Source organism: Centropristis striata, chromosome 10, assembly GCF_030273125.1.
Source record: "Centropristis striata isolate RG_2023a ecotype Rhode Island chromosome 10, C.striata_1.0, whole genome shotgun sequence".
NCBI lineage: Eukaryota > Metazoa > Chordata > Actinopteri > Perciformes > Serranidae > Centropristis > Centropristis striata.
The window spans coordinates 32,020,166-32,164,344 of NC_081526.1; the positions used below are offsets into that span (position 1 = coordinate 32,020,166).

The window sequence follows — 144,179 nt, forward strand, 5'->3', positions numbered from 1 at the left end:
AGTTCAACCACAACCAGCCTTTTATATCATTCAACCTCTGCCCTCTCACTAGGAAGAACCAGGCTACACAAAGGTAAATTATTCTGAAGTTGGCGCTATATTCTATACTCTCACTGGCCACATTATTATGTACACCTGTTCAACTCCGGCTTGCTGCCATTGGAACAAGAATTAAGAGTATTTGCATTGTTTCATGGCTTCTGGGAAATTGTCAGACACCAGCCACTTTATTAGGTACACCTGTGCAACTGTTTGTTAATGCATATATCTAATGAGCCAATCACATGGCATTAGCTCAATGCATTTAGACATGTAGTGTGATGATCCCCTCCCCCTCTGTGTGTTGTGGCATTCTGGATTTCTCTTCCTGTGTAGGAGGAGCCACAGGACATGCCACTCCTCCAGTCTGCAGAGGCTGGAGGAGGCTGGAGGAGCACACCTGACTCCAGTTCAATCACTGAGGTTATATAGAGGAGCTGAGGCCTCAGTTCTCTCTCTTCTCCTCCACAGCCACCACCTTGGTTTGTTTAGTTGGTCTGGTTATGTTGGTTTTGTTTTGTTTAGTTGGTTACTTTGTCTTATACACCTGCATTTCACCACATTGCATGCATGCACACACCTCACCACTGATATACTGTCTCACATAATTACGTTTTTTTGTGTTGCTTACGGTTAATTAAATAAACATTATTTTATTATAATTTGAATACATGTGTGGTCTCCTTGTTTTGTCATGCTCTATGAGCCGGTTCATGACAGTAGACATGGTGAAGAAGAGCTGCTGGAGTTAAAAGTGAGCATCAGAATGAGGAAGAAAGGTGATTTAAGTGACTTTGAACGTGGCATGGTTGTTGGTCTGAGTATTTTACAAACTGACGATCTAACAACCATCTCCAGGGTCCCAAAAAGAGAAAATATCCAGTGAGCCTCAATGCCTTGTTGATGCCAGAGGTCAGAGGAGAATGGTCAGACTGGTTCAACAGTAACTCACTCGTTACAACCAGACCATCGCTGAACACAACATGTCCAACCTTGAAGCAGATGGACTACAGCAGCAGAAGACCACACCGACAAATTCATATTTTATTTGGGAAGATGCTGACAATGGAAACGGCTGATCAGTCGTAAGTTAAATGATTGCTCCGTCAGAATTTCATTAAAGGAGCGTCCAGACTACTTGGAAAAAGGGGGTGTGGCTTACTGCGGTCAACTTTAAATGATGTGAAACACTATGCTTGGCTAATAGAAAACCAATCAAGCGTCTAAGTAGTTTAATTATCAGTAGCAACCTAGGGTTAAATAATGCCACATTTGACCATTCTAATTGTATGTGCATCCCCAGCAACCGATCTCTCCTGTCTGTCTCATGGTTATGTTATTAATCACACATTTATTTAGGAATACAGACCATGGAAGAATTATATCAATTTAGGTTTTTATTTTATTTTAATGTAGACAGTGGAGAGGTGACAGGAAATGAGGGGATAGAGTGGAATAATAAACGATTTGACACAAGGTCCATTAAATCAATAAATAATAGTGATGGTCCAATTAAGCCTCATGAATCATTTTCTTTACTTTCCGAGCCCTCTTGATGGCGCTCTCTGTTCAAGGGTTGAAAGCACACTCAATCTCTATTCCTTTAGGCTTTTCCTTTAAGCCAAGAGCTCCATATGGGGCTCAAAAAATAAAATGGTTCATGAAGCTTTATTTTCACATCATTGGGATTTCATGGAGGCCCAAACAAAAGTGTTCACATTTTCACAATAAATTTAACACAGTGGATTTGGGACTTTATGTGCCTCTAGGTGCATTTTGGGGGGACTTTTTCAGCTGTGGATTAATCCGCATTTGTTACTCTACTTTAGGGGCCCCTAGGGGCCTTACAGCAATTTCCTGCTTTGACTGATAATCCAGGCTTTTGTGTGTGTGTTTGCCTCGGCACTTCAAATCTGACACATTAATGCCACACAGTGGCTATACTTGTCTGAAGCCTCAATCATAAAGCTGTAAAAATATGAGGGAGTAATTCAGTGTTCTCCCTTTAAAATGTAATGTCTTTTTCCTCATATAATAATAATAATAATAATAATAGCACATTGCATTTAAACAGCACTTTTCTAAATAGTAAAAGATGCTTAACAGGGAATAAATGAATAAAAAAATATATTTTTTTTTCTCGTTTATTTATTAGAAATGTTACATAATACATATTTTCAGGATTCGACCAGCCAATTATTTCTTCTGTTTAAAGCTTAAAAAAAATGGAACTTTCTTGGAAATAAAAATGTATTCTTTATAAGGAGTATTAGGGCCAAATTTAGAAGAAAAAGAATATTGAATTACGAGATTAAAGTCGTAAATATTGAATTAATAATGAGAATAAAGTCGTAAATATTGACTTTACTACGGGAATAAAGTCGTAAATATTCATTTAATTACGAGAAGTCATAAATATTCACTCATAATAAATAAAATATTTTAAAGTTTATTCTGGTAATTATTTAAATATTTTTTACTTTATTCTCGTAATATTTCAATATTTACGTTTATGTTTTTTTATTCATTTTTTTTTATTTTTACAATTGAATAAAGATTAAGCTCTTTACTTTCATCTGACATTTCTGTTTTTGTGCATTTTATTATTATTATTTTACTGTGTGTGTAGATATGCATGCAATGTATACTTCGCAGTATAAAAATAACTGGGCAGTGAAACTGCATATATGAGCCTACTTCTTATTGCAGACATATTTTTTTAGTCATTTTGTCTTTTTGTGTCTTTTTTGGTCATTTTGTGTCTTTTTTGGTCATTTTGTGTGTTTTTTTAGTCATTCTGTGTCTGTTTTTGGTCATTTTGCATCTTTTTTTGGCTTTTATGTCATTTTGTGTCTTTTTTAGTCCCTTTAGTCCAACATAAAATGTGATTTTGAATCTTTTTTTTTACTTTCAAAACACTATCATGCTCAATAAAGAATTTTAAATGTTGTTAATGTGAACAAAGTTTGCAAATATAACATATAAGAGGGTTACATCCGGTTCTACAATTTTATACAAAATACATTTGACCTTGTCTCCAGTTTTCTTGTTATATCATCATCAAACTGAAACTGGCCTCATGGAGTTTACAGCCAGAACTTTAGAGGTAAATTTACAGTAGGGCTCCACGCTGCTATGTTTTCTAGTCTGGATGTGATGAAGAAGTCTGAATGCTTTGGTGCTTTTGGAGACTCCAGAGCAGGGGTGTCAAACTCTGGCCCGCGGGCCAAATTTGGCCCGCAGTGTAATTTTATTTGGCCCGCGAGCCAATATCAAATGATTATATTATTATTGTACTATAAAAGCTGACCCGCCAGTATTATACGGCGCATGTACCGCTAATACTAGATTTATTATTATTTTATTTTTAAATGTATTAACCTGTTGAAAAACTTTATTTTGATATTTAAATCAGAAGGATGCAAAGAGAAGAGGCATAAGATTTTTATTTATTTTTTATTTAATAAATTAATGACATTGATGTGTTTTTTATTTGAAATTTGATTTTGCATGTCTGCACTATTTTGTTATATATTATATGTTTATAAGCGTTGCTGGTACCATATTTAATGTTAAAGCAAAACATGTTTGGTATATATTAAAAGGTTTATTTGTTCAATGTTGGCCAGCGATTTTACTCAAGTTTTAAATGTTGGCCCATTGTGTATTTGAGTTTGACACCCCTGCTCCAGAGGGTTAACAGACGAGGCAATGTCCTTCCAGAGTTTGCATGTGAATTCACAAGACCAAAAATAAATGTGAGACAGTTTCAGGGTGCAGATCAGAGCACAAACTGTTGAGACAGCATGTTATTGTTGTCCACGCATCGCTGACTTCAGATTGGCAGGTTGTCTCCAGAGTCACGTGGTCCTCGCGAGCATCCTTCGCAGCTCCAGCAGGCTGCGTGGCGTGTCTTCACTAGGTTACGGCATGGACCAGCGTTCCTGCTGCTGCTGCTGCCCTGTAATAGTCGCAGCATCTTTTTGCTTCTAGCTTTTCTACCGCTGGACTGCTCTCTGAAATCGCAGGTAAGACAGCAGCGCATAACGCCGTGCAAATGTTCCTGCATTGACTTTTGAGCGGCTATCTAAAAAATGATGCTGAGTCTTGTATGCAACAAAGACACATGACACATGTGCCCGAGCAGAGGAAATGCTAACGTGAGGTTGTTTTTTTTTCTCAGACTGAGACATGCAACGTAGTGAATCGATACTAGAGAGTGTGTCCTTGCAGGTGGAGTGTTGCCTTTGGGTGCAGGGCTGCACGGAGAGGCGGAGACGTGCTTATTGTGTGCAGGCAGAGCAGCAGCAGCGCTCCGGAGGCGGTGGCTTACTCACTCTAGTATGTTGATAATAGTCGCTGTTGTGCTGCAGTGTTTCGCCTGTATAATGGCAAAGTGCGTTGTCTTCTTGCTCCAAAAAAATTATTAAAATAATTGTAAAAATGACAGAAGCTCTATAGGTGATGTGTAAGCCATGTGAAATGTAGTAAATTCAAGTTCAAACAGGAGCTGGAGGTGGATAAGGTCACATAGTAATGACTCAGCAACTATCGTCTGCTGAGGGGAGTAAAAATGGTGCTTCACAGGATTTCCTTAAAATTGAAGGCTTAAAGCAACTGGCTGTTCAGTTTTTTTTTTGGAAGCCAGATGGCTGTTGTAACCTGACACCTTTCTGCTTCAATGTTTTATAAATAAGGAGTTTCAGAATTGAGTGCAAGTATTGATTATTGTACCACTTATGTCTGAGCAAGAGGAGGCAGAGTGGGATTTCACAAGCTGTGTAAACTACAGGGTGCAGATTAGCTTTAACACAGGTTTGACTATCTGTTTTGCAACACACGATTATAATATCACACATTTTACATGAACATAAACTCTTGCGATAACACTTGATGATTGGCAGTGAGTGATTAATGGGCCACTTTACACTTAATATTTGGGTAAGTGACAAATAAGGGTTGGCATGATGTCAAATGGTGTAACCACAAAAGAATGATAAATATTAAATACTTTATCCACCTACAGTGTATTTAAGTGGACTTATACATATAACTTCATTTTAAAAAACATCAAATTGTTTTTTGTTTTTTTTAGTGTTTCTACATTTACACATTTCGTCAATATTGAGCAGAACAAATTCTAAAAACAACCATTTTATTCTTAAGTTTTGACAAATTATGTAAAATGTGTTATATAACATAGTGTTGCAATGTACACATGGATTGTATTTTTTTCTCATTTTAGTTCACATTTATTTTCCTGTATATAATCAGATTTTTATGGGGAAAAAAGTTACTGGTTACACCAACTGACACTGAGTTAGATCACACCATTGACCCATTTACATAATAAACATATTTTCTGACTTACCTCATGCAGATACAGTAGTTTTATGTTTTTATTTTTCACGACTAATAGATTTCTGGCTTCACCTGAATGCATGAAAATGAACAGAATTTTTCTTAATGGTACTCACAGCAGTAAAATGTGTCATTTGAAGCAAATATAGGAGTCTACAGCAATGCTAGCAGCTGCTTTGAGCTACATGCTAATGTCAACATGTATACATCCACAACACCTACTGCTACTAGTAGGGGTGTGTCATATCGTATCGTTCACAATAATATCGGTATATTTTTTTCATGGTTAAAAATGCATATCATGATATTGGCAACATTCCTACTTCTTGATGTAGTGGCGTAAGGTTAACATTAGCTAACAATTAAAGTTGTTTTAATCACAAAAAGCTACTTACTCTCTGTCGCTAAACACATGCAGCTTTCAAAACAAGAGCACAGTGTGTTAACAGAATCCACCACAGAACTTACAAGAAGACTGTCAAAATAAGATGCCTTAAATAAAACATACAAGAACCTTTATTTTCCTTTACAAAATGTCATTAAAATATGCCCCCGGACCCCCTAAATGGTTATTTTTATTATTTTCTCTTTATTTGGCAACTGTTGAGATTTGCACTTCACACTACATTTTAGATTTTTATTTATTTATACAGACAAAAAAAACATATTTTCTATATCTTTTTAAGTATTTCGTAATATCGTCAAGAATATCGTTATCGCAAAAATAGCCTGAAATATCGTGATATTCTTTTAGGGCCATATTGCCCACCCCTAGCTACTAGTCCTTAAAAACTGTAATAAATTGCCCAATACAGTATAATACCTTGGTGACTGCACCCAGCAGTGCTCAAGATGAAGCTACTCAAGCTAATCAATGCAGGCTCATCTGTAGCTGACACAACAACAAGCATGTGTATGAGACAACTGAGGAGTTAGCAGGAGTCACATTTCTCCTCTTTAGGGAAAGACTCCCTCCAACTCCAGCACCTAGATGCTGAAAGTTGCAGGTTTCTTCCAAACGCCCATCCCTAGTACATAATCTGAATATGCTGTTAATTATTTACCGTTTCTTTTGTAAAAAGTCGTTTGAATGAGAAACCTTTACAGTGGGATATGTGGCTCATTCAGTGGTGTGGAAGCAGAAATCAGACAGAATATTAGAAAATGTATCTCAGTCTTGGTTAGGGTTGTCACGATACTAAAATTTTCAACTCGATACCAGGAAAATATTCCATACTCGATACCATTTTCAATACCACAAGGATAAAAACAAAGACCCCAAAATTTAACAGAAATATTTTTATTCACAAGAAAAATGCAACATGTAAAAATTAACAGAACCACAGGTATATATTTAAAATATAGTAAATATTTATAATAAAAAACAGTTGTGCAAAAAGAAACTGCAACTATGATGACAAGCTTCAGGTCTGAGGTAGTGCAAAAAATAATTAAATACAATAAACAATAACAATTAGAACAATATTCTGATCCAGATACAACGTTTTAGTATCGATACTTTTTTGAGTATCGATACTTTTGACAACCCTAGTCTTGGTTTAACTCTTCACATTTTTGTAAAACTTCAACATTTACATTGTCTACAGCTTTTCCTATGTTTGGATCAAATAACATTGTGATTGTAGTAGAGATTTCTGACTGATTTCAATGGAAACTTAAGCTGATAAATAAATATTTGGTTTGAGTTCTATCAGATGTACTCTACTTTTCTTTTTTTCAATGACTGATAAATATAGTGTAAGAAAGATATTTGTTTGTTGCCTGAATACTTTGGCATTGATGGTTATTTGAATGTTGCACGTGTCTTCAGCTTCACAGTGGTGACGTTTCCAGCCTTTGTAGAACTATGAGCCAGTGTCTCTGAGTTGCTTCCCACCTGTCTCTAAATATAGATTCATCCATGAGGAAATAGCTCACGGATGTGTCTGGCCAGGCAAAGGCCTGTGAATGATGTCTCTCCACTGGTGGCATCAGATCAGACTTTCTGGCCAACATGACTTCATCGTGTTTGCACAATAAAACTGCATTTTTGGCAGTGCTGCCTGTTAGCTGATAAAGGCTGTGCATATGTATGCAAGACTACATAAAGTAGTTAGTGGTATTAGTGGTGATCCAGACTGATCCGTGTGGTTTAACAGGTTAGCTGTGGTGTCCAGTGACTTGTGATCTTACACTGTGCACTGAATGTGAAGTCCTGTCAGTGTTTGTCATTATGTACTGTGAAACTCTGCAACATGTCTCTGCACTGATGCCAACAATCATTCTTGTTCAGTTTTTGATCAAAGATAATTTTTCTTTCTTAAGCACTGTAATAAATCCCTGAAAATATGATTTACAGATTACTTACTTATAGGGGTGCACCGATTGCAATTTTCTGGCCGATCACCAATCACCGATTTTTAGAAATCCTGACCTGCCAATTCCGATTTTGGCCGATACCGATTTTTTTATAACTCACAGCATACACCTTCAATGTTTGAATCTTATTATATTGAAAAACAATAACACAGCAGTATTTTTCTTTAACAAATAAAGGAAATCACAATGTCTGAGGTAGTTAATAAAATATTGAACTTAAATAAATAAATAATAAATAGCAACAATTTACAGGACAAACTAACAAAAGAACTGCAACCATAAATAAAGTGTTTTTTGTTCTGTACAACATACAGACAACTAGGGAGGGCATCGATTTTCGAAAATTCGAATAGTCATTAAATCCTAAAAAATCGAATAGTTCATATCTGGAAGGAAAAAAAATTGTATTACTGGTGCCTTCCACACGGGGGCAGCGTAACATTTGATGATACAGTGTGGCAGACTAGATGCCAAGCTGTAGAAGAAGAAACAAAGTGTAGAAGAAGAAACAAACGGGGGGGGGGAGAGGATTTTCCACGGCAGTCTATGGGCGGGACAAACAGAGATCGCTAAGTGAAGACCTGCGCAGCAGCACATACACACTGTACTGCGACAGAGCTAACTAGCTCGTTAAGAAGAGCCGCTGTTAGCAGCAGTTAGCTACAGCCGGCCTCCGGCTCGTTAGCCGGTGGGGGGGGGGGGGGGGGTTATAATCTAGGTAGATAAGATCGGTTTGACGTAAAGGAATCGGCCGATCGCCGATCCCGCAAAATTAAGGAAATCGAAAAATTACCTTTTCACAAGAACTCATGGTTGTAGTTGGTAATCAGGGAACTTCATTAAAAAGTTTTTTATAAGCTTTTTGGGTGATGTTTATCAACTATCTGCTCTAAAGCTGGTCCAACTTTTTGTACACAGATAAAAATTAGAGGTGTGAGTCAGCAGAGGCCCCACGATACCATTTTATCCTGATACTTGAGTCACGATACGATATTATTGCGATTTTAAGTATTTTGCGATATGGTGAGTATTGAGAGACAATATATTGTGATTTAACCGTTAACTGCATTTTGTGTCCACAAAATTTAATTCAATTAAGAACTTTTTTGTCAAATAAGAGAAAATTCTCAGTATATTCATCTCACTCCAGTCTTTTTATTTCTCAGTATTCAGTCAAACTGAACTGAACTGATATCAAACATGTATGGACGACAACAACTGCAGCATTTTATCAAACTTTGAAAAACTTTGAGCTTCACTGCTCTCAATTTTTTTTTCATGAAACATTAAAAAAAGCTGAACTTTGTAGCATTTATCATTAACAATATTGTGATCCTCTAGTTTCATTTAATACCAGTATCTCCAGTATATTACTAACAGTGAGCCCACTACGGCCTCCGGAGAAAAAACAAGAACTGACTGACGGCTGTCAGAACACTTAATATCGATACTTGGCGGTCCTGAATCGATATAATATTGCCACACAAAATATTGCTTTCCCCATCTATAGCATGTATGCACGCTTAAATGTTAGCCTATGAATATAATATCACCCTAAATAAAGTCATATCTGGAATGAGCTAGATTAGAAGACCAGTGTTAATCACAGCAGCTACATCTTAGCAACTCTAATCAAACCAGCTGTGTATGCGGTCTTGAACACATCCCATTCATCCTGCGACAACATTTTTCAATTACTCAATATCCACTCAAATATCCACATCAATATTATGAATGAATTGAATGAATTGTAAAAGTTTGTTTTACAAATTTAGGAAAGCAATGTTTAAGTCAAACTCTGTCTGGTGAGTATTAAACGTTAATAGTTTCATGGCTACATTCAGATGAAGACATGTTGAAGAAACTCTTCTTTGTAAAAAAAATGACTAAAAAGATCGGAAGTAAGCTTCACAAGCTGTTTACTGTGGCTCTTAGTTCTTCATACAAAGACAGAGTGAAAACTGTAACACAGAATGTACAATATATCACCTTGTTGACTATACATGTGCTTTTTCTCCAGTGTAAATACATAAAGAATATTTTTTTTAATTGCAACATATGAAATGCCCTTAGTTGATGCAAATAACATTTTAACCTTAACTTATAAAGTGCAAATATTAGATTATTTATTCATTCATTCATTCATTACTCACCACATTGCCTCTGTGGCGTTCACATTGTGGACCACATGGCAACTGCTACTGCAAACTTCAAACAGGAAGTAAGGTGAATTCTTAAACATGACAACAAATGTCAAAATAAAAGCCTCTTCATAATAAAGGTCCAACATCAATAACATACCTCAAGGGCAACACATTAGGTTTGGATTTTTCTTTGTTGACAACACAGACTGCTACTTCAAACCCCATTAACAGGCCATATGATGGGAGTTGAGATCAAATAAAAATAGCTATTGAGAGGTAAGAGATTTGAATAGATCTTGTATTGTTTCAATTAAAATATATATTTATTTCTCAATAAATAATGAAGTGGAAAACTGCCAGTGCCAGAACTTAAGTACTGTACTTCAGTACAATTTTGAGGTACTTGTACTTTACTGTACTGAGTATTTCCATTTTATGTAACTTTTTACTTCTACTCCACTACATTTTGAGGTAAATATTGCACTTTTTGCACCAATACATATAGCTGACAGCTTCAAAAAACATGTTCAATTTGAAGTGATTATGCAATTTTATAAATTAAACCATATAACAGTATATTAAGTACTTAAAATCAGCCCTACCCCAACAAAATTAAAATGCTGCTTACATAAATGCATCAATAATAATAATAATAATAATAATAATAATAATAATACAATACTATATTTAGAATATATAAAACAATCTGAGTGGGTCCATTCTGCATCACAAGAAATTTTACTTTTGATACTTTAAGTACACTTTGATGCTGATACTTTTGCACTTTTACTTCAGTAAGTTTTGAATGCAGGACTTTTACTTGTAGTGGAGTATTTCACAGTGTGGTATTACTACTACTTCTACTTTTACTGAAGTAAAGGATCTGAATACTTCTTCCACAACTTAAAACTGGACTGCACCAATATCATCAACGTGACATAAAAGAGTCTAGCAGTAGTCTATAGTACTATAGTAGATTCTTTGGGATGAACATGAAGAATACAGGTTTTAAGCAAGACTGTCAGTAAAGTAGTGCACACAGCTGAAGGCTGATATTTATGAATATTCAATTATTATTATTCATGACTGCTGTTAGACTGTACGGAGGACGTCGCCTGCAGTTGATTGAATATCTGCAGCCAGCTGGAGGCCACAGGGCAGATATGGCTTTGGCATCTGTAGTCTAATTTGTAAAGTGCTGCACCAAAGCACAGTGCCATTAGGCTCAATGATCCACTGTGGTTACCTTGATTAAATCATGTGCAACAAAAACCAGGCTGCTGAAAAATATCCAAACAAACATATTTGTATCGCCGCTGTCGTGCACATCAATCTGTCCAGTTTGGACCCAATACTCTCCTGGTTTGTGTGAGCCAATTTAATCCCTTACCTTCGATTCCATGTAGAAATGGGAGTGGGGGGACAGGGCATCTTTAGGGGGAGATAGCAGGTCAAAAGTAGATGTCACATAGAAGTGTACACCATCTGAAAGCTGGGAACCTGGAGATTAATTAGACATGAAACTCAGCAATGTGTGTCCAGGTGTTCTGGTCATACATCTGTAATAAAAATGAATTCATAAAGTTCCCTCTACAGAAAGTCAATAGGATTTTTCCATTGGAGTTTGGATCATTGCATTAAATAAGCTCTATGGCAAAAAAAAAGTTTATAACACTTACACATTTTGTTCTTCTTCAAATATAAATGCCAGTTCTAGGATTTTTTAAGTGTAAATTAGAGGAGGTGGTAAATATCAATACAGCATAGTATCGCGATATTTTGCTTGGCAGTATTATATCGATTCATGGCCACCAAGTATCGATATTTAGTGTCCCTAGGCCCAGTATTTTCGCTGTTTTTTTTTTTTTCCAGAGGCCTTAGCGGGCTCACTTTCAGGAATATATACTGGTATTATTTGAAACTAAGATCTTAGGAATCTATAGGCACCATGTGTGTCAGGATATCATGTCAGGAAGTTGTCGAAATATCGCTGCTTTTCTTTAATGTTTCATTTTTGAAGCTATACAGAGCAGTGAAGCTTGTTGTTTTTGAAAGTTTGATAAAATGCTACAGTTGTTGTCGTCCATACGTTTGATATCAGTTTAGTTCAGTTTGACTGAATACTTTGTTGGTCAGTCTGTGGGTTTGACTCTCATTGTGGAGAAATAAAAGGACTTTCCTCTTATTTGACAAAACAATTATTGATTGGCTTTCATTTTTTGGACACAAAATGCAGTTAAAAAGTTAAATCGCAATATATAGTATCGCAATACTCACCATATCGCAAAATGCTTAAAATCACAATATTATCATATTGTGACTAAAGTATCGGGATAAAATCTTATTGTGGGGCCGATACGCTGATTCACACCGCTAATGTAAATGCAGTCACCCGGAATAAAAAGCTAACAGAAGGCTCTAAACAACTATATGACCACCACTTAGCTGCAAAAGATGGTAAGATCAGCAACAACTGCTGTAGTCTCACTAAGCCACTTGTTTGCAACCTACTTTTGTAAGGCACGTTAAAGCTTTACAATGACTGAGTGTGGTATTTACTAATGTATTTTATGTTGAGTAAAACATGAAACTATCTTAAAGCTGTATTAACCACAGAGTTTATTTCAGGCATATAACCAAAAACCCATTAAAAAAATCAATTGCCTTTGCGATAAGGGAGCAGTAAGCGCTAAGTTTTCCTGCAACACTTGTAATATGAGTCAATGGAGGCTATATTTTGTGGTCCATTTTTCTCATAACTTTTTGGGTTGATACTAACTCTGTTACACACATTTGGTGCTAAATGCAACTGTTTTTTTTACCAGTGAGAATTGATAAAAAATGGTCAAAAACCCCTCCAGAATACCACATCGATACCCTGAGGAACACCACAGAAAAATCCATGCTGCGATCTTGTTTCAACAACTTTTGAGATTTCTGCAAGAACTGTATTTTTCAACCTGGTCTCACAGGAATCCGTGAAATAGCCACGGATTTGCTTAACTCAAAATCCGTGGAATAGCCACGGAATCACTCAAATTTCCGTGAAACTGACACAGATTTGGCTACAATGCAAGTTAATGACAGTCATATCCCGTGGCTATTCCAACATACAAAGTGATTATTACATTCACTGAGTGAATATTTAGAAAATAAAACATATATTTCTCGCTAGAAATGTGATCAAAATCCATTTTTATGCAGAAACTAAGTCAAAATATTAGTTTTTTCACTAAAAATGAGAGAACTGTCCGCCATGTTTTTTGCTCTGACCACCGGGACCTTGAAAGTCACGTGACTTGGAACAAACCAATAGGAAAAAATATCCATGGAATAGCCACGGGATATGACTGTATCTATCCGTGGCTATTTCACGGATTCCTGTGAGACCAGGTTCGTATTTTTGCCGATTGAATGGCAAGCACTTCTGTTCGGTATACTGCTGAGAAACTCCCTTATTATCAGTATACGTAGGAAAGCCATACATCCTTCGAATGCTCCTGGTCTCTCGTTTGTGGTTGTGAAGTTTCACGAGGCTGTGATACATTTTTATGACAAAACTAATCTTTATCAGAACATCTTTTGTGTGAAGTGTTTCTTGGTGGGTGAAATTGGATCAGGTGGTGAGTGTGCTGCCCTCTCGTCCATGTGACCGAACATTTGGGCCAGTCTTTCCTTTCTGCAGTGAAATATGTAGTTGATTATTTTAAGGGGCTGTGTCCCGAGTCACCCCCACCAGTTGTATTGTCGCCCTGTCGTTCACCAGAGGTTTTGTTTTCCTTTTTTTTTTTGTCTGTTGGCATTCCTCAACCACTGCCGGCCCCCCCACCACAACACTATCAATGTCCGTCACTTATGTATGTCAGTGTCGCCTTCACACATTCAAAGGACGAGCCATTCAGAGCTCTCTGATTACACAGATGGTATGAAGGGGGTGGGACATTTGATATTACTGTTGGAGTGAGTGAGGTGGTGGTGGGCCAAGGTCACTACACACTCCACCGGGGGCCAATCAGGATGACACAGTGGCCCTTGAGACACAATGGAAGGTAGGAAGGACGTGTGCTGGGGGTATATTTACTTATAGCGTATTCAAACAGCACAGATATTATAGTTATACAGTCATGGAAAAAATCATTAGACCTCCCTTGTTTTCTGCCTGGCATCTAGACATTTTCCATGGTTTTCTTGATAATAACCAAAATCATTATCAAGAAAACCATGGAAAATAGCTAGATATCAGCTCTTAAATTTAACTCTTATGAGCTATTTTTTTGGTGTTATCATTATATTTGTCCAAACAAATGTACCTGGCGGTCAGAACAAAAAACATGGCGGACAGTTCTCTCAATTTTAGTGAAAAAAATCAATATTTTGACTTAGTTTCTGTATAAAAATGGATTTTGATCACATTTCTAGCGAGAAATATATGTTTTATTTTCTAAATATTCTCTCAGTGAATGTACATAATCACTTTGTATGTCGGAATAGCCACGGGATATGACTGTCATTAACTTGCATTGTAGCGAAATCCGTGTCAGTTTCACGGAAATTTTAGTTATTCCGTAGCTATTTCACGGATTTTGAGTTAAGCAAATCCGTGGCTATTTCACGGATTCCTGTGAGACCAGGTTGCTTTAGTTGTACCAGGCTTGTTAAAATGAACAAGAAATTGAAGAAAACAAGGGTGGTCTAATCATTTTTTTCCATGACTGTAGAAAAGGTGGGATGGGATGGGATTAGACCATGTCTATGCAGGGTTAGGTTCATGTGCAGGCTGTTTATTGAGCTGTTGTTTTTGGAGACGCTGCTAATTCGGCCACATTGTGCACAATAATTGCAATTCTGCACACTCATCTCATACTTGTATTTGTGCAGCGCCTTATGCGTAATGCGAGCAATGAGCCAGCTGTAAATGTCTCAGAGGGAGCAAATGAGTCAGCCGAATAAAACAGGGACAGATGTAGAGCCTGTTGTTGTGACAGTGGGAAAACAGCAGCTCCAAACAGAGTGGATCACTTGGGATTTATCAGCGATATTCCACCAATTCCCACGACTTCTTTATGTACACAGTATCTAATATTCTCATAGTGCATGCTTGATTTGGTCTAAGATGTTTTTGTTTTGGCTCATGATTGCATGAACTGTAGTAGCTTTATAATCAGGGATCACATTCATATGGCAAAGGGTCATTACCCTTGCAGAATAGAAACACTGCAAATTGACTAAAATTCAGGAGATGAACTCTAAGTGACGGATCTTTGTTGGAGTAAATGGCATTGATAAACGACCAGGGTTTGTTTGCCCTCTCCCACACTGCCCAGAATAATTGCAGACCAACAATTCTTGGCATGTTTACAAGGGTGAAAAGCACCTGTTTTTTCTCCCACGTGTAAAACCAAAATAATCAGGAGTTTCTATTTTGGCATCATCAGGGTAATTAAGTGGCCCCATGGTGCCTTCTCTTGTTTGTTTATGTGTGTGTGCGTGTGCTGCAGTGGTTTCCAAATTAGACTGATAAGTGAGAATTAAGAGTTAAGTAATGCCTGTAGCAGGATATGTTACCGAAAATAAAAGACATGGAATCTGATTAGAGAAAGGTTAATTTTATCTTCAGGGCACCACAAGAAACATCTTTACAAACAGTCATGCTAGAAAGTTGCTTATTGCTATGAAGCTCATTCTTTGTGGAAGTAAAACTGTACTTGGATCATACAGTGTCAAATCAGATAGAGATTTTTGTTTAATTTTAGATTTTGTTCAAATCTTATGCCTTTTAGGATCTACAAATACACTTAGTTTTCATTCTTGCCCACTAAGTAAAAGCCTTAGGCCGGAAACTATTTTGAGGATTCAATATCTTCAGGAACATAACTGTGAAAGCCATGAAAATTTAAAAAAACTCAGCCAAAAAACTCAATTTTTTTGTACTTGTAAAATAAAAATAAAGACATCAGATCAGAATCAGAAATACATTACTGATCCCTGTGGGAAAATTGCTTGAATAATAAAGAGATTTTTATTATTTAAGCAATTTTCCAACAGGGATCAATAATGTATTTGGTATTTGGTTTTCACAGTTGTGTTCCTGAAGATATTGAATTCTCAAAAAAGTTAATAATAATAGATAATTAAAAATACAAAATGTATTTTCTCCTCTCTTTAAGTAATAAAATAGTCACTTTTTATTTATCTGAGTTAGGGTAAACTGTGAAAAACAACACATATCACCTCTTAAAATTGCAACTGAAATTATATTTATGTATAGCAAAAAATAAATTGAGATTTTAAAAGCAAATCCCATTTTCAAATAAGTAAATGAATAATACAAATAAATACATTTCTTCAAATAAACAAACTATGGCTTGCATGTGTTCCTAGTTTGGAATTAACATGTAGTTTTTTTTCCAGGAAGATCAGCATGTCATCATTTTCAGGCAGAAGCTGAGATCTCTCATTTACAATGTCTCCTGCTGACTGATAGCAAGCTAATGTTAGCTATATTTAGCAAGCTAATGTTAGCTAATATCCACTTTTTTGCTCTTAAAAGTTAACTTTTTTCGGTTTGTCAGATTTTAAAATTGTAGTTGTGGTTCTTTAAATTGGTTGGTAGTGCATGTAACCACACAGCAGCTTTTAGACATGTTTCTTTTGTTTGCTAACAGATGGAACCGACGAGGAGGCAAGGCTGAAAAGCGCTCTGTCTCTTTAACTGACAGTGACATATGCCTTTGAACAAGTGAAAAAGTAAATTACGCCCTCTGCTTTTGAAAAAGGGTTTTGCAATCCACTTTTCATCTCAGCTGATTTTAATTGTCTCGCAATGCATCGTTACATCCTTAATTACAGTAGAGGCACTGGGGAATGGGATGGAATACCACATTTTCGTAGAAGGTTCCCTGGTGATGCTGATATCTTTCACAGTGTAATGTGGCAACATAAGTGTTTTTTAGATCAGTGCATAGCAGTCACCTTTACTCCACTGAGATGTTAGAGGTACAGTAGAAAGCCCCCAAAACTGCATAAAAAGAGCAGGAAGACTTGGGCGTGATCACAAAAGCCTGGCTTTGAGTCCGAACAGGGGCTCTTGTTCTATGTCAACGCCTTTTCTGTTGCCATAGCAGCAGATACAAACACAGCAGGGAGCAGCAATGAAATGCCTTGATATACATTACCAGATGGTTCATTTTATAATCTACTCACATCCTTATGAATCTGTACAATGGTAACATACTGATACTGATGCGGATGATAACCTTTTTTTTTGCAGGAATTGTACAAATTTACTGGTGCATTTAAACTGTAAATTAACTATTTGCTTTTCACATAAGTATTTACTATTTTTAACTATCTACTTTGTTTGCAGTACATTGTTTGTGCTTGGTTACTGTCCAAGAGTTGCTCATATATTCCTCATATCAGTCTTGTAACTATGTCCATCTTGTCCACTCTGCTGCAGGTTATGCCACCCCAAGGGCTTCCTGGATCCCCAGCCGTGAAAGAGAAGGGCTGATCCCAGTCCTTCCCCACGTTCCTGCTGCTTTGCGCCCCATCTTTCCCTCCTTCCCTATCCTGCTTATTCCCCTCTCCTAACCACACTAACCCCACCCGACTCCCACACCCACACCTGACCCTGTCACCCCGGTTATCCTTTGCCTTCAGGACTATTCATCCAGTCACATCACTCCCCAGAGCAGCTCCATAGCCATCGTCTCTGTTTAGCTTTACTCCAGCCACACTAGTCGTCGTCTCTGCAGGCACTCGCCCTTGTCATAAAGCTATTTTTCACCCACTGGCTGCACGCCAGGCCCCATGGCTACAGGAGGTCATGCCCCAGAAATAGATGTGTTGATCAACCTACAACAGGTAAGAATAACTTTCACAAATTTAACCTTGAATGAGGAAGAAAACTAACTTTAATAAACATACACCAAAACATCTTCAAATTCAACTGTACCCTTTGCTACATGGTGGTGTAATGGTTAGCACTCTCACCTCACAGCAAGAGCAACGCTGGTTAGACTTCTGTGTCGATGTTCTTCCTGTGTCAGCGTGGGTCCTCTTGCTTCCCCCTACAGTCCAAGGACATGCAGCTTAGGTTTAATTGGTGATTCTAAATTGTCCATAGGAGTGAATGAAAGCATGGATGGTTGTCTGTCAACCCTGTGATAGTCTGGAGACCTGTCGAGGATGTACCGCGCCTCTCGCCCAATGAAAGTTTGGGTGATAGTTTAATGATGGTTAAAGGATAATGGATTGATGGATGCATATAACCTTGGTGTCTGATGTAATGAAGAGTTAAAATTCACTTTTTTTATCGGCTAAAAAAGATGTGCATGTAGTCTCCTGCTCTGATAAGTGAAGCCAATGTGTTAGTGCCTTGAATCTGCATTCTTTCCAATGGCCAGCAGGGGGCAACTCAATGGGTTGTAAAAAGAAGTCAGATTTCACCGAAATCTGTTAGAAAATTAGCTTACTTCTCACTTGATTTATTACTTCAGTGAACATTTTCTCACTGAGTTTCGTCTCAATTGCTAGTTTCAAGCATGATGTTCATTTTTGTGAAATATGGTCCAATTTAGAGTAAAATAGACAGGAAAAATGTTGGCTAGTGTAGGCCTTAATATACTAATTTTTCTAGGAGCAACTTTGCACAGCATGGCCAGGATGCCAAAATTGAGGCTTTAAACTGGTAGTACACAAATCAATTGGTAATGCCACTTCCCTTCTTTTATACAGTCTATGGTAAGTCCTTCATCCTTTCAGAACCACCAACAAGTGAATAAGTGTCGCGCACCTCTAATGTCAACATTTTTTACCTGAAATGTTATAAGCTAAGACAGACCACTAACTCCTCTCTTGCTTAGCCCAGAGCTTGTCATCTCCGAGCTGGAGAGATTCTGTTGCCTTTTGGCCAGCAGCCCTCTCAGCGGGCTAACTATCCAGCCCAGTGCTTTGAGTGGCACAGCCTTGTGCAAAAGCCAACAGCTTTCAGTTTGATCTGAATTGCCCTAATTAGACCTGAGAGCTCTCCCAAACAACTGAGTGATTAAGAACAGTGGCAGAGTCCCTGTGGCAAGTAAGGTAGTGTGGGCTAATACAGGTGTGCTCTTTTTGTGTGTGTTTTGGTTGAGTCTTGTTGATTGAATTCATAGGTTCTCTAAAATAACTGAATTATGGGATACATGAAAAAGGTAGTGTATTAGATGAGGAACATAAGAAAATACAACTAATGGTTCATGAACCTTCATTGGGACATTACTACTCTCTCTTGTTCATATACTTGCTAACGTTGCTCACACAACCTACACATTGTATTATTCTTCAAAGATGTTGGCTACAATACACTTATGGAGGGGAAAAACAAGCTCCAAAGTTCATTTTTTTGTATTTTTCAAAATATCAAACTACTCCTGAAACAGAAACTTAAGAAGAAAATAAGACCATGTTTTTGCTGACTTGGATATAACAGTAAACATATTTATGTTATGAGACCGGATTAGTACAGCAAGACCATTTTTGATATGCAAAACCACTAAAAGCAAGAAAAATTATGGGATTTGTCCTTTTCATCTGGCAGTGCAGCTTTGCATTACGGGATAAAGAACTAAGGAAGTGAAGCAGGGTTAATAGTTCATTTTGGAAAGTGACTGGCATCTCAAGTATGGAAAAAATGATATGCAAATACAGACAGCTCAGAGGTAGAGTTGAGTTTGACTTTGTAGCAGAAAAAATACTGTGCAAAAAATATCTGAAGAGAGGAATCTGGACAATGAGTGCGTAGCAGATGTCGACATTACTATGTCAGCTTGTACAATGGAGCCATTCTCAGTGAGCCAGTAAAAGAGTCCTTTATAGCTGGAGTAGGTGGCCTTTTTAGTGGGGACATTAATGCTGGCAGTGTGGCTGGAAGCTTGAGATTGAGAAGTGGAGTGAGAAGAAAGGCTTCATAAGCTTGGTTGACAGACAGAGAAAATGCTTTGTGCCTGTGGTATTTCTTAGCTGCGAAATATCTAACACATTTCACATTTTCACACCAATCAGCTGCCAAATAGATCATCTATGATAGGCCAGTGAGCAATTCCAATGGACCAGGTAGAATTTTGATGCTGAAACACAAAATATTTGTTTGATGTTGCCTGTTTGCCTCATTAATTTTTTTTTTCCATTTGGCTTTGGTATTTCTAAAAGAGGCATTGAGCTGTAACTGTTCTCTAAACCTCAGGCCAGTGCTGCCCTTTGAAACAGTTTGTGTATCATGAATGTCAAACAAAGGACCTCTTTCACTTCTTTCAAATTGCACTTTTGATATTGTTGCAGTCCTGTAAAAGAAAAAGAAAAAAAGACTGTTTGAACTCGAATAAGCTCTGACGAACGCTTAAGCATTATTTGACATTTATTGAAATAAAAAATTGAGTTTTCCCACATAATGCCAGCCAGCTATTGCAAATGTCACAGCAAAATGAATCCATGCGATAAATATGTATTTGTCATAGGTTATATAAAGTAAGTGGATTTAGTCATCATGATGTCACCAATTGGTTTGTGGTCAACCATTTGGAAGCCTCAAGTTTGGCATTTTAGCCATCTTTTTCTTGGCTTTTTGGAGCCAGAAGTAACAATATTTATTAACGCTAGCTAGATGGCTTTGTTGGCAGGTTTATCACTAAATGTTAACTGATATCAACTTGGATGCTAATTTTGGCTCGTGAAAAATGTGTTAAACAGAAAAAAGGAGCAGCTGACTCCTGAGGACATTTTAGGTGATCAGAATGTTGCAATTAACAGTGAAACAGCCAAAGTTGATGACAAAAATGCAGACAACACCAAAGTATGAGTTAAAGGCTATTTAAATGTGCAAAGTGCCATGGATACACATTGCTACAGCTCTTAACTGATGGACTTGTCGCTGGGTGGTGGTGAGTTGTCAATCACAAGGTAGCCAACCCTAAAGCATACCGTGCTTTGTCATCTATTTTACTCTAAATTGGACCATAATTTACAAAATTAACATCCTGCTGTTTTAAGCAAGACTTAAAACTAGACCATAAACTCATTTGGAGAAAATGCTTACTGAGATGATATAAATCAAGTGTGAAGTAAGGTTATTTTCTCATATACCTCTATACAATCTGCCTTTTTTTGCAACTTTTTTCGCCTCCAGCTGACCAGTAGATAAAACGCAGTTTTAAGCCGCTTCCAAATTGGCTTTGTTTTTCAGACCCCAATTCTTCGTCCACTTCTTTCATACAGTTTATGCTAGTTCTAAGAGCTTGTAGCACTAATAAGGCAGCTGGTAAACTCCTACTGGTGAGCTAACCACTAACATGCTAGCCAGCCAGGCACAAGCTGGTGTTAGTCAGTTAACGTACCTCTCCAAGATTCAGATCTGTCAGAAAAACTTGAAACTAGCGATTGAGACCATAAACCCGTTGCAAAAATGCTTACTGAGGCGATAAATCAAGTGTGAAGTAAGGTTAATTTCTCATGTACCTCTATACAATCTGCCTTCTTTTTGCAACTGTTTTTTTTTTGCCTCTTGACTAGTAGATAAAACGCAGCTTTAAGGCACTTCCGCATTGGCTTCATTTTTTGGGCCCCAATGTTTCGTCCACTTTGATACAGTTTATGCTAGTTCTAAGAGCTTGTAGCGCTAACAGGGCAACTGGTAAACTACTACTGGTGTGCTAACCACTAACATGCTAGCCAGCCATGCACATGCTGGTGTTAGTCAGTTCCCGTACCTCTCCAAGCTTCATATTTTTAACAGAAGGCAGCTAATTAGCTTGGTCGTAAGTGGACAATAAATTCATATTCATTTCATTATTCAAAAAAAGTAATTTCTATTTTCAAGGTTTCAAATGAAGTGTAATGAATATCTCAGATTAAATTAGCACTGAAATGCCTTCAAGACTGAATTGTTCCCTTCATCGTCCGAGCACAGGGATGAGTCAAACATGGGTCTGTGGAAAAATGCTTATGTCCTGCTTAGCAGAATGCATCCTAGCTGTTATTCAAGTGAAACAGATTAGCCTGTGTTCCGAGGGAGAATGGCTCTGCCAACTAAGTAGGTGATGTGTCATTATGCACAGTGGGGACCATGTCATCCACAGCATGCATAGCATATTGTGACACTGGTTTGAAGGAAATAATAGGCTGAATCCTTGGCTACATAAGTGGACCCTTCAATTTCCTACCCTCAATTATTGTTGCACTCTGTACTTAAAATGCATGCATACACAAAACCACACAAAGCATCCATGGAGATAAAAAGTACAGCTTCTTTGCACCGTTACCTCTTATGGCTGATTGATGCCATTCTGAACCATTACCAGCTTCTTCTTTTTTTTTTTGGTTTGGTGCGAGGGTATGTGTATAAAGAATATTAAAGCAAACTCATCTGGATCCTGCTGAGTGTGGGTTGCCACAGAAACATCACCAGCTGCTGCCAGATTACATCAGCTGCAGTTTTTGAAGAGATCCTGTTATGGGCGTTGGGGGTCGTGTTTGGTCATCGCATGTGCGTCTGAAGATGAAGATTTGCTTCAATAGAAACAATAGGTGTTGAGATTTGGCTGTGAACTAATACAAGTTGAATTGCTTTTAGCTGCATTGGCCAATGTAGTAGACCCTCAATAAAGCTGGGGTAAGCAGTTTTCTGGGAAATGGAAAAAAAGTTATATCTTATTAATTTAAAATGTAATTTATTAATTACACATCCAATGTATGGGGGTAACGAATTAACCGTTTAACCGTCAATGGACATACTATCAGCTAAACAGTTGCAAACGTAAATAAAACTTATGGGGGTAACATCTGCAACCATGCTTTTCTATGGAGTGGCTTATTGGAGAGCTTAGGCGTCATATGCATATGTTTCCTTTAGGGGGAAGAGTGGCCACAATGAAAGTCTCAGGCCACGCCCTCTCAAATGTCCGCTCACTCTGCATGTCTCCATTACAAAAAGGCCCCCAGAAGGATTTACGAGACTTCGGAGGTGACGTATGGTTTTCGACCGTCGCATAATCACTTAGCGACGGGTTCGACCGTGATCACATACACGATGGATTAAACACGGGAGACACAACTGTGGCCGCCGTCGATAACTGTCCACAATGTCAGCAGCTGATCATAAACAAAGCAGCATGGCTAATTATGCACAGCATCTCCGCTGATCATAAACATAGTGATCGTGAATTAACCGACACCGCTAACTGTGCACAGAGTGTCCGGTGCTTGTTGTAAACAAACAGGTCGCATTGAGTACCACGTCACATCTTGCTTAGTGTTCTATCCAGTCAGCAACCAGGCTTTGTTCAGGGGAGAAAAACGGCCCTGCTCTTCTACAGGGCCAAAAAAAGTCCCATCAAAAGACGGCTCATATTTAAATTAGGGGCGTTTCGGCAAGTGAGACCCGCCTCATTCCGGGTATTGGGCTGTAGTGGAAACACTCTTTATGTGAAGCCCTTGCATATTGTGTTTTAGCTGTGTGCCTGTATGACAGCTGTGTGTCAGCCTGGCATACTCTGTGTCCATGACGATGAATGCAACATTGTGGTTGCACAATAGCTACAAGTCTGCAGCTGTCCACGCAGCGTGGAAAGTATGTCTGGGCCATCTCAAATTTTGCCCCCTGGACTGGTGAACTGAGACTTGTTCGCCTGCCTGTTTGTTGGCTGTCAGTCAGAAAAACAAGCCCAATTAGCACCCTAGTCCAATATTAGGTTGGAGACCTATGCGGTGCCTCAATTTGGATACTTTTGCTGGTACACTTTCAAGCAGTACACTGTGAACACTATGTACTTATTCATGTAGTGTGTACACTTTGACAGTTTGGCACTTAGTTATTCAATTAAGGTCATAGTTACGACTGTTGACCCATGAGTGGCTTGTATGTGATAATAGTATAGTGGTATAATTTACATTTGTATAGCTCGCTTCAGCTTCACACGTTTTAAATGCGTTGGTGGCGCCAATTCTGCTATGTAGCAAAGATACCGACTGTTGGACGAGAAAATCGTTCATCGTTCCACACTTAACTTTTTGACCATTATGAGTGCAACATCGGGTTAGTTATAGTGCACAGCATTTTTATAAACTGACGCTGTGAACGCACTTCATGCACTCAAAATAGCAAGTGTAAGATTAAGATTCAGTTTTGCACACACACACAGAATCAGCGAGCAGTGAATTTGTCCTTTACATTTAACCCGTCCGTTACACACCAGTGAACACATCATGCTTAGGAGCAGTGGACAGCACATCACTGCGCCTGGGGAGCATTGGGAGGTTGGGTGCCTTGCTCAAGGGCACCTCAATCCTTCACCAAGACCAGTGCACAAGTTGAGACACAGCTATAATCTACCTTTTGGGCCACAGATTAAAGCACATGACAGTTTGAGACCCAGTTTGAGGCCACCATGGTGATTCAGTCTATAAACACTCACCAGCCACTTTATACAGGTACACCTGTCCAACTGCTCGTTAATGCAAATATCTAATCAGCCAATCACATTGCAGCAACTCAATGCATTTAGACATGTAGACATGGTGAAGATGAGCTGCTGGAGTTCAAAGTGAGCATCAGAATGGGAAAAAAGGTGATTTCAGTGACTTGTACGTGGCATGGTTATTGGTCTGAGTATTTAACAAACTGCTGATCTAACAACAAGGGTTTACAGAGAACGGTCCCAAAAAGAGAAAATATCCAGAGAGCCTTGATGCTTGTTGATGCCAGAGGTCAGAGGAGAATGGTCAGGCTGGTTGAAGATGATAGAAAGGCAACAGTAACTCGTTACAACCAAGGTCTGAAAAATTGGCTGGTGAGTGTACACAGTACTGTTGAACAATGTAGAATAATATTTTAATTTGCTGCTGGTGCTTCTCCTTGATGTTAGCAGATTAGAAGTGTAGAGGAGATAACAGAAATATGTAGTCCCGTTTATGTTTTTGTGCTTGTAATGACTGGACCATATTTAAGGAGAACTTGCTTTCTTTCATGTAAAAAAAAATCCCACTCAGTAATAAGGCAAACATTTTGAAATAATGACTCATAAACATCAACTGTGCAGTGAAAAGAGAAGCAAAACACTGATGCTGATATTTATGTTAGTTGTGATTTGTTTGTCTGGGAAGCGTGCCAGCTCCTTCAATCAAATCGGCAGAGATGAAGGCATGAAGGGAGTGGGAAGCAGTTTTAAACACAGCTAAATAAAAAGAGCAGGAAGCAACAGAAAGCAGTGTAATCTGCACAGGCAAAAAAAAACAAATTCATATTTTTTATCAGGTCTGAATTTTAATAAGCGAGTGTATCGAACAACAGACATGCAGAAAAATAATATCACACCAGTGTAACATACAGTAGCTTGAACCAGCATTTATTTTTGGCATTAAAACAGAGACAACTCCCTTTGATTAGATGTAATTATTCACCTGCAGTGTCAAAGATGTTGTAGTTCTCTATAGCAGCTCTGCAGACATGCTACTGCTGAGCTGTCACAGTATGTGTGCAGGCATACAACTGTTGGTTCTCCACAGTATTTAGATACACATTCTCCCTGTTCCAGCATTAATATTTTATATACAGATTTCTATATAGATAAGTGAATGGGGCTTTGTGGGTGCTTGCTCAGCATGTGTGGACCTCTGGTGGCTTGGCAGAGTGGAGGAGACTAATTACATTGTATGTATGTGTTTCATTGTGTTTAGTTACCAACAGTTCACATTCAGTACACCACCAATGGGAAAAATATTTTTTTTACTATTTTAAGCCAGGTTAGGGATGGGAATGATTAAGCGATAACCGTAAAGCAATTTTTCTCTTATTTTGCTAAGAATTTGTTCGATCACATGGAATTTTAAATCGATCTGTGTATTTTTTTTTATTTGATCTCTAACTGCGTATCAGTATCACTGAACTGAAACTCGCCGATCGTTCAGTTCTGCGGCCGTACGTCAATAAAACAATGAACTTAGAATGAAGTTGGATAAAGCTACAGTTTGCAAACTGAAAGTTGCAATAACAATGTTAAAACACACAGAAATACGAGAGTATTAATTTGAGCAAAACTAGCTCATTTTATCAAACTTTGGGGGCTAAAACATAAAAGATAGAAGTTATCGTTACAGTTTAATCTCACTTGAGTTAGTTTTACGATCGACAGGCAGTCCCTTCTTGTACTTTCAAAATAAAAGCATCTGTTATCAAAGTAGGCTTTTATATATACATATATATATATATATATATTAAGGTTGTCAAAAGTATCGATACTCAAAAAAGTATCGATACTAAAACTTTGTATCCGAATACAATTCTCATTTTCAAGAGTATCAATCCAACAACTTATTAAGCAGCTAAACCATACAGCCTCAAAATATAACCTGTGGTTCTGTTAATTTTTGCATGTTGCATTTTTCTTGTTAATAAAAAATTGTAAAATTTTGGGGTCTTTGTTTTTATCCTTGTGGTATCGAAAATGGTATCGAGTATTGAATATTTTCCTGAGTATCGGTATCGAGTTGAAAATTTTAGTATCGTGACAACCCTAATATATATATATATATATATATATATATGTATATATATATATATATATATATATGTATATGTTTTATTTTATCCTTGTTTTATGCATGTTTTTATACATGTATAAAGGGTTAAAAATAAAAATGTTTTTATACATGTATAAAAACATAGCGCTTAATCGATTAATTGATCCTAAATGTTATAGATGCTTGAGTTGTCAGGTTTCTTCCAAACATCCATCCTTAGGGCCAGGTATATTAAATGTTTACATTTGCTTGCTTTAAACTTGAGCCTCATCACAATCCTTAACCTTGATTTTACACCTTATAACAATAATCCTAAAGCATATTTAGCTTTAAACCTCATGTCTTGGACAAAAATAACCCACTGCTCACTGCTGTGAGGGCATTTGATCCTGAAAAACAAGGCTAACACACAACACACTCGCTCCTCCATATTAGTCAGCAGCTGATGAATATTTTAATGCCACTCTCCGTGTCAGCATTCCATTAAATATGAAATATTAATGTTGCAGTAGAAGTTGGGCAGTTCATGAGAAAAGGTTAGCGGGCTAACAGTGTTTTTAACTGTGGCGCGGCTCAGATGATCACTGTGTTTTAATTGAAGCCTTCCCGCCTCCTAATTGATTAGAATTGGCCAAAGCGGCCACAGAGTACTTTTTCTGCTTCAAATATAATCGTGTTTGATGGAGCTGGTAACCCACAGTGCTGACACTCACAGTAAATAATAGACTGAGATGAAACGAGAGCTCTTATCCGGCATTCATTATAACAATGTTAATATTAGGAGATTTCCATCTGCATGTTGGCAACACAGCTGACTGAAAATGGATTATATAAAGCCTTTGTGCTCCACTGGGTTTACACAACATTTCAAAGGATCCACTCTCTTCACTGCTGTTTTTATATATATATATGTATATATATATATGCCTCAATTAATCATTATTTGGATTACAACATGTCAGAAAAAGTCTAAGGTGACATTTTTTTGTCCAACCAATAATCACAAATCCAAAGACCTATTTCACTATCAAAAAGATATGAAGAAAACTGGGTAATATTCCTAGTGGAGAAGTTAAAAACAGTGTTTTTCATTTGTGCTTATACAATACTTTTAGTTAATTATTAAACTTGTTGTAGATTGATTTTCTGTTGGAGTGATGGGATGATGTTTTGCTGATAATTCTCAAGGTGGGGGGCAGCTCAAGCATAAGCTAAAGCTTAGGTTACCTGGTAACAAGATAACAATGCAGCAGGAAATAGGGATTTAAGCAGTGCCCTGTTCTAAAATATTTAAAAAGAAAATGTTGGCTCTACAAATGTTTGTGAAGAAGAGAATGCATTCAGTGGTTGTGTGGCCTGGATATACAATACACCTAAGCTGTGACTTTAACAACAAACAAAACTTTTATAGCAAAGTAGAATGCCAAAAATCCCTCTCTTCTCCCTTTTGGAAATAGTACACTTATCTTGTCTTTTGAGGCGTACACATTGATTTTTCCAATCAAATCAATCAAATATCTGCAGCAAATGAATAACCTTGCCTGTCATGTATTACCACACTTGACTGTCAGCTTGTAGAGTATATACAGGATATACTGCTGTGGACTCCATGCTATTTCAGATCCAAAAGTCCCACAATATCACAAACAAACTCACCAAACGAGTAGGTAGTACATTTTTCACCAGCCACTGCAAGGTTAAATTGTTGTTTTTGTCAATGGACTCTAGGTGGCTTTGAAGAAAGCACAGAAAACGCCTTCAATTCCCCATCACTCTTCACAGCCAGTAGACTTTTTTTTTTGTGCTACCATTAGCAGAAGGTGACATTTCAAGCTGAAATTACCCCAATGGTATGAAAAGGACGTGATATAAATCCATCTTAAAAGGAACACACCCACAAAAACGACACATTACAGCAGCTAAAGATGCTAACTCCCCTTTCACTGTGACTTTAAGTTGCTTTTTATGCTATTGTATCTATCAGATTTGTCATCTCACATCAGAATTTCTCATCAGACAAAATAAATGTTCCATTTGTGTTCCGTTTATCCAAACACTAATTATAATGGTCTATTGTTGAATCTCTGATTGCCACTTGCTGCCTACTGTCTAGTTGAAATCACTGTACTCTATTGTCTGCCATCCAAATCTGACTCACATAGTGCCTCCGCCACCTGGGCATGGGTCGCCCTCCTCCTGTGTCCCTCCACCCCAACTGACTTCAAAGCTGACATGAAAGAGTTTTAAGTCTTTTGCACCAGTGCAGCTTGGGCAAAGGAAGAGCAGGTTTAGAGGAAATCCCTTTACTGCCAGTATTATTCTCCTGTGTGTTAGATTAGGACCATTAAATGCAGAGTTCTACACTGATAAACAGAGCAAGGTAAGCAGGAGAGGATGTTAGAGACTTTGAAATTAGACAAGAATTGTGTTCACAGTAATATGGGGCACCTTAAGTAATGAGCAAAATTAAACTGGCTGTCCAGTGAAAACAAGGCTTTTTACTGCTCCCTCAGTTAAAAATTCCCTCTTTTATATTCTGCTTCGGCCATGCGTAGATAGGTAGCTCAGATCATTAAACGTATCCTGTCCCTTCATCCCACTGGTAATTAGGAAGTAATGGAGCCCTGGCTCGGAGAAATCGGAGACCACAGAGCTGTAGCCAGAGCGCTTACCGTGCCAGCACCAATCTGAGGCGGAGGAAGCGGCCTGTCCCAGTGATTTGACCTATCAGAGGCACCAAATGGCTCTGGCAGGACACTCCCTTCAGCCTCCGCTGTCTCCAGGGGCTGTCTAGTGCATTAGTTCTTTGCTGGTCTGCACTTTGTTGTATTGATTTAATGTCCGCCATACATGAAGAGGAGGATATTCAGACACTATGAGCCTGTTGTACTGAAACAGAATTATTTTCCACTACACTTTTTAGCGTTCTACAGTACAGGCCAAAAGTTTGGACACACACCTACTCATTCAATGCGTTTTTCTTTATTTTCATGACTATTTACATTGTAGATTCTCACTGAATGCATCAAAACTATGAATGAACACATATGGAATTATGTATTTAACAAAAAAAGTGTGAAATAACTGAAAACATGTCTTGTATTTTAGATTCCTCAAAGTAACCACCCTTTGCTTACTAGAATATAAGACATGTTTTCAGTGATTTCACACTTTTTTGTTAAGTACATAATTCCACATGTGTTCATTAATAGTTTTGATGAATCACAATGTCAATAGTCATGAAAATAAAGGAAACACATTGAATGAGAAGGTGTGTCCAAACGTTTGGCCTGTACTGTAGTTTTGTACTGAGGAAGACAGTGGTGAGCTTTGGCTTAAACTGGGGCTGACAAAGTGAAAAGTTGTGATGGCAGCAGAATTGTTCTTGTTTGAACTAGTTTTCCAGTAATGTGTGCATACTGCGGAATTGGTTTATTTATTCTATGTTCATCCTAATTATACGATTTTACTTTCATTGAGCATGAAACTGGTCCCTAGGTGGCTGAGATCAGAGCCAAGCTGTGTTATGCTTTAAATAATGTTTGATTGGATTACCCACTTGGATACTACATGCAACAAAGAAATCAAAGTAGTACAATCCAATATTTACAACAACAGTTGTTTAAATACTGAAACCCTTTTGCTGTCATAGCTAGTGATTATTATCTTGTGCAGCCCTCTCCTTGTCAATTCTTTTCAAGTGAGAGTTTTCTCTTTCTCTCCATCTTTCTCCAGGTGAAGGTGGAGGAGGAAGATGATGAAGGATCAGCGGAGGAACTGGAGGAAGAAGAGGAGGAGAACTGGGAGAAAGCACTGTCAGTGGAGCGCTTTGGAGACATCATCAGTGACTCTGCTTCCACCAGCGGAGACAGGATGGGCCGAAACTACACAGAGAAAGACTTTGAATGTAAGCAATGCAACCATTTATATATTATACCCACTATAATAACTACATACACACTGTTTTCTAATGCAGTGTGAAAAAATTTTGAAATTTGTCCATTCCATTTGCCGTAAACATTTGATAAGTAATACATGGTGTCCAAAGGATCAATCCAAAGGAATTTTATGGGAACTTGACTTTTCCTCCAGCATCAGCAGTAGGTCAAAGGTTTCACGTGTCCATTCAAATATCTCTAGATCAACTAATTTAATGGCCATTCCATGTTATAAAGATATTCATGGTCTCCTGACGGTGAATCCTTTTGACTTTTGGATCCCCTGACTTTCTTTCTACAATAACATTGCAAGAAGGTTGCCATTTTGTTTCAGTGAATGTCTCCTTAGCGTTTGGAGGGGCTACCAGGAATTTGGGTACACATTGAGTTGTTGTAACTTTCCTGATCCCACAACTTTTCATCCAAAACCATAATCGGGTCAGTGCATTATAGCACTATTTGAGAGTCGGATCAGACTAAACTCTGGTGGATTGCATTCTCCAGGACCAAAGCAAATCTCTGTTTGTGTGCACTTCAATTAAATTTCATTCTATTTTTTCAGTTCAGCTCAGTTCAAATGGCTTCATTTGCATGGAAGTTTCAAGAGCAATATTTCCAAAGCAGCAAAATCAAATTTGTCATAAACGAATGAATGAACCCTTTATTGTCATTGCACAGAGTACAAGTACAAGTACAACGAAATTGAGCCATCAACCCGTCCAGAATGCATAATACATCCACAAACAATATCACAAGGTAGACAGGACAGGAAGACAGGGTATGAAGAGAGAGAAATACAGCACACATGGGGAGAGGAAAGGAGGAAAAAAGCATGAAAAAAAACCTCAGCAACATGGCATGGTACACTTTCACAACATGAATAGACTTATGACGTGCAGGGGGGGGGGGGGGCCAGCATAGCCAGGCGGCCATCCGGATCCGCAGCCACCCGGCGCAGCTCTCAGACCCGTCTGTCTCGCTGGGGGTATGAAGCGTCGAAGGCGTGGGTTGGGGGGTGGTTGGGGGAGGGATGTATGCATAACAGTATATGTGGAAGTTCGTGTGTGTAGGCCTGAGACCCGCCTATTGTCAAGCACCAAACAGTTCGTCTCAGTTCGCTGGAATAACAAAAGCGATAAGCCTGGACGTTGCTAAGGAGATGACCTTCCTTCCTGGGCCAGGGCAAAGGCAGACAGTTCAACAGGTGGTTGTGGGAGTCGAGAGGGGGGGTCTCACAATAACATGAGTATTAACACAATATTAAGACTGAATTACAGTATAGTTATGCAGATATTTAAAAACAATGTTATGGATAATATGTAAGTGTAGCTTAACATACTTGTAACTATTATTGTACCTGATACATTTTAGAAGTGTAACTTAAGTGCAACCATTTGATAACAATGTTGTTGTTTTTTAAATATTCTTATAGTTGTATATGTGCGTGGCTCTGCATTCTAGAATTGTGACTTAACATTCTAAAACTCAAACTCAACATTTTGGAATTGTTACTCAACATTCTAGAACTCTAACTCAACATTCTAGAACTCTAACTTAACATTCTAGAACTTTAAATCAACATTCTAGAACTCAACATTCTAGAACTCCAACTTAACATTCTAGAACTCTGACTCAACATTCTAGAACTCTAATTTCACATTCTTGAACTCTGACTCAACATTCTAGAACTCTAACTTCACATTCTTGAACTCTACCTCAACATTCTAGAACTCTAACTCACCATTCTAGAACTCTAACTTAACATTCTAGAACTCTAAATCAACATTCTAGAAACTCAAGATTCTAGAACTCTAACTCAACATTCTAGAACTATAAATCAACATTCTAGAAACTCAACATTCTAGAACTATAACTCAACATTCTAGAACTCTAAATCAACATTCTAGAACTCAACATTCTAGAACTAGAACTCAACATTCTAGAACTCTAAATCAACATTCTAGAACTCAACATTCTAGAACTCTAAATCAACATTCTAGAACTCAATATTCTACAACTCTAACTTAACATTCTAGAACCCTAAATCAACATTCTAGAAACTCAACATTCTAGAACTCTAACTCAACATTCTAGAACTCTTAATCAACATTCTGGAACTCAACATTCTAGAACTCTAACTCATCATCCTAGAACTCTAAATCAACATTCTAGAACTCAACATTCTAGAACTCTAACTCCACATTCTAGAACTCTAACTTAACAATCCAGAACTCTAACTTAACATTCTAGAACTCTAAATCAACATTCTATAACTCAACATTCTAGAACTCTAACTCATCATCCTAGAACTCAATATTCTAGAACTCTAACTCCACATTCTGGAACTCTAACTTAACAATCCAGAACTCTAACGTATCATTCTAGAACAATAAATCAACATTCTACAACTCAACATTCTACAACTCTAACTTAACATTCTAGAACCCTAAATCAACATTCTAGAAACTCAACATTCTAGAACTCTAACTCAACATTCTAGAACTCTTAATCAACATTCTGGAACTCAACATTCTAGAACTCTAACTCATCATCCTAGAACTCTAAATCAACATTCTAGAACTCAACATTCTAGAACTCTAACTCCACATTCTAGAACTCTAACTTAACAATCCAGAACTCTAACTTAACATTCTAGAACTCTAAATCAACATTCTAGAACTCAACATTCTAGAACTCTAACTTAATATTCTAGAACTCTAAATCAACATTCTAGAACTCTTACTTAACATTCTAGAACTCGGACTCAACATTCTAGAACTCTAACTTCACATTCTTGAACTCTACCTCAACATTCTAGAACTCTGACTCAACATTCTAGAACTCTAACTTAACATTCTAGAACTCTAAATCAACATTCTGGAACTCAACATTCTAGAACTCTAACTCATCATCCTAGAACTCTAAATCAACATTCTAGAACTCAACATTCTAGAACTCTAACTCCACATTCTAGAACTCTAACTTAACAATCCAGAACTCTAACTTAACATTCTAGGACTCTAAATCAACATTCTAGAACTCAACATTCTAGAACTCTAACTTAATATTCTAGAACTCTAAATCAACATTCTAGAACTCTTACTTAACATTCTAGAACTCGGACTCAACATTCTAGAACTCTAACTTCACATTCTTGAACTCTACCTCAACATTCTAGAACTCTGACTCAACATTCTAGAACTCTAACTTCACATTCTAGAACTCTAACTCAACATTCTAGAACTGACTTTCACTGGATTCTCATGTCACATGCTGACAGTGAGATCAGACTAAACTCTGGTGGGCAGCCTGGTGTAGGGTCAAAGCAAATCTCTGGGTTTGTGTCTTTGAATGGATTGTGATGTCCTTTGTTGGTCTCCTGACACTGGATTATGCAACTAATGACCTCCCGAACAGCCTCCACATATTACTTTGTGCTATTAGCAATTATTAGCATGCATGCTTATTAAGCTAACATAGTGCACATGGTAAATATCATACCTGCTAAACATCAATAGTAGCGTGGTTACTGTGCATAAAAACACATAACATCCACTCATATATCAATGTGTTTATGCCTGTCACATGAATTCATTCAGCCTGACCTTGTCTATCATAGTTTGCTTTGTATTATGTTAGGGGATTAGATTTAGACCCTGGCTCACGATTCTATGTATGTAAGTATACTGATGGTTTATTATTAGAGAGATTAGCAGATTGATACCGCATGCTCTGGCAGGAGATAATAGTGGCTGAGATTAGATAGAGCTGCTGTCTTGTGATGTTTATTAAACAGTGCATTATTACATGCCAATTAAAATCTAAAGCTTTTGTTTGTGCTGTGTCTTTCAAGAGCTTAACAACGAGTTAGGAGGGGAGGGGCCATCTCCTCTGAGAATAGCACCATTTTGTTTTCGTTGCATGTCTTACTTAATGGAATCAAAAGCCTGTGGCTAAGAAATTATTATTTGTTTCTGTAATAAAACAATAAAAGCTGAATTAGTTCTAAAATGATTACTGTTCGTCTTGAATGCCACCTGTAAAGTTGAGCATGTGCTTCTGTGTTATTGCTCATATTGAGCAAATTAAATTCCTGTTTGGAAGAATTTTTCCCGCAGTGTTTAATACAAAAATCAGTAATGGGTCTAAGAGCATGGTGTGACAGGCAGAAATGTGTGAAGTAGCTCAGAATAATCACCTCCCCTGAGGATTCTGATGTCATCCTGAGTGGTGTTCATGACTTGCCATTTGTAGTATTAATTTACTTTCATATCAAAAGCAAAATAGAACAATGATGTGCCATCCATTCACAAGTAAATCTATTACATTTTTCCTTTATACTTTGTGCAGCTGGACGTCACATACAGGTCAGATGGACAAGGACACTATCTACAACATCTGATACCAGGATATACTTTTGATTTTATTCTTAATTTTGTTCAACACAGATCACAGACACACATTTCACCATACGCACCACCCCTTATCCACCCACCTGCCCTTGCCAACGCGTTTGCGCAAGAGGGTGCACAGCGCGGACAGAAGGCGCAAAAAGAAACGGAAGAAAAAAAAGACTTCTCTGCCCCCCTCCGATGTTACACCCACCATCCACGAGGTAGACGAGGAAGAGGCGGAGTCTGAGACGGACGGACAGGGAGTGGCTGCCACACCCACAGAGCTGCCTGACATCCAACCACAGGTAAAATAAGACTGTGGGACCTCTAATGTAAAGGTGTAGGAGTGTTTAGCTCTGTGAAAACCTGCTAGTTTTTCACCATTGGTTAGCATTTTCCTCCCTTCTCACTCAACTCAACATTCTAGAACTCTAACTTCACATTCTAGAACTCTAAATCAACTTTCTAGAACTCAACATTCTAGAACTCTAACTTCACATTCTAGAACTCTAAATCAACATTCTAGAACTCAACATTCTAGAACTCCAACTTAACATTCTAGAACTCTGACCCAACATTTTAGAACTCTAACTCACCATTTTAGAACTCTAACTTAACATTCTAGAACTCTAACTCAACATTCTAGAACTCTAAAGCAACATTCTAGAACTCAACATTCTAGAACTCTAACTCATCATCCTAGAACTCTAACTCCACATTCTAGAACTCTAATTTAACAATCCAGAACTTGAACTTAACATTCTAGAACTCTAACTAAACATTCTAAAACTCTAACTAAACATTCTAGAACTCTGACTCAACATTCTAGAACTCTAACTCATCATCCTAGAACTCTAACTCCACATTCTAGAACTCTAATTTAACAATCCAGAACTCGAACTTAACATTCTACAACTCCAAATCAACATTCTAGAACTCTAACTAAACATTCTAGAACTCTGACTCAACATTCTAGAACTCTGACTTCACATTCTAGAACTCTAAATCAACATTCTAGAACTCAACATTCTAGAACTCTAACTTAACATTCTAGAACTCTAAATCAACATTCTAGAACTCAACATTCTAGAACTCTAACTTAACATTCTAGAACTCTGACTCAACATTCTAGAACTCTAACTTCACATTCTTGAACTCTACCTCAACATTCTAGAACTCTAACTCAACATTCACAGGTAAAATAAGACTGAGCAACTGTGGGACCTCTAATGTAAAGGTAGAAAGATTAATTCATGCAGTTATTACAGGCTCTTCCTACTGTACTGGTGCAGGGGTGTTTAGCTCTGTGAAAACCTGCTAGCTATAACCATTGGTTAGCATTTTCCTCCCCTCTCACTAATCTTCCTCTTCCTCTCAGTTTAGTTTGGGGAGCCAAGAGGACTTGGAGGAACCCCTTCCACTCACTACCTTCCACACGGAAAACGAAGAGCATCCATTGTCGAGGAACGCTGCACCCACTCTGATAAAGGGGGAGGATCATAATGGGGGAATTGCTGTTCTTGGACAGAATGAGGAGGTGCCTGGAGAGGAAGCTGCTTCTGACAGGTAGGCTGTTAGAAAGACTGTTGCCTGCATGGGTTTAGGTTCTACATAGTAGATACTGCCACAATGAATCAGCTAAAAGAGAGGATTTGAGACACACTGCTACATTATATTATCAGTATTTTCATGTAAACAAATGATGTGTGTAATGTGAAAGGTGACACTTGTAGTGATGAATCCACAGATAATTATCACCTGACTCTGCATTTCCTCTCACTTCTACTGCTACTTCCTCTGCTAAGCATTATTCTGCTAATTGCTATCCAGGCCACACATTTAATGCCTAATTAACCCTGTTTTCAGCACTGCAGTTATTTTCGAAAAAAAATAAAAGATCTAATAAACTGACTGTGCTTCATGCCCAGCACCAAAAAGCAGACAGGGTTATCACATAGCCAGGTAGAGATGGTGAAATAATTGGCTCCTTAGCTCAGCTAGATTTTCTGAAGATTCTGTGGAGACATGACTGGAGATGGATGGTAATGTTACTACATGTGAGCTGGATGTATACTGTTATTTGTCGACATATTTGCTAGAATTTTATAAGGTGTATCTGTGTTCCGACGGTAATATGATCCCAAGGTCCTTTGTTCTGTTAACGCACATTAACTGTCCTATTGTGTTTGAGTTGACCAATTCAAATTAAAATATTCTGTTAATATTATGCAGTTAGGCTTAACCTCTTGGGGAAGATATGACCCTGTGAACATAGGGCCCTGGCAATATAAAACATTGGGAACAAATAACCCTTTAAATGTAGGACCTTGGGGTCCTGGGAACTTGGGAACATAGGGCTGTAGGAACATAGGACTCTGGAATCATTAGGGCCCTAAGAACATAGGACCCTGGAACCACTAGGACCCTTTGAACATTGGGCCCTGGGAATATAAGACGTTCCCATGAACAAATAACTCTGGGAACATTGGACCTGAAACCATTAGGACCCTGTAGACACAGGACCCAGGGATTATAGGACCTTGGGAACATAGGACCCTGGGAACATTAAGTACCATGGTAACATAGGACCCAGGGATTATAGGACCTTGGGAACATAGGACCCTGGGAACATTAAGTACCATGGTAACATAGGACCCAGGGATTATAGGACCTTGGGAACATAGGACCCTGGGAACATTAAGTACCATGGTAACATAGGACCCAGGGAATATAGGACCCTGGTAAATGTAGAGGGGAACCTAAGACCCTTTGCCATGTTCTCATTATGTGCATATAAACCTGGAGAACATAGGGCCCTGGGAGAATACGAATGATAACATTTTTCAGATGATCATTTGTTTTGTGTTTAAGACTTATTCTGCGGCCCCCATGTGGCAAAAAAAAAAAAAAAAGCCTTCATGTTATTAGTAACACCTGTGTTTTTGCCAGTATAGCAAGGCGAGCTGCCTGCTGTGAAAAAAGCCTGTTGCTGTAGCTTGTACAGGTGGCTTCATTGCTTTAAGCTCAACACCTGCATGCTGCAAAACTAATCAACATGACAATTTAATCTTATCCTTCAGTCAGCTGAATGAGTTGCAAACACAACAATGACATAGTTTCATCTGGAAAATATTAAATATAATACCAATATTCAGTCTCTCTTGAGATCTGTTTTGGTCTCCATCAACATCTAGGTCAAATATATTTCTCTGTAGCAGCCAAATGCTCCAACTAATTATGTCTGTCTGCCCTCTGGAGCAGAGCAGGTACATTATAATGGGTTTATTAAGGCAATTTTGCTGTAAACAGCTGCTTGATGTAGCTACAAGGTTGATTAGAGCAGGGAGAATGAAGTAAAGCTGCGGGCCATAAAATAAAACAATCAGCTGGAAGATGCTAAAAACACTCCGTAGAGCTTAGGGGAACTCAGAGTTGGGGGATATTTCTCTTTGGGTTTATTAAGTAATTTAACATTACACACTGTCTTGTAATCTTGTAATTGTTATAAAAGTATGGTGTGTAGTCAGTTTACCCTTTAATTACTCCAAGTCCATATCACTGAGGACTGCGTAGTGGTAGAGTAGAAGGAAACGTATGTAACGGAGAAGTATGTTGCTATGGTTACCTGCTGTTTCACGTGCCTTGTGGACTCATTTACTGGTTAAACTCGCACAAGAACAATGTTTGTGGTGCACTGTTCAAATTTAACAGCCACCTGCCAGCCAGACAGAAGTGTGTATATTTTTGTCGGCCATGGCAAAAGAGAGAGAGAGGACACCGAAGCTGGATTAGAGATGATTTAATTAATATTCAAAGGTTTCTAAATTAGGAACTGACCCCCTGCATCAAATGTATCTGTTAAACACTTTAATCGCCAGGTACTATTCTGTGCAGGATGGATACAAGCAGCACAAAACACAACAGAGCAGAGTTGTTTCTGCTCTTCTCCCATTGCATCCATATGCTCAGATGCATGCACAGGACCTGTACATTAGGAGCTAAAATGTTTCATTAGGAATGTGAACATCAAACAAATAACCCTAATGGCCAGTAGATACAGTTCTTCAGGCTATAATGGTTCACTAATGGCTCCGTTTGAGTCCTAGATGTTAGAAGACCACCTGTCCCGCACACATGCATAACCATATGAATTTATTGTAATGTTTTGTTTTGTCATGAAATTCTGTATGGTTTTTGCTGCTGGGAGGTCAGGGGCACCATGGTGATTCAGGTATTTGTCTGGGATAATACCTGGTGGGATAAAAGCGCAGGCACACCACCACGTCTGTGCAATGCAAGAGTGTGTTGCTGTGTTTGAGTGAACACAGCTGAGGATGACTCAGAGGGTTGGTGAGCAGAGCTGCTCTGTTACTGTGTTGTTAAGCCCTCTAGTGGCGAAGAGACGGCAATGCAACCAGGAGGCACAACACAGCATTTTAAGTCGGCAGCATCATTGGAATAAAGTGTGAATCATGAAACATCAAAATGTCAACACTTATTCCCTAATGCTGATGTGGAGCTCATTAAGAAAACTATTTGATAAACTTTTCAACATATCTTCTTTTTAACAATATCTGTCCTTTTTTTTTCTAGTCTTAAATTTAAATAAATTAAATAGCTAAACAAACATCAGTAGTTTATGTTCTTTATCAGTCAATAGCGGACCAGATAAATAAAAATAAAATAAATAGCTAAACAAACATCAGTACTGTTTCTTCTGTATTAGATACCTGATAAATAAAACATAATTTTGAAAAAAATAGCCACTTTTAAAATAACTTTTCAACATATCTTCTTCTTAACAATATCTGTCTTGAATAAAAATAAAATAAATTGCTAAATAAACATCAGTAGTTTATGTTATTTATCAGTCAGAAGTTTAACAATTTAAATAAAAAAATCATATAAATAAAAATAAAATAGATAACTAAACAAACATCAGTACTGTTTCTTCTGTATTAGATACTACCTGACCTGATAAATAAAACATAATTAAAAAAAAAATCTCTTTTTATGTTGAAAATAACTTTTCAACATATCTTCTTCTTAACAATATCTGTCCTTTTTTTTTTTCTAGTCTTCCCCCAGCATCAGACCCCTCAGGTTCAGCCACGACCCGCGGCTGGTTCCGTAGGAAGCCAGTCCACCATCGCCTGGTGGGCGCCCAGCGGAGCAACTATGACCTGCGGGAGCGGATCTGCATCGGCAGCATGACCGCTCTGGAGACGGCTGTCTACCAGCAGGTGCCTACAGATGAAGCTGAGGCCCAGATGTTGGCCAGCGCCGACCTGGACGACATGAAGAGTAAGAGAGATATGATATGAGAACGTTACTTCGCTACATGATAGATTGATAATTGTTATTCAGCCTGACACTGGGTTCATATGTTTGTTTTTTATTTTTTAGTATTTGGCCCTTAACAATCAGTACTGAATGATGACCGTCCAATAGGGGATTTTAAGACCAATACCGATTTTAGCATATTTATGACAGTAATGTACATTTTTGTACCTTAAATATATAGACTTTTCCATGTGGTAAGTGTTGATATGGCTATGCAAAGATACTGTAGTTACATTACATTAATATATGTTATTTTAAGCTACATTGCACATACAATGTATTATACTGTCAACCAATTCTAGAAATGGGAACTGAGAAAATAATAAATAAATAGTTAAATAAACATCAGAACTGTATGTTCTGTATCAGAAAATAGCTAATAATTTAAATGAAAATAAAATAAATCGCTAAATAAACATCAGTAGTTTATGTTATTTATCAGTCAAAAGTTTAACAATTTCAATTAAAAAAAAGTAATAGCGGACCATATAAATAAAAATAAAATAAATAGCTACACAAACATGAGTACTCTTTCTTCTGTATTAGATACTACCTGACCATTTAAATAAAATTAAAAAAAAAAATAAAAAAAATAGACAGCAAATTTTTTTAAATAACACATTTTGTGCATAATTTGTGTATATTATCGGAGAACATGTATGTTGATACCGATAGATAAGCCTTTGATAGGGCAATATCAACCCATAACATCAGTCAGCAAGTTTATCAGTCAGACTCTAGTATCTGTACTGCTAATGTCATTTTAAGTAGACACTGAAGATGTGTTTGTGAGCCTTTATCATGTTTTTCAAGTAGTGCACATGCAGACTTTAGAGTTGTTGTGTCTGTAAATTGACTTACAACAGTTTTTAAATCTGTATCAATCTCATCCATGCTCCTTTCACTTTTCTGGGTCTGACACGGAAGGTTATCGTCACAATTCTCAATCCCACACACCACGGTCTGGTCGGCTTCATATTTTGTACCCTCATTAGGGTTGTCACGATACTAAAATTTTCAACTCGATACCGATACTCAGGAAAATATTCGATACTCGATACCATTTTCGATACCACAAGGATAAAAACAAGGACCCCAAAATTTAACAGAAATATTTTTATTAACACGAAAAATGCAACATGTAAAAATTAACAGAACCACAGGTTATATTTTGAGGCTGTATGGTTTAGCTGCTTAATAAGTTGTTGGATTGATACTCTTGAAAATGAGTATCGTATCCGGATACAAAGTTGTAGTATCGATACTTTTTTGAGTATCGATACTTTTGACAACCCTAATATATATATATATATATATATATATATATATATATATATATATATATATATAAGCCTACTTTGATAACAGATGCTTTTATTTTGAAAGGACAAGAAGAGACTAAATATTAAATATTTATAATAAAAAACAGCTGTGCAACTATGATAACAAGCTTTAGATACTCGATACTTTTGAAAATGAGTATTGTATCCAGATACAAGGTTTTAGTATCGATACTTTTTTGAGTATCGATAGTTTTGACAACCCTAACCCTCATATATCTAAATGAAGCAAATTTATAATAATTTTGTTTCTTCCGTGCAAATATAATATTTTATATGGCATATTTTGTCATGACACGGCTGAGCTACTTTATTGTTACCAATAGACTAAAAAAACAACCTTTTTATTTTCTCCTAGCTGTTGAGCTGTTGAGCAGTAGAGGCTAGGGAGCAGAGGGATGGGAGATGGTTTCCTCTGATGCTAGATATACCTCCTGATATGACTCACTTTGACTTTTCACCCACGCTACAGCAACATGTTTGTGAGGTGTCTTTCTCCAGCGTGGTCGTTGCATATCAGCCAGTTACTGTGCTCCATCACACCGTCATGATAGCTCCTGATGTGGTTGCTAGGGTATTTATGATATAACTACCAAGGATATAGCAGTTTATGTGTTATGTTGTGTGTTTGTCCACTGCTCTCACACAGCGGTTATATCTGATAATGCCTTCTCGACCCACAGCACTGTTGTGGGAGGACAGTGCCTGCCCGCTGGTCCCCCCTCAGGTTACACTGTGAGCTCTGCCCCCATTGTTGCTGTTTTTAGGACTTTTCACAGTAGTGTTAGCACTGACACAGGCTCAGACTTCTATGATGTAAGCCATGTGCAAGAAATCTATATGTATATCTATATATCTATTCTCTGTACAGCCACTTTAAAGTAGGGGTGTGCCATATCGTATCGTTCACAATAATATCGGTATATTTTTTTCATGGTTAAAAAAAATGCATATCATGATATTGGCAACATTTCTACTTCTTGATGTAGTGGCATGAGTCTAACATTAGCTAACAATTAAAGTTGTTTTAATCACAAAAAGCTACTTACTTTCTGTCGCTAAACACATGCAGCTTTCAAAATAAGAGCACAGTGTGTTAACAGAATCCACCACAGAACTTACAGGAAGACTGTCAAAATAAGATGCCTTAAATAAAACATACAAGAACCTTTATTTTCCTTTACAAAATGTCATTAAAATATGCCCCCGGAACCCCTAAATGGTTATTTTTATTATTTTCTCATACATTTTTATTTTTATTTGGCAACTGTTGAGATTTGCACTTCACACTACATTTTAGATTTTTATTTATTCATACAGACAAAAAAAACATATTTTCTATATCTTTTTAAGTATTTCGTAATATCGTCAAGAATATCGTTATCGCAAAAATAGCCTGAAATATCGTGATATTCTTTTAGGGCCATATTGCCCACCCCTACTTTAAAGCTGGGGTAGCCTGTTTTTTTTCCCGTTATTGGACAACAATTCCATTATAACCTTTCAGCATATTATTATTCAAAAACCGTATTCCCTCAATTTAAAGCCGGGCCCCTATTAATGACCGGCCTCATTTAGTAACCGGGTGTAAAAACAATTTTTAGTAAATAAAAGCCGGCCTCTTTTATAAGCCGGGTGTCTTACCGGTGTTATGTCAAAGTCTGTTCCCCCGTCGATATGTGTCCCCCTTACCTTAACCTGCACCAACCTGACCCCTGACCCCAACCAGTCCTCCTTTAAGTTGTTAACATGACCCCAAGTTTACCTTAACCCCAAACAGTTCTCTCTACAAGGCCTAACCTTAAACTAAAATCCTAACTCCAACCGCGGAGTTGATGCTACAGAGAACACCATTCAGGAAACATCATTTGATGGTAACAGATTTCGACACAACACCTGTATTTTGAAGTTTGGCCACACGAGTTAGTACTGTAGGTAAATATGGTTGTTTCTCCCGCTGTCCTAGTCATTCTCTGTAAAGTTGAGCTGTTTACACACGTTCTTCTGGGCTTTTTAGTAGTTTAGACATTTTAAATCCTGCTTAAAATGAACATTCAGCGTGCTGTTCATTGTTTGTTTACATCTGAGTACTTCCAATATGGCCGACATCCGGGTAACTGGCTACAACGCGCTGTGTAAAACACTCTAAAAAGTGCCGGTCAGAGCTGCTCTGATTTTCTTTTTTTAATAAAAGCCTACTTCAAATAATAGCCTGCCCCTATTATTAGCCGGGTCCCAAACTGATTTTTTATTAATAGAAGCCCCGGCTACTATTTGAGGAAATATGGTAGTCTATGAGGAAACTAGACTATGGCACCTCCTCTTGGTTTGTCTGCTGCATTTTGGCCATGTGGCTGCAGGCTTTTGCACCATGAAGGAGCAATAATATCTCCAACCTAAAGGACAAAATAGTGTCAATACCACCTATAAGGACACATATAGCGTTTGTCAAAATGAGTGTTTCATGGCCCACGGTAATGCGGAGTCTTCTAAAAAATAGCACATGTTATCATACATAAACGTACGGTTTGCGGTTTTAAAAAAGGCTGCAGTTTCTGTGAATTTAGGCTACAAAACCACTGAGCTAGGTTTGGGGCAAAACAAATCTTGGTAAGGCGTTATAAAAGACATTTTAATCAGTAAATAAATGTACGGAAATGTTGGAAGTGAAGTTGTTACGAGGGTGACGTGAGCCACGGAAGTTACGTAGGAAACAGAAGTTACATAAAAAACGTGTTTCACAAACTGAGCCATGGAAGTTACGGAAAAATTACGTGAACAACCTAAGTTACATAAAAAGTAATTTTTTACTTTTGTTTTCACATGGGGACACGAACCAGGTTCTCCTGGGTGAAAGTCTGCCGTTTATTCAAGTCAAGTCAAGTCAGATTTATTTATATAGCACATTTACAGACGGCTGAACCGCACCAAAGTGCTTCACGTAAAAGTGCAATAAAATACAGAATTGACAAAATTGACAAAGGTAGCAAAACAAAACAAAATTTAATTAAAAGAAGATGGGATATTTTTTAAAAGCACTGTGGGATTACTAGGATTACTATTCGACATTGCCCTGCTCCAGAGAATCTAGGACGTGACGGGAGACTTTGGCCAATCACAGGTTGTTTCAGAGGGAGGGTGTGCACGTCCCTTCAGATGGTGAAAGCCTGATTTGATGGCAGAAAACCCTGCTGAAACCGTTGCTATTTCAGCATTGGCAACGACCGAATACACTACAAAAAACATCCAAAAGAAAGGAAGTCTGTCTAAAAGAGAGTCTGACAACAACCTGCCTACCACGGCTTTAACTGGTCTGATTTATTAGTTATATATAAAGCAGATTATTCTGCTTTAATGTTATACACTAATAACTATAAGTCAGCAGCCCCAAATAAGAATGTCATTGATAAAGCCAGAAGCTTAGGCTTGTATGTATTTAAGTAGATAAATAAGTAAATGACTGTAAGGAATGAAGATAAAAAAAAAAGTAATTTTCATACTGCCCATATTTAGTAACATCAGCACTGTGATGTGAACATAAATAGATTTGACTTCAGACTCTTGGCTCTGTGCATCTTCCTGTTCAACAAAATACTTCTATTGTACCTGACAGAGAGCTGAGCGCAGTTTTTTTCTAGTTTCTATGTTAGAATATAGAACTAAATATATCCAGAGATAACATGTTTTGGTCAGATAGTATTTTCATCTGAATTCTGCTTTCCAGGCTGGATTCATATTTTTCCTTTAGCCTCCAGCACCCTCTACTGGCAGTGAAACATTAAATTATATTTAAAAGACATTATGCCTTTTTTGAATGTAACAATTTAGACATTTTTAAATGTATATTATCTGTTCCATTGTTTTATACTGTTTTCAGTTCTGTTCTTCACAGACACAAGAAATGCTATGTATTGAAATATTTGCTCACTCCTTGTAATAACCATTAATTAACAAGTAATAAGGCCCTTGTAAGTCCTTACAAGATGCTTATTAACATTATTGTGTGTTTATAAGATTATATAAGTGTTAATAATGGCATTACAAACACCCATGACCCACCCATTATGTCTTTGCCATGCCTTTATTAATCTTATTTTGTTTGCTTATTGATATTAAAGTATACTTTATTGCTCATCTATTATAAGTTAACTATAAGTTAACTATGCTTTTTGCAACTACAGGATCTAAAGCGAGAACAATGCCTTATTACTTGTTAATTAATGGTTATTAAGGACCTTATTATAAAGCATTACCAAATATTTTAAACCAACAAGATGTTTGTATTTATTTAAACGTCACATTCAGAAAATTATCTAAAAATCATATGAATAGAAATCACATCTATCGTTTAGTTTATGTCCCTGATATTGGAACAGTTATTTTGCACTGTTGTGACTATGTATTGACTGTCCTGCTGCTCTGCTGCTGACCATTGACAAGTTTCCTCACTGCTGTTTGTAACTGGGCTCCGCTGTGAGCGTCCCACACATTCTGTCTCATGACAACAACCCACACAGCTCCTGATTTGCACGTCTTTCAGCTGCTTCTAAAATTAATATTCAGATCCTCAGCTTTCAGATGATGTACACTACTTGTAGAGGTGGGGGAAAAAATCGATACAGCATAGTATCGACATATCTTGCGTGGCAATATTATATCGATTCATGGCCGCCAAGTATCTATGTTTAGCGATTCGACGGCCAGTGGGCCGTCAGTATTGAAACCTTTTTTTTCTTTTTTTCTGGAGGCTTTAGCCAGCTCACTTTTAGGAATAAACTGGAGATCCTGGTATCATATGAAACTAGAAGATCTAAGGAATCTATAGGTATTTCGAAGTTGTCGAAAAAACGCTGCAAAAATTTGGCTTTTTCATATTTCATTCAAATGAATTGAGAGCAGTGAAGCTTGTTGTTTTTGAAAGTTTGATAAAATGCTGCAGTTGTTGTCGTCCATACATGTTTGATATCAGTTCAGTTCAGTTTGACTGAATACTTTGTTGGTCAGTCTGTGGGTTTGACTCTCATTGTGGAGAAATAAAAAGACTGAAGTGAGATGAATAGACTGAGAATTTTCTCCATTGATTTCTTTATTGAATTAGATTTTGTGGAGACAAAATGCAGTTAAACAGTTACATCACAATAAATTGTATCGCAATACTCACCAAATCGCAAAATGCTTAAAATCCCAATAATAATCAGAAAATAATGACAATGGTTCATGAGGCTTCATTGGCACATCACTAGTAATCTCTCCCAAAAATCCACTGCCAACAACCCCCAATTCTCTTTAATGGGGGTTGATCGCAAAGGGGCGAACTTGTCGGTTTTGTTACAGATTGCCTGTATTACCGGGGCACTCTAACAGCAAACAGGAAAGCAAACAGTTTTTGACCTCAGTGAAAATGTTGTTTTTGAAAGACCGCCAACAAAAATGGACTGAAGCAGACTTTGTCCATAAAAACATGTTAAACAGTTATGCAACTGTGCAGAAATACTGGGTACAAACAGAATAAATACACATGCAAAAACAATCATTTGAATATTGATTTAGAATTCAAATGTGAAAGTGATGAATGAAGCTTTGAACTATACAGCACAGCCCTATGTTAATTATTCTATAATGTTGGTCCCATGAATGTCTCAGATGTAACAACAGAAAGATACATCTCTCGTGTATCTAGGGCAGCCACCTTACTAAAATACCTTCCTGTGAGCATGGTAAAAGATTGAAAGAGAAAAAGAATGAAAGGAGAGAAGAGGAGAGAGAGATTGGTTGACAGAAAGGACTTTTCCAGGGCATTAATTAACCGAGGCTGCAGTCGATTCCCCTTCAGCAGCGACCCTGCCCCGGGCCATTCCTGCACCACCACAGCAGAGTAACCATCGACTTTTTGTGAACCGACTGGAAACAACAAACAGGGCAACCACAGTCACTCAAAGCCAGCTGTCTAATTTATAGGGAGTCATGCTTGACATTGACAGGTAATGTACACTGCTGGTCAAAAGTTTTAGAACACACCAACTTTTCCAGAATTTAATTGAAAATGATGCAGTTTAATGTCTCAGTGTACTCTGAAATTAATGCACATTTGCAACATTTAAAATTCTTTATTAAGCATGATAGTGTTTTGAAAGTAAAAAAAAGATTAAAAATCACATTTTATGTTGGACTAAAGGACTAAAAAAAGACACAAAATGACAAAAAAAGACACCAAAAGACACAAAATGACTAAAAAAAGACACAAAATGACAAAAAAAAGACACAAAATGACTTACAAAGACAAAAATTCAAAAATGGACAAAATAGCCCAAGACTCCATAGAGTTAAGTTGTTAACCCATTTCTTGTTCCCTGAAAAAGACCTACTTGTATAATTCTGAAATGTACATTATTTTTCAGTTTTGGTTAACCTTACCTTTTTTTATTTACCTCTGGCAGTTCACCACTTACCTTCGTACCCTTTCAAGCTGTTCATTTGACTTGAACTGCTTGAATTTCAATAAAAAGCTGGAAAAATTGGGGTGTTCTAAAACTTTTGACCGGTAGTGTATATTCAGTTGAACTCACAGTTAAGAGTGAGTTGGCTTTAGAATGATTATGAACTGTGACTCAGAACTGTTTTTGAACTTTAAAATCTGATTATCTTTTCGACCAACGTGAAGCTAGTTCTTCTGCTGGGCTGGTGCTGGTTCGAAGATGGTTCAACTAGCGAACCGTCTCACTACGTGAGTTTGCTTTTCCACAGGCTTGAGAACCATTAGTCACTGTATACATCTGAATATGTCTCCGCTTTCTCAGCAAGTATAATAACAACAACAGCAGACTACATTGTCTCATTACAAATGTTGCTCCTGGCTTTACGAGCCTACGTTGGCATTCAAATACAACATCTACAACACATTTGTGCTGCTCGTCTTGATCGCTACGGATGGCAATTCTTTTCTTAATAACACTGAAAGTAAGATGTTAATGTTAGTCCTTTTTGTAAGCTAAAGCTAACCTGCTAACGTGAGCCCACATTGATCACATTGCAGTTTAACAAATAAAATAAAGTATAAATGGTCCGTAGTTTAAGACCAGCAAAGAGTTGGTGTCACTCTGGAACCAGTTTTCCTGCTGAGAGCCAGTTCTTTGACAGTCGAAAAGCAAAGAACTGGTTCAAGATTAGGCACTGGCTCTGAACCGTCCCTGGAAGTGCCTTGGTCAAAAATGGGTAATAGAAAACCCTGGCTGTTGGAATCCGTATTCCTGGGACAGTGATTGGTAAACTGCAGCCATAGGGTTGAGTGCTAATTCTGCTCCTGGTATGTCTTGTAGCATATAAGAACACCATAGACAGGTTAACAAAGTAAAAAATTGTCATTGAAAGGATTTTTAAAGATACAACAAGCCTGTATTATATGCATGTGATGGATAATTCACTTTTACAGGGTACAAATCTGTGTGGTTTAAGACTATGTTCTTTCATTCAATGAGGTAATTCTAGAACCAGAGAGCAATGTACAAAACCCTTAGTAGCCTGTTTACACTTTGTTTTAAAATGTGTCTTTCTCGTCCAGCTTGACGAGAAAGACACATGAGAAGTGGACAGATGAGACACATCGCAGTTTACACACCTGTGTGAATAATCCGTCACCAAGGGTGTCCAGCTGATCACTTGTATTCACATTTTGTTACTACCTATGCCACTTCTGCTAGGTCAAATTGCTCCGCGCACATTTATTACATCCGATAACAACAACAACTCAAGTCGCTCAATTTAAACTGTTTCTCAGGCTAGCTAAGAAGATGTCAGATCAACTTATTTACATGTATGGCCTTATTTACTTATTTACAATGCGTCTTGGACCCTGTTTACACTTTTATTTAGCCCTGACCACCTGTGATCAGATTGCTCGAGACACATTTAAAAACCAAGTGTAAACGGGTTCTGTATATAATACAGAATTGTAATTGTCCAGAGGCAACATGTTACACATCTGACAAGAAATAGAGATCTGTTAAAGTTTAAATCCCTCCTGCTTTCCTACAAACTGAATGTCTACTATACACATACATGCATGGAAATAAAGATAGTGACACACACACAGTTTTCAAGCATGTATAGCACGGTTTAGAGATGGTCCTGTTTAGCTCACACTGGGGCACCTGTTGTAGACAAGTCAGACCACGACACCTCAGGGGACGCACGGTTTCCATGGATACCCAGGGACAGAAATGGTACATCTTGCTCTAATAATTAGCACCATGATATCTCACTAAGCAGAGTGCTGGAGCTGATTCCAAGGTGTTATTCTTTTATCTCATCATTTAGGTTCCACACTATCTGTAGCTGCGTACTGAAAGTTATCAGTATACATTTCTGCATGTGTCTTTTTTGTGTATATGTGGGGTTTTTTTTTTTGGTTTAATGAGATGCCAGCTATTGGAACATGACCTCTACCCTCCTGCACATCTCATGGTCAGCAGATGATGGCGGCGCTATGGAAACGAAAGGCATCAACTCTTCTGTTCCGATCCACTTTATGTTGGTTTTCCAACAGCAATGAAGATCAATGGGGACATCATTAAAAAAGGGCGGCACTAACGTTCAGCCGACAGGCGGTGCTCACAAAGTAGACCATCACTTATCAATACTTCCTTTTGGAGGTGGCGCTAAAGTGGCTGCTGCTACCATTTATGCACCTCTCTCATCGTGGATACAGCAGGGGCTTCAGGGGGTATCGCTGACTTAGCATTTCATTGGATTCAAGAAAAAAAGATTTGTGCTATTGGAGACTTTGTCTGTTTTTCTGGACTTAAGGGTTATTATTTTGACTGACACGTTGAAAACTTCCTTTTTTAGAAGTTGGGCTCCCTGGACACATGCTGTGTTTTTCTTGGCTGCCTGAAGCCAAAGTCAACATCTAACTTCTAATTTTGTAGCTGGGAGCAAAACAAAATACAACCACAGCAACACAACAGAGGCAGACTAGAGGCTTCTGCAAAGACCTGGACTCATCAGACCAGTGACCCAGGGCGAGCGACGGTGTTCAAGAGCTGGAAGCCCTGGATGAGCAGTGTGTCCACTAGGAGAGAGGAGGCTAGGAGGAGGTACCAGCCGTGGAGATGACAGACCTTGATGGACAGGACAACAAGGGGCTTGGGACCCCTGATAAGAAGCATGGCACTGACCACCGAGGTCCAGAACGTCGGGTCAGTGTCCAAAAAGGATTGAAACTTGACCACCTAGGCTCTATGACCAATGTGGAAGGGGACTTTGAAGAGTTTGTTTTGGATTTTGATGACTATGACTTGCTCGAGTCAATCCACACCCAGCTGGGGTCACCAGAGGAGCCTATCCGTAAGTTGTGTTCAGAGATTCACCTACACTTTTCTGGGTAGCATTATGTTCCTGTTTATTCGATGAAGAGCCTTGAATCATGCACATTTGACAGTAGTAAGAGTTACACCCAGCTTTCAATGAAGAAAGTTCTGATGCAATCACCCACTGAGACATCAACATGGACGAGCATTTTATTCTATTTTTACATAAATGATCAATGGACTCACTTGTTTCCATTGATCATGCAGCATGCTGCTTGCTTAATTAATGGCAATATATGGCTCATTCATGGCTGCACACAGAGCAAAGTTGTCCACGGTATTGAGCGAATTGACATGGTACATGACTGCTGTCATTTCCTGCTTTCCTATTGATCCAGTGGCACCCATCTGGCTTTGGGGTCAGCCGCAGCTAGAGCGGAAAAACATTTCATTGAACAGCAGTGTGTGGTTCTGCTATTTTTATCCCTGTTTGGAAAATGGCACATAAGTCTTGTGATGAAGCTAGGTTCCACCACATGCAAAAGAAATTGAGGGGATTAGCCTGCAATACTTTAGCACATTTATAATCACTTATTCACTGTAAATGGACAGTGGCTGAAAACAGCCAGCACCAACTGGGTTAATATGGATATATTGGGAAGTAGTGGTGCGCAGATCCCCTTTACGTGCCTTTTCTGCATCATATTGTGGTGGAAATGTCTTAATTTGTGTCGAAGAAAACACAAAGTTTAAGGCACCAGGTCATATTCAAGGCATGAAAATATGATCGAGCCTCTCTGTCATTCTATATTGCTTTTAAAAATATGTTGTTTTTTATTTACAAGGTGCACCTGAATGCACCATGAAGTACCCACTGTAGCCGCAGTTCTAAAGTGGTGAACAGAAATATAATTCACCCAAAACAAAAGAAAGTAACTTTATGGTTGGCATCCACCAGCTCTGCCTGAACATCATGACTTGGAAAATGTATGTAGGCCTGATGGAGAGAGGGCAGGAAAGACAACTAGCAGCTTGTGAGCTGCCAGTTGAAGTGCTGGGGCGCAAGAAAAGTCACGGTACTCCAAATGTAGACTTGCTGGTACTGTGTGCTGATGAATACCGGCATTAATTCACTTATTGTGTGCAATAGTTGACCTCCTTCCTCTCTCTGTCACTCTCAAACGAACACCCACACACACACACAGACACAGTGCCACAGCGCTCAGACCCTGTCTCATTTTTCAGTCCTTAGAATTGTGTTGCTATAATGCAGAAAGTTGGCAGTTTGCAGGCCAGATAGGGTATAGCTGGTTGATTAATGGATATTTATGTGGGTTGGGCATTGCAGATTGGCTCTCACAACATGTCAGGTGGACGTGGTCATTAAAAAACCCTGAATCACATCAACCTCACTGTTAGGTAGGATTAGCTGGCCCTTCATTTTCCAGTGGAGAGTAACAAAAAATTGACTTATCTCATAACATATCAAGCTATAAGCCTGAGCTGATGATTCATGATTAATGGTATTTTTTGTTTCTCTTAATGACATTGTAATGTAACTTTAAACAGGCCACCGAGCCAGTGTCACCATATCTTTGACTTGAAAATGATGTTCTTATGTAAATCTGTTTGTCTGTCGTCTGGACTGGATTTATTATTGTTATTATTAATATTTCCCTGTGCAACCTTCTCAAAGTGATGACCTACTTTGGGTGTCTGTTGGCCTGGAAGTACCTTCATAGCATCTAACCCAATTTAGAAGAAACCACACCCACTTCTGTATGACAGAAGCACATGCTGAGGCCAGACATTTCTGTTTTTTAAAACACTGACTGATGGTAAAAGAAATATTTTACATATTAAAGGGATAGTTGTAGATCCTGGACACATGAAATACTTGCCCAGTAGTGTAGTGGATGCAAACTATCAGCTTTACTCTCAAGCTCCGGTGTCGGAGTTCTTTCTGCTTCCGATTGAACATAATAGATTGCACTATTTTGTTTCTTGAAAAATCCATTAAATACAATGACAGCACGTGTTGCCGGAACTATCTATTCTACGATATGAAGCTCAAGTGATGTCACTTGAGTCAGCTTCAGTAATTTATAAGGAACAAATATTTTAGACACAGATGCACACTGATGGATCATAACATCTGCAGCTTCATGAAAATATTGAGCAATTGTGCTTTCTGTTGATATATATCATTCAACTTCTCATATAGAAACATTCATTTCAATCATGACCCCTAAATTCAAAGATTCATGAAATGATCTGGGTGTCTCTGTTTCTTTTCATTTTTATGACGCCAGATCCCATCCCAAGCTTTATTTTTCAGATTATTTGGTTACAAAAATGTTGCAAATCAGATTTGTACGACAATTGGATTTCACTCCAGGCCGAGAGCAAAAGGAGACAGAGAATCTGACATGGACCGCATGGTGTCTGGCAAGCAAAGACATGCCTTGTGATTTTTGATATTGAAGGGATTTAGTCATTCTTGGGATTTATTTGATTTCTAAAATGCACATAGATCAGTGTTTTTAAAAATGAGATGGTTGGTTACACAGAGTTGGTTTAGCTGAGAGAAATATAATGTAGAACATGTGTGTCTTATTATTGACTCAAGTGAACAATCAAGAGCATTCATGAGGCTGCTCGTGTTGCAGAGAGGTCTACACTACAAAAGACATTAGAACCAAAGGTTTATGAATGTGCCACAGGGTTTGAAAGTGAAGAATATTAAAGGAAGAATTATTTTTTATTTTGAATGGGCTTGACATTTCCATTTAAAGGCTGCGTCCATAAGAGAATAAGACCTAAACTTTAACTTTTATTTGTCCCTGAGGGGCAGTTGTTTTTTTGCAACAGGAAATAAAAAAAAGATAAAATACCAAACTGAGAGTGGTCCCAAGCTGGTACAAGAATACAAGAATGATGAGCTAAACCATTAACATAAATGAATAAATAACTGATTTAAATACAACACGGATACAACCTTATGGAAACAACAGCTGAGTTTCTTATCATAAATAAACAAAATCAAAATATTATAAACAAAAAAAAAAAAAAAAAAAAAAACATATATATATATACATATATGACATTTTTGATGATAAGATTAATAAGAATGCCTACCATAAGATGGAAAATGAGAGCTGCTGAATAATATTGGTAATAATAACCAAGTCAAAGAAAATAGAATACAAAGCATGTAAAATAAAATGCACTAAATAATAACAATAATAATAATGACAATTAAAAAAAAATACATAAAAAAAATACAGATAATGCATGCATCCAAGTCGAACACAGCAATGTTTATTAATTTAAGCAGTTCATGAGTGTGAAGCAAAGTGCAAAAAGCTTTTTAGCTTCCTTTGACCTGTGGCTCATCTACAGGCAGTGTGTTCCATAGCTTTGCTGCTTGATTGACAAAGGCATTCATCATTAAAAGCCTGAGCTCAGGTCAGACACCAGCTCAACAGAAGGAGAAAATTAGGTACTTATTTTTTGTCTTATTGAAGTTATTTGCCCTGTCCGTGCCCTACATTATGATGAGAAATCATCTCATGTCATCAGCTGGAGCAGTTCATATAAGGACAGCATTTAGAGCGATTCCCTTGGGAGACTGTACAAGATGAAGCACAGCATAACTTCATCTTGATTTCCATTTCTCTGCGTTTCCCTGAGGAAGGCATGACGCAGCAGAATGGAACACTCTGATGCACACACACACACACACACACTCCCTCTCTCACCTCCACTTTGGTGACCTCCGGCTGCCTCCGCTGCTGATTAAAAAAAGACTGTTTATGTAGTCAGAAAGTATATTCATTCAGTGGCCAGTCCGGTCCACAGCTGTTCCACACTGAATGTCTCTAAACTGTCCCCAAGATTTTTTTTTTCACCATGACCTTAAAAACACCAACCCCATGTCATAGCCATATATAACCCAATACAGTCCCCATAATCCCTAATTCCAGGCTGGAAAATGGAAAATAAATCTAAACACTCGGGATGTGCTTCGGAAAACAGTTGACAGAAATGTAAATACACCTGATTTGCAGTTAAAACATGCTCAACTACTGCGATTTTCCTTTAACCGTCTCAAATTTGCTATGCTAAATGTCACCAAATACCTACATTTTACCATTTCTGCACACTGAGCCGCAAAGAAATTAATAAGTCTAAGTTTGCCAAATTATAATCATTACCTCAAATCATGTAAGACATCTTTTACCACTTTCTGAACTCATTTCCACACAGGTGGTCAGCTTTTTACTGTTCATTTCCCACTTCCTCTCTCCAAATGAAGTGACCTCACAACATTCCCACTCTTTTACAAGGCAAGTGATAGCCAGGTCCTCCCTGTAATGAAAAGACCTCCTCATTACGCTAAATTCAATCAAATATGATTTGTGGGTGAAGGAAATTGAAAATGAAATTAGTGTTTTTGAACTGACAAATATCTGGGGGCTAAACCACCTCCTCTGTAACAGTTTCCCATGGTGTGCATAGATTCTCACTCACCCATGGAGCTGTAGCCTTCTGTTATTGGATGTTCTTCTGTCAGCTGGAAACTTAAACAGACACACAAATTAGATTTCTGATTTTCCACCATGGAGCACATTTCCTGAGTTAGAAAGAAAAAAATGGAGCATTTCAGGCTCACAGAATGCACGTAGTTAGGTTCTAAACATCATAACTGAGCAATGTTGACCTTTTTTTTTTTTGCATTTTGTCTTCAAACATGTGCTTTGCCCGTTCAGGTCACAGATTTGAGGACAACCCCGGGGTGAGACGCCACCTGGTGAAGAAGTCGTCGCGATGTCAGATGACCCGAGCCAGCAACAGCTCCACGCCGCTCAGCAGCTTGAAGAAGAAGAAGAGAGCAGCGGATAAGAAAACCCATGAGGTCTGCAGCACACATCACCACCCAACTGCTGAACACTAGTCTGCATATTGAACATTACTTCAGTATCCAGACGACATAAAACCAAAAAGTTTCCATCATCAAAATCATCGTCTTTAAAGCAGTATCAATTTTCTTGGCCACTTTGAGGCAGAGGAACGATTGACAAACAACACTAGCTGTGTTTCCATCAACAAATTTCAATGCGTATTTTGATGATTCTTACACTGAAAAAAGAAAATAGTTGAATCAACTTAATTGAATTGTTTCATTTGGTAACACCTAAATGAATTAAGTTCTTTCAAATTAATTTAAAATCAGTTGTGTTAATCTAACTTATTAAATTAATTTGAAAGAGCTTAATTCATTTAGGTGTTACCAAATGAAACAATTCAATTAAGTTGGTTCTTTTTTCAGTGTATGAGAAAAGCTTGATGAAAACCCCCAAATTAAAAAAAAAATGGAGGAGATGGCGCGAGATGGAAACACTTTTTTGCGAATAAGTTCTGACATAGCGAACATTAACTCATGACTGATCAGCTGTTCCCAATCTGACATGAAAGAACATTTATAAGTTGCCTATTGAATCTAATTCCTGAATATATATAGACATATTTTCTCTCATGGCTGGCCAAAGTTGTCCATTAGCAACTTTTTTTTAAATTATTTTTTCTCTCTTGCTCAGTCTCTTCTTCTTCTACTGTTTACTGACTTATTAGCCTAAAGCAACACATTACACTGCCATCTTCTGACCAAACTATGTCACTGCAGCTTTGTTTATTCCATCTAAACCAGTTGATGGAAACTTCCCTAATTTTCATTTTCTTAAATGCAACATTTCATTTCAAAATTTCGATTAAAAATTCTATTCTACTTTGCTGGAAACAAGGCTACTGACATCTTATCACCTTTTGAAGTCATTATGGTGAAAGTGTTAGCATAGAATTATGTATTGACACAGCATTCACCTGGAGCCATGTTTCTGTTCTCCCATTAAATGTTAGTCCAATATTCACTCTCCTTGTAGCTCTGGTTTGGTCTCCACCAGCTTCTAAGGGTAAACACCTGGCTCTTTAGCTCTCTTTAGCTAACTGCCTACTATGGCTAACAGTTCACCCCCAAATCAAAATATGTTACCTTTACCTGTCGTATTTATCTACGTACATTGCTTTGGTGTGAGAGTGTTGGAGATATCGGCTGTAGAAATGTGTAGTGATGCGCCAGTGAAGCCTCATGAACCATTTTCATTATTTTCTGAGCCCACTAGATGGTGCTCTCTGTTCAACAAAGAGCTGAAAGCACACTCAATTATCATTGCTCAAGCTTTTTTCTTTAAACCGATAGCTCCATCCAGTGGGCTCAGAAAATAATGACAATGGTTCATGAGGCTTCATTGGCACATCACTAGAAACGTGTGCCTTCTCTCTAATATAATGGGACTATATTGCACACACACAAAAAATACATTTCACTACATTTGCAATATGTCTGTAGAACCTGATAATGTAATAAATTCCCGATAATGTAATAAAGTGCATTTCCCAATCATGTAATACACTTTTTACCAATAATGTAATAAAGTATAACACCGAGCACCTTTAGATTTCAAGAAGCTGTTGAATGCATTCGTATGTCATGGATACCTCGTTTGTGAAAAACGGATGAACGGGTCAAAAGTTAATAAACATTCAACTTTGACCTGTTGGTGGCGCTAGAGCTCTTGAGCTAGAGTTGCCTACACAGTATCACCACTTGAACCCAAGTAATGGGTGGTCTGCTGTTAAATTATTACAATATTGGAGAATTATTACATTATCAGGACTTGCGAAAATGAAGGCTAACCTGATAATGTAATAACCTCCCATTAATGTTATATTTTATTACATTATTGGTAAAAAAAAAAAAAGTGCATTACAATATTGGGAAATGCACTTTATTACATTATCGGGAAGTTATTACATTATCAGGTTTTATTACATTTTCAATGGACTCAAGTGCAGATTTTTATTACATTATCAGGGTTAATACATTATCGGGAATTTATTACATTATCAGGTTCTACATGTGCCTTTCAAGAAAACATGACCTGGTTACTCAAGATAACCCCCAGACCTTTGTTGTGAGCAGTATTATGTAGGAACTATACTAGAAAGAAAATAGTTGGTACATGAAACTGCTCACAACAAGCTCTTTTTGTTTGTTTGTTTGTTTGTGTACCACAAGCAAAGTGCCGTCTAGTTCCATTATATTTGAAAGAAAGCAGAAGGCTTCTCTATGGCCCAGATTGACGAATAGCTCTACAGCCAAGGGGAAAATATGTATTATGAGATTTTTGATTGTTGATGATTTTGCACAGAACACTGGATGATGCTGCTAGTAACAAGACTGATAAAAGCAGGGAGAGGGAGCAAAAAGTCAGAAATGATGGGCCGGTAAACCTCAACAATGAGCTGAAAGAGGCCTAATCTGATGAATTTAAACATCACCTCTCACATTACACACAGATCCATTGTTGATACAAAAATATTGATTAGTGCATACTTGTTGATAAGATAATGTAAGTCGTATAAAGTGCAGTCTTAGTTTAACCCTTTGATGCACAACATGGGTCTAAAGTGACCCGACTGAGTTTTTAATTTTCTATATCTTCGCAATAAATTAATTTCATCATTCAGTATTCCAGGTTTTCCTCAATCAATTTGTTTTTCATCATCATACATGCTAATTTTTTGTTTTTCATTTCTTACTTTTTGAATAAAAACCCTTTTTGCATCACTTCGCTTCTAATGCACAACATGGGTAAAAAATTTCATTATGGGGGTATTGTGTGTATAATTTTAAGGAAAAATGAATTTAATCAATTTTGGAATCAGGCTGAAACATAAAAAAATGTGGAAAAAGTGAAGCTCTGTTAATACCTTCAAGATACACTGTATGTGTGACAAATATATTAAATATATGAGTGTGGAAAGTAACTATTTGAAACAAATTACTATTATTATAGTATTAAGTAATTTAATTTTAATACAAATTTGAATAAATGAGTCATTTTTGACCCATGTTATACTTTAGAAGTGTTGTCCATATGTTGTGCATCAAAGGGTTAAGCTCATGCCTCTTCACTGACCTGATGGGACTTGGACAGAAACTTGCTCGTTAAGTTTCACCTCAGTTTGACAGCAAAAAACATAGCACTTTTCTAAAAATGAACTCAATGTTGAAATGTGACTAAATGTCCCTCCAAATTATTTGGTTTCTTTCAGTCCAAACCACTCTTTGCTCGATCCAAACCACTTAGGTTAGCTCCTCCTCATAAACATGTGTGTCGACTGTGTCATTGGATTAGCTGTCTTTGAATTTATTTTCCTATCAGTATTATATCATGTTTTTGGTTTAAAAACGATCCAGCGTAGAAACAGCCAAACTGTGGTTGTGCTGGTGTAAAATCATAGACGCTAGCCTTATTATAGCTACGCTGTAAGTTATCACAGACTTTAATGCCTATGTGTCTGCTCTACTTTATCTGCAGTTGTTTGTGGAGCTGAATGAGCTGATTGTGGAGAAGGACCATGAAATGCGTTGGAAGGAGCGGGCCCGCTGGATCAAGTTTGAGGAGGACGTGGAGGAGGAGACGGACCGCTGGGGCAAACCTCATGTGGCCTCGCTCTCTTTCCGCAGCTTGCTGGAGCTTCGCCGCACCATCACGCAGGGTAAACAGCTCCTGCACATGTTCACAGCACCAGACTGATGGCTTACTTATGGTTTCCATGTGGAATAAAATCCACAAAGATAAACATGACATAAACATAAGCATGAAAAATTAAAGGGGACATATTGTGCAGGGTTCATACTTATACAACAACATGTTTACATGCTTTAATGTTCACAAAGCAGTGAATTCAAATGTACACTACTGGTCAAAAGTTTTAGAACACACTAACTTTTCCAGAATTTAATTGAAAATGATGCAGTTTAATGTCTCAGTGTACTCTGAAATGAATGCACATTTGCAACATTTAAAATTCTTTATTGAGCATGATAGTGTTTTGAAAGTAAAAAAAAAGATTCAAAATCACATTTTATGTTGGACTAAAGGACTAAAAAAAGACACAAAATGACAAAAAAGACACCAAAAGACACAAAATGACTAAAAAAAGACAAAAAAAGACACAAAATGACTTACAAAGACATGAAAAGAATTTAAAAAATGACTAAATAGCCCAAGACTCCATAGAGTTAAGTTGTTAACCCATTTCTTGTTCCCTGAAAAAAGGCCTTCTTGTATAATTCTGAAATGTACATTATTTTTCAGTTTTGGTTAACCTTACCTTTTTTTATTTACCTCTGGCAGTTCACCACTTACCTTCGTACCCTTTCAAGCTGTTCATTTGACTTGAACTGCTTGAATTTCAATAAAAAACTGGAAAAATTGGGGTGTTCTAAAACTTTTGATCGGTAGTGTATATGTCCCAAAAAGCTCAGTCTGCTATGATCGATTAGTGAGAAAACCTTCTGGAGCCTTGTGTAGAGATACTCAGGTGGGGGGGCAGCCCACAAAAAATTGACTGGATTATTGTCTTATTTTACAGTTTTACAGTTTTTTTTATACGTTCCCCTTTCAAGAAACTATCGTGTTTCTGCATTATTATTCCGGTCTGCTCCAAATTTTTTTGATTGGCCCTTCCTCAGCCCATGCTTCAGCCTTCCACCAATTTTCATGAAAATCTTGCTAGTAGTTTTTCTGTAATCCTGCTGACAAACAAACAACCAAACTGAAAACATGACCTCCTTGTCAGAGGAAAATATTAGTGTCTTCAGAGAGCTGGTGGTAACTGAGCGCATTAAGAAGGGATGTCCGCTCAAGCTACTTTATTTTGTGTCATTTTTGAAAATACATGGGAAATTAAAAGTCTGCATATTGTGATGTCCAAAGCTAAAGTGCTCACATAGGCTCACTAGATGAAACTGGACATTAAACATTGGCTAGTCTGATGCTGGAGATTTAAATAATCAATGAAGTGTGCATATCATAGTCTGTATATGTGCAGTCTATAGGGGAGATAGGTCTGGCTATGTGGGAGTACTCTGTGACAAACTCTCATTCAAGCAGCTAGTAGCACAGCTGGGAAAAAAAAATGTAGAGTCAGCGTATTTTCACATTTCACTTGGTGAATTTAGGATTCACTTGCAACATTTGGGTACATGCTGGTTGTGGATATGTTCAGTGGTGGGAAGTAACTAAGTACATTTACTCAAGTACTGTACTTAAGTCCAATCTTGAGGTACTTGTACTTTACTTGAGTATTTCCATTTTATGCAACTTTATACTTCTACTCCACTACATTTAGAGGCAAATATTGTACTTTTTACTCCACTACATTTAGCTGACAGCTTTAGTTACTTTTAAGATTCAACATGAAAAAATACCATATATTTAATATGATTACACATTTATAAATTATAACAGTGTATTAAGTAGTTAACATTAGTCATATCTGGACAACAGTAAAAAGCTACTTATATAAATGCATCAATACAAATAATCTTATAATATATTTAGAACATATAAAACAATCTGAGTGGGTTCATTCTGCATAACGAGTACTTTTGATACTTTATGTACATTTTGGTGCTGATACTTTTGTAATTTTACTTCAGTAAGTTTTGAATGCAGGACTTTTACTTGTAGTGGAGTAATTTCACAGTGTTTTATTCGTACTTTTACTTAAGTAAGGGATCCTAATACTTCTTCCACCACTGGATATGTTTAACAATTTGGTAACAGCCTGTCCCTTCCTTCCTTCCTTCCTTAGGTGCCATCCTTCTGGACCTGGAGCAGAACTCTCTGCCTGGCATCGCCCATCTGGTGGTGGAGACGATGATCATCTCAGATCAGATCAGAGCTGAGGACAGACCCAGTGTCCTCCGGGCTCTGCTTCTCAAACACAGGTCAGCAGCCAGCCGAACACTCACAGAGGACATCTAATTTAATTTACTTTTCTCAACGAGAACATTTGTTCCCGAACATATTAGTATTATAGCTTTTTTATGAGCATCTTTGGCAAGCATCCTCTGTTTCTGCCCTCATGTCTCTTTACTGTTCGTCATTGCAGCCAGGGTAATGGAGTAAAGTAGCATCTTTTACAGTGACAATTCGCTAGTAAATGTTCCTAAAACAAAATCTACACTATTGAAAATGTTCCAGAAGAATTGTGATCCAAAATTGGGGAGACGTTAAAAACACCTGCAACCAACATTACAAGTTTCCCGGACATTAGCTTGTAGCTACATGTAGCATTAGAATGACGATGAGAGTATAGTGACTGATAACCAAAAAATAAAAAACTAGACAATCAATCATGTTCCAACAGGAGTGTAATCCAAAATTTGGGAAAATTAACAACATCTGCAACCAAGATTACAGGTTGTTTTTTTTAAGTTAGCAATTTCTGCCATGAGTCTTCACCAAAAAAAAAAAAAATAGACAATCACACATGTTCCAACTGGAATGCAATCCAAAATTGGGAAAAAATATTTTCAGCGGGAATTACAGGGGTTTTTTTATGTTAGCATGTAGCTACATGTAGCAGTGTATTGTAAGGTAAACACTGCAGTTGCATGCCCAGAGCATGTGACCATATGTAGAAATATTTATTTAATTCCAATTAATACCAAAGTAGAATCACTTTAGTTGTTTCTTTATCCATGTAAGTAGAGACCAGTCAGTATATGTTAGTGTGGATGCAGCCTCTGTTTACATTTTGATCATGGATGGTAGGCATGGCAGCATTCAGAGTCAAATCCTAGTCCTCTTCCTCCTCCTCTTTAATCATCATCCTGCAGTGGAGGTTGTTAGAAAAAGGCAAACTCAGGGAAACTGAACTGGGAAATTCCAAATTGTGACATTTAACAACACTTGGCTCATCATGTGGTGTACTTCCCCGGGGCTGACTAAGTTGCAAATGTTAAGGCTGCGCTGTGGCTGAACTGGGTCTTAGAGCCTAGACCTTCAGATTAAAAGCCTGATTCTTCATTGTGAGAGCTATACCAGCTCTTTGATCTCTGACTTTATTAACATTTTTGCTTTCTCTGTCAGACTTACTTGTATTTCATACAAAAATAGAGTGAGTGTTTCAATCCACTGCTTGTAACTGCACCAAGAATACAAAATTCAGTGATAGAGGCTTTGTAGAAACATATAAACCAGCTTTTCTTAGAATTTTGTTACTTTTCATAAATCCAGGTCCATTATTATGCGTCTTAAATGTTTGGTCTGAGATGAGACAGACTTAAAACCCAGGATTTAACCCAGGATGAAAGCAGAATGACTAAGCATCAAGCTATTTAGGTGTCTTCATTCCAAAGGTTTCTCACCCACAGGGTCACTTGTTATTTTAGCCTTTGTGGTTTTTGGTTCCTGAGAAGTTTTTCTCCAGCTCAACTAGTCAGCCACTGTCGGTATCAAGTTAGATGATTGTGATTGTGATTGTGTTGTTGTTTAACCACCAGTATGTTAGTAGATGGTTGTCATGGAACAACACAACTTGTTCTCAGGTGTCAGGATCTCAGTCCAAATGGGAATTAGCAACCAGAACTGTTATAAAACCTAAAAGGCACAACTTCTCTCTGACTGACCATCCGTCCATACAAACACCAGAAGGGACAGTTACATAACTTTCTGCACACTGCTAAAAACAGAGTCAGATACAGACACGCATGTACATGTTATACATGTGACATGTCATCTCTGCGCTATCTCTCTGTCAAATCGTCCCCATTTATTGATCGACACTTGCACTGGCATGCCAGCTGAACTGACCTGACACACATGGTCAATGGATTAGTGTGCTACATATAGTGCATTATGGATTTTTCACAGTTATATAACCAAAACAGCAAGTGAACTAAATGTCGGCTGTCAAGTTAAATTAGCAGAGGAAAGAGAAGTAATGCCCGTGAAAAATACAGATGTTGTAATCATGTATTTCAGGAATCACTTTTAATGCTATTCTGCATCTAAGTACCAAAATGCATTACCATTTCATTTTATACAGACATTCAAGGCCCCCAGATTAAGCCTACTTAATTGGATTTCCCTGACTTTTCCTCTGGTGCCACCACTGGGTTGACATTCCTGTTTTTTTGTGAAATATCTCAACAGTATTGGATTGACTGAAGTGATGCCCCATTGATCAGCACTGGATCATTATTGGCCGATTTAAAGTATGCAACCGGGAGCTATGCATTAATGCTTTCTAGTTATGAATGGCAGCTTGGTGGGAGACTATTGCAGTTGTACCATTTTTACTTTTTATTAATAAGTTATTACATTTTAAAATGCTTGTTTAATGACAGGGAACAAGAGAGGTTATTTAGCTTTACATGTTGCTAAAGTAACTGCTTAACTGTAGCTGCCACTAGCTAGTTAGCTTGGTCAGCTATGCAACTAGCACTCCTACTTGGTGTCAGAAGCCTAACCCAGCAGAACAACCACCTCAGTACTTTAATCTATTTTGAGGAAAATATTACAAAACCATCAAACTGACTGGTTCTGTATTACAGCTTAACCAGCTACTATAATAAAGCAAATCACCACAGAAACGGCATCTGCTAAATATTGGCCGATATGGCTCTTGAGTGGTCAGCAATTGGTTTTGATTTTCATGGATTGCCATGAAAAGTGGTAGCTATATTATGGTTCCCAGAAGATGAATCTTGATTATTTTAGTGATCCCTTAACTCTGAAATGGTTCAATACAGGGACCCAGGTGCAGAAGAAAGTGGCTGAGGCCAGGACTGGTGTCCAAAAAAATCTAACTTTTAATTGTCCAACTGGAAAAAACAATGTAAAATGACACAACAGTAAACCAGAGGAACAGACTCAAAAACAGGCAGACAAATTATATTATTTTATGTGCTCAGAGGGGAGACAAAGACAATCTGACAAGAAGCAGGAGGAAACACAGGGTATAACAAGGGGAAGCCTAATTACAAATGAGACACAGGTGTATGGGGAGAAACAGGAAGTCAAACTAGACACAGCATACAAGCCAAAACTACAAAATAAAACAGGAAGTGCACACACAAGACAAGCAGACCATCACAAACTCTTCCTCTAGCGCCATAAGGAGTGAAATAGGAACTTAACAACTCTGAAAATGGTCTTACAAGAAATAAGATTGTTCCTATTTCTCAGGTGTGGACACAATAATACGGGGGTTATCAAAACTACTTTCTTAGAACGTAGAAAATTTGTACTTTATTCGCTTTAAGCACGAGTTGCTAACATGTCGCATTTTTGCGTCATAGAATATTGTGTATATAAACAATAGGTTGAATACAGTAGGTTCATTTATTTCTTATTATATCATTATTTAGGAGCTGTTGATGTCAACATTGGTATCACATTACACATGCTTCATTACAAGATGGAGCTTAACTAGTAGAGTTGTGGGTGTTCTAATTTTCTTTTCTTTTTTTCTGACCACTTTTCAGCCTTCTTCATATTAGTTTACAAGTTTTCAATTCCAAGTGCTATGATTAAAAGCTTCCAGAAGAGCTACTAAATGGTCGTAATGTCCAAATGAAGCTTCATGAACCATTCGTTGTATTGATTGACCCCGATAGAAGGCACTGTTGGTTCAAAGAAAAATGCTCAAAGAAAGGCAATTTAGGCTCCTTTTAACCTTTTGAATAAAACAGCACCATCTAGTGGGCACAGAAAATAAAGAAAGAGGTTCATGATGCCTCATTTGTCCATAACTACTAAATGGACCCTTTGGTGAGATCATTTTCACAACTGCTGTTGCCAAGGTCAAGATAAACTTTCATGTTTGTTTTAGTTTTTTCATCTTATGCTTGTGTCTCTGTATGCAGATCTCCTAAGCCACTGGTCCAGCATTATATGTGTGTCTCCCCCTCTGTTAAGCCAGAATGGTACAGTCTAGGTTTGATCACTAACAGTCATTTTGCATGGACAACGGTGGGATGACACTTTAAAAGTTTGCATAATATAATATTACAACCCCGATTCTAAAGAAATTGGGACACTAAGTAGAACAAAAACAAAAACAGAATGTTTATCAGTTTGAGATTGAATATACTGTGTTTGTACAGTTATCAATTAAGCATATGTCAAAAGGATTAGCAAATGATCACATTCTGTTTTGTTTTCGTTTTCACACTGTGAATCTTTTTGGAATTGGTGTTGTTCTAACATTGTAGTGACGAAATGTGTTGTTTCACTAAAACTTAACATGCACGGGATGGATTTTGCACACGCAAAGCGACTCAGCAGATGCATACAAAGTAAGCCATCCAGCGGACACTCTTAGCAGCAGGCCATCATGTGTTGATTCCAACTTTCATAGCCTTTCCACATAACGTCCCAGCATGTCACTGGCTGCTTCCACTGGGGAGAAAAAGGCACTCTGTCATTAGAGTCATCACTAGTCTAAGATATCAGATTTATGACGTGGAAAGAAACACATTGAGGTGCTGCTAAAATGTAGCTCATCGCTTACTCAGACCACTTTAAAGATCCTCTGGAAACGACTTGAGTACAATTCACCTCAGTGTCACACCTCGTTCTTTTGTCTCGGCGCCGTCTTATTGGACCGCGTGGGCCTAATGAGGTGATGTCACCATTGGATTGAGAAGTGATGTCATGAAGCAGTGTTAAATAACTTGGCTCTTGTGACACACTAAATACTTTTCTTTAAAAGGGAGAAAAATATTCTCACATTCACATGCACAAAAGCTCAGATATAAGGTTACACAGATTAGTCTCTGACTGTTTTATTGATGTTCTAATGCAAATATCACTTTGAGAAGAATTACTGTGTCAACTCAATTTTCTCGTAAAAGTTTTCTAATCCGCTCGAATTGAAAAAATGGTTAAGCTTTGGAAGGATTTTGTTAATGACTTTTAAATTTATGAGCTGAATTGCATCTGCATGAGGTAAAGATCCTTCACATCCTGAATAAACAGAAAGTAGATCATATGAAGAATCCCAGCTGTGCAGCTGTGCCTGTCATTTCTAGACTCCAAATGATCATGCAGCACTCTTAATTAAAATACTTAATAATAGTGATTTTTCTGTTTTACAAGCAAAGACTGCAGTATCACATTTAATCATAATCTCATTAATCCTCAGGCTGGAGCGATAACAAGTAGAAACACATTCCTCTTGAGGTTTCTGATTCTTTTAAGAATTTAAGCTTGGGAACAGAAGCTTGACCACAGACTATATAAAATAAGTGGATGTACCTATTAAACACGATTTTGAGTATGACATTTTGGCCGTCAACAGCTTGGTTTTTTTTGTTGGTGCCAGAAGTGACTATATTTGGACTAGAGGGTGGAGCTTGGGGGGAGGATGCTAAGTTACTTAGCTTATATACCAATGTACATCCATATTTCATGTTAAATAATAATTTTTTAGGCAACCAAAATGTTACAGTTAACTTTCATGAACTGAAAACAAACTGAATGGGTCAACCACAAGGTAGCCATACCCTAAAGCATACCCAGTTTTATTGTCATTTTTTAAATGTGACTATAATTTACAAAGTTGTTGTTCATCATATTGTATCGAGGAAGACTTGAAAACAGAAACTGAGACCGTAAACACAACTGGGGTAATAAATCAAATGAGAAGTAGAGTAATTTTCTCATAAGGTTCTATACAATCAGACTTGAAATAATGCAAGTTTAAGGCACTTCTGCATTGGTTTCACTTTACAGACCCAGAGATCTCTCCATATAGCCCCTTTCCCCTACAGGCCTACAGTTAACTATTTTTACATTAACTGGATGGATTGGGACAAAATTTGTCGATAGTTTTGGTTCCAAGAGGTTGTATCCTAATCACTTGCTGATCCTCTGACTCTCCATCTATCACCACAATCAGGTTCATTTGTAATTAAACTATATGGGTTGATAGACCTTATGAGATTTGAATCTGTGCTAAGTGCTTATTAGCAAATGTTGGTATGCTAACACACTAAAATGTGTGCTGACCCTGTCAATATTGCTAACCCCTAAAAACCCACCAACCCCTGGTGGGTAGGAGTAGGGCTAGGGTTCCACCAGAAAATTTGATTGTTGTTTGTTTGCTGTTGTAGTCTAGGTTGTGTTTAGGCCGGATGCTAAACAAGCACATTTTCAACAACTAGGATGTTAGCTTTCCAATGTAACCTCACACATACATTCTGGCCTTAGAGACCTTCTGTTAAGCTTCTGCTCAAAATAAATCTTGGTCTAACCCTAACCCTACTCAAGGTTTAAGAGGCTAAATGTATTAACATTGTCACTTTTTGAGCATATTTAGCATGCAAATGTTAGCATTTTCTCTCTTACTGATGGTGATTTTCCCCCCACAGCCATCCAAGTGATCTGAAACATCGTTTTCACCGCCACCACTCGTCCAGCAGTCTTCATGGCAGCTTCAATCACAACAATGTCCAGGACAGTAACCTGCCACTGGTGGCTGAAGAGCAGGAGGAGCATCCGGATAACAAAGGGCCGGTGTACGACCCAAAACAAGATGTGTTTGTCAGCCTTTTTGTAAGTTCTCTTCACCTTGTCTTTTTGGAATTTGTTCCTCCTTCACTCTACAGCAACCCCTCTGCTTCACACCTTTGTTTTGTCGGGTAGTGACAGAGACGTGAGATCTGAATGATGATAGAATGTGACAATGTGAAACAATGCAGGCATACAGGCCAGTAAATATCATTTACAAAGGCCAAAGTAAGCGATTAACTACTTTTGACAAGAATATACAAGGGTAATTGAACTCAGCTATCTAAATGGACAGAGATAAAAGCCAAGTTGAGCTGTCTTGTTCTAGTTTATGGTTTGCATTAAGTTCTAAGAATCAGCAGTAAGCATAGATTTAAGCGTGATTACACAAAATTCCTGATGTGAGGCCTGTGGTTCTCGTATTGTTCTTTGAAACACCCCTCCATGAGGTCAGGAGTCATGTAGGTAGTTTTTGAAGTTGGAGAAAGCAAGCCTCTCTGTGCCACATGTGTTGAATTATGTTCTTAGTCAGCTTACAGGTGCTTCTAGTTAAAGCTTCTTGATGCATTAACTGTGAAAACTTAATGCTCCCTGTGGCTTCAAATGTTGGCAAATTTAAAACAGCCTATTAAAAACATTTTGAACCGATCGTCCAGTTGTGCGGTTTAAAATGAATTCTACAGGGCCATTAGAGTATTATTATCCACACATACATTGCTATTCCCACAATAAGTTCACGTTATTGGTCCCATGCTATGTTATGGTGTCACATCACGTTGGTCGGAGCAACAAACTGGATAATCTCGGTTCTGTTCTCCCTCCAAGAAATCTCTCCACCCTCTGCCTCCTGAGAGCCATCCAGCTGCAGCCAGATCGATGAAACTCCTCGCCAAGATTCCCAAAGATGCCGAAGCTGTCATTGTTTTAGTCGGTAAGCTCCATGAGTTTTGACAAAGTAGATTAGTTAGAGGAATTATGTCTTTTCTTTTCTTCTGTTTTTAGAAGCTGCTGAGATATCATTCTGCCTGTTGTAAATTATCCATGGGCCTCAAATTCAGTAATGAAATAATTAAATGACATCAGTCCTAATGGCACCTACTTCTATGTGTATTCTACTGTGGTTTTCAGTGTAAGATGCTTTTACTTAGCCCCCTTCGGACATAAAAAGTGTTTTCTGTAAGCTGCAGGATGTCTTGGTTTAGCCTTAAAGGGACAGTTCACCCCAAATCAAAAATACATCTTTTCCTCTTACCTGTTGTGGTATCTATCAATGTGGATTGTGTTGGTGTGAGTTGCAGAGTGTTTGAGATATATCGGCCCTAGAGGTGTCTGTCTTTCCTCCAATATTATGGACCTGTATATGGCACTCGACCTCTGGGCTGCAAAGTGCCAAAAAAATACTAAAAAGCTAAAAAGATTATTCAAAATGGTGTTCTAGGAATTACAGTCTTTTTTTAGTTCTTGCAGTGCAGAAACAATAAAAAATGGTTTCTTGGATTTATGAAAAAAAATCCCTCTGGTCCGAAAAACCCTTATTGATGAGACATTGACATTAATGCCATTCTTCTTCAGAGTATCAGTGCCAGCTAGCTTAGGAAGGCTAGCTGTATCAAACTATTAGTTAGAATATTAAAACTGTCCATGAGCAGATGCACGCCCTGGGGCTTAACATGAGTAATGAGAAAGAGTCATTGCTGTTGAGTTTTTCAAATGTTTTTTTTTTGCGCATCAAGCACCACAAACTATCAAGTTCCATTTTATTCAAGACAAGGCGGACATCTCTACAGTTGACATCTCCAACAATCTGCAAGTCATACAAAAATAATAAATAGTGATTTCCAAGTGGAGAACCACGAACCATTAGTTGTATTTGTTGACCCCACTAGATGGCGCTATTGGTTTAAAGAAAAAGCCTCAAACAATAGCAATTCAGTGTGCTTTAAGAACATGGTTTATGAGGCTTAATTTGGCCATCACTAATAATAGCACTACAAGTGAGAGGGAAACTATGTACTTTGATTTTTACTTTTTAACAGCCACTGAGCACTTTTCAAGATGTCATGAAAAGCAGATTAATTTTGCAGATCCACTTGTTGAAATATTTGAAAGTAAACAGGTATTCAATGTACTAATAGCCAAAGCACGATCACAGATTCTGTTGTCATATGTGTCACCCCTAATGGAGAAATATGAAAAATCCCAAATTACTAAAGTTTTTTTTGTGTGTGTGTTTTTTTTTGTTGCTTCCTGTCAGGCTCTGTTGAGTTTCTGGAGCAGCCGGCAATGGCCTTTGTCAGGTTGAATGAAGCAGTGCTGCTGGAGTCCGTCCTGGAGGTCCCCGTCCCTGTCCGCTTTATTTTTGTCCTGCTTGGTCCCAGTCAGGCCAACGTGGACTATCATGAAATTGGACGCTCTTTCTCCACTCTCATGTCTGACAAGGTAGATATAAAAGTTAAAAAATGTAAAACCACAGATTTAATCAGATGCTTAAAGGACTGAGTCACAACAACACTTAAATGGTGTAATTTATACACTCTTAAAGTTTAGAAAACTAGATTTAACGTTGATATGGTCTTAAAATAAGCAGTTTTAGCCAGTTTTCACTGACACAAAAAATGTCAAAACAAAGACGACAGCTTTGTATTTGAAAGTAAAGAGAAAAATGGGGGAAAAAACCCCACAAAAGAAAGCTTCTAATTGTCCCCCTCAGAATAATTTATGAAACCGCCCTTTGGATGTCTTTGTGTTGCATTAGATTCACTGCTGTGTTGACATTCAATTGTATTTCGTTGCAGAACTTCCACGAGGTGGCCTATTTTGCTGACGACAGACAAGACCTCCTGAATGGTATCAATGAATTCTTGGACTGCAGCATCGTTATTCCACCCTCAGACGTGGAGGGCAAAGACCTCCTGAAGACAGTGGCCGACTTCCAAAAGCAGATGCTGCGCAAGAGGAAGGAAAGAGAGCTCAAGAGGCACCAGTCGTCATCTGGAATGGAGCTGAACAACAAAGGTACTCTGTCAAGTCTCTAAAGAGCCTCTTCTCCAAGCACATTACCAGGAAGCTACACTGATTCTACACACCAGTTTTAGTCCTGCAATGCAAACACAGATCAATCCCTGCAATCAATGGACACCTGCAGCCAATCAGAATTGAGTATTCACCCAGACTATAGAATATAGTGTTTTATTAGGGCCTCGGGGCAATCGCACCGAGCACTGGTCCCATACAGCAATAGCTGTAGGGAGGTGCAGGTGTCAGTTAATTCTGTTGATTGCTTTGATCTGATTGCCTTTGATCTTTGATGTGATTACAGTTACAGATACACACACACACACATGCGTGTAAGCACGCACACTCCTCACACATGCATACACATGCTTCAAACACAGGCACGCACGCACGCACGCGTGTGCGCACACACACACACACACACACATACAGTAACTTTATGTGATTTTGATTACACACACACACACACACACACACACACACACACACACACACACACATTTTGAGGTTAAAGGGCATAGTTTGAAATCTCTGAAGAATCTCATCATAGTGTACACACACCGGCAGTAGCCCCCGTGGCCCTTTCAAAATTTCCCCAGAGGAAATTTTCTAGTTATTACTATTATGATGATGATCAATTGTAGTTTCTTCATGTAATCAAGCTTGTACCAACCCCCCTAGAGGTGAGTCCAGAGGAGGAGGAGGAGGGAGACCAGGAGGTGGACCCACTGAAGCGCTCGGGGATCCCCTTCGGAGGCCTGATCCACGACATCCGCCGCCGCTACCCACAATACATCAGCGACTTAAAAGATGCCGTGGACATGCAGTGCGTCGCTGCTGTCATCTTCATCTATTTTGCTGCACTGTCGCCCACCATTACCTTCGGAGGCCTGCTCGGTAAACCCAAACTACAAGACATTTGTATCCATGTCATTTCGATCGCTGCACTCTGAAGTTTGCTTCCGTCTGTTTTTCGCACACAGGAGAGAAAACAGAGGGCATGATGGGAGTGACTGAGCTTATTGTGTCAACTGCAACACTTGGAGTTATATTCTCGCTTCTTGGCGGTCAGCCGCTCCTCATCATAGGCTTCTCAGGACCCTTACTGGTGTTTGAAGAAGCCTACTACAAGGTACTGAAAACTACCACACAATTTTGTTTTCCCCCGAACACGAAACTAACATGTCTGCGTCTTTTCACTCAGTTCTGTCAGGCTCACAACTTTGAGTACCTGACAGGTCGCGTTTGGATCGGTTTCTGGCTCATCTTTATTGTGCTGGTGATGGTGGCAGCAGAGGGCAGCTTCCTCGTTCGCTACATCTCACCCTTTACCCAGGAGATTTTTGCTTTCCTCATCTCCCTGATCTTCATCTATGAGACGTTCTCCAAGCTCTTCAAGGTAACAAGGCCAGATATGGCACAGCACACTGAGCATGATAAGAATTAGGGCAGTGAAATACTTTTTTTATGCATATTTCCACACAACATGAAAGACAGAGACTCTCTTGTTGTTTCCAGGTGTTTAAGGAACACCCACTGATGGCAATGTACTCCAGTGACTTCAACCCAGCCACTGGGCTTGCTGAAGTTGATGGTCCTGTCTTCAACCAACCCAACACTGCTCTTCTGTCTCTGGTCCTCATGATGGGCACTTTCTTTGTTGCTTTCTTCCTCAGGAAATTCCGAAACAGTCGCTTTTTAGGTGGCAAGGTACCCCTTTTTTAATGGTTCATTGAAAACAGTGGATATCAGGCTTCTCATGAGCAAAAAAAACTCTCTTATAAACTAGCGAATTATGAACAGCTTTTTTCCCATTTGCTATGTTTCTTCTTAGGATGTGTAAATGAAGCTTCATTAGTTATATTGTTTATTTTTTAAGCTCACTAGATGGCGATTTCTCTGTTCAATTAATGCTTGAAAGCATATTCAATTACCATAATTCCAGCTTTTTTCTCTAAACCAAGAGCGTCATCTGTGGGGCTCAGAAATGATAGAAAATGGTTCATGAAGCTTCATTTGCACATCACTGGTTTATTACCCCCAAGCTCTGTTTATCCGTGGAATAATGTGCAATTGGCAGGAACATGTCCCACCACTGTGTGCATGTGTGTCCTTCTTTACTTGTTCAAAAAGCAAACAAAAGGGACACACTTTAATAAAGATTGAGGATTATGACTAAAAGGAGGCCTAGGAGCAAAGGATTCCTTTAAATCTGATTCATTTAAATAGTCAACACAAATAAAGTGAATTTCAATGGAAGAAGATTGGGGTCATATGTTAAAAAGTCAGAATTCCAAGATTAAAGTAAGAACTCAGACTTTAAAGTCACGCCATATGATAGTGATATAGTAATAGTATTGAATTCTGATTTGATGTAACTTCTCAAGATTATAGTCAGAATTCTGACTTGATTATCAGAATTCGGAACTTTTGAACTCGAATCCATTTTTCACGCGGCTCAAATCCTCTGTGTATTTTGAAAAACACCATATATGTTGTGTTTGTGTTGTATTTTATTACACTCTATGACTAATTTTCCAAATTTAGTCAGTCACAAGATGTGTCACAAGATTTTGCTGCTGTGTTACACTGATAATAAAAGTCACCCTATACCCTATATATCATAGTAGCATCAAAACAGTATAAATAATACTGTCAGGTTTCTTTCCCTCCAATGCATTAAGTACACTTTTACAGTAGTAGCCCCTACAGACCACTGTGAGATGCTGTCACAGATACATATACAATAGAAAATATACTGTATACTGTGTATGTTACATAGGAATGTGCTGAATGCTGATTTAATTTAATTTAATTATTTTTATATCTCACAGGCCAGAAGAATCATCGGTGACTTTGGCATCCCCATCTCAATTTTAGTTTCAGTGTTAGTGGATTACTCCATTACTGACACTTACACACAGGTAAGTGTAATGTCAATTACTTTCCTCACAGCATCACCTGAAGTGCTTATTAATTTAATTACCCTTCCAATAATTCCAGGCCTTTACTCTAAAATGATTTTGATTTGCTTTTAGAAACTCAATGTGCCGTCGGGCTTCTCAGTCACCTCCCCTGATAAGAGAGGCTGGTTCATCAGTCCCTTCGGTGACAAACACCCCTTCCCCACCTGGATGATGGGAGCTTCTATTGTACCTGCCATTCTCGTCTTCATCCTCATCTTCATGGAAACTCAGATCACTTCGTACGTACAGTATTATCATCTACAGCTGTAAAGTTCTTGGTGTAGAAAATGTGTGTTATAGTAAGTAGGGGTGTGCCATATCGTATCGTTCACGATAATATCGGTATATTTTTTTCATGGTTAAAAAAAATGCATGTCATGATATTGGCAACATTCCTACTTCTTGATGTAGTGGCGTAAGGCTAACAATTAAAGTTGTTTTAATCACAAAAAGCTACTTACTCTCTGTCGCTAAACACATGCAGCTTTCAAAATAAGAGCACAGTGTGTTAACAGAATCCACCACAGAACTTACAAGAAGACTGTCAAAATAAGATGCCTTAAATGAAACATACAATAACCTTTATTTTCCTTTACAAAATGTCATTAAAATATGCCCCCGGAACCCCTAAATGGTTATTTTTATTATTTTCTCATACATTTTTTTTTATTTGGCAACTGTTGAGATTTGCACTTCACACTACATTTTAGATTTTTATTTATTTATACAGACTAAAAAAAGTTTTACTAAAAAAATACTTTTTAAGTATTTCGTAATATCGTCAAGAATATCGTTATCGCAAAAATAGCCTGAAATATGATATTCTTTCAGGGCCATATTGCCCACCCCTAATAGTAAGGTATATTTTTCTCTAATTTGACTTAGATTCCACTTTTTTTTTACATCTTTTTCTCCAATCTGTCAGATTGATAGTCAGTAAGAAGGAGCGCCGCCTGGTCAAAGGTTCGGGCTTCCACCTGGATCTTCTGCTCATCGTCATCCTGGGAGCCATCTGTCCTCTTTTCGGCCTGCCGTGGCTCACCGCCGCCACCGTGCGCTCCGTCACTCACGTCAACGCCCTCACCGTCATGAGCAAAGCAACGGCCCCCGGCGAGAAGCCCATGATCCAGGAGGTGAAGGAGCAGAGGCTGACTGGGCTTCTTGTAGCTGTGCTTGTTGGTAAGATGAAAGATTGGTGTCTTTATTTATCCTGTACAGAAACACCTGAACTACCAATAAAGGAGCAGTGTGTAGGATTTAGCCGCACTGAGGTTGAAGATTCTTACCCTCCCTTTTCCGAGTAGTCGAGTCACACATTTTCCAGTCTGAGTCAGTCTCGAGCCCACCAGTGTCCAAGTTTGAGTCACCAAAAAAGACCCCAAGTTTAGTCGGAGTCGAGTGATCAACACCTGAGTCTAAGTCCTGAGTCCCCAGTGTTCAAGACCCAGTCTGAGTCACCAAGAAGAGTCCATGTCCAGTCATCGTTACCTGGGTTAGAGTCTGAGTCACGAGTCCGAGTCATCAAGGTTGAGCCCAAGAATACTTCAAGTTCTCCATTGTGGCACCTTCAGAGAGCTGATACAGAAATGAAAAAGGTCTATCTTAAACATCATGACACACTAAACGTGTTTCCATTTAAGTCTAATGGAATTCTCAAGCAGAATTTTGAAATGTCGCATCAAAGAAAATGCAAATTTGGGACATTTCCATCAACTGGTCTACAGCGAATAATCAAAGTTGCATAAACGTACTTTCGTCAGAAGATGGCAGTGTGATGTATTGCTGTAGGCTAATTTGTCAGTAAAACAGTAGTAGAAGGAGAGATTTTGCGCGAATTATTCATCCATTATCCCAGCTGGCATTGGGCAAGAGGCGGGTACACCCTGGACAGGTCTCCAGACTATCACAGGGCTGACACAGAGACAGACAATCACGCTCTCATTCACACCTACGGGCAATTTAGAGTCACCAATTAAACCTAAGTGTATGTTTTTGGACTGTGGGAGGAAGCCGGAGTACCCGGTAAGAAGAAGAGACTGAGCAAGAGAGAGAAAAAAAGGTTGCTAATCAGACAACTATGGCCACCCATTAGAGAAAATTTGTTTTCTGGAATTTGATTTAACTGGGCAACTTATAATTGTTCTAGCATGTTAGCGCGTCTTGACCGGCAGAGCGGAAACAGCTGATCAGTCATGAGTTTAATGTTCGCTACGTCAGAACTTTTTCACAAAAAGCGTTTTTATCTCCCGTTCAGCACATTAACTTTTTATCGAATTAGACAAAAAACCTCAAGCGGGCGTAAAAACTTTAATGTGCATTTTCGAAAGTTTTTCGAAAGGGAATTTTGATGTTTCCATCCAGCTTTTCTCATGTGAATCTTCAAAATTTGTTGATTGAAACAAGGCTACTGTCAGCATTTCAGGGAGTTTGTTTAGGCCTTCTAAATCAACCAGCGGTTCCAAAATCCACACAGACTGAAATTCATTGACATTTACATTCCAGTGTCAACTTGTATAATGTGGTTGTTCCATTTCTTTATATGCTGAAATAGTATTTTTTTAAATATGCTTGAGTCCAGGTCCAAGTCCAAGTCATCAGATTGCGTGTCAGGAAAATCAGTTTTTAAGTCATAAGAGTCGGAGTCATGTCACAAGTCCCCAAGAAAATCGACTTCGAGTCAGGCTCAAGTCCACGTCCAGGACTCAAGTACTCCATTCCTGGCATGTAGTTGAACCTACACTGGCTTTCAACATACTGTAAAAGGCCTTCTCAAGAGCCGGGATTTGGTTTGTCCATTATGGAATACTGGAGAAACAAGGGTTCATTCTGAGCACAACTAGTCTTAATCTATATTATACAATAATGAAAACATAGTCATGAATATTATATTCCATTTCTGCAAACAGAGCCCTCTAAATCCTACACACCCCATCTTCCAAAGTAGTTCTTTCAAATTAAAGTCACAATAAACAAATCACATCAACACACAACAGAGCAGCTGGAAGCAGTGATAGGAAAAGAGGAATCCGAACTGCTGACCACTTCCAGAGCAATTTTTCTATTTTATGATCCGGCCGTGATGGTTGTGTTTCTCTTCAGCATTATTACAGCGCTGGAATTTCCAGGCAATTATTTGTCTTGAAAGAAAACATGAGCTCAAAGGTACATAGTGTCACTTCCACAGCTCCTGCATGTCTAGACATTCATGAACTATGAATCAGCCTTTGCAACAGCTTACGAGGATTTTACATTCTGTTTACAAATTGTCCTCAAAATGAACCGAAACAGTACTTTTTCCAAATGAAAATTGTTAATCTCCAAAAGCAACGTCTGACATTGCAACATAGTTTTCATCTACTGACTAGTACTTTTCTGCCAGCAGAATATCTTGTTTCAATTAAGGTAGGGTTCCCAAAGTAGTCTTAAGTATAGTTTGATCCAGTCTGGGTACACAACCATAATGACTCATAATGATTGTTGAGCTTTTGTTTGATTGAAATGCTGTTTGGATTAGGAATAAGACTTTTTGGATTAGCTCAAAGAGCGTTTCAACCAAGGCAGCTGAACAATGAATGTGTTTCAAATAAACAGCACTGACAGTATGTTTACCATGAGGGCTGTTCCCTGGTTGAATGAATAATTCTCCCCACAGTTGCAAATTGTTGTTCACATGTGTCTCAGAAACAGTAAGATGATTAAAAAACTCAGTTTTCAAACATGCAATACTGTATAAGGGACTCGGAATAAAATAAATTCTATGATAAATTAAGATTTAGATGTTTCTGGGTTTTCACCGCTAAAAACACTGATTAAAATCTAAATTTCTCCAATGCATTTTGTTTCATCATTCATTCATTATCCTTAACCGCTTATCTGCACTCGGGTCTTGGGGGGCTGGAGCCGATCCCAGCTGACATTGGCTCAGAGGTAGACCCTGGACAGGTCTCCAGACTATCACAGGGCAGACACATAGAGACAGACAATCATGCTCTCATTCACACCTACGGACAATTGAGAGTCTCCAACTGAGCTTAAGCTGCATGTTTTTGGACTGTGACTCGATGAGAACCCACCCTGACACAGGGAGAACATTCAAACTCCACACGGAATAGCCGTGCTCAGCTTGTTTTTCTGATAATTCAAGATCAAGATATTTAGGAGGTTTTTTAGCAAAAGCCAAATCATCCTCAGACATCTCCTCCTCTCCAAAACAAATGGAACTGGTGAATCAAACCAATGAAACCACTGAATAAGGCAGTTTCACATTTAAAATATGTGTTTCTCCAATGTAGTTGAGAACACTGGCAAAAAGGATGGTAGCTAAGCTTGTTTATCTGAAAACTTGAGATCACTAGAATTATATAACATGTACACTACCGGTCAAAAGTTTTAGAACACCCCAATTTTTTATTGAAATTCAAGCAGTTCAAGTCAAATGAACAGCTAGGGAGGGTACAAAGGTAAGTGGTGAACTGCCAGAGGTAAATAAAAAAGGTAAGCTTAACCAAAACTGAAAAATAATGTACATTTCAGAATTATGCAAGAAGGCCTTTTTCAGGGAACAAGAAATGGGTTAACAACTTAACTCTATGGAGTCTTGGGCTATTTTGTCCATTTTTGAATTCTTTTCATGTCTTTGTAAGTCATTTTGTGTCTTTTTGTGTCTTTTTTGGTCATTTTGTGTCTTTTTTAAGTCATTTTGTGTCTTTTGGTGTCTTTTTTTCTGTCATTTTGTGTCTTTTTTTGGTAATTTTGTGTCTTTTTTTAGTCCTTTAGTCCAACATAAAATGTGATTTTGAATCTATTTTTTACTTTCAAAACACTATCATGCTCAATAAAGAATTTTAAATGTTGCAAATGTGCATTCATTTCAGAGTACACTGAGACATTAAACTGCATCATTTTCAATTTAATTCTGGAAAAGTTGGTGTGTTCTAAAACTTTTGACCAGTAGTGTAGATTTAAAAACGAGCAAGATGTAAGAGGTAAAAATGTGCCTGGATAAAAAGGTTAATTTTCTGACAGCTTCCGGCACTCAACCACACTGCTGACACATGCACAAAGGGGATATCAAGTGTGTCCTTGATTAAAATAAGCTATTTGTCTTTACATGTTACATATTGTACATTAAACCCCTTGCTCTCCATCAGGTATGTCCATAGTGATGACGGACATTCTCCGCCTCATCCCTCTGGCTGTACTCTTTGGCATCTTCCTGTACATGGGGGTCACCTCTCTGACAGGCATCCAACTGTATGAACGCATCACACTCATGTGCACGCCCGCCAAGCATCACCCAGACCACATCTACGTCACCAAGGTAACACACGCAATATGAATGTTGACATGCCCTTGTGTTGTACTATTAGTGGTAAGATGGAGAAGCCAAACCCAGCAAAGTGGTAACTGCAGCAGAGTCCAAGCAGCCGCTTTTCTGCAGTCTTGGTTTTTAGCTGGGTTTGATAGAGATTATTCACATCCATGTGTACATGATACATGAACAGCATCCATGTTTTTACAGAGAGTCCAGTCTGGGACTCTTCCACATAAAGCAGATCGGTAATTTCTTCACTAACAGGGTGGAGTCCTTCCAAGATGCATGGAATAATAAAAAGGAATAAAAATATAAAAGAAATGTCCTGATATGAATTAAATGATGATGAAATCAATACCAAAGAAACATACTTCTGATCCTGATATTACTTAAAATTGGATTGAAACCAAATATTGTGACAGATGAAAAAGGAAAAAAAGTTCAGTTTGTCTGTGTTTTACACAAATCATTAGATGCAGAGTTTTCCACTAGATGGAGCCAAAAACATGTAAGATTTCTTTTTGTAAGGGTGCAGTTTGGGATGCAATGTGTTCAAGTCTCTGAAAGCCAAGCATTGATTTTATGGATGTTGATTTTATTCTCCTGTTTCTAGGAAGCTGCTGAAGTGTTTGTTTTTTTTTCTTTGTTTTTGGGGGGTTATTGGGTTCTCTTTTCTTTTTGCTTGTTTGTTTTGGAGGGTTGTTTTTTTTTAAACTTTACTGATAAATATCACCACTTTTATGTCTAAGAAAGTCCATATATTATTAGGCATTGATGATTCAATTTATTTAAAAATCTCCAAAATTAATTGTCTTGACAAAACAGTCTGATACAGCACAATAAAAAGCAAATACACTTGGCTAGTTTAAAATTGTAACTGAAATCTCTATTATAAGTCATTGAAAGAAAATGATTTGTTGTTGAATCTTTTTTTTCACCGAACAAAACTGATATTTTGTTACCTCAGTAATAAAATCACACACACATACACACACACACACATATATATATATATATATACACATTGTATATTCAAGCCTCTATCACTAAACATATGTAGAATAAAGAGAGAACACATAGGTGAAATGTTGCAGTGATACAGTTTAGTAGTGATGTGCCAGTGAAGCCTCATGAACCATTTTCATTATTTTCTGAGTCCACTAGGTGGTGCTCTCTGTTCAACAAAGAGCTGAAAGCACACTCAATTACCATTGCTCAAGCCTTTTTCTTTAAACCAATAGCACCATCTAGTGGGCTCAGAAAATAATGACAATGGTTCATGAGGCTTCATTGCCACATCACTACAGTTAAGTGTCTCTTCATTCAGTCAGAAATATATAGGTCTAGGTGTTGGTACTACGACACAGTTTCACATATATCGGAGGGCTACATCTTTCCATGAGTATCTCTGTATGTAGTTCTTTACTGTGGTCTCGGGTCATTTGGTTTTCCACCCACATGTGTGTATTTTCAGGTGAAGACATGGCGTATGAACATGTTCACCATCATCCAGCTGGCGTGCATCGTGGCTCTGTGGGTAGTGAAGTCTACCGTGGCCTCCCTGGCGTTCCCCTTCGTCCTCATCATGACGGTCCCGCTGCGCCGCCTTATTCTTGCCAGGATTTTCGAGGAACGTGAGCTACAGGCGGTAGGTTGGGCGACACTCTAGGAATGTTTGAATCTTTGCCAAATTAACGTGATCCCACATAGCCTCAGGATACTTATTTTACAGCAGATTTAATATTACATGGATGTGTTTTTGTATCCGTCTCATACTAACATCTACAGGAAAAATCCTACAGATGAATTACCAATGATTTTCTCTTCTGTGGTCATGGACAGCTTTCTCATCCAAATATTTTCACATGATATGCAAATATTTCTTTTTGCTCTGCTTTCTAGCCACAAAAGGATTCACAGTCCATCCTGAAGCGGGGCTTTGTGTTTTCTTGGTTGGAACCCTTAAACCCATACATGTCAGCACTGTCAGATTAAAAGCTTCCATTTCCAAAATGTCAACTTTTTCGGGAGCTAATATAAACAGCTTTTTTCTTAACTTGACCACTATTCGTGTCGTGTTCATCCAAAGGTCTCATGAACTCAAAGCACTGTAAAATCAAACTGAAAAAGTCCTTGAAATTAAGGTAAAACTTGCAAAATGGCAGAAATTAGACCCCCTTGATATCAGATAACCCACCCCTCTACATAGTTTTTTATTCTTTGCTTTGTTATACTCTACCAAACAAGTTTAGGTACCAAATATTTCTGAAGAGATAAGTAGATCTACACATTCAGGATACTCTGACATCATGCTCAGGGTGGGAAAGAGTGTCCCGTTAAACTAGTAAGCTGGTTATAGTGAAGGGATTAGTGTTAACAATTAAAATGGGGACAGACAGAAATAATTTCAACAAAGTCAGACAGCAAACTGGATTTAAGGTTACATCCACAATGTTGAAAGAAAATCAAGTTAGCAAGCAGCTAACTAGTTAAAGTTGTCATTGGCTTGCAGGGTCAATTTTAGTCAGAGAAGATATGAACAGCCTGTTCTAGTTCATTAGTCTTATAACAAGCTAAGCAAAGTGCTTTACGATTTTACTTTCATTAGTTTGGTTGTAATGTACCCAATAGTGTTAGCTATCATCAGCAAGCTTGAATATGCAAACATTTGTTTTGTACTGCTGTATTAGTTTGATATATCAGTAATATGACAGCTCAGCAAAGCTGCTCTAACATTTAACTTTCATCATTTTTTTGTATTGTGCTTGATAGTGTTACCTAGCATTACCAAGCTAACGTGCATGTATCGTACTCAACAGCATTGGCTAATATTAACTAACGTTAGTTTGTGACTGTTAAAGTTTAACATGTCAGTAAGATGACAGCTCAACAAAGTGTTTTAGTGCTTTACTTTTTGTTTTACAATTGTTTTGTTTTTGTACTTGATTGCGTTAGCTAGCATTACCTAGCTAACGTGCAAACATTTGTATTGTAGTCAGCAGCGTTACCTAATGTTAACTAACATTATCGTGTTAATTTTTGTATATTTTTTGATCAGTAATATGCTAAGCAAATTGCTTTCACATTTTACTTTAATTGCTTTGGTTAATGTGCCCGTTAGCGTTAGCTAAGGCATTCATTACTTTAGCTTGTAATGCAACTTAGCAACTTCATATTTGCCAACTATACTTAACTAATGTCAAATAGTAAAACACTGGGTGTTAGTGGGTTTTCCTTCAACATCATGGATGTAGCCTTTAATGCAGTTTGCTGTATCCCTTTGTTTGGATTCTCTTGGGGATCTTAACAGATGTATCTGCCCATGTTTAAATTATTTCAACACTTTGCTAGCCATGCAAGTCAAAAGTTTGGATCTCTACTATAAGCTGACTGACTATTTCCTGGAGGCTCTTTCCCTCCCTGAGCATCACAATGTGGTGAAATGACAGCTCTCAAACCAGCCAAAGGCTCACTAGAGTTGGTTGTACCATACAGATTAGGTGTGAAAACATCCTTAGTCGCCTCATTTTGACCTTTGAATGAAACTGACTGACGATAATTTTTCTTTTAACAGCTGGATTGTGACGAGGATTCTCCCAACTTTGATGAAGATGGACGAGATGAATACAATGAGATCCACATGCTTGTATAAATTTAAATTGGACCCAGCCAGTAGGAATTCCTCCGCCCTCTAGCTCTGACCAATCGGAGCTTCTTTGGAATCCTCAGTTTCTCTGAGTAGTGGTGAGAGGAGCAACGTAAAGGTGTTTGTAAAATATCCAAAAGCTATAGCTGGATAATCTCTTCTTACCTTTGTTTATTCCAGTTTTTTAAAGCACACAAACATTAGATTTCTGGTAGTGGTGGTGGTGTTATGTTTAACTCCCTGAGGCCAGAAAATAGCCCTGAGCACCCTACCTGAAGTGGACAATGCAAAAACTTACATGAACACTTTATCCAACTTTTTTATCCTATGTATCCCTTTAATTACTCTGCAGGTTCTGGGCATAAGTGCAATGATGATGGAGACCTCGACAGCAGGCTGGAGCATTTAGACTTATTTTTGTCCCAAACACGGGAAATAGGGTCAATTTGCTTTCATTTCATTTCATTCAGGAAGCGGATTTCCATCAAAATTCATAATTATTCTGGTGAATTGACCCTGGATCTCAAAGCCCTGAATTCCACTGCCTGTGTAGTTTAGCTGCCTTTTCCTTTATACTACTGCCATTGCCTTTAGGTTGCAATGATGTGCAAACAAGGAGTTAAGTAGTCCTTTTCCTTTCTGTACAGACTTTTAGTAATGAGCACTTTGACTGGGCAAAAGTTCACTTTTGGCGCTGCCAACCGAGCTCCCTGGCACAAAGCCCCCTCTCTAAGTGTAGTCTCCCCTTGAAGCCAAAATCTCCACAGAGACTGTGCAAGCCTCTTCAGGGGGTGTTACTGTACTTTGTTAGGTGTTTAATGCCCAACATACCAGTCCACTGACCCTGTTATTGTGACCTTGGATGTATGAGTAAATAGCTAACATGGTCTAAACCTTATTTTTCTACTGTGTTGTATCTATTTATTTTGTGACCTTTGGATTTAATGCCATGCCAGATTCTCAGTGATGTTAAGACTATATAAAATAGCTCAAACTGCTAGTTAGTATTAAATAAAAAGAAGATTGTGTAGGTTGACACATTCAGTCATTATTCATCTGTTCTTTCATCTTCTCTGCTATATTTCCATGGTGTGGTGCATTTTTCAGAGATGTCATGAATTATATAATAACACACTTGACTGGAAAAGCATAGAAACTAAGCAAACACACACGTGCTGAAAACGCTGGGGAACAGTTGAGTGTTGGCAGAATGTATGAATGATGCATTGTACAGTAAGACTGTGAGCTTGGAATTATAATGTACCATCTGTGTTCAGAGTTGTTTTGAAATACCCAGAGATTTAGCTTTCACCTCTTATATTGCGAGCCCACTATAGAATTTTAATAAACATTCAGTTATGACACCTCTGATCAGAAACCTTACTTCTGCCACACAGAAACACTAGTTGTTAGAGCTACTATACATAGAGATTAAACATAATTTCTTTAGAGACTTAATTATTCAACAACAAAGCTGTGCACATATTTGGTTTGTGTTTCTATTATTTAGGAAGAAGAGGAACAAAATTGATGAGAAAAGTTCAATGAGTTACGCCTCGTTTCCACATAGCTCTTTGTGTGTGTGCTAGTTAACCGAAATCCATCATCATTCCTATGAGAACCTCTGTTTTTATGTCCTGAATTTAGTACTTTAAAATAAATGTTTTGCAGCAGATTTCAGGCAGACTGTATGCACAGTATGTGCCAACATGCTATTTTATTAAATTCAGTTGCTAGAATATGTTAATCATCGACTTGTGTAACTGTTAGCATTTTATGCTTATGTCCGTTGGAATTAGCAAATTAGCTAACAGGTTATTTCTTTCAATTCAGTTGCTTGACTTTGTTGATAGTCAAAGTGTGAAATTGTATTGTTAAAAAGAAACTCCTCAGTAATATATATAGAGTAATATTATTTTGCCAAAATACATAGCTAACATATGCTACAATGCCTAAATGTAAGATGTAAGAAATACAAGTGGGTGAGTTCATTATTACATTAATTTATTTCTATATATCAGTAGATATAAAATAATAATAATAACATATCCATTGTTGTTCTTGTTTTTATCTCGGTAATGCTCCATGTGCATATTCCGTAACACTGGCTGGCAGAAAAAAACACACAAAATTACCAATTTTCCGATCCTTGTGGAGCTGTTTCTGTTTAATTGACATACTCCGAGGAAATACTCCGTATACTATACGGTAGGGATGAACTAGTACATCATTGCCTGCATCCAACCAACTAAATTGTCCGTATCTTTATCCGTACTCCGAGTGGGCGGGGTTAAAACCGGAAGTGGGTGTCGCTGGAACAGTTAACCTCAGTGGAACCTATGCAGAAGTTGATCAGAGGTTACTATATTTAATTTTATTAGAAAATTATTTAGAAAAAAGTCTCAGAATTGAGCTTCAGATCAACATTTTTTATCATGAATAAGAAAACTATTGATAGAACCCAGCTACCCAATGAGGATTTTCCTTCAACAGAAGTATGAAGTACTCATTAAAAGTACATTATTACTAATGCATACTCGTTTTTCAGCTTAATTCTACATACAGAATTACCCACATATTCTGAGCCCACTAGAACACTACTCATCCTTTAGCCTTTTTCTTTATACCAAGAGCGCCATTTATGGGGCTCAGAAAATGGTTCATGAAGCTTCATTGAGCCATCATGATCATTGCTGTGTGGTAACGAGGCGTTAAACATTCAATGAATGTTATAGTAGAGAATACATTTTCTGAAAGGTGCTAAATGCAAAGAATAAACCAAATTATATTAAGGTTTCCACTGCCACTATTCCCAAATTCCGAAAAGTATTTTGTCTATCAACTTTACAATCAGTAGAGACACTGTGTAGCAGCTGGAGAGGTTTCTGTCAATAACTATTTAATATGACAAAACAGAAGAAAAAAAACATGTTTTCTTATATTTACCTGATAATAATGATGCAGATATACAATCAGCAAAAAAGTGAAGCACAGAATATGACATACAAACAGTACATTAAAAAAAGACTTTAAGGTACAGCAGTGAAGTATATTTTTGTCTGCTAACCACGAGTATTAGTACAGTATCTATAATTTCACATAACCATGTCCTCCATTACGAGCCATGCAAGAATTCTGTCTCAGGGGAAACTGACCTTTGATCTGTAAATATCACTTCCCAGCCTTTAGTTTGTTGTCTCTTGTGTGTACATAAAGCGGTCAAGGCAATCCAACACTTGCAATGTAAAAATATATGGCTTACAGTCCAAGCTTTTGTGTTATATACAATGGTGAAAAAGAGGCCAAGTGAAGAGAATAATGTGTTTACTCCAGTGAAGTGACACAGAATTATAACTGTAAATGAATCCTTCATTGTTCTCTTTGGTTAATGAGTTACTCAATCTGCTTTACATTAGGACCTTTCCAACCACATGTTTATGTTTCAGGGTTTACAAAGACTAAGAAAGGGCGAACTGAGCAAAGACACTGATAAGTTATCTCCATTATACTCCATTATACATGGCCCAACTGTGTTCATGACATTATTGAATGTAAATGTTTGGCTGCCTGTGAATTCTGAGATTGAAGTGGTACCTTTACAATAAAAAACGCACAAATTTAGAACAATAGAATATTCTGTGAGATTATAAAGTCACATTTACCAAAAAAACAGACCCACAGTGGTAAAAGAGCCACAAGGGTCAGTATCTCCCTGTTGGGGGTCATCCCTATGTTCCCCCTTTTCCCCAAAAAGGGTCCTATGTTCCCCTATAGCAATACATACCGGGGAGCATAGGACCCTTTTTCTGAAAAAGGGTCCTATGCTCCCCGGTTAGGGTTAGGGTTAATAATAAATTTGCCATGGAATTTGGCAGTAATGGTGAAGTAAAAGACCAGGGAAACATAGGACCCTTTTTGGGAAAAGCGGGGAAAAAGGGTCCTATGTTCCCCATTCTCATACAAAGAGGGGAACATAGGACCCGGGGAACATAGGACTCGTGGAACATTGGACCCGGGGAACATAGACACGCTCCCCTTTGTTGTCTGACAATACAAATCTGTTATACTACTCAACACATCCACGTGCTCTTGTTATGGTTAGAACTAGTGTGCCTCAGTATGTGTGGAGCTGCTCAGGCCATAGCCAGGACAGAGTCAGTGAGCGTATACTTAGCATACCATCCTTTCAGTGTTTACACAAGAGAAAAAGTGGAATTGTGGGTATTATTTAAGATAATAAAAGGTGCGGTGCTGCCACTCGGTCCCGTCTGGGCACTAGATTTTGAAGCGCGTAAGATGAAAAGAAAAATAGTTTTTTGACCCTCAGAAAGTTCTTCCATGTCAGTGTTGTGAGTTGACCACATTCAGTCGCCTTATACCACCATGGTAGCAGGGCAGACCACCCACCCAACTCTAAGACTTGCCTCTGTTATTCTTGAACCCCTTTTAATTCAACATCATTGGTTTGAGTAAAGACGTCTGGAGATCTTGGAGCATATGGAATAGTGCGTTAGCTTCGACCATTATTTAACTATAAATCCGATATGTGTGAAACTAGATCCACTATTATGAGGGAAGTTGTTCATGCTGATATGACAGCACAGAATTAGAGTGGATAGTATCTTATGGACACCATAATAACATTTATTTTTCTTAAATTGCACTGCATACCAAAGGATTAGCTCCTGAGCAGGATTAGGTCCCTTTTGGTCTATATTGTCATATTTTGTCTTGTAGGTTGTAAATTTAATACTGAACCTTTGTGGATACTCTTTTTTTATTCAGTAAAATGCTCTCAAATGTTTTCTTTCAGTGTTGTGACACCTATTTTCATTCAGGAACACCTATGATAATTTAAAGACATGATCTTCACAAAACTTCAGCAGTAATGTCAAAGCACCATTAAAAGCCCCAGTGGAGTTTGAGCATCTGTAGCTTCTGTACTGTGACGCGATTGCCAGTGAACAGAATATTTTATCACTGTACAGTTACGAGAGGGATTTAAATCAAATCCTCAGCTTTAAACATTAAACATAATGAGAAGGATGAGGGAGATATAAAAGAGTAACTTTGTCAATCTTCAGCCAATTCAGCAACATCACAGTGGGAGCAAGCAGACATTTGTGACCCCATTCATTCCTATGAAAGTTTCTCAAACGCTTATGAAGCAAAGTCCACTCTAATTTCCAACTAAGCTAAGCTAACTTTAATGGTGCAACTCTTCTAGACTTTACAAATGTTATTGGATCCAATGGATCAATTTCTGATAGTGAAATTTACCAGGGTGGCTGCACTCAAAAGAATGCATCTGCAGATATATAGATGTAAATCAATGGTGAAAAGTGTTTTTTGGGCATCACGTGACGAACGCGGGAGATGTAATTCCATAGTTTGGGCCCTGTGCTCTTCCTGAGGGCTTACTGTTAGCTCTGTGCTGCTGAAGTTGTAAAATTGATTGACAGGTGAATGTTGTAATATTATTGGTTGGTACTAGCTTTGTGAGCTTGTGTCATATTTTGTTTTACAGAAAAGAACTATTGGATTTTGATAAAAGAAATACTAAGAAATCGATTTTTTTTGAAAAATTTAAAAAAGGTATTTTCATTTCATCTCAACTTTAAAGTTACATTTAGCTATTGTTTTGTTTTTTACCTTGAGAGCACAGAAAGCAACTTTTTCCGTACCTCCTTAAACAGCAACATGGCTCCATTGAACTCTCTACAATGCTCTCTTGTTTACTTCTCTCTGCCATGTATTAGCATCAATTTCACATTATAGGCATTACAGTCATTAGACTCACAACTGAAATTGAATGCATTGCTTGCTTGACAGCCAGTCTTCGTGAGGTCTTCACAACAGCCCTTTGATGTATACTGACCTGATGACAAAATGATGAAATGCAGTATGTTTGCATCCAGACTGACTATTAGGTCGTGTGGATACTTGAATAGCAGGTCCATCTAAATATTGCTGTATAAAGGTTTTCAAACAACTGTAAAACATTATTTTTTGTCTGAAATAAATATTTATTATGTGTTTCAAATATAAACAGTATCATTGGTTTTTGTATTTCAAAGAAATGGCAATAAAATACAAATTATTCAAGTATCACATACACTTCTGGAGTGAAGTTGGTGTGAAACAGTGCAGTAAATCATTAGGTGCCAGATGGGTGGGGTTCACCATATATGACAGAATAATGAGTTCCAGAAAGTATTTAGACAGTCAAGTATAAATTTCTGCCTTCAGGAAGCATGATATGCTTAATGCGTGCTGATTTACAGAACCTTATGAGCCACTCAGTCATTGAGGGATATATTACATTTGACATTATAGGAGAAAAAATATTACAACAATAAAAGGCTGACAGTTGCTTTGGAAGAAATATCAGCCAGTCATGTGGTGCATGTTTGACATCATGCAATCAAATGTTTTACGATGATTATTAAAAGAACATATTCAGTTTTAGTTAGTGGTGGCCAAATGTAGCTTCATGAACCATTTCTTAATTTTCTGAGCCTACTAGATGGCGCTCTCTGTCCAACAAACTGTTAAAAGCATATTGCCATTCCATGAGCTTTACTCTTTAAATGTGTGGTTAACAATACAACTAATGGTTCATGAGGCTTCAGCTTTGCTCACTAATATTAATAGAAAATATTGCATATAATGGGACACTTAAAAGAATATATCAGATTAAATTTTTTTTTTTACTGGTAACAGATCATAAAAGTGGAGCCTAAAGCTTTATTCTTCTGTGTTTGTATGCATGTAAATAATACACTGTTGCCCATAAAGTTGCCATTACCCAAACAATGGGAGCCATAAATATTTTAAACATTTATCATTGAAAGCACAATAGCTTATATAATAGTTAGGGCTGGGTAATATAGAGAAAATCAACACTATACTATCACTATATTTTTTTAACAAATACCTTTATATGGATGTATCTTGTATATGCATTAATTTCACAATTGATGCTTTCACAAAATATTTACTCAGTGAGATTTCTGATAAATAATCACCAGTAATGTGGTTATAATGACTAAGTGGGTGAAGGCAAATAACAGAGCAGCTAACAGTCTGTTAAGTTCAGAAAATGACATCACTTTACTACAATACAGCCTATAAAACCAGGAAACACTTATGCCAAATACAATATTACATACTAAAAAAAAACATAAAACAAATATATTTGTCATATCACAATATCAATGTATTGCCCAGCCATGGTTACAGGATTAATGCTGTTTTGCGGGAGTCCACATTTTCCAACAGTGTTGCCAACTTTGCAACTTTCTCTCTAAATTTAGTGACATTCCAGACCCTCTTAGAAACTCTATTTATGTAAAAAAAAAAAAAAAAAAAAAAAAGGTCTAGTGACAAATTTAGCATCTCAGGGGATAAGTGAAGAATATGTTGTAATTAATTGATATGTATGCTGCTCAAAGTAATCACACTCCAAGGCTCTTCTGCCAAGAACACGGGTTTTTCCATTACTTTGCATCCAATGCAAATTATAAGTGATGACAAATATGCAGATGAGTGCAGGTAGCATCTGGCGACTTTTAGCGATAGTGCTAACTACTGACATTGGAAAGGAGTTGGCAATACTGTTTTCTGATATCTCTGCACTACAGGTGCCAAGTGCAAAGTTAGCATGACCAACTGTCAGAATGGCCACAATCTTAAGAATAAGTCCCAGGCTGAAAAATACTCTTTTTTCCTTAATTTTCTTCTATCCCCTCAGCACATCAGAGCCCAATGGAGCTGGGCATCTCTGTGTTCCAAGTGGTGAGATTATAACAGAGAATTGGTAAGAAGAGTGTGACAATGATACCAGGTGCTATTAACATGATAAGAGTGGTGAGTGGGGGGTCTTGCATCTGTCCACAGAGCTTAAAGTACATCTGATGTACCTCCAAGAAGACGCTGTCCATCAGGAAGCCATGACCCCGACACCAAGACGCTCTTGCCCAATCGTCCACGCAGCCCTTCAGCTGGTTGTAGACGCTACAAAACAAGAGAGCACGGTTAAGATTGTAGCGATGCTGTCATACTTCCGGGAACGCCCCGGACTCAAACACGCCTTCTGTTCAGCAAATCACAAAACTGCCGGTGTCGTGCCAAAAAGTGATAGCCTGCCAGAATCTGATTTCTGGCCGCGGGAGCGCACACGGCAGCCCGTTGAGCGGTAGCGTAAACACGTCTGCTTTTCTCTGGATTAAACGGTTTTAATATGCAGATACACACAACTGTATTATAATGTAATTATAGCAAAGGCATGTGGCTTCGAAAGTTTAACGTTTGTTGTTGCGTAATTATTACAACTGTGGCCAAAAGAAGTGTAGTTTGTAGCGAAATCAGACATGGCAACTACGTGATAGACACGTCTATTTCAGTTTTCACCTCGCAAAAACTGATTGAAGGCATAGTATAGTTACTGAGAGGTTATTTCTGCCTAAATATGACTTGATCTCATTCATGAGCTTCATAATGTAAACACTAGAGCTCACAGGACAGCTTGGAATCCCTTTAAAGGACCATTACAACGCAAAAAAGGCATTTTCACCTGCCAAAAATTGATTGAAGGCCAGATACAGTTACTCAAAGGTTATTTCTGCCTAAATATGACTTGATCTCATTCATGAACTTCATAATGTAAAGATCTGACCGCTCAACGGGCTGCCGTGCGCGCTCCCGCGGCCAGAAATCAGATTCTGGCAGGCAATCACTTTTTGGCACGACACCGGTATGGGGAATTCAAGATGGCGGCCCGCGGCTACTGAGGAGGAAGAGGTCTAGCTCGTCCATTGTCTGCTCCGTTAGCTTGCCAGTCCCTGGCAGCGAGTTTCCAGTCCGTGTTATATTGTGTAGTGTTCGCTTCTCACCTTTGGATTTATTCACTGGCTCCAAAACTCCTGGCTTCAACCCGACGGTCCTTCTCCGACATCTGCCGGCAACCGGGAGGTAAAGCCGCGGTCAAAGCTGGTAGACGCCGGAGGCGCCACTTAGTTTGGGTTTTGTTTGACCAACTTTTATTTTCAAAAACTGACTATTTTGTTTACGTGTTGGGTACCTGAAAAGGACTATTTGTGGTTGGAAGAAAGAGACTATTTTTGGTGTTTTGGGCTGTGTGAATTATTGGTTGTATTTGGGAGCACTGAATTGTATAATACACTGTGTTGAATTGCAAATTCTTGTGTGTATGTGTTTTGTGTTTAATGGGTCGCCTTTGGAAAAGGTTGCTTAATTTCTGGTTGTTAGTAGGGTCCATGCATGTGTAGGCATGGGTCCTGTGTAAGGTTGACAAATCAAAAATCTAAAAGAAAATTGTCAGATTAGCTCTGACTGGCACCCCAGCACTGTCAAACCGCTACAAGATGTTTCCAAAGTGTTTCCAGCAGTGTGGAGGGCTGAGAAGATCTTGCTAATTCAAGTAAGTTACACGTTTTTATTATTCCTGCATTTCGATTTCAATTAGTACATTATCATTGCATGTTGAAGCAATACAAACATCTCGCATTATTATACACTGCTAACATGCCATGCAACAGTAAATTCAAATTTGAATAAAACTTTGTCTGGCACGTCCAAGATAACACAACAGTGTGCTAATCCTCTTTCATATATATCGATTGGAAAAAACAAAATGTATGTATACACCACCAGTTGCACTTCACATGAGATGATGTGATCATAGCAGTGCCATCACTGCTTTACTTTGCCATCAGACAGCCATTTATGACAGGGAACTGAAGCCACTACATCCATCTATGCTCTCTTCAAAGCCACCAGACTTCATTTGCAATAACAGTCATTTTACCTTGCAGAACACACACTGTAATAAATTATTCTGTAGTGATTTCATTTTACTTAATATATTTGATAAAATGTATTAAATATAAACGCGTCCTTGATTTTGAGGCAGTTGTTTAAGTAACTTTAATATAAAAATGTTTGAGATAGGATCTACTTATTCTGATCACATTAAATATAAGCCTTATGTGTATGTAATTCTAAATCAAGAGAATTTTGAATGAATCCAACACAATAGAATTAGTCTGTTTTTAATTGACAGGCACTTCCTGTTAAGTTGTTATTAACTCAACTTGTAACTTAGTTAGATTTAATCAATAACAATTGTACAATCTGTTGCCTGAATTTTATTGAGTAGCTATTGTTTATCTTTTATTACAGTGCAGGAATTGCAGGTCTTCTGCTGCCCAATCCATTACTTAGTGTGTTAGTTTTAAGGCCCTTTAAAGCACCAAAGTCACAAAATAAGACAAACAAACTACCCAATGGAAGCAGCAGGAGACCATCAACTCCCATGTAAAATTAATTAGTACCTCACCTTTAAGTATCCGTTTAATAAACAAAGCAGTAGTTACCAAATTGAAGCAAAATTATTGGATTGACTTCTTTTTCTCCTAATATTACTACTTTCCTTTTTTCTTACCACAACTTTGCGAAATCAACAGCAGTTACACCCATGATCATTTCTACAGAAGTAGAAGGTAGTTTGACTTTAATTTCATATGAAAATGGATGGAAGACAGTGTCCATTTAGTTCCAGCCGCTGTTCCTCAAGTGGGCACCCCATTGTTTGGAAAGCTGTCACTGATTGATGCACCAATAGCATTTGAATTGAAACTTAAAGGCTGGCGTGGTCCTTTTAAAGCTGCAACTTTAATATTCGAACTTCAAACTCAGCATTTTCAGATAATGCAAGTGAGCCAAAAACATCATCTTTCCTTGGCAACTCCAAGCTTTTCATAAATGGAGAAATCACCCACTGCTGTTTAGAGGGCAGCTTACATTTCACAGTTAATTTTTGACGTGTCATGTCATCTGGGTGGAGAAGCGACCGTAGCCTCGCTAAAGCAGCATGAATCGCGTGAGTGGTTGTCACTACCAAGATTTTAGTGTGGAAAACATCCACTGAGGTTCAATTGAGCCTGACAGCTGGAAGCCTGATCAACAAGCTGGGCTCCTTGTGATGATGGACGCTCCACCCTAACACACCATTTGAGCTGTATGAGAGCTTAGCCTCAAACCATGTTAACAGTGAAATATGGATTATTACAGCCATAATTAAAGTCTAACTGCAGTCTGTTGTAGGTAGCACGGCAAGAGTGAAAGTCTCCACAAACAAGTGCTGTCTGGAAACATGAGCCCAGGAGCAACAGTCTAGCACCTTTTCATTAAATGTTGAGTAATTAGCTGAAACTTTGACCAGCACCAAATGTAGCCAGGAAACAGAAAAAGTATCTGACGTTCCCATGACTGAAGGTCATATATCTTGACTGAAACGGCCATAAAATGTGTGTAATGTGTCACTTTATCCAGCCTTCAGTTTACACTCAACATGGCGTCGTCCAACACATGCATGGCAGAGCTCAAACAGCAACCTTTAAGACAGACTCATTGGTGGAATGGTTCATATTTGTAATAATATATTGTTAATTGCACACAAGTGATCATTTATGCAGGGATGTCTTGAAGTATTTTTGGCCCTAATCCTGATCTAAGTAGTTGAAAATTGGGTTTCTCCAATACAAAGTCTGAATGATTCTTGATTTAAATGTTTGAATAACAGCTGTACAGCCTTCTTAATGAGACACATAATTTTCACAAGCTACTTGATCCAAATACTGAAGGAATATTACGTTTATAATCTGTGACAATGAAATAAATGACAACAAGAAACTGCAAACTAAAAAGTACCGTTTCACAGTTGGCCATGGGCACCTGCCCTGGTAGCCACTTGTCTCCATGCTCCTGTTGAAGTCTGTCAGGCAGTTGTCAACACCGCGATCAAACATGTGGGGGTCACATGGTGGAACAACAAACTTCAGAGCCGTCCCTGCACAAAATAGACACAAACTGTTAAAGTCATAGACACAGACGTAGCTGCTTAATGTCTGTTTTAGATATGTTTAAAATAATCCCTAAGAGGCTAAGGCTAAATTTGGAAATGCAGATAAAGTCTGAAGATGTGGTGTCCACACACTCAAAACCACAAAACAAACGCATATATCACAGCCCTGTTAATCTGCTGAGTCTCAGCTGGTATAACCTCCGAGAGACTGTATGAAATAGCTCCATAGCTCAATGTGGGTGGCTCCAGAGGTTGATACTAGATCCCAACCAGCAAATGGTGGTGGCTTGGTTAGGTTTAGGCATGATGAGTGAGACTGGTTAAAGCCATTTTAGCATCCAGTGAGGATTGGCTTTAGGAACCAGTGTAAAAAAAGACAACAATAGCTACTCAATAAAATTGAGGCAACAGATTGTACGCATTATTATTAATTAAATCTAACTACGTTGAGTAACTAACTTAAGTTGAGTTAATAACAACTTAACAGGAAGTGCCTGTCATTTAAAAACGGACTAATTCCATTGTGTTGGATTAATTCAAAATTCTCTTGATTTAGAATTACATACACATAAAGATTATAATTAGTGTGATCAAAATAAGTAGATTCTATCTCAAACATTTGTATATTAAAGTTACTTAAACAACTGCCTCAAAATCAAGGACGCATTTATATTTAATACATCTTATCAAATATATTAAGTTAAATGAAATCACTACATAATGATTTATTACAGTGTAGTCGTGGAACTGCAGTTTCTGAAACCTCAGCTTTCGCTGTTTTTACATTCATTCATTTTGAATTAATCATTGGTACCAACAATTGCCGTGTTTCCATTCGAGTCAAATTGAATTTTGAAGAGAAATTTTGAAATGTCGCATTAAAGAAAATGCAAATTAGGGACTTTTCCATCAACTGGTTTAGATCAAATAAACAAAGCTACTTTAACATACTTTGGTCAGAAGATGGCAGTGTAATGTATTGCTGTAGGTTTATCCGTCAGAAGAAGAAGAGACTGAGCAAGAGAGAGAAAAAAAAGGTTGCTAATGGGACAACTTTGGCCACCCATGAGAGAAAATATGTCATCAGGAATTAGATTAAATTGGGCAACTTGAAATTGTTCCTCCAAGTCAGCTCGCTGACAGCTGATCAGTCATGAGTTAATGTTCGCTACGTCAGAACTTATTCACGAAAAGTGTTTCCATCTCCCACTTAGCGCATTAACTAACTTTTGAAACTTTTTTAAAGAGACAAATACCAGCTCAGGAGACTGTCAAAACTTTTATGTGCATTTTGAAAAGTTTTTTCAAATGTTTGTGTTTCCATTGAGCTTTTCTCATGCAAATCTTCAAAAAAGTGCATCGCAATTTATTGTTTGAAACACTGCTAATGTTGTGATATATTGTCGGTGAAGGGCTCGAAATAAACTTTGGTTACATTTTGGCAAGGAAGAACTGGCATAACCTTTCACAAAGGGTTTTTTCCTCACTTACATTGGTACACATGAGTCTCCCCTTTACAGACCACAAATATAGTTTTTCTTTTCTAAATTGTGCATCATTTTTTCTGTATTTTATATCACTATAATGAGGCTTTAGAGCTTGTTATAGTGTAATGGGCATTTCATTTTCAACCCACTTGATGATTTCTCTCTTCAGGTGTATAATGACTTTTTCTTCTTCTGCCAGCAAGTTAAGTAAAGTTAAGTGGCAAACTCTGGCTTACCTGTCCAGATGAAGATAAGTGCCAACAGGTATGCAGTCAACATCTATAGAAAAACAAAAAAAAAAAGAAGGTTGCATTCACATAAAGGACCAACGTTTACAACAGGAGTGTAAATGAAGTGATCAATGTTTCCACATGCATTCATCTTTTTTTTTCATTTATCCTTTATTTATTTTCTCAAGGAATCATTGAGGGCAACCCCTCATTTGCAATGATGTCGAGTACAGAGAAAACACAAAACAGAGAAAACACAAAACAGAGTACAGATAAAACATGAAACAGCACAGACAAAACACATGCAAAAACATTATAAACAGTTACAGTGAAAAGCAGAGTTATTGATTATCATAGTTTTAATGGAGAACAGATAGAGACTGGTGGATATGCATGAGTCAGAGAGAGTCCTCAGCCTCTTCTGTACAAAAAAAAGAATGTAATTCATAAAAAGTTTGCAGTCTCAAATTGTGATCTGTCATGTCCAGGTGCACAGGCACACTTCCCCCAGCTGGAAAATCCATTTTATCCACTGCCTCGCCCACACTAGGGTGCTTAAGTGCAGGACAATACTTTGATGAAATCCAAATCACAAAGGCAATGCATGAATGAATAAAAAAACCTAACTTTATATTAACCAAACTGTTTCATGGCAGGATTTTGAACATGTTTAACAGATCAGCTCCACATTTTAAACAGAATTTTAAAAAAAAAAAAACAATAAGCTCCGTATGAAACAGACGTGGTGGCCATCTGCTTCCTGGACATTCCCACAAATTAATGAACTTATCTCGTGGGAGGCAGACACTGAAAACAGATGTTACCAGGGAATGCAGCAAGAGGAAGATATTTCTTTCTTGCTTTTTTTTAATAACCACACATGTTATGTCTGCTTGTATGAAACAATTATACAGTAAATGCTGTGAATTGTCAAATTTGAAAGTAAGCTAAAGGTCCATATGGAAAATTAAAGACTGATGTGGATTAAATCTGTTTTATATTGTTTACCTTTAAAGCAAAAGCAGCAGTTGTATTGTACTCAACAAATGTATAAAAAATTAAAGTTCAAATCTTAAGTTATAAGCAAAGAGAAAATGCTTTGTAAGCACATACCCCAGCTTGTACGTTGCTGTCTGAGTCACTATTGTTTCCTTGTGGATCCCTGGTAAAAGCCTTGACTAGAACCTGTGCTGACGATGCTTCAAATGGTTTACCAGCCAACAAACAGATGCACAACTGGTCACAAAAAGCCTCTGTGTGATCTGGTCCAGTTTTCTTATCGGTGTAACTCACAGCTAATTGGATTGTGCAACCGCAATGGACAGCCTGCTTCCTTTCCCAGACTGAGCCTGGCTGTTCCCATGCTACCCAAACACATGTAGCCCCCCTAGAGACACTCGGAGAGGCCCAATGTCAACAATCCTGCATGGTGGTATCTTCCAGATATAATTAAATCTACTACAAGGAGTTTCATTCTGTGTGGATTTTGGCGGCCCCCGCGGACAAAAGCGGTAGTGTGCACATGAACACGACTGCCTCGTGTCAGAAAGATCTTCATCTGACTAGCACGTGCATTTGTTTTGGAAGCCAGTCGAGTCTGATTGCAGCCGTGGCAGAGCGTTGCTGTCACTGATGTGATTGGTTGGTGAGTTCAGGAACACCCACCACCATGATTGGCTCATGGGTGCAGGGAAGCTCACTTCTGCGGTTCTTTTACTTCATGTATCTTTACTGACTGCTGTGTTTAGATCAGTGGCTGTGCATTAAATTGTAGTACAATTTGTGGTCAATGTGGCTTCTGTGTGAAGTTTGCATGTTCTCCCCGTGTCAGTGCGGGTTCTCTCCAGGTTCTCCGGCTTCCTCCCACAGTCCAAAAACATGCAGCTTAGGTTCAGTGGGTGACTCTAAAATTCCCGTAGGAGTGAATGAGAGAATGAGTGGTTGCTTGTCTCTATGTGTCAGCCTTGTGATTGTCTGGAGACCTGTCCAGGGTGGACCCCGCCTCTTGCCCAATGTCAGCTGGGATAAGCGGTTAAGGATAATGAATAAATAAAACTAACAATTGAATAATGTTACCTTACTTGATACAAAGCCAGCTCGCTAGCCAGCTAACTTCTAGGACTTCTAACTTCTAAGAAAGCAAAGGCACTGGAAATTTTAAAAAAAGGCTGTCACAGACAAATCCAAACAGTACAAACAGTAGTGGGCATGTGCTCAAGAAGCAATAAAATCAGTGTGTTCTACTAATATATCCTTCTGTAGCTATGTAAGATTAAAAACTTTAGTATGACAGTGGTGGAATAAAGTAAATCAGTTTTTGAGCAGTTCATACACCTAGGTTACATGTCAGCCTGCAACTCACAGATTTAAAAGTTATCAACATTCCTGGAAATTTGTGTCTTCACAATAATTAACCAACGGCAAACTATAGCTCAGTAGCAAGGCCAACATAAATGGTATAGTAGTGATGTCCAAATGATGCTTCATGAACCATCAGTTACATTTGTTGATCTCAATAGATGGCACTCTTGGAAAGCATGAAGAAATGGCAGCTAATTTCATTATTAGATGATATATTTATGTTCGTTGTTAGGCAGCGAGGGACCTCTGGTAGGCGTGGAAATTATGATGGGAGCAAAGTCAGGCAACATGTTGGAAGAATGAATCACCAAACACAGAAGTTTTAGTCAGGAGACTGCTGTTTGTGTTCCATGTGACACCAAAAGTCGATTTTAACTAACAGACAAGTCCGTGACATAAGTAAAGTACATAACGTAACATGTTATATTTACCTTACCAAATGTACCTATTAAATGTTATTTTGTGATCCTAAACTAACCGATTGGTTTTGTTGACACAACCAAACTAACCATTTCACATCATGAACCACGTCTTTAAAACTTCAACCATTTTAAATACCAATGTTCATGTTGTTTTGGGGGTCATTGGCAAACAATTTATTCTGTTGTTTAGGTATGAAGACATGTTGGAGGGAAATATCTGGCTTTTTAGTTGCTCAGTGTGGTTGCGGTTCATTCGAGGGAAAAGAGGCAAAAAGTTAAGCTGTAAAAACCAAATCAAAGATAATAAAAAGCACCATAGAATTAAGGGAATTGTGAAGATAATCTGTGTTATTGGTGTTTGGTGTGCATTTGTTTTTTACATTTTAGTTACTATACATTTGATCCACTGTTACACAAAAATATTGATTATTGATTGGAGCTGGAACCAAAACCTTTTTAAATTAAGTCTGCTCTAAAGAATAGATCTAGCAACTTGAAACGCACTGTCCGAAAAACGGTCTTCAGCCGAGGCAATCCACTTTGTCCAAAGTCAGAAAGGTCCTTGACCGAAACCGCAATCCAAAAACAGTAAGAACACAGAAAGAAAAATCCATCAATCCATTTTGACAAGTGTTGGAAAATGGTTACCCTTCAAAACTCATCTCTCGTCCTCACTCGTCAAAATTGGAAATCTTCTTTCTTGATGGAAATGTCCTAAAAAACCGTCTTCTTCTTTAGTTGCAAAAATCCAAGTCCTACCACCGATGTGATAGTCCTTAGATCCAGAGAGATTCAAAGAGTCTTGCAGCTCCTCACGAAGGATAACCTCGATCTTTCCTTGCGCTGCAACTTTTGTACTCTTGCCACTCCTTAGTTCTCGAACTTTCTTACTGCCACTCCTCACTAGTCATCTCATTGGTTTAATTCTCTTTCTAACTCTGATTCTTCTGTTGCTGGCCAGATTTCCTTTAGTCCGTTCCTCCCAACTTCACGACTTCGTTCAGTTTTGCATGTACACCAAGTTACAACATGTCTCGGCTCAACTCTACTCTCCTTTCAATTCCCCTTTTTTCTAACTGACTTTGACCTACTGTCCCTTCTGTTCAACACAGTCATCAGAATTAATATCATAGTCATCACATTTAATAAAAATGATCACTTCAGTTACCACACGTACAGCACATACTCTTCCACTGATCATTATTGTAGTTTAACTCAACAGTTAAATCACTCAATCCCATCAACTTGGTAATATATCATTACACATAATAAAAATCATTGCTGACTTTGGTCATTTATGTATTTTGATCATCACATAACATCTCAGAATCAACAAGTTTCATAGTGCATTTGTGTACTACATCATGTTAGGAAAGTGCTAAACCAAAGCCTCGTGTTTTCACAGTCTCATACCATCTTTTGTTGGTATTTAGGCAAGCAGAGATCTCAACTCACTTGACAGCCGCGTTCAGACTGCCAGCCAAAATCCGATTTTTAGCCCATCCAGATTGGAACTGGATGGCTCTTTTGAAGTCTGAACAGTCACAAATCACATGAAATCCGATTTTTGCAAACCGGATCGAAACCACCTTCGGGAGGTAGTTTCAGATCGCATTTGGACAGATGCGTCTCAGTCTGAACCTCCAAACACTCAGATCGGTTTTGACTGTCCGTGACGCCACTCTACGCGGCACGCGTAGCGCCGGCAGCGCGGAGACGAGGGGTCCACCGGCAGCCGCGCCCGACTCATGCGGGCCCGCCGGGGTGTCCATCCGCCCGGTTTCTCCCCTGGTGTGTCTGAGATGTTCTGCACCTCTACTGGACAGTGATAAGGCCAAGATATTGAGGTGACCTGCCTCCATCATGTTTGTTGTTGTTGTTGTTGTTGTTGTTGTTGTCGCTGTCGCAATTATGACGTCTGACACCATGACGACGTCAGACGCTCTGTCGCCGTTACTAAGGCAACCTGTCAGATCAGTCAATAATGTGGCCCAGTCTGAACAGAGCCATATCCGATTTGGACACTTGCTAAAAACAGTGTGGACAGTCAGCCCTAAAAATCTGATTTGAGTAGGAATCTGATTTGAATCAGATTTGCCTGCAGTCTGAACGCAGCCTAACTCTTCATGTACAACTGTGTGATAAAACTGATGCTGTACAGTTGTTGCTGCAGGGCTGTTTGGTATTCTCTGGAGTAATTACCAGATAATCTGCCTCCAGAGATCTGCTACTGAGACTGCTTCTCCGAGGAGCCAAAAGCTTAAATGTGTCATCAAATCTATTAGAAATAACAACTGTTCCCCTGTGAAGAGAACATCATGCTGCTCATAAATACTGCTTTTATTGAATTGTGTCATTATAACAAAAACAAGCAAGAGAAACCATTTCTTGTACCAATTTTATAAAAATCTTTGTCTTAATCCTACATCCCCGCTGGTCTGTTGAGTGCTGGATATCAGAAGCCTCCCAAATATAGGCCTCCTTTTCACTCTTCTCCTTTGAATTATATCCATGACTGAGGAAAATGAGTGACTGTGGAAAATGTGACCACCTTGCTGTGGTATTCCATTTGTCTCGACTAAATGACTCTTTGAAAGATGGATCTTTCAGGAGCCCAGTTAAAATATCTCTCAGCGCTGCACTATCAGGTCGTTCCGCTTAAGTGTAAAATTAAATGTTCCAACATTGTTCAGCTATTGCCCACTCATTTGGAGTTGCTAAGCAACGCGTACACATAATATAATCATAATGCATTTGTGAGTGGAGAAATGCTGAGGAGTGGTCATAAGAAAACATTTCCATTTCTCTAAATTGAAGGCATAACGGTGTAAGTGACAGAGCAAACAGAGTTCACGGCATATAGTTTGGTAAAAGGCAACACACACGTGCTGTTTGGACAGTGTTTCTTATTTAAAGTCATGGAAAATATTTTGTCAGGTAGGAACAAGAGGGCATGCAATGTAAACTTGATATTTGCCTTTAGAAAGCAGAGGGAAACATACATTCTTGTTTTTCCACATTTGTTACGTGCATACCAGCAGCCTTGTATACATCTGTATGGTTCTGTAAATCAGTAGTTCTCAACCTTTTTGAGTCGCGACCTCCAATTTAACATGCATGTTGTCCGCGAGCCCCGCTCACTGAACAGAATCTCACACGCACAGTTCAGATCACCCAAAAAAGAAACAAATGACAAAAAAAGACAGAAAATGACTAAAAGAAGACACAAAATGACAAAAAAAGGAAACAAAATGACCAAAAAAGACACAAATTGGCCACAAAGTGATCACTAAATAACCCAAAAAGACACAAAATGACCAAAAAAAATACACAAAATGACCTAAAAAATAAACAGAATGACCAAAAAAAGACACAAAATGACCTAAAAAATAAACAAAATGACCAATAAAGACACAAAATGACAAAAAAAAGACACAAAATGACCAAAAAAGGAAAGAAAATGACCAAAAAAGACACAAAATATTCAAAAAGAGACACAAAATTACCAGAAAAGACACAAAATGACTAAAAAAGACACAGAATGACCAAAAAGACTAAAACACATGAACACTTTAACACAGTGGAGACAGAGCTGACTTCCAAAATGATTTGGCGACCCCCAGAAATCATCTCGCGACCCCAATTGGGGTCGGGACCCCAAGGTTGAGAATAGCTGCTGTAAATAACTTGTGTTACTCTGCTCAGAAAGTTGCACTGAAGGTAGCTGGAGTGGGAAAGAGGTAAAAATCAGTGGCGGAATGTAACTAAGTACATTTATTCAAGTACTGTACTAAGTACATTTTTGAGGTACTTGTACTGTACTTGAGTATTTCCATTTCACTTCTACTGCACTTCATGTTGAGGCAGATATTGTACTTTTTAATCCACTACGTTTAGCTGACAGCTTTAGTTACTAGTTATTTTCTGGTCAAGATTTAACATGAAAAAATGGGATCAATTCAAAATGATGATGCATTTTCATTCATTACACCACCTAACAGAATATGAAGGAATTTAAAGAAACCCTTCCTGGACAACAGTAAAATGCTGCTTACAGAAATGCATCAAGACAAATAATCTAATAATATATTTAAGAATATATAAAACAGTCTGAGTGATCTGTTCTGCATAACATGATGATACTTTAAGTACATTTTGACGCTGCAGGACTTTTACTTATAGTGGAGAAATTTCACATTGTAGTATTATTATTTTCACTGAAGTAAAGGATCTGAATACCTTTTCCACCACTGTTAAAAAAAAATACACCATAAAATGCAGTATTATAGCCATTCTTCTATATTATAATTATGATGCAGTTTAGTGGATCCACGATTGTGTAAATTGATTTATCCTTTCCGTTAATTCATCAGAGTAAATATTGAGTCACCGGGGAGCAGCATTGGAAAGGACACATTCATTTTAAGTGCAGATCATAAAAATTGGCTTATGTTCAGCAACAACTGCACATGTTTCCTAAAAGAATGTAGTGTGTGTGTGTGTGTGTGTGTGTGTGTGTGTGTGTGTGTAGAGCACAAACAAAAGGCCCACAGGATGTAGCTGTATCAACAGATACAGTCATATTTCAACATTATGGGAAATGTGCTTATCGTGGTATGGCTTAGATGAGAAATCTGATACCACTCTCATGCTCACATCTCCGCTTAGCTTAGTAATAAATTGAAAAGAAAGTCATTTTAACATTTCTATTTGTGTACACACATACATGTTGCATAGTTTACAGTTGTTAGGGAGAGCCATGCTCCATACTGGGCACACACACACATAAGATTTGTGTTCTCCTCATCTATCTTATCAGTTAAATAAACCAAGTAAGCATATTTTCAATGTCAAAGTATTCCTTCAATTAGATTTGTAGCAATCAGAGATTTGTTGTCGTTGTTTTTCATTCATTTTTATTGGTTTTATATTAAATACAAATTCCACAATACATTTTGTGATGTTCAATACCCAACTTGTACAAATATCCCCACCCTCCCCAACCCATGGCGACCCCTAATGATCTCTCCACCTCCACAAGGTATATAAAAAAAGGAAACAATGCAAATATACAAATGTAATACAGACATGGGAAGAAGCAAGGCAAACAAATATGTCGGTGCTGCACTCTCTCTTTAACCAAAGTGTAAGCTTTATCCCATGCTTGTAAGGTTTTCTGACTGGCTCCATGCTCAATTACAAATAAGTGATGGGCAGAGATTACAGAGAAACACCAAATGCATCTTTTGCAATAACTTGTCAACCTTTAATGTGAATCTGTGATCATGATGCACTATTAGGGATGGGAATAATTAATCCATGATCGATTGGTGTTCGTTAAGAATTTGGTCGATCACGTGGAATTTTTAATCGTTCCGTGTTCTTTTTATTTTATCTCTGACTTCGCATCAGTATCACTGAACTGAAACACGGCCGAACGTTCAGTTCTGCGGCCATAAATAAGCCAATGAGCTGAGAATTTAGTGGATAAAGCTACAGTTTGCACACTGAAAGTTGCAATAACAATTATAAAATACACAGAAATACAAGAGGATTAATTTGAGCAAAACTAGCTTATTGTATCAAACCTTGCTAGCATGAATTACTGAGTTTAATTTGATCCAAAACGTATTTAAACACAAAACACACTTAAATATGAAGATTACTGTGAAAACTAACCTCATGCCTCTTCGGGGGCTAAAACATAAAACATTGAACTCCTTGACGTTATCTTTGCAGTTGAATCTCACTTGAGATAGTTTTACGATTCACAGGATCAAGTCTCTTTTCGTCCCTTCAAAATAAAAGTGTCTGTTATCAAAACAGGCTTTTGCATAGTACTATATATATATATATATATATATATATATATGTAATCTTTTATTTTGCCCATGTATGCATGCAGCGATTAATCGATTAATTGATTGTTAACATTATAGTAAAGCAACATTGTCATATGATTCAGAGTAAGATGACTAATTTGAACATTCATCTAAATAAAAGCATCTAACTTAAGACCATCTTACAAAGTAATCAAACCAGCTGTGAAGGCAAACTGTACCTGTTCCCTATTTCCTACCCCTGTACTTCTGGCACTGTTGCTAATACCACATCCATCTTTGAACTGTGTTTGTAATGAGGAGAATACCACACCAGCCAGGAGCTTGAGAATGAAATGTCTTGCGGTATGCCAGTTGTTCAGTGGAACAAGTGTCTTCCATCACCATGCAGCTGCATATGTGGGTGGGGAGGAAATTGTAAGTGCCCTAAAATGTCAGTGGGTTGGAATTTTTGTTGAAATTGGAGTTTGGGCCAGAAAGTTGGAAATTTCACCACACAGAGTAATGCATTACTGTAAGCCAAAGTCTCTTTACACGACCATTAGGAGGCAGCAAAGCAAGAAATATTTATTTATTATAACCAAACATCTTGAGATCACTCTTTATGGTATATGAAGCACATAATGTTCCAGTAAGAATTTACTGATAAAAAAACTTTTTCAAGCTCGTCATTCAGACATTTTAGTTTAATTTGTCTGTGACATATCTCATAAATTAGAACATCAGTCTTGTTTACAGGCCAGTCACACCAAAAATCAATGGAACTTACCATTCATAAGCTTTTCTTTATTCCCACTGGTCCTGTAGTAAACCTTTTTTTCCAGTCCAGAAACCTTATGTAAGTGGCAGGATCGGGCAAAGTGAGGATAGATGGCCCTGACAGACATTACTTCATGCTTCCAGACCAGCGACATTGAAGCGTGTTACACAGTGAACTACACTGACATCACGCCGGAGCTGCACTGCAGGGCTGGAAACCCTAGCGTGCATCCTGGGGTCAGTCAGAGACGAGGAAATATCTCCCTTGTGTAATGGGCGAGAAGTTTCCTGTCAGTGCACAGAGGTGCTACATGCGCTTCTTCACATGACTGTGTGTTAGTTCACACTACGTAATTATCAGTCATGCTCGTCTGCTCCTTATTAGTACCAGCAGTTCAATGCCTCAATACTGACTTTTTTGTTTCAATTAACAGAGACGCCCAGAAATGGAGCCCTCTCCAGAAATGTGCTACTCCCCAGCCAGTCAGAAGTGATAGGTATTTACTTATGAGTACTGTCAAAGTTCGTTTTTTTGCAGAACAGGTGAGAGGAGAGTAAAATCAACCTGGTCTCACAGAAATCCGTGAAATAGCCACGGATTTTGCATAACTCAAAATCCGTGGAATAGCCACGGAATCGCTCAAATTTCCGTGAAACTGACACGGATTTCGCTACAATGCAAGTTAAAGACAGTCATATCCCATGGCCATCCCATTGATATTTTTTCCTATTGGTTTGTTCCAAGTCACGTGACTTTCAAGGTTCTGGCGGTCAGAACAAAAAACATGGCGGACAGTTCTCTCATTTTTAGTGAAAAAATTAATATTTTGACTTTGTTTCTGCATAAAAATGGATTTTGATCACATTTCTAGCAAGAAATATATGTTTTATTTTCTAAATATTCACTCAGTGAATGTACATAATCACTTTGTGGTGAAGATCTCGCCAGAAAAATATGACTGTCATTAACTTGCATTGTAGCAAAATCCGTGTCAGTTTCACGGAAATTTGAGCGATTCCGTGGCTATTCCACGGATTTTGAGTTAAGCGAAATCCGTGGCTATCTCACGGATTTCTGTGAGACCACGTTGGTAAAATCCTTTTGACTATTTATTTAAGACAATAATGAAAGAGTGAGCATGTACATGGACCTTCTCTGTTCAGAAACCACAGGCTGCTAAGCAGTTAGCTGCAACCACCTCCCAGAAAAGGATACCTATTCTTACTTTTACACAGAGTTTTATAATGTGAATGTGCGACTATCTGATTGGTGAAAACTATTGTGGCAGCACCATGGTTTAGACTCGGTCGCCCATTTCGTTGACACGCAGGCTAGTGCTAGCCTCTTGCTGCTTCAGCTTCCGGACACCGCCCAGGGGAAGAAAAAAGCTAACAGCGCACTTCTGTATCTTGTCTAGTGTTCGTCAGCGCCTATCTTCAACTGGGCCCATGACCTTGAATTATTGCATTAATTAATTTTAAATACTTGCTTTTTAATTTATTATTCTGTGTGCTGTGCCTGGCATATAAAATGTGTGTTTTATGCTTTGCTAAATACATTTCTAAGCAGCATTTTACTAAAAGTCATAATGCCGATTATTGCTAATTTTTATTAATCTATAACAGTTTAAAGGATAAATAAAAATAAATAAATTGTACAGCTGGGTATAAATTGTATGTGATTTGTTCGAACAAACATTTGCATCCTGTGTGAAAAAAAAGTTTAATTATTTTGAACTTAAGTTACGTCGTTAAAGTTGTAAACCTAAGTTACGTGAATTACATTTTTGTATGTAACGTACGTTTTTTACGTAACTTGCGGCAGTCACATGACCCTTGTAACTACTTCACTGACAGCATTTACGTACATTTATTTACTGTTTAACTGTGTTATATAATACCTTACCAGAAGTTTTTTGCCCTAGTTTTATAACATCCACAGAAACTGCAGCCTTTTTTACAACTGCGGACTGTCCATGTGTGTTATTTTTAGAATGCGCCGTTGTACCGTACTGACACATGACCTCTTCTGCCGTTTATGTTGGAGAACTAGTTGGAAATGGAGCCCTCTCCGGAAATGCCTAATTAATAATCTTGACTAAAACAACCAGGTTTCATGCAAATACACTTGAATAGCTGCTATTCCTCAAACCCATGCATACAGCACACTACTTACTGCACAGCCCCTACATGCACTGTGCATTCCTCCATCACATATTCAATGTTCAACATGTTCATATGTTGGACTTTTTTGGAGGGAGAGGGGCTCTTTTTTCACTTAACATTTTGAATGGGACTTTTTGGGGATTTTTGGACGAATATTTAACTCAACATTCATGTTTTTGTTGTTCAATGCAATAATTGATTGTTTTACTTACAAATAAATCTGTTGAAATGCCATGTTATTATTTTAAATATTTCCAAAATTCCCCAGCTTAACTTCCCTTGGAAAGTTTCTGGAAATTTACCAGAAATGTCCCACCCCTTTGCAAATCTAGTATACAGGCTCAATAAATTAGAATATGGTGGAAAATTTCCAGTAGTTCAAACCAAATAGCCCCAACCAAGTATTGAGTCATATAGATGGACATACTTTTTCAGAGGCCAACATTTCCATATTAAACATACTTTTTTTAAAAATTGGTCTTTTGTAATATTAAAATTTTTTGAGACACTGAATTTTAGGTCTTCATTAAATGTAAGCCATAATCGTTATAATTACAAAAAATTAAATAAGTTAGGGTGGCTGGGCTCAGCCTTAGAGATAGGGTGAGGAGCTCAGACATCCGGAGGGAGCTCGGAGTAGAGCCGCTGCTCCTTCGCGTCGAACGGAGCCAGCTGAGGTGGTTTGGGCATCTGGTAAGGATCCTCCCGGGCGCCTCCCGAGGTGTTCCGGGCACGTCCAACTGGTAGGAGGCCCCGGGGAAGACCCAGAACACGGTGGAGGGATTATATCTCTCTCCTGGCCTGGGAACACCTCGGGGTCCCCCAGGAGGAGCTGGATGTTGTGGCTGGGGAGAGGGACATCTGGAATGCCCTGCTGCCCCCGCGACCCGGCCCCCGATAAGTGGAGGAAAATGGATGGATAAATAAGTTAAGACATGAAATGTTTCATTCTGTGTTATGGATTTATAAATTGTGTTATTTCCACTTTTTGAATTGAATTACTGACATTAATAAACCTTTCTATGATGATAATTTATTGAGATGGACCTGTATATACAAACATATCTTCCTGATGATAACAAACTTTCCTTTTCCTGCAGCACCACCAGGACCACTTGGTGACTTGATCTAGACACGGCCATCGATTGTCTTTCTCGATGGCTGTTAGTCCTGCCGGCCCTGCAAACCCACGGGATACTGCTTCCAGATCTACTGGGCACTTTCAGAGATTGATGACCCTTTAGTGAATGGCCACCACCTCCTCTGTGACTTTCTGGATAATGCAACAGAAAGTGGAACAAAGCATCCCAAACACTCTGGAGACCACTGCCCCACCTAACAGCCAGAAGATGCAACTGGCTAGGGTGCTGAACACGGACGTCTGGGGTTGATTATGCTGATGTCCAGTGGCTGTAGCATGTGTTATGTGGAGGGAACAGCGGGATTTCAATTTGGTTTTCTCTGGAGATGTCAATGAGATGGCGATCACAGTGCTAATCCATGAGAAAGAGGTGGTCTTTGGGGGTATATTTAATAAAATGCTATGGTTCGGTAAGTTTAGACATGGATACATGACTCTTTTACTCCTTTTCGACCAAAGCAGTTTCAGGGCCGGTTCGGAGCTGGTGCTTGTGCTGGTTCGCAGTCGGTTCAACTTGCAAACCGGCTCTGAACCTGTTTGTTTTTCCACAGGCTCTAGAGCCACGTCATTACGTCACTGTTAACGTCTGAATACGTCTTAGCTCTCGTATAATAACAACGGCAGACTACATGTCTCTACAGCACATCTACTGCTCGTCTTGATCACTATGCACGCCAAATTAATTCTTATTAACACGGAACGTAAGATGTTAATCTTGGACTTTATTGTAAGCTAACGCTAGCCCGCTAACGTTAGCACGCTGGGGAACACCCGCTTAAGTTAGCACACTATCACTCACCCGCTAACGTTAACACGCTAGTTTACTTGTATCAATCATAATGCAGTTAAATAAATCAAATAAATGAATGATACATGTTTTAGTTGGTCTCTCTCAAGACACAGAGTTGGTCTTGTTGGTCAGATAGCCCCACCCCCAGCCCCTGATGTAAGTGGTTCAAGACAAGCAAAGAGTTGGTGCCGCTTTGGAATCAGTTTTCCCTGCTTTTTTCCCGGGAGCCAGTTCTTTGGTTTTCCACCGCCAAAGAACTGGCTCTGGTCAAAAAGCCCTATTAATGGTGTTCGCAAATACATTTCTCTCTGAAAAAAACATTTCTATTGCCATAGGTGATGCAGCAAGTACCCTAGCCTGAACAAAGAAAGATGGATACATTTTAATCCCATTGTGGAATCGGTGACAAAGTCAAAGAACATCAAGGTGAAAAACAAACAGATCAGGAGTAAACAGCCCTGTATCACAGTTGTCTTTAGGGTTAGGGTTCATAGGCTGAAGGACAGCCTTGGCGTAATCGTTACGGTTTTCCAGATGCATTTGGTAACAAAGCACATTATGTTGACAACCCCCACTAGTCAAAATAATTGGACTTCATAGAAATGGAGAGTCATTTTGGCCCCTGGTCTCCCCTTTAACTGAGCGCCAGCTGACATGCAGCGAGTGAAGGGGCCACATCACAGACACTCAACACAAGGTTTAATATTCCCCAGGAACGATCTGGTTTTCCATGGTTTGCTTTGACTAGAAGTTTCTTTTATGAGGGAATGTGCGTGGTGCTGAGTCAGTCGTACTTGTATTTGTCATTTTAGCTTGGCACTGCAATGAACTTAAAAAATAGCAAGAAGTTAAAGTCCATGTTATTTCTGTTGATCTTATTCTGAACCTGGACTTGGAAGCACATGTAAGAGTAATAATTCTAGCATTTGTGCACAAATTAGAATACCTGTAAACTTTTCGGGGATTGAACTACATCTTATATTTTACTTTTTTAAACTTGCATATGTATCTGCACAAATAAGCCAAACCAAAATCAATCATTCCAGGATGTATATTTTGATCAGGTTGGTCCCCTGCTTCTTTTTACAGTCAGGCAGTAACATGAGAGCAGATAGGACCCTGTCAGTGGCATCACAGTGTTTACCCACACACAGTTGACTTTCAGGGTCCATACTGTTATCTTCCATGTGGCAATCTGACTTTCAGTCGTCACTAAAAGACCTACAAAGACTTAGAATGGTCATATATTTTACTTATGGGTTGCTGTTAGCATTCTTTGCTTTGCCTGTAACCTTACTTGGTGATTTGGCTTTCCGATGTCCAAGTTGTACAGCGGAACGTCAAGCTCTGTGTCCCAAAGTCACAGCAGCATGTATGGAAATAGTGAGGGAGCCCGGCTGCGGCTGTTGTCCCCTGTGTGCCAGGCTGGAAGGGGAGCTCTGCGGGGTCTATACGCCAAGGTGCTCCGGCGGCTTGAGGTGCTACCCAAGCACCGAGTCTGAATTACCTTTGCAACAGCTCATCCAGGGTTTAGGACGATGTGGACAAAAAGTGGAATTGGATGTCACAAGTTTGGACCACCATGCTACAAATGGTAAGTTTTTTTGAAGAAAACATATTGGAGTTAAAGCTCCACTAATCAAAAATTCTACATCAACAATGGATCAAATGGCAAAGTGCCATGTACAAGGGTGAACTCTGAGAATTTTCACAAGACTCTACAGCCCAGTGAATGTGAGTTAACCCCCCATTAACACTGTTAATGGCTTTTAGTTCCATTTGGCTCGGCCACCTCCATGTTTGCTTGTGACGTAAGGTGAGAGCCATGTGCAGCCAATCCAAGCCCACGCTTTGAATGTCAATCAAGCCCTGGTGATAGTCAAATTTGGTTCTGAATTTCACATACAGGGTCTTACTGCTCTAATAACTATCGTTTTCTGTAGGCAGTTGTCAAATACACCTACTGTATGGTAGCACCCAAAGCTAGCAACTAGCTGGTGGTTGATGGTTTTCAGCAGCTACGGGACATACTTCCTGTAGGAGTTGATGGAGACGAATGGAAACGAGAATATACTGTACATTGAACTTATATTTATCTGGAGGCAAGGAATATGACTCCAATTAATTCTGATATTTACTCCATTTAATGCTTGCTGGATGTGAAAATTAGCAACTGTTCGCTAACATATTTGTAAAACCACATAAGGAAACACTGAGATGCTGGGTTTTCACTCTTTCCTGTGTAACAGCAATTTTCCGATTAACATTCAACGTCATGGTGGTCTGATGGATTTTCAAAGGATATTTTGTCTTAGTGGGAAATTACATACAGACAATAAACAAATCGTTTAAGCTGTAGCACAGAGATAAACAAACAAACAAAAAAAATCTGTTTTCCAGACACAATTAGGTAATGACAAGCAGGTTATGTGAGACCAAAAACTATTTATTGACTGTATGAGAGACACTTTTACTGCTTTAAGATGCTGAGATCCTTTGATGAATATATATATATATATATATATATACATACATTTCTACATTTGGCATTTATTATCAATATATATTTCTTGTGTTTGTCTTCCTGAAAATACTTTGCATTTTACAGGTTTTGCACATTGGAGAAAATATATTTTAGTTAAATAGGTTAAATAGGTTGCTGCATGTAGTAGTGTGAACATCAATGAATAAATACATTAAAATATATGCAGAGATATACACAGTATAGTAAAAGTGGTATATGACATATATAGTAAGATAGAAAAAATATGTAGGAGTAGGTACCCAGCTGTGATCTCAGAATGAGCTTGTTGCCATGTTTGTTATTCATATCCTGCAAATCTGGTAGTTCTATACAATCTGAAATCTCTGGTGTGCATGGTTAACACAGTCCAGGTCCGGCCTTAGAGTCCCTGTGGTAAAATACAGCTTGTGTCAAGAAATGTAGCAGCCACCTCACTAATGGTTCAAACTGTAAACCAACATCAGTCACCATGTTATGAACAGATACATTATTAACACCAAGGAAAAGTAACATTTGCATTTTGAAAAGGAACTATCAAACACACTACACATCTAACAAAGTGCAAACTTTTGATACTAATTCTTTTCACTCCTTTCCTCCTGAGATCTCAGTCTGGCCCACACCATCTGGTCACATTTGTGTCTCGGTTTTTGGCCCCATTTTCAGAATCATTACACCCTGATATATTAATACCAGGTTATTTTTTACTTTTAATAATGGGAACTGCATCACACCAAATGAACACCAAAATGTCAAGGACGTAGCTGAGAAGGCAGGACTCAAATACACACCAGAGATCTAATTCCAATAGTCAAAAAGGTGTTTATTTTCAAAAACAAGGTCAGTACACAAGCAGGCAATCACACAGGCAAAGGTAACCAAACTGAGAGGCAAAAAGGAAGTATGAAAAACTGCTTAAGGATCAAACACGACAAGGCTATGACTATGAGAAATGCTGGAACGTGAGATAAGAAGAACAACGAGCTGGCGACGAGACAAGGCACAAAGGAGGTTATATGCTGGGTTAACCCTTTATCAGGCGAAGAACCGTATTTGGTAACTTCAGCGGATATCCAAAACTGGGTCCCCATGTCTCTCTGTGAGGTCGTAGAACAACATGGATTTCTTCCAACTAATCAGCTAATATTTTGAGAAAAAAAGCTGCAAATTTACTAGATTAAATTGGCAAATCTACAAGAAAAAAAGTCACAGATTTTAGAGATTTAAAGTGGCAAATCTGCGTGAAAAAAGTCACAGATTTACAACAAAAAAGTGAAAAAAAGCAATCTTGTTCTCGCAGATTCACCACTTTAAATCTCATAAATCTGTGCATTCTCATAAACTTATCTCAAAATATTACCCCCCTCCCCTGGTGTGTGTGTGTGTGTTTTTTGTTTTTTTTTACACATTCTAGCTGTATGTAATATCCTCCAATAATCTCTAGGGTAGAAATTTGGAATTTACAAGTATTTCAATGAGTGCCCTATTAAGGATTAATGGGGAGTGATGAGACATAGGTGTGGAAAACACAATCAGGGATCAGGTGCACACAGACGAGGAGGGGGGCGAGGCAGACAGGAACCTGAAACAGAGACAGGGGTCAGAGATCACAAAATAAAACAGGAAACACAAGACATGAAATACTTAACAGAAAGTGGATTCATGCCACAAATGGCTAATCAAACTAACATCCTGTTGCTTTTTAGACAGTTTTTCTATGACAACATGTAACTCCTTGTAATACTTGTCCACTGCCATGTACTTCGATACTGTAATTTAATAAAAAGCCTTCCAGCATTTATCAGGGAGTAGACCACATAAATTAACATTCTGCATGTGTGCCAGCATCACCAATCCAGCTAGTTTTGACCTGCCATCGTACCTGGGTATGATATTAAAATAGTTCCCTTACAATAAAGATGGAGGCGGCGTGCACTGACTCAAAACAATATTTTCACCGCAGGCCACTTTTAATATCAGAAAAACCACATCTACATCAAACACTTTTGGTCACAATACTTACTACCCGAACAAAAAAAAATAACACAGAAATCCTGTGGGGACACAGAAATGTCAAGCTTTGCTCTCCTACATTACAGTTACTGGGGACAAAGGGTCATTATTGATTGCTGAAAATGAATGTTGACATATGCAATGTGTTTGGCAGGCAGTGACAGGCCCACATCTGTGAGTGCAAACAAGCAGTATCCCTCCGATGAACCCATAACATGTCTGTAACCCACATATCCTCAAAGCTCTCCTATTGGGAGTGTCTTACTTTGAAAGGATGTTGTTCATTCACTTGAGGGAACAGTTTTAATACACATTTAACTTACAAGCAGACATGCTGTAAATATGGAAAACACAGCACAGACTTGTGATGGAATGGTGTTGGGAAAGTTGGAGATCTCTATGGTAACAGGTGCAACCCAATTTCTCAAGCTTGTTTTGTATATATTCATGTATCTTGGGTCAACTCTGAGGAATGTATTTGATAAGTTATTGGACTGAAATGTTTCAGACAATAAAGCAGAGGGTTTTTTTCCCTGCAGTTGTTTTTAAGACCTGAGAGAGGGTAGTAAAAACAAACCCACACCGGTCCCTGTAACTTCCGCTAAGGACTCCACTGTGATTTACCATCTTTGGTGTTCGAACCAGTTAGAACACATACAGAAAAAGCTGAAAATTAGCATCAGATCAGACTGCAGCTTGCCCTCAGTTCACTGTGTTATGCTTGGCTTTTCAAGCATGAGCAACTGCTGGCTATCAGCTGTCAACATCTGTCTTCTTTGTCCCCATTAAAATGCACATTTGGGGTCATTTCCTGGTGTTGCTTGAGATTACATTCTCACTCATAAATAACTGATCACTCAAAGGGGAAAAGAAACTTGTATTTAAATGCATTTTGTTGTGGTTACTTGGTGTGATACTGAGTTCAGATGGCCTACATAGACTAAACTGAAGTAGAACAGCATAATGGCCTGAGTAAACAGTCCAGAGTTCAAATGAAACACTCTGTTACACTTCATATCCCTGTACAATTCTGACATAACACTAATTTATAGCAACAACAGCTTTTGCAAATTTCCAAATTGCAGCTACAGCAACAGCCACATTAATGATTTATCCATGGTTTTAATCCTTCCAGTCTGAAAAGCATGTGATATTAAAAATGGCACATCATCTTCAGTGTTTCCATTTGAACTATTTTTGCAATGGGAGTTGACTTGGAAATGTTCTCTCAGTCATGGTCCACAAAGGTTTCAGTCCACTGATGAGTGTGTATGAGCTACAGTCCCCAAATCAATCAAGAATATTTTCCTGCCTTTTAAACATGGACAAAGAAAACAAATTCCATGGGCAGGTGTGGAGCATTAATCGGTGAGAAGGATGCATCATTACAGCTATTCAATATAAACCATTTCAACATGGACTGTACTGTTGAGCAAAACATACTCTTCATTTTAGTGCAACTCTGTTCATTTACCTGAATTGCCTAAATAATCAAAATTATTGTACTCAATGTCATTGGCCAAAAATAAATTCTATAAACTGTAAGTATTTGAGATATAACGGATAATTTCCATTCAAAGCCTGAGGTAGGTTCACTTTTGGTAAGGGAGTAGATTACAACTAACTTTAGCAGTCAAAAGATGGATAGTACTGGGCCTTGTTCAGACTGCCACCATTGGAATATTGGATTTCTACAGAAAATTAGCAAGCCACCTATTTTCATTGAATGCTCTCACTACTCCTTTGTGCATGGCACCACACCTCTCGCTGTGCAGTGATTAATATATTATTTATTAGACCACAAATAAGACAAGATTTAGCTAGCTAGCGTCCCTCCACACCGCTGGCAGAGTACTTTGCAGGAAGTGAGAGCGGACACAGCTCTGGAGACAAACAACTCGCTAGTTAGCTAGCTAGCTGGCTCGCGAAGTAAATTGTTAGTTGTCACCAGCCCACTGTTGATTTCCTTTTTTTGTGTAGCATTGAAACTTGGCAAAATTAGCTACTAGCTAGCGCCAAGTTGGAAAATTAGTTAACTACGTTGGTAATTCCAGCATACTTTGCTACACTGATTACAGCAAATGAACCAAAAAAGGTTGTCACTCATTTGGTGATAGCACAGATATTCCTAATAACATTAATGACGGCTGAGTTCTATTCAAGTGTCCCAGTAATCTGCGACAGTGGGCCATGAGGGACTAGGGCCTTCACACGGAAGCAACTGGGATTTAGCCATCATTCATTTAGTTATTTACCTGCGACTTTCTTATTGTGACATGTCAAAATTGTCTTTTAAAAAACCTTTTACTGCAGTGAAAGTGTAAAAAAAATATTGGAATATGAAATACACAATAGTTGAGGCAAAACCTTTACAAACATCATTGCGTTAACCCAGGGTTTAGGTGCTACATTGTTTCTTACTTGTGATAGGGCAATTACAATCACATGCTACTGTATGGCCTTTTCCTCAATTTCCTCACCACTATCTGATAATAGAAGGGCATGTGCGTATTATTTGCTGTCTTAACTACACAGACCACCTCTGCTGACAAACCCCCCCATCCAGCCAATAGAGAACCACTGTCCCAACAATCCTGTATTTCACTTTCCTTGCACATCTCTCTGTCTGCATCTCTCTCTTTGCTTTTCTCTTGTTGTCGGTGGTCTAAGACTGCCCTTGTTGCCCTCCAGGTGATCCTCTGCTGAGACATGCTTCTTCTCCCTCACTCACACTCTCAAGTCTTTAATTACTCTATGTAGATATGTGTGCACACAGTATGTGTGTCAGCAGGAAAGGTGAAGCCAGAAGAGATCACTTTGGGTGGGAGCTGCATGTTTGTGCCTGCAATTCTGAGAAAACTCTCCCTGTTAATGGGAAGCCCTCCCTCCTCCATGCCAATCTTAACATTTAACAGTTCATGTTGAAAAGCTTCATGTTGCATAATTGGATTTCAACATTAAAAAGCCATAATTTACTAACACAACACTCTAATTGAGTCTAATTTTAGCCATTTATGCTTTAATCAGTAGAGTGAAATTTAAATTTATACTACTGTCTTTTCCACAGTATACACAACATTAATTATTAGTTACATTAGATTAGGTTAACAAAAAATGATGAGCTAATGAATCACATCTTTCTCTACCTATGTGACTAAAAAGGTACTAAAGTATTTCACACTGTGCTACTTTGCTACTCTTATTAAACTTTTAATAATTGAGTTTTGTGAGCAGTTGTGGGCAGCACAACGTCCTTAAACCCATACGATTTGTAGATTGTTTGTTTCAACTCTTCAATACGACCCACAAGAGCTTTTGCTAAATTAGTGCCCCTAACAGTGGTAGGAGATCAACACTATGTCGTACCTAAACGTAACAGTCACAACTCAAAGTTTCGTAACACATCTACTTAATTAGGTTTAGGAAAAAATCATGATTTGGACTAAAATAAGTGTGTTTGCTATGTTACTTAAGAAACATACTTACACAAGTTAACTTAAATCGTGTAGTTTACATAATGTAGGTTAAGTATGATATGTAAGTGACATAAGTTAACTTGAGTACATATGTTAAAGTAACTTTCACAACCCAAAGTTTAGTCAGTTTAAATCTAAATCTGCTGCGGTTAAATCCTTCTAACGGTTTGTTTGGTTGCTTGTGAATGCTCCAATAGTACTCTGGTGCGCACCAAAACAACCGGTCTGAGACCACTTGTAGAGAGGGTCTCGGCCCGTTTCCAAACGAACCCTAGTGAGGTTCGATAGCACTGTGGAAATAATCTGACCCAATTAAAGGAAATTAACTAAACGCAGTGGATTGTGGGCTATCTGCGTGGGCATTTTGAGAGATGTACACAGTTTCACACTGATTTCACATTGGACAAGAACAACTAACTACTTGGTCAAATTCCTGTGTTTGTTTGACCCGTCCATCCACTCAGACCAGCTCCCTATGAAGACTTTGTCGCTCTTTGTACAGCATCAACCCACTTGCTTCTTTGCTCCCACCTATGGTCACTAGAGGTCGCCTCAACAATAAATATGGGTCATTAAAAGCTAAGCTTTTTCAGTGGTCCATTTCCAATTGCTTGGAGTCACTTTTATGGCTATCTGAAACTGGTGAGATTGAACCAAAACAGTAAACTTGTGGGCCAAACCAAAGTAATGGACTAAAAAAACTAAAATCTCTTGCAGAGCACAACTGCAGAGTTGGGTGACAATTCTCTGTTGTTTTGTCACTTAAGATGACCATTTTCCATTGAAAAAAAGTGCAGGAAAAGGACTGATGTCTATTGGTTGCGGGTTTGTTGTCATTATTTGTATGAATTTGTCACAGATTCCAAGACGAGGAGCCACATGTAACAAAATACAGAACAGAAACTATATAACACAGACATAAAGAATAAAACATATATGCAATATAGACTGCTACTATGCTATGCACAATCACTTGACATTTTATGTTCATCTACACAATGAGCACTTATGTTGATAGTAAAAGCATGCATTTTGTAAGAGAAAACCACCTTGACCTTAGAGTGCACTTATTGTCTTTTAAGTCTGAAAAACACTGTAGGAGCTCCAATTGGCAACAGTTTCCCCTTAAAACTACAAAGGCAACTTCATTTGGTTTGGATGACACACAGGCAAAGACACACGGCCACATGGACGCATAGCAACATCAAGAGTTGAAAGAACTAGCTAACCGTAAAAGGTTTGAAAGGGATCTCTGGCTCGGCAAAACCTTCTTCATTATTCAATTGCTTTTTGTCCATTTGCCAGCTGTAGAGTGTTTGAAGTGGCCAAGCCTTAAGAGGAACCATTTACACTGACAATGGTTTGAAGTACTGTAAGGCCACTTTCTAGGCTGTGGAAGCATAGTGAAGTTTTTGAGACATAGCTTCACTGTATACAATAACAGGGCAAATACATTAATGCTAAGCAACTCTGGAAAGACATTACTCATTCTGTGCTATGAGTGACCTGTGAAAGCATTGCTTAAAGGCAATACCCAAAGCCAACACTCCCAACAGCTTGAGACAGGTAGTTTCTATGGCACTGAAGACAAAATCAACAACACACTATTTAGATGACAGCTGTTGGCTAAAGACGTGTTTTGGGTTTTTTTCCTACCTGGAACATGCTGTCATGAGTTCCTATAGGCGACTATAGAAAACAAGATCTTAAACATTTTAACATTCTTTAAACATTTCAACTCTGCTGAGTGTCAGTGTAGTGTGCAACTACCAAAAGGAAACACATATTTAGAGCAACAGACTTAAATTAAACCATTAAATCAAGCTCTTTCATGAATATATTTAATGTGTTCTGCAGAAGCTCTCACTACATGTGAGTAATTCTTCCACTGTTTATGAATATTAACTTGGACTGAAATTCTAAGCTTGTGTGCTCAGCTGGAGGTTGGAATTTATGACTTACACACTGCAGTGAATATAATTTGACTTCTTCAAATGTTAAAGTCTTGTTTGTGGCTGCACAGTTTTAACAGTTTGGCTATGGGAAGTGTTGCCTTTCTAATTGGATTATCAGATATGAAATATTTCCCTGTTTGACTTGAGTCACATAAACAGCATAGACTGTGTAAAAGAAGTGGATATAACTACAGTGACGTAGTCCATTGATTTGTGTTCTGTGGTTTGTAGACTCTGGTTTGGCATTCTGGCCATCACCATATTGGTTTTTTGGAACCTCAGCATGCACATAATTGATATAGATGCTGGGAGGACATTATTTTATAAGCTAGCGTTTGTTGCCTGCCTTTGTTGGCAAGGCATATCTGTAATTCAAAATGAACAGCCATCTCCTCAGAGTGGCTTTAAGCACAACCAAACGCTGACTAAAATGCTCAAAATAACTTTCATGAAAACACACTGTGAAAGTTCTAGGACGAAAGCACAGAGTGTGCCATGGTTGTTACTTATCAATCACAAGGAAGCCATGCCCTAAAGCATACCCTGCTTTACTGTCCATTTGATTCTAAATGGGACCATCATTTACAAAATGAACATTGTGCTCTATTGGAGACAACTTAAAACCACTATTTGAGATGATAAAAATCATTATAAAAATATTTACTGAGGAAGTTAATCAAGTCAGAAGTAGGGTGATTTTCTCATAGACTTCCATACAATCATACTTCTTTTTGCAGCCAGTGAACTTACCACCTGCTGGCAATTAGAAACAACTGAAGTTTGTGGCCCCTTTCGTTTTTCTGACGTGGAGGTTATGGCTTGATAGAAACATACGAAGGAACAAAGCTCTTATAGTCTATGGAAAATGTTGGCACAAAGGTGGGCAATATTGCCTCAATCTACCACTTAAATACAGAGTGACATATTTTGTCAAATATTGGATGTATTTTCATGAAATTTGGCACAAACATTCTTGGTCCAAAGAGGATGAACCGTACCAACTTTGATTATTGTCTGACTTTTAGTGTAATCCTGACAACAAATCAATGCATTGTGCATTGCCATGACATTGGTAGAGACGATCAATCCTGAGGGTGCTTTCACACTTTTAGTTTGGTTCATTCGGGTTTAATTGATGGATTTCAAGCCGAAAGTAACCACACTGACGGGGACACACCTGGACTTGTTTAGGGTAGGTTTCTACATATAAGGAATTTGCTTTGATGTTTTGGTGCAGATCCAAGAAACATAAACAGAGAACACATAACAATAAAAGCTCAGGCTAACAACTTTGGTCATCCATTGACTTTACATATAGTTTCACCAATAACCGCCCGTAATTTTACATCTGGCATCTCGAGTGTGCACCGAAATGTATGTGCACACGCACAGAAACATTTCAGAAGGTGTCATAGCATGTGCAATGAGCTCTGAAGATTCACTGGGGGGCCTTTCCCTCTCGGGCGTGATTTACAACCTTAGAGATCTGCTTCTGTTTTTATAGCGCTAATTACAGACACACACACACACACACACACACACACACACACACACACACACAGCCTCTGGCAGGTAGATTAGGTAGCCAAAAAAAATCCTTACTCAGCATGAAAAGCCTTGATCACATGTGCTTCCTCACTTGTCTGGATTCACCACCAATGACTAGGCGGTGAACCAGCTCTTTAATTCAGGTGTTGCTTTCCTGTTAAAATGTGTCAGACAATCTCAGATCATTATGTCTGTGATGACTATGACTACGCTGATAAATGTCTATACTGTGCTGTGTTTATTTGTTTTACAGCCACAGTCATTTAGGTCTTGCATTCTGTAATAATTTGCAAACATATGTCTGTTCTAAATTACCTTGTTAGCTTGTTGTTTGTGTTGTGTCTCTTCTGTCTCCAACAAATGATGAACATACTTTGGTATAACATCAGCAAGAAACACACACACACACATCAACTTGCTCAGAGGAAACCTGTGCAAACTGTGTCACAGGCCCAGCATTATAAACCTCAGTGTGCTGGATGTAGCACTTTGCTGTTTCACAGAAAAGATCTTAGCAGGCCTGTTCAAACTGTCGCCATAGTAATTACAGCCATTGCAACGCCTGGCTGTCCAGTATAGAATTAGTGACATGAGGTATGAGGGACACAGGATGCCTGGAGGACACAGAATGACTTTGTCTTCTAATTCCAGGATTAAGATGACTTGTAAGGGCCTGTTATTAGAAATGCTGTCTTTAATAGCAGCTTGTGATTAAAGAATAGATACATGTAGATATATGTGTGAGAATGTTAGAAAGCAGCAGAGATGGTGTGGCAGTTTTGTGTGTGTGTGTAACATCTGTCCATTAACTACATAGCTTAAAGACAGGACGTTTTCATGCTTAGAACTGACTCAGTAGACACTTTTCTAAGAACCTAGTGTTATTAATGTTCAACATAATAACCATGTTTCCGTTAAAGTTGAAGTAAACTTCGAAATTCTGAAATGTAGTATTAAAGAAAATGAGAAATCTGAATGTTTCTGCCAATTGGTTTACAGCGGATAAACAAAGCTGCATACACATACTTTCATCAGAAGATGGCAGTGTAATGCATTTGTGGAGGCTAATCTGTCAGTAAACAGTAGAAGAAGAAGAGATTGCGCAAGTGTGAAAAAACAAACAAAAAAGGGGTTGCTTAGAGTCAATGGAGAGACGTCTTCAGGAATTAGATTTAATTGGGAAACTTATAATTTTTGTTTTATGTCAGCTCGTCATGTGAGTTAAATGTTCGCTTTGTCAGAATTTATTCAAAAAAAGTGTTTCCATCTCCGGTTTAGCGCATTAATTTTTTTCGAAAAAGACCATGGGTTAAGGTTAAAATAACCCTAAACCATGACCCATAATTACACCTATGAACAGTAGATGAGAACCTGGATTGTTATAGTATTTTAAAACCATAAAGTATATGCCAAGAGGTCGAATTAGCTTTGAGGTGAAGTCTGATTTCAAAAGGGCCTTGGCTGATACACATAGGCTACATACATACATACATACATACATACATACATACATACATACATACGTACATATGTACAGATAATGTGTTAATGATGTTAATGTTTTTATGTGTGTGTTTATTTGACTGTAGAGGTACATGGGACTGAGAATCCATTCACCAAAAGACCTTTAGATGCCTGGTTTTGGCAGGAGGCGGCCAGGAAACAACACATCAATGAGCGCAATGCCAAGATGAAGAAGAATCAACTAGAGGACCCTCGAACCCAGAAAGTGCTGCAGGTCAGATTGAAAACTATTCTTGTGTTACGATTCAGGTTTTACTTCCTCACAACTTGTTACTTACTAAATCAAAGTTTTAAAGCAGACAAAATACCCCTTTTGATGAAATGTTATTTTTACTATCATTTAGGCTGTTTTAAAACATTTTATTGGCAATAAACTGTAGAAGTCCCAAACGTTGTGATGCCCAAAATGAAGCTTTGTGAATTATTACTTTTATTTGTCAAAAAGGCTTAAGGAAAGGCAATTCAGTGTGAGAATGCCGAGAATGCCATCTGACAGGTTTAATGAATTAACCTGAAGAAAAATGTTCATGAAGCTTCATTTGGCTATCACTACCTGAGAGACAAGTGAGAAAAAGCATTTCTGGTGATCCATTTTCTAAATCTGATCTAAATTATTTTATCTCCTGTGTTTATGACATAAGAGCAGGTGATTTTTTTGTCAGGTTAATCTTTTTTAGTTCATAAAAAAAAAGTGAAACAGCTGGGGAAAAAGTTACAAGAGGTTGAACAGGAACATAAAGTAAGCTGTATATTATATATAAATACAAAGTATATTTGAAAAGTAACTTAGAAAAATTATCCTGGCAAAACTTTTTTTCACTCTGCAAATTTTCTTCCCCCACCTGATTAAAAGATTTAAAACAGAAAATTAAGGAACTTAAAAAGACTTTCCTGACAAGACCTTCCCTTAAGTCATAACGACAGAAGAGGAAACAAATTAAGATCAAACATAAAAATAGATTTTTAAAAAGAGATCAGAATTTGTTTTCCTCACTTGCCTCTAGGGGCTTCAAGCCACTCTATTTATTTGTCTCAAACATCAACAATGATCAGCTAAATCTGTTACGCAGCACAAGTACCTTTTGGTAAAATTGATATTTGTATGGAAATCTAACTGACACAAGGAAGTGGATCTTGTTAGTGATTATAAATCTTACACACAAGGACAGATACTGAATAAAAGTTAACATTTTAATTAGTATGGTGTGATTATGCATGAAACTAAGGCCCTCTTTTCCCCCTTAAAAATAGTTTCTTTTTCAGTATTGAGTGTGCAGTCTCGTGTCTTGTGTGGCACAGTGCAGTGAAATGTCTGCCTATCAAAAGCAACCAGTGACAAACTGTCAACAATGTGCTGTGTGAGCAGCATTGTCTGGTACAGTAGTGCCCTCCTCTGGGCACTCCTCGACTCAGACAAACATACACACATGCACACACACTTTTTTTTAACCAATGACATCACCTGATCTAACATTAATCCCCTTGTGGTTTCCCTAACATTAACCATCAACAACCACACAACTCTAACTCTAACCCTCACTTTAACCAAAAAAAAAAAAAAGTTTTCAGTCTAAACTTTTTGAAGCAAATTTTTGCTCCAATATAGAAGATGAGTCCCTATAACATAACAGATTTTTGTCCCAACAACATGACTAATTCAGGCACACATTTCTGTACGCATGAAGTAACAAGAAGAAACACAAACTGCATTAGGAAAAAGATTGTCTTAGCTCCAATAATTGCCCATAATGAGCATCTTCCTGAAGAAAAGTGATATTGTTTTGCCCTTCACAGTGGAATGTGTGTCGGCAGTTTAATGCAGTCTAGAGATTACAACACCCTGTCCCCCATTCTTTAACAATCACTCAACATTTACAGTTTCCAACGCAGCGGCAGAAAAATAAAAACAGTTCCTAGAAACCCCTTAATGGGCTGGCGTACAAACACAGATATTCTTCCCATGTCATGCAAATGAGCTTGGGCCCTGGGGGCTACGCATGTGGAGGCCCATATACAATATGTCTCCACGTGGTAAACACATATGCGCATTTGCTCATTATCTCCCTCACTTAACTTACTCGCTTGCAGAAAATCACAACAAACTATAAGTGGATGGTACAAAACAATTGTTGAGATCATTAGAAGCAACAAAAGAGAGAATGCAGTAAAAGGAGTGGTGCAGCTGGGCAGGGGGAGGAACTTCAGACAGCTGGTGTCAAGCATGGATGCACTTCGTTGTGTTGTTCATGTGAGGTCAAATTCTGTACAAAACATACATGCTTCACTGTCAGCTGGAGTCATGTCACATTTGTTAACTCTGTTACTGGAATATAAATACATTTCTGGTTGTTTTTTAATTCTGCGCTTAATACAGAAAAAAAAAGTGTAACTAAACTAAACCCATGAATTCTATTTTCAACTTTGTTCAACTTATTTTCAGGGTAATAAAATGAAATGACTTCAAAAAAAGAGTTTAATCTGTCATTGAAAACAAAAAACGAGGGGTAATACCACCAATTATTCATATCCAAGTCGAAACACCATTTTACACCAAGCATGGATTAACTGGCATGAAAATGTATAAAAAGATATTTTTTGGGGCAAGACCAAAGAGGTTGTAGACAGAAGCAGCTAAGAAGAGCAAAGGAGGGGGTGACCGAGCAAGAGGCCGCCGGACAATCTCATACCGGCTTTTGTTGTGTGGCGCAAAAAAATGCAACTGCAATTTGCTTGCAGATTTTCCGCATTTTTGTATCACAGCTTTTAGGGAGTATTCTGCTTATGTGAATAAACTGTTCGTTTGTTGACTGTATTGCTTAAATCTTTAATTATGCATTTCAAAATAAGACAAGCAGCAAATAATAAAGAGGGCTCATAACTGATGGCAGTGAGTGCATGACAATCTCTCGGTCAGTGCAGTCCAATTGGGTTCAATTTCTATCAATTGTATAGAGGTCTATGAGAAAATGACCCTACTCCTCACTTGGCTTATTGCCTCAGTTAACATTTTCCTAATGAGTTTATCGTCTCAATCCCTAATTTTAAATCTTCTTTTATACAGCATGTTTTTTTTTTGTTTTGTTTTTTAAATTAAGATTAAGATTACTTACTTTATTAATTCCACAATGGGGAAATTCAACCCCTGCATATAACCCATCCTGGGTTTTTTTACACACAAGTGAACACACCATGCTTAGGAGCAGTGGGCAGCATATTTCTGCGCCCGGGGAGCTGCGTTGGGGGGGTAAGGTGCCTTGCTCAAGGGCAGTTCAGTCCTTGACCTGTCAGTCCTGGGTTTTGGCAGCCCTCCGGTTACAAGCGAAATTCATAACCTCTAGGCCACGGACTGCCCAAAAATCCCTAACAAGCATCGTTCAGGTTAGAATCAGAATCAGAAAACTTGATTGTTTGTCATGACAGAAAATCATCTCAGACGTGGCTCACATACAACAATATACAGTGCAAAAAGCAAGCTCGGACAATAGACATACAACATAAAAAAATTACAATTTACCATATGTGCAAATCAGGAAAGTGTCTATGTGTGTGTGGGGGTCATCAACCCAGCATGTCAACTAGTTGCACCTGGGAATAGTGCTGCTTGTCCTGTTGTCTAAGGTAAGCAATTTAGCTGGCGAACTCAGCAGTTTAAAATGATGGAAACGCTGTTTGGTTTAGGAGAAAAGTGGTTTTATGGAAAAAGGAATAAACTCTTTCTTAATCCGACCTTGATCACAAATTCTACGACAAGTTCATGGGCGAAGAGCGCACGTACGATTAAACACTTTCAACAAGGTTGATCCACCCACACTCAGCCACCGAACCACTGAATCCCCTGCTTTAATATATAAGTGCAGCAGTGAAGCAGCTGTCAAACTGGAGGGTGCATGTACTGAGGTGTGGGTTTGTGTCTTCATTATAAAAGAGAGAGAAGGAATCAAAGGCTGTTTGGGAAAGTGTGAAAGAGAGAGCCGAGGAAAAAAAAAAAAAGAGTGCTTTTCATCCATATGTTCAGATGTCTGATAAGGTTCATGGCAGACTGCGCCTACTCCTGCCCTTCTCTCTCATCCTCAGCCAACTAATCATAAGACTGGACCCCTTTGATCCCACTGGCAGCCTGATACACTCTGGGCGTTACAGTAAAGTGTGTGTATGGGTGCATGTACACATAGATACTATACATGGTCTAGAAGTGTGTATGTGCACATCCATGCAACAGGAATAGCCTGCACTGTATTTATGTAGCTGTATGAACATGTGTCTGCACAGGTCTGTGTGTGTGTGTGTGTGTGTGTGTGTGTGTGTGTGTGTGTGTGGCCGCGGCCACCTGCTGAGTGGAGCAGTCTAGCCACTCATGTTCCACTCCACCAGACTCACATCAATAATATTGGCTGAACTTTCTGCTTGCCTAACTGCGCCTCGTAAAAATGTTAGCTATAAATGTGTGTATTTGTGACATTTTTACAAGACGCACAGAAGTATTTTATTTCTCCATTCTTTTTCTTGGACAGAGCACATTCCTTAGCCTCCAGCTTAAGTCAAACCTGTGCCTACTTTTTTTCTCGTCTCCGGGTGATTACTTGGAAGAAGTTTTTCTCGTATTTCTCTGCCTGCTTATAAATAGTTACTGTCATAGTATTTTTTATGAATAATGTTCTCCTCGCTCATCCTTTCAGAGCGCCTGTCAGCAGGAACTGGACAAGGTCTTAGAGGAGATCTCCAAAATGACCTCTGAGGATAACAGAGGCCCGCTGGAGAACCTGTACGGGCTCAAATTTCCAAACTGTGACAGACATGGACATTACAACCTCAAACAGGTGAGCTATAGACAGAGCAGTGGTCTCACATCACTCCAACTTACCTGAACACACACACACACACTTGTACTTCTATCTTTGTGAGGACCCTCATTGGAACAGTGAATTCCCTACAAAGGTTATAATAGTTTTGGATTTCTTGTTAGTTTTAGTTTTAATTTTGTTGTGAATTTTTTTTTTCAGTTTGCTAGAGTTTGCTAGTTTTAGTTTAGTATGTATTTTTTTGAAGTGCTTTAGTTTGTATTAGTTTTAGTTTTTTTGTAATGGGGTATTTGTTGGGTGGGAGGTTAAAAGAGGTCACAGTAAATTTTGCCTTTATTTCCTTTGTCTTATTCATCTTCATTATGTATGAAAAAAGTTGACAAAGACGAAAACGAAGGGCATTTTCACTATATTTTCAGTTACTTTTGTAACCACACAATACAGTTTCAGTCAATTATCATTATCATGTAACCTTTAACCCTTAAAACAAAGTCTGAAATCTCAAAAAAGCCTTTAAAGAAGTGAGGACCGGCCAAAATGTCCTCACTTTGCAAAAATGTCCTCACTCTGTTTGTTAAAAATGTGTTCCGGTCCTCACAATGTAGGAAATACAAGTACACACACACACACACACACACTGGTCAGAAAGAACATTGTGGCTGCTTGAATCCATAGTGACACACCTACATGTATTAATCTTCTTTACTTTATTGGTCTGAACATGGCAGCTTCATCATTGAAAAACATTTGAACACTTTAAATTAGGCTCTGAAGACACACTAACCCCATTTACACTTTGTATTAAAATGAGTCCACTCATCTGACCACTTGCCATCAATAACCACTCATTGAGGTACTCTGGGAAGCATTTGACTAAATATCTCTTGTTGTATATACTACATCCTGATGCATTCGGACAAAAACATGACAGCAAATACAAGATTCGGTGGTTGTAGCTCTATAATTGGCCCATTTTGAGGAATTGTTTTGCCCTATAAAAAAACGTGTGTTGGATTCCACTGACAGCCACAGACGTTCTAGTGTAAGAATCATTTTAAAACCTTCAAAAAAAACCTTCTGTCATGATTAAAAAGAAAATCAATAATGTTTTGAAATTTTTAACATTAACATTTGAAAAAGGGGGATGACCCTCCAACCAAGTTATTTACTATATATCGGGAGAGACTCCGGTAGTGGAATGAACTTCCAAACTCCATCCGAACTGCTGGGTCCCTATCAATCTTTAAGAAGAGACTAAAGACCTAGCTCTTTACTGAACTTCTTCACACTTGATCTACACAGATGAGAAAGATAAATGAATAAAATAAAAAAAACTGTTAGAAGTGACCGCTCGCACGACCTAAAAGCACTTATGTCCTAATGGACTCAAACTGGCTGACACTCTTGTGTTGTTTCTTGACTTCATCTTTGCTTTTGTTGTATTAACTCTCAAATGTACATCCCTTTGGATAAAACAGTCTGCTAAATGACATTATAATATATGTAATGACATATAATATCAAACCCCATATTCAGACCATTGGGAGACAAGATGTTGAGGAGATTTCACATTGAAAAAGTTGTTTTGCACAATTGTCACATCATTTAAATCCTCTATCTTTTTCTTAGTACCAGTCTGTCTTAGTGGACTTACATTATACAAAGCAATTTTACAATGAGCAGCTTCAGGACTGGTATGGTTCATATGATGTCATCAATTCTCAGCCTCTACGTACAAGCTTAAACAAAATTGTCCTTAAGCTTAAGTCTGATGAAAACTTCCCCAGAACCCCAGAACCCGAGGGTCCCAAATGCCCCATACTGATGCAGGCCTGAAGGTCATGCTTTTATCCCACATGTTGAGGCCCTGTCTTCAACAGTGTCCTTGTGTTTAAATCTAAGTTTTACGGGAGGAACCGTGCTAATGGGGGCCGAGCAGCTCATTTTTACCCCAGGGCGTCGTAGCTGGGGGTTAAGCACTTTTAGGTCTTCCTCTACTGAAGCTCCAGGATCCAGTCTGGCCTACATGTCAGAATGGATGTGCACACAAGCACTGTTCTGTTACCACCAACAACTGTAATAATCCATATTATGTTGTGTAAACAGTTCGAGGATCACAGTGCTTGTAGTTGCAGAATACCTGTATGCACGTAGAGTGTTGCACATAATGTGGAACCAAAGATCAAAGTCCATCAAGGTTAAGGGAAAGTGGTTAGGAAGACTCACACTAATTTTTTTTTTTGACTTTACAACTGCAGACGAGGACGGTGTATCATTGTTGCTTCACTGTTGTAGTGTATGTGAATGCAACTCAGTGAACAGAACATGCTAACACACATTTAGCAGCATTACCTGTATCCCTTTTCTACCAAGGCAGTTCCAGGGCCGGTTCGAAGGTGGTGCCTAATCTTGAACCAGTTCTTTGCTTTTCGACAGCCAAAGAACCGGCTCTCTGCAGGAAAATTGATTCCAGAGCAGCACCAACTCTCTGCTAGTTATGTCAGGGGCTGGGGGCGTGGTTATCTGACCGACAAGACCAACTAAAACACGCATCAATCATTTTAATTTTATTTGTTGAACTGCAATGTGATTGATACGGGCTAGCATTAGTTTACAAGATAGGCTAACATTAATATCTTACGTTCAGTGCTAATAAGAACGTAATCTCAGTCCATAGCATTGAAGACAAGCAGAACAAATGTGTTGTACCAGTCATGTTTGGATGCCAATGGAGGTTCGCAAAGCCAGGAGCAACATTTGTAAAGAGACGAATCTCGCATGGTTGTCATTACGCTTGTGAAGAGTGGAGACGTAATTATGTGGAAAAGCAAACAGGTTCTGAGACGGTTTGCAAGTTGAACCAATTGTGAACCAACACCAGCAAAAGAACCAGGTTCATTTTGGTCGAAAAGTTGTATAAGATGTGACAATCACCATATTCTCAATTCCATATCATGAGAAATGCATGAAATGCTGAACTTGCACCAAAGCATGACTCCTGAACCACCAAACCATGATGTCAGTGAAACATTACAACCATATTGATTAGTTACCACATATATAGCCAAAATTTATTTTTTTTATACATTTTTTTTTAAATATTTTTTTATTTATTTTCTATTAAATGAGACCCATTTAAAAAAAAATTAAACAGTGTGTCAGTAAAAAGTCGAGACAGTGACTTTTATAACCACCCTTCAGTGACAACAGAAAATAACTGCTTTCTATGGGTGGTAACTTTCAAGAATTTCACAAGAGTGGCCACACCCCAATCAGTGATGTCACAGCAGGTGTTTTCCATCTGCTGTTAAAGGCCAAACACCTGCTGTGACATCACATGTTGAGGTTTGGATCAGGATTGTGACATATTTGAGAGTTTGAGCCTGTAGAGAGCAGCAGCAGCAGTTTTCTGATCTGTGGGATTCACTGGAGACTTACTGTTTCATGGTCAACACAAGAGCAAGAAGAGATTCCAGTGGTTTCACATTCTGCTGGTGGTTGTTTTATTATCCTGTCTTGACTTTGATGATGGGAAAGGCTTCTGTTGTGATCAAGGCTGGTCTCAAGAACCGTTTGTAGTTATTCCTACCAAAAGCAATGCACTGGAATATGTAACTATTCTATTACTAGTTAATATTTTGTAACTATGGCAGGGTTGCCAAGTCCAGCAACTTTGGGCTTGTTTTCCTGTAAAGTGACATACAAATTCAACCCTGATTTCAGAAAAGTGGGGATATTGTCTAAATGTTTTTGGGACAAGCTGCTTCTTTTGGACTCGTTTCCATGGACATGGTTGCTCATTTTTCTCAGGAGATCTGGCAACAAGACACTCTTGGGTATAATGTGCTGAATTTGTACCTGGGGCAGTACCCTCCAAGGCACAGCTGTTGCAATCTTGACATTGGCTTGGGAACATACAGTGTATATACCTGTCGCACCGCCACCTCATTCAAATGATAAAGTGGTGGCACACCAAAAACTTTTACAAAGGGATCTTTACAAAGCCAGACAGGAAACAGGATAAGTGCAAAAAGTGTTATTTATTTACAAAAAAACTAACTCACACAAAAAGCACGAAATGAAACCAGGGATTCAGCATCCAACTAAATTAAACTGAGGCAAATTAAAATCAAACAAAAGAAAACTGCAGCCATTAAAGCAAGCTGCCATTTCCTATCCTCGCTCCTACACTTATACATTTCAGCCTCACCTAAATGGAACCTACCACCTGGTCAGGTAAGTATATGATGAGCTGAGCTGACTAAGCACAATTTAATACTTAATTTAAAACAATACAGGTTATCCACTAGATCAGTTACTGCTGACATTACTATACGTATATTTTTTATGGGCACACCTAACTAGAAGCAACCCAAATATTACATAAATGTCACCTACTGCAGAACTATCTTCCCTCTTGTCCTTCACATTGGAAGTGCCCAGCCCCTCCCTGCAGTGGCCCTAATCAGACAAAGCTGCATACACTCCATTTGATGAATCTGGTGAGCAGCTGAACTAACTCCACCCACTAAACCCATAAAGAACTACAGGCCTGTGTAATTTACACAAATCAATTTCAATCATTTCCAAATAAACTTAAACATTGTACTGACTAAGGTTTAAGCAGACACCATAACAATGAGAGAATTGACTGAGGTACCTTTTTAGCTCTCAAAAAGGTACATACCTTGAGGTCCAATAATTAGCCCTGTCGGGATAGGGATACAGTAGGAGTTCATTTCTGTCCAACCAAGGTACAATCTTCATGAATGTATTGATTGTAATGAATATCACCAAGGGCTCATTATTGGACATCAGCTAACTATGTGTACTTTTTGAGGCCCAAAAAGGTAACTTCAACTTCAGCACATTATTTCTGACAGTGTAAGGCTAACCCTTTTGATTTACCTAATGTTAACCAAAAGGTTTAGGTACACTGGGTGCCCAGGTGTTTAAAAGGTGTTTGTCACATGCCACCTTTAATACAAATATTATACAAAACAAAAATTTCAGTTAGAAACTTTAGAAACTAGAAATGAAAAAATGTTGTGTAATGAGTGAGTGTGTGTCAGTTTTAATTTGGTTCAAATGAATCACCACTTTTTCTCTCTTTGCCGCTTTTCCCTATTTACCTTTATAAAAATCCCTAACACACGGACTCATACAGTATCATTTTGTTCAATTCCCCCTTGGATTTCCCCTCTTCTCTTTCATACTCTGACTCACTCTCTCTCTCTCTCTGAAACACACACACACACACACACACACACACACACACACACACACACACACAAAACTCTCTTGTATCAGCCTGGCAAAATCACCCTGGCAAAAAGAATATAACCTCCCCCTCACTCCCACCTGCCACCACTCTCCACACAACTACCCCCTCTTTTTTTTCATAAACACACACCCTCCTCTTCCTTACACACACATCCATGCATGCACACATACACAAACACGTGCGTGTGGAGATGTTGTCATCATGAATGAGGCAACAGCTTCTGAGCTCAAGGTTACAAGGCAATAAAACTGTTTGGCGTACTTCATGGGAAGACTTTTGTTAAGCCGAGGAACGAACTGTGCTTCCGACCGGGGGATTGAATTTGAATTCTGCTCATCCATAGAAATCAGACAGAGGAGGACAAACAAGGTCACATATCCAGTGTTTTCTTACGAGGATAGTAGAGCAGAAAAGAAGATTTGAATAGGCGCCACAGTTTCCTAAAGCAGGGCTCTCAACCACTCAGCCAATTTTCATCACTGGTCACAAACAACAGCATTGTTTCGGACCGGAGTCCTCGGTTCCCAGGGAGGAACACTGTACCTCCTCAACACTCGGCTCCTTTTGGAGTTGTCCCTCCTTGTCGCGGGGTAATTACTGTAACTGTCACTTTTTTTGTTCTTTCTCATCGAAGGAAGAAAATGAAAAAATTCTTTTCTTTCCCCCCAGCTCTTCATTCATTTTGCCGCCCCCTCCGCGGCCGCCCCGCGTGCGCGGCGTAAACTCTGTCCACTTCAATTACGACCTCATTTCTGAGTGGAGGGGGGCTCTGCGGGGGGGCCGGTCTACTGGCATGCTGCTGTGTGTGTGTGTGTGTGTGTGTGTGTGTGTGTGTGTGTGTGTGTGAGTGTGAGTGTCTGTGATGGCATGTGTGGCTGTGGATGGGTTGTGGGTTGTGAGTAGGAGGCATGACCTGAGAATGGGCTGTTATTGGGTGAGTGGTGTCCCACCCAAACCATAGCCCTCACTCTCATCCAATGGCCCCCCGCCACCAGAAGATCCACAAATACACACACACACACACATCGCAAGCCACCGTACGCCATGCTTCATTAACGCACCCCCAACTTCCCACTGTGCATCTTTACCCCTCCCTCTTTTTTCCAGTGTTTTCCAACTTTTCTAGTTTGTGTTTTTCTTCCTTCTCTCCAGTGCAACATGTCCACCCATGGCCAGCGGGGAGAGTGCTGGTGTGTTAACCCCTTAACCGGGATCCAGATTCCAGAAACGCCTAAAGTCAGAGGGGATCCTAACTGTAACCAGTTTCAGGAGGAGCTCCGAGCGATGCCGACTGAGGCAACGTCTCCCTAGCACAGTCCAGCACAGCCTGGGAAAGATTTTTCCACCAATAGGGTTATTTTATCAACATGTAAAGCAATGACTATATTTGGACGCATTTTCTCTCATTCTTGATTTACACTGTGTTTAAGGTTAAAGTCTGATCTAAACTAACAAAAGAATATGTTGTCATGTTGTCAGCAAATGTCATGAAAAGACCAAAAGCTACAATGTGGCCTTCACTAGATGAGTTCTGACTTCCCTTAATTTGTCGAGGGAAACCAAGTCTGTGTATTCCTGCTAAAGATTTAAATCTCTTTTAGGTAAAAATATTTTTTGGTAATGTCCTGAAACAGCTGGTCACTGTAGTCATGAAATCTTTACTGAAACGGAAGTAAATAGTTGAATGGTCTAAAGTCCATGGTGCATGTCCAACTCTACGTTGGCTTGTTAAATCTGGGAGCAAGCTAAGGTCCAACAGCAAAGGGGGTGTATTTAGCCGCTCAATGTGCCTCATTGATGTGTTTTGGGTGTAACTTGACTCAAACAAATCACAGTGTCATCTCCCATTCCCTTTAAAAGACAGTGCCAGCACCTGGTGCATTGCTATTTAAATGGCAGGTGAGGGGTTTTCTGCTGAGAAGACAGCTGGTGTGCAAGTGAAAGGGCCATATCTCAGTCCTTTGACCCCTCAACTTATTGAACTGAGAGAGCAGAGAATACACATGTTATGAAATCACCTATAATGCGCCCCTTCAGAAGCAAGAAAATACTGCGCCATTGACTTTAGACCTGATTTTTTGTTGTTTGACCAAATTCGGTAAAATTCCAGGGCCAGAAAACCAAAACACTAGCTGAAAGGAGACTAAATGCTCTTTAAAACAGTAGAGTTGGGTGATAATCGTCTCTATAAACAACCACTGGCGCACTGTACACACTCATTTGATTCATTGTGAGCATAAAAATGATTCCTGGTAAATAGTGATTAGTGCAACTGTATTGTTAAACCTACTAAAGCTTTTATTTACATTCAAATAACTTATAGGCTAGCATAGTAACTGTTAAAAGTCAAAATTTCCATGTCAGGAAAGAAATAGCATTTGGGCTAATCACTAACTATCTAATCCACACTGTCAGTGTAACATAAACCAATAAACCAAAATGAATAAGGAGACATGAATTCCAGACATACTTTTATGTAATTTCATGGTATCTTAAAAAAAAGAAAGTCTGTGTGTGTTTGAATGCTCACATTGACACAGTGTTACTTATCCTTACCTGCCCCGCCAGATTTGATGCTATGTTAATTAACTTGTACTTAAAGTAGATTAGTGTATTTGAGCTGAGGTTAAAGACTTACAGGTGCTCTTTGAAATCCTTTAACATACCAAAGATATGTACGCACTATCTCATTGTGGTGCCAACACATTGTGTAACCTTGTTTTCCATGACTAAATACGTTGCAAGCAGGTAATTAAAAGTTTAATCACTGTCATACTTTTCACTGATGACATCTTGTAAAATTTCCCTGTTGATGCACAAACTTTGTTTCCTACACTGTTAGCTGTAAAACGGTTAATTCAATTTTGCTTTGACAGTCGTTTTTCTAGATGTAAAATCTGTAAGTGTTTCTACCAAACCAAACCACACCCATCAGTTTGGTTAGCTGCAGAGAGCTGTTGTTGTTGTTGTTGTTTTTGTCTGTCAGCAGATTTCCCATCAACACTTGTCAACTCCAAAAATGTGTCACGAAAGAAAAATGGCACTTTCGGTAATAATGCTGGGAACTGCTGTGCGGCTTCCCTATTCCTATCACTGCTATGGGGCAGACATGCTTGTGTGTGCGTGTCTGTGTGTGTGTGTGTGTGTGTGGGTGTGTGTGTGTGTGTGCATGAGTATGTGTGTGTGGACCCATGTGTTGCTGGGTTACTAATGAAGTGTTGACATGAGGAGGGATTAGGATGGGGGGGCTGACATTGACAAATGTGATACTAAGTGGCTAAAGGTGTCTATGAATAAACCAACCAACCCAAGTATATGCACACAGGCACACACGCACACAGACACACACACACACACGCACGCACGCACACACACACGCACACATTTGTGCTGCAGATCATGGTCTAAAGATGGGTAACCAACAGAGGGATGGAATGGTGTTATTAATGACAAATCTGGATATTGGGACCATTGTGACAATGTGTCTAACTGTGTGAAGTATTGTCTCAGTTTTACAGGCTGTTGTCTCATTTTTTCAGGCTGCCATCCATGGGCTGCAAGCAATCCACTGTAATTGTCCCTAAGACAGTCAAGCCCATCGTCATGATTGATGGATGACATGGAATGTTTTTATCTTATTTCAAAAATGTATCTGTAATCCATTACAGTCACTGTTACTGATTATTCAGCAGATGCAGCATAATCAGAACGTTGGGTTGTATTTTTTGTGATTCCTGCAGCGATTATGAAAGTATTTGCAACAGCTTGCATGTGACAAAGAAGGTTTCAAAACTACTGTTTTGTCAGCAGTTCTTTGTTATGTTAAGATGATTGCCAGATTCTCATGATGATTCTCGAAACGATTTTAAAAGGTGACTGAGTTCAAAAATAGTATTTCTTTTTTATGTAACTTTATACTTCTACTCCACTACATTTTGAGGTAATTTTTGTACTTTTTACTCCACTACATTTAGCCAACAGCTTTAGTTACTTTTTAGGTCGAGATTTAACATAAAACATGATCAATTTAAAGTGATTTTTTGTTTCAATACAGTATATTAAGTAGTTTAAAGGACAAAAAACTGCTTTCAGACATGAATCTATAACAATAAATCCGAAAACATATTACATATGTTACAACATATAAACACATTAGAATATATAAAAGAATCTGAGTGGATCCATTCTGCATAATGAGTATACTTTTGATACTTTAAGTACATTTTGATGCTGATACTTTTGTACTTTTACTTCAGTAAGTTTTGAATGCAGGACTTTTACTTGTAGTGGAGTCATTTCACAGTGTAGTATAAGTACCTTACTTCAGTAAAGGATGTGAATTCTGATTATAACATGTAAAATGTAATTATTAGAGTTCAGAAGTGTACTATGAGCTACATAAATTAGCCTAATGTACATATCAAACAAATTAATATGCATGTGAATGCATCTTTTAACGGTTTTCTTATTACTAGTAAAAAAAATTGAAAATTGGTAATTGGACTGCATTTGTTTTGTGCTTTTCTACAAGTAACCACTCAAAGCGCTTTTATACTAGAAATCAAAATTCACATTGGGGGCTGAGGCCAAAGTGCCACCTGTTCATCAGTAACTTAAAACATTCACAATTAGTCATTCATATACTGATGGAGCAATTTCTCTGGCGAAGTATAGCTTCAGGGGAGTAAAGTAGGGCACTGTATGACCTGTTACAAGTAGCATGAACACATGGTGAAACTAGCTAGCTAGCCAGCTAATTAGAAGAGGCCCAAGTAGTTAGCTTGCTAGCTAGCCATACATTAATGCAGCCGTTCCCAAACTTTTTCTGCTGGGCCCCACTTTTGTAAATAAAAAACTGTTAAGCCCCCCCCCCCCCCCCCCCCCCCCCACACACACACACACACACACACACACACACAAAAAGGGGGAGATTTCACTTAACCAAACCAACAGCGATGGTATTACACTTTTAGGATAGGCTTTCAGATAGGCTCATTATTTTTTACATTGAACATGTGGTTATCTATAGTCTATAGATGGATATAGTCTTATATAGATTGCAAGAAAAATACGACATTTAAATTCTAGCATTTTCAAGGATTTCAAGCACCCGTACGAGAGACCAATATGAGACCAAATCGGTAAACGTCCTCTTTTATATCTATATAACGTTATATATAACTTTATTGACGTGTTGCCGTGGATACGAATTGCTCTGCTTTTCTCCTGATGACGGCTCGCCTTCTCAGTGACCTGTCAATCAAAGCTAGAAATGCCCCAAATCATACGATTTTTTATCTTCTATTTTCTTCTAAATGGGGCCATTATTAGAACTATTGACATCAAATTGTCTTGAAGATCATTTTTAACTAGTGATTGAGACCATAGTGTTATCCTGAATTTTTTTTCGGTGGATTGAAGGCTTAAGGCACTTCCTGGTTGGCCTCCATGCTCAGACAAGGAGATTGCCGCCTGATCTATACTGCAAAGCCTCACCTCAGTGAGTCAGTTCCACTAGGTCGGCTTGTTAGCAAGTTAGCATGTTAGCACCATAAGATTTTTTTTTTTTTTTTTTACAGATAGGTACACATATAAATGGACACGGCTCTAAACATCCTGCTATGTTGATTTAAATGAGAATGTCTGTTCTATTCATTCAATTTCGATGAAGACTATTTAAAGTTGTAGTCTTTAGCAAAAATGTATTCTAAAGTTCAGTTGAAGCTAATATGAGGCTTCAGTAGTCTTGAGTTACCCAAATCATGAGGATATGTTCCCAATGTAAGGTCTTTTTAGTGCCAGACTCCCTCAGTGTTTCCATGGACAGTATTTCCCTGCTGAGCTGGCAGAGATACATTCTAGAAGTCACATGTAGGTTTGTTGCGAGGAAACAACACCAACAATAAACCTACACACTGGCAAACCAAAGATACTCACCACGATATAAAATGTTTTCAGGTGATGGAAGGAATGTTTGCATAGAACAAACGGTGTGGATTTGTCTCAATTAGGGAGGTAGCCTACTGATCCAAACCTCTTTAAATGTTCATAAAGTATGTGTGCACTGTATTTATGCAGTCTAATAAAAATGTGTGTAAATTGTCTTAATCAGTCTCTGTCAATATATAAATAATTAGTTATGATAGAATAAGCATTGACTAATTGAGATGTATGCAGTGGTGGAAAGTAACTAAGTACATTTATTCAAGTACTGTACAATTTTGAGGTATGTGCACTTTACTCGAGTATTTCCATTTTACTTTATACTTCTACTCCACTACATTTTGAGGCAACTACTCTACTTTTTACTTCACTACATTTAGCTGCCAGTATTAGTTAATTTTCAGTTTGTGATTTTTGTGAAAAGTTTAGACATTTTTTAAATGTAATCTTATAACAGTATATTAAGTAGGTAAATAAGCCCTGTCTTAACTAAATTAAAACACTGCTTACCTAAAAGCATCAATACAAATCTTATATTATAATTACAATATATAAAACAATCTGAGTGGGTTCATTCTGCATAACGAGTACTTTTACTTTTGATACTTTAAGTGAAGTAATGTCACAGTGTAGTATTAGTACTTTTACTGAAGTAAGGGATGTGAATACTTCTTCCACCACTGGATGTATGATAGTACAGGCAATAGTTAGAACATATGTAAAATATGTTAAACAGTCTGAGTACATTTCACGTAGGACTTTCAAAAGTTCACAAACAAAAGTCACCATTGATTTCCGATCAAATGATTCAAGACTTGGGTGTAAAGAAAGACTTCTTTGAAGTTCTGGCCAGAAGTGTATCATATGAGACCACTCCTGACTCGCTCTGGCCTTGTAACCTTATACATGTGCCAGGGTGCCAGTTAGCTGAGCACCAGTCCCAGAAACCCTCTTTCAACTACAGCTTTACAGCTTTGTTCACTTTTTGTGACACTCTTTTTTTCCCCTCTGATTTCTTTTTATTTTGTCTTATTAATGCTGAGTTTTTTGGCAGCAAGTTTGCTTTAAAAATTTGACAGCTTGGCTTGGTGTCACACATAGATCATGGGCGTCCTAGGGTTGTTCAGCACATTTAATGGTAGTTTGAAGCTGGCCTTTTCTGAAAACAAATCAAAACAAGTGTCTTTTGTTTTGGGTTTGATACATCAGGCACAATGGGCTGAGGAGGGTAGTTTAGCAGTGGGAATAAGAGTGGGGGGGGAGTATGTGTGTGCTTCCGTGATTGTGTCTGTGTGTGTATGTGTATGTGCAAAAGCACATGTGCGTGTATTGGCCTGGAGTGCCGAAGATCTGCCCTACTTTCAGGCTAGTATTTCTTTTGTTAGCATTCAACAACTTCCCTTGATATGTTGATGGTGGGTCTGCGTCTAAGACTCACGGAAGCTGTACTTGTTGAATGTTAACAAAATAATTGTTGTTTTATCTTTGTTAAAATGACATGGTGCTCCAATGTTAGCAGGAAGTATAACAGCAGACATTTATCTGTTAATTTGGACAAAGGAGCCAAGTTTTATGTTTCTGCTTCATAGAGTGATTAAAAAAAAACATCTATTCAAAAAAATTGCTTTTTAACAGAGGCCTGGAGGTAGAGTCCAATTGAGAATGTTGGGAATCTGTACAGATGTGGTTATGCACCTGCAATGTACAAAGGGGTCAAGAATATAAGAATAACTTAATGTCTTGAAGCTAAAATATGTTTATCTAGATCCATGGCACGATAGGAATAAAAAATCAGTCTCAAGGAAATACTAAAACTTTATTACAACTTGGGTAGGAGCTCTGATTATCGCTTCTCTCACACCCCTTTCCACCAAATTAGCTCTAATTCTTGAATCGGTTCCATTCAGGATTCCTGGAACCTTTGTGCTGTCTAACGAACCAGCCCGTGTTTTCACAAAGCCCCCAGGATGAGCGTTGGGCCTTGAAGCTGATTTGTTTTGTAGTGACAAATGATGGAATTACAACCTTATGTCTATCACATCCATTGTAGTGTCCAAATGGGGAAAGAATAATCATCGGGTCCGTCAAAATGATGCCATGGGGCCAAAAAGGTCTTTGTCCTATATACTTCCATGGGGAAAGAGATGTCTTTAAATCATCTGATACATTTTTTTAAATGTCAAAACCCTCGTTCCGCAATCACAACTTGAAGAAGAGATGTATCTAGAAGAAGGGTTAGGGTTCCCTAACAGGAAGTAGCCACTAGTTGCATTTGCTGTATGGTCCCCACAGTGTGGTAGATTCATGAAATATCCAGGTATTTTTATGCATGGAAGTTAAATTCATTCATTCATATGCCACTGAGCAACTTTCATAGAGATGAACAGGACCCTACCTTGAACAATGTATACAGTTCTCTTTAAACATCCATAATTTCCACCCGTTCTAAGCTTAATCATTGTACTCTAGGATGTGTCATCAGTATATCATTAAAAAGATTTTTCAGGTTTCACACCAACTTGTTTATGGTTAAAATATAAAATGGTTAAAATATTTGTTTGCGAAGTAGAAGGGAACACTTTCCATGTGGGTGGAAAATGGGTATCTGTTTACATGGTGTTTTGCCTACCAAATGAATCAGAGATCTGAGAGCACGGTGACATTGATAAAACAAATTGGAAGGTAGCAAGAACAATAGGGAACTGCTCACTGTTCGACATCCTTTTGGTCCAACGCAAACGTATAGCAACCTGGCTGCTCAGAAGTCAGAAAAAAAAACATGCTGGAGTCCAGTGAATGTGCTCCTTAAAAATAATTACGTTACAAAGCCGTGGTTAAGGAATGGTTAGGTTGAGGCACAAAAAACACTTGGGTAGGGTTAGAGAAAAAAAGACTTCTTCACACTAGTTAATAAAACTGACAGCCAGAACTAGACAATTGCTGGTTTTAATTGCCCAAATGTCTTGTGACATGTTTATTTTCTGTTTACTTCTTGATAATTATGTTTATCAGGAATACAGATTCTATCAGGAGGAATGTCTTACCAGTCCACTGGTGAAATAGAGGACTACAAACTGAGTGAGATACTTGTGTGAGATACTGCAATGCATGGCAGTCAGAACAGGAGCATTACAGCAGTGACTTAAAATCCTCCTTTTATGTTTGTAGGATGTCAAATCTTAATCTCAAAGTTGGTTTACTTAACTTGCAGTTGTGGTTCTCACAGTCACATCCGATCCGCGTCGAAGAACCCTCCATTTGGGATTCCGGGTCTAAGTCCATCTTTGATGAAAGGGCTTGGATGAAACTAGCAGACACTTGTCTGCCGTCTACTACCACCGGCATCGGAGGATTCCACCACTAAGTTATGTGATTTACTCCCGAGCGCTGTACATTCTTTTAAATCTCCTTTCATCTCCATCCCGGTGATGAAAAGAACCACCATTACCTCTTTAAGAGATAGTATTATACAAGAGCACAAGCAGTGATTTGCAAAGATCCCAATTATGCAGTGTAAACATCTGCATGCCATTTGTACGCTTATGTCTCTAAATGCCCCATCATTGTTTCTAAAAGTCACATTTAATGATATGAGCCACAGGCAAATCAATGCACAAGCAAGTGAAAGCAACTCTTAAGATATTATTTGAGATTTTACAATAATTATTATTTATCTGATCATATTAGTGTACTTACAGAACTGCAGAGAGGAAGAGTGCACAACCTTTGAGCAAAACATTGAGGTCTGAGGTTGAGATGGTTTGACTGGGTTTAGGATGGACTGAGGTGCGTGAGTTGATGTCAGATGTAGCCATCCAATGTTGTTGGCCTAATTATGTAATAAAAGGGGCATAAATGCTTTGAAGTCCTAAGTGCAGTTGTCAGTTTCTTTGAAGGCAAATAGTAATTGTCATGTTCACTGCCTCACAAATCAAATCTTCTACACATGTTTCCTCCTCCCCGAAGTCAGAGTCTGTGCCCTCCCTTCTGCATGTTCGCACACACACACACACACACACACACACACACACACACACCACAACAACCTTTACAGCAGCCTTGATCTACTCGCTGCACAGGAACTGCTGGGCCCTCCACCCTTTCATGCCCTGCTTCAGTCACCCACATCTGGAGTTGGTCAAAGTCTTGAGCTCCCCAGGGAAAGACTTTGGTGGCACCCCGAAAAGAAAAAGTCCCATTCTGTCACTTCCTGGAATCTATGAGGGAATAAAAATGACCAGACATCCCTCTGTGGAGATGCACACACTGATTCTTACCTTCAATATTTTAGCCTTGTGAGTGTCTATGCATGCAGCTAATGAAGAGCTGATTTCATTTGTGTAATAAATCTTTACTTCACTAGGTGATCCAATAAAAGGCCCGGCCATTGTACCAACATCCCATTGGTCTGGTCTATGGGTCTGATGGCCCAATGCTCCCAGAAAAACCCACAGTGACAGGCAATGTACTTCTTAAAGAATAATTATGTTTTATGGCGTAACAACACTGTGGTTAAGGAATTGTTAGGTTTTGGCTAAACAATGGAATGGCACCATCCCATTGTACCACATTTTTGTGCATTGTGACAAATATATTGGAGTGGGTGTGATGAAGATATCACCATGAAACTTCCCCACTTTGTGGTATTTCAAGTATTTCTTTTTTTTTTTTTTATTAAATGTGTGCTAATTTGCAGAAATTTCCAGGACATAAATCTGAACAAAACCGGGTTCAAAATACTTGTTTTTTTTTACAGAGGGAAGTCTGTCTTTCTTTTGATTACTTCATAAATCACCCAGGCAGCAATCTCCGTGTCTGGGCATGGAGGAAAACCAGGAAATGCCTTAAGCCTGCAAT

General features: G+C 38.4%; 3 protein-coding genes across 4 annotated transcripts in view; 2 read left to right on the forward strand and 1 right to left on the reverse strand.

Moving 5' to 3' along the window:
- Positions 1 to 3,929: 3,929 nt before the first annotated feature.
- slc4a3 (solute carrier family 4 member 3) lies at positions 3,930 to 84,801 on the forward strand. Of its 2 annotated transcripts, XM_059342414.1 has the most exons (23): positions 3,930 to 4,067; positions 17,383 to 17,789; positions 30,210 to 30,381; positions 34,861 to 35,111; positions 36,185 to 36,372; positions 39,884 to 40,110; positions 55,567 to 55,712; positions 59,239 to 59,419; positions 61,523 to 61,658; positions 68,094 to 68,277; positions 69,058 to 69,163; positions 70,487 to 70,671; positions 71,028 to 71,247; positions 71,929 to 72,144; positions 72,231 to 72,379; positions 72,452 to 72,646; positions 72,766 to 72,957; positions 74,082 to 74,171; positions 74,286 to 74,452; positions 75,139 to 75,392; positions 79,364 to 79,533; positions 81,002 to 81,175; positions 83,102 to 84,801. In XM_059342414.1, exons 2-23 carry the CDS (start codon positions 17,736 to 17,738, stop codon positions 83,177 to 83,179), a joined length of 3,735 nt encoding a protein of 1,244 aa, XP_059198397.1. In that variant the 5' UTR covers positions 3,930 to 4,067; positions 17,383 to 17,735; the 3' UTR covers positions 83,180 to 84,801. The 2 variants fall into 2 exon arrangements, with proteins under 2 accessions (XP_059198397.1, XP_059198398.1); XM_059342415.1 differs by lacking the exons at positions 3,930 to 4,067; positions 17,383 to 17,789; positions 30,210 to 30,381; ... (1 more) ...; positions 36,185 to 36,372; positions 39,884 to 40,110 and adding an exon at positions 50,670 to 50,831.
- A 4,686-nt stretch (positions 84,802 to 89,487) lies between these two features.
- LOC131979538 (receptor activity-modifying protein 1-like) lies at positions 89,488 to 98,108 on the reverse strand. Its single transcript, XM_059343556.1, has 4 exons — positions 97,891 to 98,108; positions 96,784 to 96,826; positions 94,907 to 95,045; positions 89,488 to 91,189 (listed from the first exon to the last, which is right to left on the reverse strand). Exons 2-4 carry the CDS (start codon positions 96,824 to 96,826, stop codon positions 90,931 to 90,933), a joined length of 441 nt encoding a protein of 146 aa, XP_059199539.1. The 5' UTR covers positions 97,891 to 98,108; the 3' UTR covers positions 89,488 to 90,930.
- A 13,310-nt stretch (positions 98,109 to 111,418) lies between these two features.
- Positions 111,419 to 144,179, forward strand: part of igfbp2b (insulin-like growth factor binding protein 2b) — a 151,078-nt gene continuing 118,317 nt past the window's right edge. The window contains exons 1-4 of the mRNA XM_059342590.1: positions 111,419 to 111,850; positions 123,362 to 123,510; positions 127,973 to 128,113; positions 134,532 to 134,712. Of these exons, the coding sequence (XP_059198573.1) occupies positions 111,442 to 111,850; positions 123,362 to 123,510; positions 127,973 to 128,113; positions 134,532 to 134,690 (858 nt within the window). The 5' untranslated portion in view covers positions 111,419 to 111,441 and the 3' untranslated portion in view covers positions 134,691 to 134,712. The remainder of the gene's footprint in view (positions 111,851 to 123,361; positions 123,511 to 127,972; positions 128,114 to 134,531; positions 134,713 to 144,179) is intronic.

Bases quoted from the DNA above. Each gene is read 5' to 3' on its own strand.
- slc4a3 (XM_059342414.1), top strand. From the start codon at position 17,736: ATGGCTACAGGAGGTCATGCCCCAGAAATAGATGTGTTGATCAACCTA. The intron at 30,382-34,860 runs GTAAGCAATGCA...TGTTCAACACAG, and splicing joins CACAGAGAAAGACTTTGAAT to ATCACAGACACACATTTCAC. The intron at 74,453-75,138 runs GTACGTACAGTA...CCAATCTGTCAG, and splicing joins ATGGAAACTCAGATCACTTC to ATTGATAGTCAGTAAGAAGG.
- LOC131979538 (XM_059343556.1), bottom strand. From the start codon at position 96,826: ATGTTGACTGCATACCTGTTGGCACTTATCTTCATCTGGACAG. The intron at 95,046-96,783 runs GTAAGCCAGAGT...TATTTTGTGCAG, and splicing joins ACTTATCTTCATCTGGACAG to GGACGGCTCTGAAGTTTGTT. The intron at 91,190-94,906 runs GTACTTTTTAGT...CTTGTTTTGTAG, and splicing joins CCATGGCCAACTGTGAAACG to CGTCTACAACCAGCTGAAGG.